Source organism: Bufo bufo, chromosome 3 (assembly GCF_905171765.1).
Source record: "Bufo bufo chromosome 3, aBufBuf1.1, whole genome shotgun sequence".
Lineage (NCBI taxonomy): Eukaryota > Metazoa > Chordata > Amphibia > Anura > Bufonidae > Bufo > Bufo bufo.
In genome coordinates, this window is record NC_053391.1 from 211,458,862 (window position 1) to 211,603,040 (window position 144,179).

Below are 144,179 nucleotides of genomic sequence, written 5' to 3' on the forward strand. Positions count from 1 at the left end.
CCCCTAGGGCTCCAGCACTCCCACTGCGCGTGAAAGCAGCTATCTATGGCCGCTGCCACCACTGGTAGTGCCTGCTTCCCCTCGGCTTCCGACCAAGTCGCCAGTTTAGACAGACTAACCTGGCCCTTCTTGCAGTAAGCCGGATTGGAATAATGCACACTGACGATATAATATGCAATGACTGGGTCAGGTGTAAATGATAGTTAATAGTTTTTGTTTGTGACGCCAATTGCAGAGTGTGCAAGGTACAGTCACAGGGCCCTTTAAGGCGTTGCAACTCACGTACCAGGTTAGGAATGCCAGAGTGGTGTAATGTCTCTGTTTGATAATGGCAATAGTGTCAATGGTGTCTCCTACCTTGGTACGGCTGGACTCCTGGATCCTGGCTCACTTGCAATAAATGAGTGTGTTGCTAGTAGGAGTAATTGAGGAACTTGGTAGCAATAATTGAGATCCAGACTTGGAATATAATTCAAACTTGTCTTTACTCTGGTGCAGCAGTAATCCATGTGAGATACAGCAATAGTCTGAAGTCCCAGCAGGTATTGGCAATGTATGGCAGGAATCTGTCTTCTGCTTCTATCATGTGCCTGGAGTTCTCCAGCAGGATAAGTCGTCTGCTTGAGGCTCTGTAATGTGGCAGGAATTACTATCTTCTGCTCTGTCTATCTTCTGCTGTGTATGGGACTGACTAGCTGAGGAGGAATTTGGCTTCTCCTGGTCTGTGGACGTTACTCACAGTTATGCTCACAGGGTATGGTTCTTCCTGGAGTTCTGGAGGTGGCTGCTTGCTTGTCACCAGCTGAGGCTGAAAGGCTCAGACTGGGAATGAAGATCTTTGGTCTCAGCCGAGACACGATCCTGGCTTGGGATCCCTAGAACTGGGAGCTCCTACCAGCACAGCCTTCCCCTTGCCGGGGTGGCTGGCACACTAACTATAACTTCCTTCTCCACCCATGAGGCAGGATGTGGGAACATTGCACACCTCCTCAAAGAGGGGGGGTCTAAACTGGAATGTACTATTCCAGTCTAGAAATACTAAACTGTTACTAAGGCCCTGCTAAACACATTGCTGCCACCTGCTGGTGAACATGAAAATTACAGCAAATACATTTAACAAGGGTTTCAATGCACATTTGTGAGGATATGATGTTAAATTATACAGGATGAAAATGCAGATACACTTAACAGGTTGTAGCGGGGTAGAAGAGTTTCGTAACATAACTCTGGGATGTTACACTCTAACATCCCGGTTGTGGAGGAACCCTGCACTGAGGCTTTACCTGGGAGCCCTACTTCTCCTGGGACAGCCCTGACCTCATTTGCATCCTACTCCTCCGCAGCTGTCTGCCCCCTGTTTGTCCCCTCAGTAGCCATACCTGAGAACAACAGGTTCCAGCATTCTTGCTGGCCACACCCGGGGGCCTCAGCACAGAAGGCGTGAACGACCCCATCTTCCCTGAGGGGAGAGGCACACATTACATCCCCCACCCCCACATCCCTATCAACAGGCATGTTATGAACATTAACAGTATCAACAAAGGTGGACATGGCATTACATTCTAGGGAATCGGACCTTGGGGTGTCAGCGGCCACATACTTAGACACAAGCCGCCCCAGTTCCGTCCCCAGCAAAACACTGGCAGGGATATTTGAAGATCCCCCACCTCCCTTACTCCTCGCCCAAGTCCAAATAGACCTTGGTGATGGGCAGCGCAGGTTCTACGCCTCCAATCCCGGAGTAAGGGATCTCCCGGGCAGGAAATCATGGGATGCCACCAGTTCAGGCCATACCAGTGTCATCTCAGCGCCGGTGTCTCTAAGTCCCATGGCCACGGCCTGGCTCACGGTGACCAGTTGAAAATTGTCAAGGGACCTCCGAACACCCCCACCAACACACAAAACAGTGGACGGTTTCCGGGTCGATGACTGGGACGGGTCCCTCGGGCACTGGGGACACATGGCCTTGAAGTTTCCTGGCTGTTTACAGAGGTGGCAAAGTCGGTGTTCCCCCACCGACGTGGAAAGTGGGGGCAGCAGGGGCAGAGTGTGTCTTACCCCCTCTCCAGCTGACAGGTTTCCAGGCCTCTGAAGTCCTGTTGTTAGTGTACTTGTCTGCCAGGGCTGCTGTTGCAGAGGCCCCCTTTGGCTTCCGGTCACAGAGGTACTGCTGGAGGTCCTCCGGGCAATTCCACAAGAACTGCTCTGTGGCGATTAGCTCCTTTCTATTGTTCACAAAAAAGAAATATTTTCAATAAGTTCCTGTTATGGCACTTTAATTTCTGTTATGGCACTTTAATGGTAATTAAAATTGTTAAAAGTGCATACGACATATGAAAACGCACATGAAACCGCCAACACAGCCAAAAAGAGGTTAGTGTATGGATACTTTGCATACCTTTATAGATGTTGTTCTTGCCTTTATGTCACTAAAGGAAAAAAAAAATAAAAAAATAAAAAAATTTATGGGGGCCCAATATCTAACAGGTGTGGCTGGGGGTACGCTGTCCTCCTGGGCTGCAACACTTCTGCCCGGTGAGTTCATGCCTGCACCTTCTTTGACACACACACATCCCGTATGCGATGTAAATGGGGATTGCGGTGCATGCACAGTCTTAGGTTCCTACAGACTCTACATTTGTGTACCACAATCCCCATTCACCCATTCATGGCACATGCGCAGGATCTTAACACGTCGCTGTCAAGTGAGCCGTTGGTGTCAACCAAAGGAGCGGGCATGACTTCACATGGGAAAGGTGTTACGGTCTGGAGGGCACAGAGGACCCCCTACCACACCTCTTTTTACACTCTGGGCCCCCACAAGTGTTTTACTTTTTTTTTTTTAAGCTAAATAAAGACTAAAGAAGAGACTCTATAAAGGTAAAAAAAGTATCGATACATCAACATCTATTCACCTTTGCTGGCGATTTCATATGCATAAAACATATGACAGATGCACTTTATTTGTGTTATGAAAAATTGCTCTGTCTTGCGTTTTCATTTTCTATAAAAAGGCCCATTAAAATCTTCAGCACCAGGCCCATGATGCTCTTAATCCCTGCCTCTCCTGACATGTCTGTTTTAGTGACTATTTGTATTTCCATAATATAATTCCACAGAATATTTCTAAGAATTTCCAGAAAGCTGATGAGGGCGGCCGCCAGAGATTTAGAGGAAGGAGCGGAGTGGGATGGAGGAAGGCAGGGACCATTTCATCCTCCAGATCTCCGGCTCTGGTGTTTATTTCCCAAGACAATTAGGAATAGGCTGACAGCAAATGTGGGGGTGTTCCAGTGGTGGGACCTCCGTGAATTAGACACCTATGCTGTATCTTGTGAATAGGCCATAAATGTCTGCCATATAAAGACCCCTTTAATCCTGGGGACTGACAAATGAAGTTGAATGCATTTGGAGGTGTGGTCTATATAAATGGGAGTGGTCTGTGTGATTTTTGTCTCAGCTGTCCAGAAAATATTTAAGGGCGGTGGGCGACCCTGCTACAGGAGCATGTGATTGGTCCATTATAGGAGAACATGTGTGCGGATTTCTGATCTCTGAAGACGTTATGAAAAATTTATTGTGATATATTATTTATTATATACATTTTTTTACTATATTATTTATCTATTTATTTGTAATTATTTTTGTCATATTTATTAGGGAATATATTCACAATGATTGGCCATAAATCAATTTATTTTATCATCACCTATTTTGTTCTGTAACCTACATAGAAACAGTAATTATATAAATGAATATTTCAAATCATGATATTATACTTATCATAAAGGGTCATTTATAGAGATGAGTGAATCGAAGCTGACGAAGTCGAATTAATTTCGAATTTCAGGAAAAATTTTATTCTGAACAAATGCGAATTTCCTCGCGCTTCGTGGTAACGAAACGCAATTTTTCCTAACATGGAGGCTACAATGGCGGCTAAAATGGCAGCTACACGTGTAAGGACATGGGGCAAGGAACTCTGGGAAGGCGGAATGACTCATAATGGCATGCATGCAGCCAATAAACAGCCAGTCAGCGCGGTGATATCACAGCCCTATAAATACGGCGGCTATCTTAGATTCTGCCATTCACCATCGTACTTTGTTCAGGGACAGACGTTTATGCAGGCACTAGGGAGAGTGAAAGAAAACCTCATTGTGAAAAAAAAGTGTTTTATAAGTGCACAATAAGGATAGGGAGGAATCATTTCACATCATCTAAGTGCAGGGACAGACGTTTCAGGCGCTAGGGAGAGTGATAAAGAAAACATCATTGTGAAAAACAAAGCGGTTTATAAGTGCACGATAAGGATAGGGAGGAATCATTTCACAGCATCTTAGTGCAGGGACAGACGTTGCAGGGGCTAGGGAGAGTCATACAGAAAACATCATTGGGGAAAAAAAATCTGATTTACAAGTGCAGAAAAAGATTATTTGGGGATCCAAATAGCCATTATACAGCTCCCTCTTTTCAGCAATTTGTTGTAGGGGTGCAAGTGTTATAAAGCTACTAAAGGCTTTTCAACATATCTGTGGAAAAAGAGAAATATATACTCTGTTTACTTCTGCAGCTATACTGTATATGGTGAAAGCGTTTAGTGCCCTATTATAGTACAATACGAGAAAAAAAAGACACTGTTCACATTTACTGTTATTTGCACTAAAAACATGAATTGCCATATTTCAGTACAATTTCAGTTCAGTCCATTACGAGAAAAATATACGCTGTTCACATTTGGTGTTATTTGCGCTGAAAACATTTATTGTCAGTTCATCAAATCTGGTATTATTTGCGCTATAAGCGCTTCTTGTCCTATTTCTAGAGAGAAATACACAAAGTTCCCATTTTGTGTTATTTGCACTAAAAACATTTATTGTCAGTTCAGTACAATACGAGAAAAATAGACGCTGTTCACATTAGGTGTTATTTGCGCTAAAAACATTTATTGTCAATTCAGTTCAATACGAGAAAGATACACGCTGTTCACATTTGGTGTTATTTGTGCTATAAGCATTTCTTGTCATATTTCTAGAGAAAAATACACATCGTTCACATTTGGTGTTATTTGCAGTAAAAGCATTCAGTACAGTTCAGTACATTATATATTTATTGTCAGTTCAGTACAGAAAAATAGACGCTGTTCACATTTGGTGTTATTTGCGCTAAAAACATTTATTGTCAGTTCAGTACAATACGAGAAAAATACACGCTATTCACATTTGGTGTTATTTGCGCTATAAGCGTTTCTTGTCATATTTCTAGAGAAAAAGAGAAAAATACACGCTGTTCACATTTGGTGTTATTTGCGCTAAAAACATTTATTGTCAGTTCAGTACAATACGAGAAAGATACACGCTGTTCACATTTGGTGCTATTTGCGCTAAAAACATTTATTGTCAGTTAAGTACAATAAGAGAAAAATAGACGCTGTTCACATTTGGTGTTATTTGCGCTAAAAACATTTATTGTCAGTTCAGTACAATACGAGAAAAATAGACGCTGTTCACATTTGGTGTTATTTGTGCTATAAGCATTTCTTGTCATATTTCTAGAGAAAAAGAGAAAAATACACATCGTTCACATTTGGTGTATATTGCAGTAAAAACATTCAGTACAGTTCAGTACAATATACATTTATTGTCAGTTCAGTACAGAAAAATAGACGCTGTTCACATTTGGTGTTATTTGCGCTAAAAACATTTATTGTCAGTTCAGTACAATACGAGAAAAATACACGCTATTCACATTTGGTGTTATTTGTGCTATAAGCGTTTCTTGTCATATTTCTAGAGAAAAAGAGAAAAATACACGCTGTTCACATTTGGTGTTATTTGCGCTAAAAACATTTATTGTCAGTTCAGTACATAACGAAAAAGATACACGCTGTTCACATTTGGTGCTATTTGCGCTAAAAAAATTTATTGTCAGTTCAGTACAATACGAGAAAAATACACGCTATTCACATTTGGTGTTATTTGCTCTAAGCGTTTCTTGTCATATTTCTAGAGAAAAAGAGAAAAATACACGCTATTCACATTTGGTGTTATTTGCGATATAAGCGTTTCTTGTTATATTTCTAGAGAAAAAGAAAAAAATACACCCTGTTCACATTTGGTGTTATTTGCGCTAAAAACATTTATTGTCAGTTCAGTACATAACGAAAAAGATACACGCTGTTCACATTTGGTGCTATTTGCGCTAAAAACATTTATTGTCAGTTCAGTACAATACGAGAAAAATACACGCTATTCACATTTGGTGTTATTTGCGCTATAAGCGTTTCTTGTCATATTTCTAGAGAAAAATACACGCTGTTCACATTTGGTGTTATTTGCGCTAAAAAAAATTATTGTCAGTTCAGTGCAATACGAGAAAAATTTACACTGTTTACATTTTGTGTTATTTGAGCTAAAATCTTTCTTGTCATACATCTATAGAAAAAGAGAAAAATACACGCCATTCACATTTGGTGTTATTTGCGCTAAAAACATTAATTGTCAGTTCAGTACAATACGAGAAAATTAGACGCTATTAACATTTGGTGTTATTTGCGGCCTCAAGGGATATAGTAGTCTCATACACTACAAGCGCGTCTTTTACTTTCTCTGATAACCCCTGGCAAAACTGTCATCCCACTGAGTATCTGTGGCTCACCTTCGAAACTCGGAACAATAAACCTCCGCTGACCGATCTCCCTGCTGAAGCCGCCGTAATCTAGACTCAGCTAGGGAGACTCGGTCAGTTTCCTCATATATGAGATCCAGGGCCTCAAAAAACTCACAAGAGATAACAATCCCCACCCGCTGTTCCTTATTACCAGAAGAACTTGGACGCAGGCTGAAATATAATTTACAGGCTTCACGGAACACCACTACCGTATATACTCGAGTATAAGACGAGTTTTTTGGCACATATTTTTGTGCTCAAAAAGCCTCCTCGTCTTATACTCGAGTCTAGTCTAGCTCCAGTAATACAGGCAGTGCGGGGGCGGCGCTCACTCACTGACGTCACGCGCCTGCGCCGCCTAGTAGGAGAAGGCGCGTGACGTCAGTGAGTGAGCGCCGCTCCCCGCACTGCCTGTATTACCGGAGCAAAGACAAAGTAAGAATACTGCTGTGAGCGTCGGGGAGGGGGATCTGTGGATGGCACTGTAGGGGGATCTGTGGATGGCACTGTAGGGGGATCTGTGGATGGCACTGTAGGGGGATCTGTGGATGGCACTGTAGGGAGATCTGTAGATGGCACTGTAGGGGGATCTGTGGATGGCACTGTAGGGAGATCTGTGGATGGCACTGTAGGGGGATCTGTGGATGGCACTGTAGGGGGATCTGTGGATGGCACTGTAGGGGGATCTGTGGATAGCACTGTAGGGAGATCTGTGGATGGCACTGTAGGGGGATCTGTGGATGGCACTGTAGGGGGATCTGTGGATGGCACTGTAGGGGGATCTGTGGATGGCACTGTAGGGGGATCTGTGGATGGCACTGTAGGGGGATCTGTGGATGGCACTGTAGGGGGATCTGTGGATGGCACTGTAGGGGGATCTGTGGATAGCACTGTAGGGAGATCTGTGGATGGCACTGTAGGGGGATCTGTGGATGGCACTGTAGGGGGATCTGTGGATGGCACTGTAGGGGGATCTGTGGATGGCACTGTAGGGGGATCTGTGGATGGCACTGTAGGGGGATCTGTGGATGGCACTGTAGGGGGATCTGTGGATGGCACTGTAGGGGGATCTGTGGATGGCAGTGCCATCCACAGATCCCCCTACAGTGCCATCCACAGATACCCCCTCCCCTAAACAGTGCTATCATGGCACTGTTTAGGGGAGGGGGGATCTGTGGATGGCACTGTTTAGGGGGGATCTGTGGATGGCACTGTTTAGGGGGGAGATCTGTGGATGGCTCCCTGTATTTAATGCAGAGTGTGTGTGTATATAATGCACACACTCTGCATTAAATACAGGGAGTCACCCTCTTGCAGATGTGTGTATATAATGTAGAGTGTGTGCATTATATACACATACACTCTGCATTATAGCTGCATTTCCCACTCTAGTCTTATACTCGAGTCAATAATTTTTCCCATTTTTTTGGGGTAAAATTAGGGGCTCGGCTTATACTCGGGTCGGCTTATACTTGAGTATATACGGTAATTTGTCCCTCCTCCAGAAAATCTGTCAGGAAGAGCAACCTTAGGTTCCGGATAGACCTGGTTACCCATAGCAACCACTGAGTTCGAGGTCTGCTGCAGCTGCTGCCGCTGAAGGACCAACGCCCTCAATTCTGTCACTTCAAGAGACAGACCTTGCAACTGTTTTGCCAAAGCAGCAATAGGATCCATAGTGGATCTAAAAAAATTATATATTTTTTTTTTAAAAGAGCCAGATATAATACCACGTCTGATATGGCAGGTAACAGACATGCAGCGCAGAGAGGAGGGAAGGAGGGTACCCTTTCTCTAGAGAGAGGGAGGAGTGGTGACCCCTAACTCACCTAGCACTGGCACCTGGCTGCCCTGACGTCCCTAGACGGGCTGCTCACCCTTACGCCGATCACGTGCCTCATCCCTGGCTTACCCTGAAAGAAGCCCTAGGTAGTGGGTAGGGTGATGGGAGCACTAATCCTCACCACTGACACCTAGGGTAAAAACAGGGAAAGGACAAACAACACAAACACCACATGCAATCCCCAAAGGGAGACAACAAACAGGAGAGAACCGGAGATCCGACATCACCAGTTCTAACAGCTCCGCAAGCTGCACAGCAACTACAACTCCACCAGAGGTCAGAATAGAAAATCTGGAAGGTAGGTCTATATCTGGCAACAAGGGAAGTAGAAAGGGAGAATATATAGTAGCTACGAGTGGCTGACAAAGAACAGCTGAAAGGAAAAGCTAATGATTCCTAAATGGGACCAAAAGGATCGCAAACCTAAGCAGGAAAACCTAGACCGGAATCTATTCCCACAACTCGGTCATCGAGCGTTCTCTTGAAACCGAGCGAGTAGCCACCCGCTTCGACCTTCTGACCCCAGGCACAACAGGGTCAGCGATAGGTTGTGACACCATTGTGACAATAACTGATCATGATGCCAAAAGAGAAAGTGTCACCAGTGTATGTGAAGCACTACAAATCCTAAAGCCATCTTTTTAATATACACAGTATACATATAAATGATTAAAGTTACATTTTATTAGTAACCATCAGAAAATAGGCATACCTTTTGCCTTTGGGTGATTTGTATAAAAAATTAGACCCTTTTGAAATCTGACCCAGTTTATCTATAAGATTGACTGGTGGGTAGGGGACAGGGTGCTTACGCGCAAACAGGAAAAGTGGTTTTGCTGCTCGTGGCTATTCTTAGTTTTTTAAGTACCAATATGCATAGCATAGTAACATAGTTTGTAAGGGTGAAAAAAAGCATCCGTCCCTCCAGCTCAGCCTGTTATCCTGCAAGTTGATCATCACTGAAACACCTATAGAAGAAGAAGAAATGATGAGTTTCTTGTGGTTCCTTATCATGCTGTTTGTTTGGTCAGGTAAGAATATATATCTGTATATGGGACCAAATTTTACAGCTAATATGAGAGGTTTTACAATCAAATGTAGACTCCAGTATTGAAAAGTACTACTGAACATGCTACTGACAAATGCCTTATTAACAGAGAGTGAGGAAAAATTCCTAGGTCTTTTTTATGATCCATGCCATTTTTGGCATACTTCAGATTTAACAAACTCTGGCAAACTTGCTTTCAGTAGCCACTGGAAAAGGGTCACGACCGCCTGAGAAGAGTTATAGGTATTCATGGTATCTGCTTCATATCTTCAACCTGTTGATGATTAACAGCCCTTTCCTTAGTTTTTTCCCTAGGCAGCGTGCTGGGGAGAGCAGGAGCTCATGAATAACCATGACTCTTCTCAGGCAGCCATGACTCTTTTCCAGGTCCGGGCTGCAATGATTGTGATGCTGGTTCTTGGCAACCACTTACTTTTAGCTCATGAATGACACATTGCTGAAATCAGTGTGTCTGTAACTACTTCATGCTACCCTAATTGAGGGCACCATAAAGTTGATGACAGGTTCTCTTTAAGTGTGGTGGAAGATGAAGAAAGAGGTAAATCTTGATGTTACACCAAGCAGACAATTTAGTTATGTTGAGTCTACACAAGGCCATTTTGGAGCTTATATAGAACTACAAAATTAATCATACAATTATACAATTTCTTGTGGTTCACTGTTAAACAAACTATAGAACGCTACCAAACAATAATTGAATAATTGTCTGACCTGATATAAATAACAACGTAATATTCAAATGCTGCATAATAATTGATTTATTAACAATCCAAATGTATATAAGTAAAAACAACAGTAGCCATAGAATATGTGGGGACCTCATACTTAACCTGCTCTGGGTCTCCTATTCTGACAAATGCACTCTGATATGGTCAGGTTTCCTGATACAGTTTTGGAAGCCAAAATCAGGAGTGGACATAAAAGGAGAGAAAACAGATAGAAGATCCCTCTTTTTTTAATTAACTCCTGGTTTTGGCTTCCAAAACTGCATCAGGAATCCTGATCATACGGCCATAGTCCCACCTACAAATCAATATAAGGCGTGTAGGAAAATAAACCTACATGTATATTTCAAAATGAAAGTATCCAGGACAGTTACCTACACCAATCTGTACATGATTGCTAAGTACTAGTACTAAATGTGTACTGCATATATGGCACGGCACTTTATGCGTAAAAAACAGTTAATGTCTGCATAGGATCACTTTTTAACTGTATATAGATGGATATTGATTAATTAAGTCTCCAAATAGCCACTTCTCAATATCACAGTAAATAATCAGCGATTTTGTAACTGATATAGCTGGATATTCCACTGGCGCTTGTGCCCCGCTCCTCTATGTTTGGCTGCAGTATTGCAGTAGAACAGCACAAACTGCTGAACACCACACGTAAATTATAGACCAATCTCTATGATACCGCGCACTACCTTCCCCGAATAATATATGATCCCCCTGCTGAAAGATACCCGCAGTAGTACAATCAGTTTCTATTCCATATTACCTTACTGATGGTTTCTTTCTCTGTGGCATCTGTCTTTCTCTAAATGCAGTGTGGGACTCACGCTGTAACGGGTCTGGTAGCTAGGCTATGGATCGCGCCCCGGCCGGTGGCGTAATTCCGTTTGTTCAGAATTGTAACTCGTGCACTAAAGGAGCAACTAGTGATGGTTGCAAGTGCCAAACTTCTTTCCAACATGTTTCGGACAGTGCACTGTCCTTTATCAGGGAAACTAGCTGGCGCTCCTAGATACCTTACTTATATACACTTTCTCTTAATTACTCGGTTTTAATCCCTTGCCTACCGCCTCATAGTGTATTACGTTGTCCTTGGTGACAAGAACTACTACCACTTTCACTACATTTTTATCACTCCACATTCCTATTCAAACGCAAACAGTTCTATTTTATAGGTCAGGGCTGGCCAACCTGCAGCTCTCCAGCTGTTGTAAAACTACAACTCCCACCATTCCCTGCTGTAGGCTGATAGCTGTAGGCAGACTGGGCATGCTGGGAGTTGTAGTTTTGCAACAGCTGGAGAGCCGCAGGTTGGCCAGTCCTGTTATAGGTTATAAACAGTGGCTCACCAATGAGCACTAACCATAGGGATGGTGCTCACTCCCAGGGCCACACCCTCTGCCCAGGTAAATCAGTGCAATAAAAAGAGAAAAAAAATTGTAGGGCACACAAAATATTTGGATGACCGGAAATATTCAAATGGCAATATAAAATCCTTTAATTCTAAAACAACTAGTATATAAAAAAAACATATAAAAAAAATGGTGTTACTGAATGTTACATACACATCCCATGTTAAATCCTGATTGCATATTGGTACTAAGTAATGATGACATATAAAGCATTGGTCAACACAAATGGTAACGACGGTTATCCTGGTGCTAAGCACTCAGTTCAAATATGTGTGGATCAATGTTCCATAACCTTTGCCTATTATGTACATAAGGCAAATATAACCTAAATCACCTAAAAATATGGAGAATACATTGGATAAATAATAAAGATAAAAATATTAGAAGTGATAAAATTGATGTTGTAAAGAATATCTTCAATTTTGCATGATATGCAACACACTCCTTATGTGTTCACCAATATGTAAATGCTGGACGTGTTGCTTGCCCTTAAATGGCCATAAATACTTACTCAATGTTCGTCTGCTGATAAGTTTCTATTTGCATTACTTCTCCACTAATGTTAGTAGATATATGTACCGTATTTTTCGCTCCATAAGACACATTTCCCCCCCCCCCCAAGTGGGGGGGAAATGACCCTGCGTCTTATGGGGCGAATATTAATGAGCTTCCATTATGGAAGCGCTCATTAGTACCGGAGGAGCGGGAAGCGGTGAAGGATCTGTACTCACCGGTTCCTGGTCCTCCGCTGTCGGCTGTGCAGGGCTGCGCACAGCGTGAGTCGCTCTGTGACGTCATTCTGTGCGCGCCAGTTCACAGAGCACAGCCGACAGCTGATGAAGAGGATCGCGATGGTGAGGAGTGGTGGCGTCTAGGAGCAAGAGAGGTAACTGATTGTTTTTATTTTTTCATTTGAAGCAATATGGGGCTTATAAAGAGGCAATGGGGGCTGAAAAAGAGGCAATGGGGGCTGATAAAGAGGCAATGGGGCTGATAAAGAAGCAATAGTGGGCTTATAAAAAGGCAATGGGGGCTGATAAAGAGGCAATGGAGCTGATAAAAAGGCAATGGGGGCTGATAAAGAGGCAATGGGGGCTTATAAAAAGGCAATGGGGCTTATAAAAAGGCAATGGGGGCTGATAAAGAGGAAGTGGGGGCTGATAAAAAGAGGCAATGGGGGCTGATATGAGACTAAGGCTAGTCAAAAGAGGCATGAGGGGCTGATTTAAGACTGGGGGTCTGATCTGAGGTCTGAATGGGGTCTTATTTACAAACCGGATTCCAAAAAAGTTGAGACACTATACAAATCGTGAATAAAAACTGAATGCAATGATGTGGAGGTGCCAACTTCTAATATTTTATTCAGAATAGAACATAAATCACGGAACAAAAGTTTAAACTGAGAAAATGTACAATTTTAAGGGAAAAATATGTTAAATCAGAATTTCATGGTGTCAACAAATCCCCAAAAAGTTGGGACAAGGCCATTTTCACCACTGTGTGGCATCTACCCTTCTTCTTACAACACTCAACAGACGTCTGGGGACCGAGGAGACCAGTTTCTCAAGTTTAGAAATAGGAATGCTCTCCCATTCTTGTCTAATACAGGCCTCTAACTGTTCAATCGTCTTGGGCCTTCTTTGTTGCACCTTCCTCTTTATGATGCGCCAAATGTTCTCTATAGGTGAAAGATCTGGACTGCAGACTGGCCATTTCAGTACCCGGATCCTACTCCTACGCAGCCATGATGTTGTGATTGATGCAGAATGTGGTCTGGCATTATCTTGTTGAAAAATGCAGGGTCTTCCCTGAAAGAGATGACGTCTGGATGGGAGCATATGTTGTTCTAGAACCTGAATATATTTTTCTGCATTGATGGTGCCTTTCCAGACATGCAAGCTGCCCATGCCACACGCACTCATGCAACCCCATACCATCAGAGATGCAGGCTTCTGAACTGAGCGTTGATAACAACTTGGGTTGTCCTCTTTGGTCCGGATGACATGGCGTCCCAGATTTCCAAAAAGAACTTTGAATCGTGACTCGTCTGACCACAGAACAGTCTTCCATTTTGCCACACTCCATTTTAAATGATCCCTGGCCCAGTGAAAACACCTGAGCTTGTGGATCTTGCTTAGAAATGGCTTCTTCTTTGCACTGTAGAGTTTCAGCTGGCAACGGCGGATGGCACGGTGGATTGTGTTCACTGACAATGGTTTCTGGAAGTATTCCTGAGCCCATTCTGTGATTTCCTTTACAGTAGCATTCCTGTTTGTGGTGCAGTGTCGTTTAAGGGCCCGGAGATCACGGGCATCCAGTATGGTTTTACGGCCTTGACCCTTACGCACAGAGATTGTTCCAGATTCTCTGAATCTTCGGATGATGTTATGCACAGTTGATGATGATAGATGCAAAGTCTTTGCAATTTTTCGCTGGGTAACACCTTTCTGATATTGCTCCATTATCTTTCTGCGCAACATTGTGGGAATTGGTGATCCTCTACCCATCTTGGCTTCTGAGAGACACTGCCACTCTGCGAAGTTCTTTTTATACCCAATCATGTTGCCAATTGACCTAATTAGTGTTAATTGGTCTTCCAGCTCTTCGTTATGCTCAAATTTACTTTTTCCAGCCTCTTATTGCTACTTGTCCCAACTTTTTGGGGATTTGTTGACACCGTGAAAATTGGAATCAACGTACTTTTCCTTTAAAATGATACATTTACTCAGATTAAACGTTTGATCTGTCATCTACGTTCTATTACAAATAAAATATTGTCATTTGCCATCTCCACATCATTGCATTCAGTTTTTATTCACAATTTTTTCAGTGTCCCAACTTTTTTGGAATCCGGTTTGTATATTGGGGCTCATATCTGAGGTCTGATTGGGGGACATTCACTTTTGCGTGTGAGCGGGGGTCTGATTGTGGGTCTGATCTGAGGTCTTATTGGGGCCTTATTAACATTGGGGGACTGATTGGGGCTGTTATCTGAGGTCTGATTAACATTGGGGGATTGATTGCTGATCTGACCTGAGGTGTAATGAAACATATTTTTTTCTTATTGTCCCCCTCTAAAACCTAGGTGCGTCTTATGGGCTGGTGCATCTTATAGGGCGAAAAATACGGTATTGGTGGCTACATTACCTGTCCGTTGACCCGGAGTTATGCGGGGGATATATAAATGTATCGCGGCAGTCCTTGTATAGTTGTACTATGTCAGTATATTACATGGCCGCAGCATACGTGTAGATGTTGCGCTAAGCCGGCGTCCCACGTGGCGTCCCAGTGGTTAGAAGCTCGCTGATATATCCTGCACTTCAAAATGCTCTGCTGCTAATGATAATGGAGCGCTCCTGTTGCTCAATAAAGCAATTTCATCGGGTCCAGACGTTGATGCTTATGGGTATATTAGCCCCAATATACAGTCTCTAGGTCTTGTCATCAAATGTGTTTCGAGGCTTACTGCTCCTTCATCAGTGGTTGACTTCATATTGCACCTTGGCTCCCTATATAGGGGAGTATCACTTAGGAGAGGTGTAGGTTCGGTGGAGAATAACATATGGACCGGATCAGATGTTTTATGCCAATATCCCAATTTATCTCAATTGGAGTCAAATGTCCACGTTACTGCCCCATAATGTCCCCTACGTCCCCGCCCCGTCCCCCCCTCCCTTCCTCCCTCCCCCTTATCAATGTTACTAAATGCTCATATTTATAAACCTAATGCCTTTAGGCCTGCAACCATAGGAGCATTCATGCCTCTCTAACTGTTAACCTGCACGAAATGCTATATTAATATTTATAGGAGCGCAAGCTATTATGCCGGCTCTCTAGCAGCTGAACCTGGACGTCCGAGCACTCCCGGCGTCATTCAGTTGCCAAGGCGCTGCATTCAGCCCTCCTCCTGGCCGCCCCACGTGACCGGACGTTGCGCTGCGCTCCACGGCTTGGTGCGGTCCATTGGCGTTCACGTGATCGGATGATCCCACTCCCAGAGGCGGTCGCGACACACAGGGCGCGCGCTCTGCTGTTTAAATACAGCGTCCTCATGGCAATTCGGTGTGCAGCTGATAACATCAGATCAGCTGCCCCAGAGGCTCCCCTCTTCAAAGAATCTGTGGGGTCCTCCTTCCTTTAGGACCATCAATGTCCCTTTCTCTTCAATCCTAGTGATCCACTGATCTAAGGTATGCCCTGTTCCATTCTTCTTTTAGTTCCCAATATATGTGAACCCCCTTTTTTCTAGACCTTCATGTTAAATATATTTTTCCTTGCAGGATTACTTATTGTACATTTTGGATCTCTTCCCCTGATGATTTATCACTTGAAACGTGACACGCTGGGAACCATCCTATAGGGCATAAATAGGGATACCTCCCTATTCTAGGGTAAGGTATCCGGACAGGGCCGCCCCTTGCGGGGTAGGAACTCTGTGTAGATAGGCAGGTGAACACTGGCATTGCCCCCTTCCCCAATCAGGGCCTACTAGGGTCAGGGGTTCCCTGCACCAGTCTACATCTTGCAATTACCTACGACTACATCTAACCCTCGGCCCAGACGCGGTATTATTTCCACCACGCTAGGCTGATCCCTACCAGGGGGCATCTAAATGGTAAGACTGCTCCATAAATTTTAGCCATATTTCAAGCATCTGTTTGTGGCGCTATATATTTTATATAATCTAACAGTAAAAGTTATATTTTAAGCTCTCCCAAATTCTATATTGCCCCATAATGTCCACAAATCTTGGGTGTCTCATGAAAATGCTTCAATCATATTACGAATATATAACAAATATATAACTCCCCTATATAATTTAGATAATTAAAGACGCTGAATGCATTTTATTTGTGTCTTTCTTGCCGTAAAGATGCTAAATGCATTTTCTTTGCTTCTTTCTTGCGGTAATGATACCCAGAAATCCAATGTCATCAATCCACATTTCTAGCACTAAAAGTGTCTACTTATTAAAAATAAAAAATAAATAGATAAATAATAAAATTTTATAATTTAAATCTATATGTATTGTGTGGGGAGTCTTCTGTACGGTTCAGACCTACTGTACACACTTTATTTTCTATATATGAGCATATATACTGCTGATTATCTATCTTGCTTTAATCGTATTCTATATAGGGGTGATGTGAGGAGCAGAAAAATGGGGGAAGTGGATGGGGCCGGCCAGGAAGGGGAGATCGAGGTGCTGGTAAAACAGCCGGACCCCGATTTCCCATCCCTCAACCGACACCCACCCTAAAAACTATAAAAATCCAAACAATTCCATCTCCGCATTCAGGCCAGTCGGTACTAATGTATCAAATTCAAATATTTTCCTAGATTCTGCTCTAGACATATTTGCGAGATGGTTACCTCCTCACCATGGTTTCCAGATTTTTTCTAGGGCCACAAATACAAGTGAAGTGACGTCTTCATTATGGTATTGTTTGTAGTGTTGTGAAACTGTATGATTTTCAAATCCATTTTTAATGTTGTTGATATGTTCAGCTGTTAGTTTTTTCAGTGTTCTCTTTGTGCATCCAATATATTGTTTATGACATGGGCATTCTAAAAGGTAGATCATATCTGTCGTATTAGAGGACAAACTGTCCCTAATAGTGTGACGGAATGGACTATGGGTAGAGTGTACCTCTATATTCTTTCTTGGAAAATTGTCGTTCTGCAGTTATTACACATACCACGTCTGTGAAATCTCTTTGAGAACAACCAATTGGAATTTGTACCTAATGATCTTTTCTTTTTTATGGATGGTGCTACTAGCAAACCTAAACTGGGTGCCTTTGTACAGTGGATATACAAAGTCAACACACCCCTGTTAAGAACTTTTTCCACCTTTAATGAGACCTATAAACTGTACAACTCAATTGAAAAACAAACTGAAATCTTTTAGGTAGAGGGAAGAAAAAAATAAAAAATAAATAATAATATGGTTACATAAGAGTGCACACCGTTAAACTAATACTTTGTTAAAGGACCTTTTGATTTTATTACAGCACTCAGTCTTTTTGGAGTCTATCAGCATGGCACATTTTGACTTGGCAAGATTTGCCCACTCTTCTTTGCAAAAACACTCCAAATCTGTCAGATTACGAGGGCATCTCCGGTGCACATCCCTCTTTAGATCACCCCACAGATTTTCAATCGGATTCAGGTCTGGGCTCTGGCTGGGTCATTCCTTTAACTTTAATCTTCTTCTGGTGAAGCCGTTCCTTTGTTGATTTGGATGTATGCTTTGGGTCTTTGTCATGATGAAAGATGAAGTTCCTCTTCATGTTCAGCTTTCTAGCAGAAGCCTGAAGGTTTTGTGCCAATATTGACTGGTATTTGGAACTGTTCATAATTCCCTCTAGCTTAACTGAGGCCCCAGTTCCAGCTGAAGAAAACCAGCCCCAAAGCATAATTCTGCCACCACCATGCTTCACTGTGGGGATGGTGTTCTTTTGGTGATGTGCATTGTTGTTTTTTTGTGCCAAACATATATTTTAGAATTATGGCAAAAAAGTTCAACCTTGGTTTCATCAGACCATGACACCTTTTCCCACATGCTTTTGGGAGACTTCAGGTGTCTTTTTGCAAAATGTAGACTGGCTTGGATGTTTTTCTTCATTAGAAAAGGCTTTCGTCTTGCCACTCTACCCCATAGCCCAGACATATGAAGAATACGGGAAATTGTTGTCACATGTACCACACAGCCAGTACTTGCCAGATATTTCTGCAGCTCCTTTAATGTTGCTTCAGGCCTCTTGGTAGCTTCCCAGACCAGTTTTCTTCTCGTCGTTTCAAACAAATGCTGCACTACCCAAATGCACTATATAGAAAGTATATAATTGGTATATAACACCCCTGCTTCAATCAGTTTTTTGGGGGGGCAACTGGTATATCACACTAGTAGAAATTATTTGTTCCAATAGCATTTATCCCTCTGTGCAGCTGCAGTATCGCAGCAAAACCGCAAACAAATGCTGCACTGCCCAAATGCACTATATAGAAAGCATATAATTGGCATATAACACCCCTGCTTCAATCAGTTTTTTTGGGAGGACACTGGTATATCACACCAGTAGAAATTATTTGTTCCAATAGCGTTTGTCACTCTATGTAACTGAAGTAACATAGCAAAACCGCAAACAAATGCTGCACTGCCCAAATGCACTATATAGAAAGCATATAATTGGTATATAACACCCCTGCTTCAATCCGTTTTTTGGGGGGGCAACTGGTAAATCACAGCAGTAGAAATTATTTGTTCCAATTACGTTTGTCACTATCTGTAGTTGAGGTAACGCAGCTAAACCGCAAAACAAATGCTGCACTACCCAAATGCACTATATAGAAAGTATATAATTGGTATATAACACCCCTGCTTCAATCGTTTTTTTGGGGGGCAACTGGCATATCACACCAGTAGAAATTATTTGTTACAATGGCGTTTGTCACTATCTGTAGCTGAGGTAACTCAGCAAAACTGCAAACAAATGCTTCACTACCTAAATGCACTATATAGAAAGTATATTAATGATATATCACACCCCTGCTTCAATCAGTTTTTTTGGGGGGCAACTGGTATATCACACCAGTAGAAATTATTTGTTCCAATAGCGTTTGACACTCTGTGTAGCTGCGGAATCGCAGCAGAACGGCACACAACTGCTGCACAATACAAATGCACTATAATATACTTTCTATGTTAGAAAGTATATTACACCCCTCAGTATAGCACACCTATCGATAGCACACTACAGTTGCAAGAAAAAGTATGTGAACCCTTTGGAATGATATGGATTTCTGCACAAATTGGTCATAAAATGTGATCTGATCTTCATCTAAGTCACAACAATAGACAATCACAGTCTGCTTAAAGAGGACCTTTCACTACTCTAGAAACTAAAAACTAACTATATCAGTGGGCAGAGCGGCGCCCAGGGGTCCCCCTGCACTTACTAGTATGTCTGGGCGCCGCTCCGTTCGCCCGGTATAGGCTCCAGTGTCTGCGCTCCCTCTGCTGTACTGGAGTGATTTTTTGTATGAGGCGTGTCCCTTGCTGCAGCGCTTGCCAATCGCAGCGCACAGCTCATAGCCTGGCTATGAGCTGTGCGCTGCGATTGGCAAGCGCTGCAGCAAGGGACACGCCTCATACAAGAAATCACTCCAGTACAGCAGAGGGAGCGCAGACACTGGAGCCTATACCGGGCGAACGGAGCGGCGCCCAGACATACTAGTAAGTGCAGGGGGACCCCTGTACGCCGCTCTGCCCACTGATATAGTTAGTTTTTAGTTTGTAGAGTAGTGAAAGGTCCTCTTTAACCACCTCAGCTTCCCTAGCTTAAACCCCCTTAATGACCAGACCACTTTTTACAATTCTGCACTACACTACTTTCACGGTCATACAACTTACCAACCAAATGAATTTTACCTCCTTTTCTTCTCACAAATACAGCTTTCATTTAGTGGTATTTGATTGCTGCTAAGATTTTTCGTTTTTCCGATATTAATCAAAATAGGCCCCAATTTTCTCAAAAAAAGTGTATTTTTAACTTTCTCTGGTTAAATTGTTCAAATATAATTACATTTCTATACAAGTTTGTGTCAGAATTTATTGTGCTACATGTCTTTGATAAAAAAAATCCAATAAGTGTATATTTATTGGTTTGCGCAAAAGTTATAGCATTTACAAACTATGGTACAAAAATATGAATTTCCGCATTTTGAAGCAGCTCTGACTTTCTGAGCACCTGTCATGTTTCTTGAGGTGCTAGAATGCCAGGATAGTATAAATACCCCCCAAATGACCCCATTTTAGAAAGAAGACACCCCAAAGTATTTGCGGAGGGGCATGATGAGTTCATGTATGATTTAATATTTTTTCACAAGTTAGCGGAAAATGACATTTTCTGAGAAAAAATAAAAAAGTTTCCATTTCTGCTAACTTCTGGCAAAAAAAAAAAAAAAACTCCCACGGACTCACTATGCCCCTCAGTGAATACCTTGGGGTGTCTACTTTCCGAAATGGGGTCATTTGTGGGGTGTGTTTACTGTTCTGGCATTTTGGGCGGGGCTAAATTGTGAGCAACCCTGTAAAGCCTAAAGCTACTCGTTGGACTTTCGGCCCCTTTACGCACCTAGGCTGCAAAAAAGTGTCACACATGTGGTATCGCCGTACTCAGGAGAAGTAGAGCAATGTGTTTTGGGGTGTATTTTTACATATACCCATGCTGGGTGAGAGAAATATCTCTGTAAATTGACAACTTTGTATAAAAAAATAAAAAAGTTAAAAAGTTGTCATTTACAGAGATATTTCTCACACACAGTATAGGTATATGTAAAAATACACCCCAAAACACATTGCCCTACTTCTCCTGAGTACGGCGATACCACATGTGTGACACTTTTTTGCATCCTAGGTGCACAAAGGGGCCCAAATTCCAATGAGTACCTTTAGGATTTCACAGGGCATTTTTTACGCATTTGGATTCCAAACTACTTCTCACGCTTTAGGGCCCCTAAAATACCAGGGCAGTATAAATACCCCACAAGTGACCCCATTTTGGAAAGAAGACACCCCAAGGTATTCCGTGAGGGGCATGGCGAGTTCCTAGAATATTTTTTCTTTTGGCACAAGTTAGCAGAAAATGATTTTTTATATATTTTTTTCTCTTACAAAGTCTCATATTCCACTAACTTGTGACAAAAAATATAATTTTTACATGAACTCGCCATACCCCTTACGAAAGTATCACACATGTGATATCGCCGTACTCAGGAGAAGTAGGGCAATGTGTTTTGGGGTGTATTTTTACATATACCCATGCTGGGTGAGAGAAATATCTCTGTAAATGACAACTTTTCCCATTTTTTTTATACAAAGTTGTCAATTCACAGAGATATTTCTCTCACCCAGCATGGGTATATGTAAAAAGACACCCAAAACACATTGCCCTACTTCTTCTGAGTACAGAGATACCACATGTGTGACACTTTTTTGCAGCCAAGATGCGCAAAGGGGCCGAAAGTCCAACGAGTACCTTTTAGGAGGGCATTTTTAGGCATTTGGATTCCAGACTTCTTCTCACGCTTTAGGGCCCCTAAAATGCCAGGGCAGTATAAATACCCCACATGTGACCCCATTTTGGAAAGAAGACACCCTAAGGTATTCCGTGAGGGGCATGGCAAGTTCATGGAAGATTTTTTATTTTTTTTGGCACAAGTTAGCGAAAATTTATTTTATTTATTTTTTTCTCACAAAGTCTCCCTTTCCGCTAACTTGTGACAAAAGTTCAATCTTTCATGTACTCAATATGCCCCTCAGCGAATACCTTGGGGTGTCTTCTTTCCAAAATTGGGTCATTTGTGGGGTGTTTGTACTGCCCTGGCATTTGAGGGTCTCCGCAATCATTACATGTATGGCCAGCATTAGGAGTTTGGGTCCGCATCCGAGCCGCCGTTTTGGCGGCTCGGATGTGGACCCATTAATTTCAATGGGGCCGACAAAAGATGCGGACAGCACTACGTGTGCTGTCCGCATCCGTGGCTCCGTTCCGCGGCCCCGCTAAAAAAATATAACATGTCCTATTCTTGTCCGCGCTTTGCGGACAAGAATAGGCATTTATATTGCCGGCGCCCGTTCCATTCCGCAAATTGCGGAAGTCAACACGGGCGCCTTCCATTTTCTGCGCATCCGCGGTTTGCGGACCGCAAAAAATGGCACGGTCGTGTGCATGAGGCCTTATATTGAGAATACAGGTAATGAGATTTTTTTTTTTTTCGTTCAGCCTCTGGGCTGAAAGAAAAAATTAACGGCACAGATTTCTTCATTCGCATGGATCAATGTAGATGAAAAAATCTCTGCCAAAAAATGTGCAAAAAAAAAAAAGCTGCGATCGCTAATAAAGATCCAAAAAGCTCAAAAGTGATCTTTATAGCGCCGCAGCGATTTTACGGTGTTTTTGAAGTGATCAGGAAAAAAACATTTCTGTCACTGCGGTGGGGCGGACTGAATGCAAGTGTGCGCTCAAGATTAGGCCTGATCGGGCGAACACTGCGTTTTTTGTAGAGCCTAAGGTGACCCTAATGTACTGATATAGATCTGATTGCGATCAGTTTTGATCACTTACAGATACTATATAGTACTAGTGCTGATTAGCGACAGCGATGAACCTAATCAGTGACTAATCAGTGACTGCGGTGCGGTGGGCGCTAACTACCTAACAAGTGGCTAACTAACTGGCGGTGATAAGGGACCCTTAGGCCCCATTCACACGTCCGCAATTCTGTTCTGCATTTTGCAGAACGGAATTGCGGACCCATTCATTTCTATGGGTACAGACTTTGTCCTGCTCGGATCCGGAATTGCGGATCTGCACTTCCGGGTCCGCACTTCCGTTCCGCAAAAATATAGAACATGTCCTATTCTTGTCCGCAATTGCGGACAAGAAAAGGCATTTTCTATATAGTTCTGGCAATGTGCGGATCCGCAAAATGCGGAAAGCACATATCCAGTGTCCGTGTTTTGCGGATCCGCGGATCTGTGGATCCGCAAAACACATACGGACGTCTGAATGGAGCCTTACAGGGGGGTGATCAATGACAGGGGGGTGATCAGGGAGTCTATATGGGGTGATCAGGGGTTAATAAGTGACAGTTGGGGTGTAGTGTAGTGTGGTGATTGGTGCTACTTACAGAGCTGCCTGTGTCCTCTGGTGGTCGATCCAAGCAAAAGGGACCACCAGAGGACCAGGTAGCAGGTATATCAGACGCTGTTAACAAAACAGCGTCTAATATACCTTTCTGGGGTTAAAAAAATCGCATCTACAGCCTGCCAGCGAATGATCGCTGCTGGCAGGCTGTAGATCAACTCGTTTACCTTGCGATCCTGTGAACGCGCGCTCCTGTGAGCACGCGTTCACAGGAAATCTCGGCTCACGTGAGATGACGCGCCGCGTTAGGCGGTCGGGAAGTGGTTAAACTAATAACACGCAAGGAATTAAATGTTACCATGTTTTTATTGAACACACCATGTAAACATTCACAGTGCAGGTGGAAAAAGTATGTGAACCCCTAGACTAATGACATCTCTAAGAGCTAATTGGAGTTAGGTGTCGGCCAACTGGAGTCCAATCAATGAGATGAGATTGGAGGTGTTGGTTACAGCTGACCTGCCCTATAAAATACACACACCAGTTCTGGGTTTGCTTTTCACAAGAAGCATTGCCTGATGTGAATGATGCCTCGCACAAAAGAGCTCTCAGAAGACCTACGATTAAGAATTGTTGACTTGCATAAAGCTGGAAAGGGTTATAAAAGTATCTCCAAATGCCTTGCTGTTCATCAGTCCACAGTAAGACAAATTGTCTATAAATGGAGAAAGTTCAGCACTGCTGCTACTCTCCCTAGAAGTGGCCGTCCTGTAAAGATGCCTGCAAGTGCACAGAGCAGACTGCTCAATGAGGTGAAGAAGAATCCTAGAGTGTCAGCTAAAGACTTACAAAAGTCTCTGGCATATGCTAACATCCCTGTTAGCGAATCTACGATACGTAAAACACTAAACAAGAATGAATTTTATGGGAGGATACCACAAAGGAAGCCACTGCTGTCCAAAAAAAACATTGCTGCGCGTTTACAGTTTGCACAAGAGCACCTGGATGTTCCACAGCAGTACTGGCAAAATATTCTGTGGACAGATGAAACCAAAGTTGAGTTGTTTGAAAGAAACACACAACACTATGTGTGGAGAAAAAGAGGCACAGCACACCAACATCAAAACCTCATCCCAACTGTAAAGTATGGTGGTGGGGGCATCATGGTTTGGGACTGCTTTGCTGCGTCAGGGCCTGGACGGATTGCTATCATCGAAGGAAAAATGAATTCCCAAGTTTATCAAGCCATTTTGCAGGAGAACTTAAGGCCAACTGTCCACCAGCTGAAGCTCAACAGAAGATGGGTGTTGCAACAGGACAGCGAAAGCATAGAAGTAAATCAACAACAGAATGGCTTAAACAGAAGAAAATACGCCTTTTGGAGTGGCCCTGTCAGAGTCCTGACCTCAACCCGATTGAGATGATTGCTGTGGCATGACCTCCAGAAAGCGATTCACACCAGACATCCCAAGAATATTGCTGAACTGAAACAGTTCTGTAAAGAGGAATGGTCAATAATTACTCCTGACCGTTGTGCACATCTGATCTGCAACTACAGGAAACGTTTGGTTGAAGTTATTGCTGCCAAAGAAGGTTCAACCAGTTATTAAATCCAAGGGTTCACATACTTTTTCCACCTGCACTGTGAATGTTTACATGGTGTGTTCAATAAAAACATGGTAACATTTAATTCCTTGTGTGTTATTAGTTTAAGCAGACTGTGATTGTCTATTGTGACTTAGATGAAGATCAGATCACATTTTATGACTAATTTGTGCAGAAATAAATATAATTCCAAACGGTTCACATACTTTTTCTTGCAACTGTATACCAGTCCTTAAAAAGACTTTTGTGGCCCTATTAGCTAGCGTTTGGTGTCCCTAACAGTCTGTCCCTGCTCCACACAGCATCCTCTTTCTCCACTGGTAAAAGACTGAATGTAAAATGGCGGCCAGATGGGGTTTATTTATAAGGTAGGGGGTATGTCTATGTGCTGAAACTTATCAATTGGCTGTCCTGTACCACTGTCATGGTCTTACCTGCTTGCTGCTCTCCTTCGTTTGACATGTGCTGGCGGCCATCTTGGGTCCTGGGTTTCTTGTAGCCTTCCACCCTGCGGCTCCTCCTTCCCCTGGGAGGAGCTGGATGCCTAGCTCATATATATAGGAGGTCTGTGGCTTCAGTTCCTTGCTTGGTCCTCTTGTGTTCACATGCTTCTAAGACTGCTGCTGCTTCTGGTTCCTGATCCTGGCTTCGTCTGACTACCCTGCTGGTTCCTGATCCTGGCTTCGTCTGACTACCCTGCTGGTTCCTGATCCTGGCTTCGTCTGACTACCCTGCTGGTTCCTGATCCTGGCTTCGTCTGACTACCCTTCTGGTTCCTGACCTCTGGCTTCGCAAAGACTCTGCTCGGTTTCACCATCCGTTTGGACTTTTGCTTTACAGCTTTATTTTCAATAAAGCCTTCTTATTTTCACTTACCTCTTGTTGTACGTCTGGTTCATGGTTCCGTGACATTAGGACCAAGCCATGAATTCTGACGGTACAGGGCCATCCTCGCTACCCACGCTGGTTGCCAGACTTGATCAGCAGGATCACCTGTTGGGTCGGTTCGCTGTGGCGTTGCAAACCCTGCTTGAACGCACGGCTCATTTCGCTCCCGTTGCCGATGGGTCGGTTGTCGCTCCTGGGCTCGCTCCTACTGCCGCTCCCGTTGTTGCGCCAGAGTCTACCCCGACACCTGTTGTTGCGCCTGCGGTGTTTCGGGGTATGACCGGTTCTGCCCCTCTTCCACAGCGCTTTGGGGGAGAGCCAACTCAGTGCCGAGGTTTCCTTAACCAGGTGGGCATTTATTTCGAGTTGCTGCCACATGCCTTTCCTACTGAGAGATCAAGGGTGGGCTTCTTGATCTCGCTGCTCTCGGACAAGGCCTTGGCCTGGGCCAGCCCTTTATGGGAGAACAACAATCCGGTGGTTGCCGAGTTTTCCGGTTTTGTTGCTTCTCTTCGGAAGGTATTCGATGTGCCGGCTCGTGCTGCCTCTGCTGCGAAGCTCCTTATGTCCATCAGACAGGGTTCACGATCCGTAGCTGAATACGCCATTGAGTTTCGTACCCTGGCAGCAGAGGTGGGCTGGAATAATGAGGCTCTGGTCGCTGCTTTCTCTCATGGTCTCTCGGATGCCTTGAAGGATGAGGTTGCAGCTAAGGACCTACCAGTTGAGCTCGAGTCTCTTATTTCTTTCCTGATTTTGATTGACTCCAGACTCAGGGAGAGACCTTCCTTTAAGGAGAACCTGCGGAGGTCTTCTAACAGATTGGTGCCTACGTTTGCTGTCCCACCCGTGCCTCCCTCTCCTCCCACGCCTCCTGGGGATGACTTGTCTGGGGGTGAACCCATGCAGCTGGGGTTTGCTCGCCTGTCCGAGGGGGAGAGGGCACTCCGGAGACGCGAGGGCCGATGCATGTACTGTGGTCTCGGTGGGCATTTTCGGTTGGCATGTCCGAACCGTCCGGGAAACGCTCGTACCCTGAGATCCTGTCGGGGGCAGATCTTGGGTGGAGTCTCCTCGTCCCCGGTTTCCCGTGTTGACAAACCACTGATCACTGTTGTCCTCTCCTGGGTCGGGGGCTCGGTGACGACCCAGGCGTTGGTGGACTCTGGTGCTGGTGGTTTGTTCATTGATAGTGTGTTCGCTGCCGCCAATTCCATTCCTCTGCAGGCTCGAGGTTCCCCACTGGCTCTTGAGGCGATAGACGGCAGACCCCTTCTGCCGCCACACGTGACTCATGAGACCCTTCCAGTGGGGATAGCCATTGGTGCCGTTCACAGAGAGTCGGTCTGCCTCCAGGTTATTTCGTCTCCACACTACTCGGTGGTCTTGGGGTACCCCTGGCTCCAGAAGCATAATCCGACTTTCGATTGGAGATCGGTCGAGATCCTCTCGTGGTCACCGCAGTGTGGGGCTAGTTGCATCCATGGGTCTGTCAAGTTGCTGTGTACTTCCTCGGACTCTCTGTTGCCTCCTGAATACGAGGAGTACCGGGATGTATTCGATAAGGTGCGCGCGGTTGCCCTACCTCCGCACCGCCCATACGATTGTGCCATAGAGTTACAATCTGGTGCCGTTCCTCCTCGTGGCAAAGTCTATCCACTGTCGGTAGCGGAGAATGAGGCCATGGAGGAGTACGTGAGGGAGGCGCTTTCACGCGGACACATTCGCAAATCTTCGTCCCCGGCAGGGGCTGGATTTTTCTTTGTGAAAAAGAAGGGTGGTGAGTTGAGGCCTTGCATCGATTACAGGGGTCTCAATCGCATCACGATCAAGAACGCTTACCCGATACCCTTGATTTCCGAGCTGTTCGATCGCCTTAAAGGGGCCACGGTCTTTACCAAACTCGACCTGAGGGCGGCATATAACCTGGTAAGGATCAAGGCGGGCGATGAGTGGAAGACCGCGTTTAACACCAGGACCGGTCATTACGAATCCTTGGTTATGCCCTTTGGGTTGTGCAATGCGCCCGCAGTCTTTCAGGAATTCATCAACGATGTTTTCCGTGACCTGTTGCAGCAGTGTGTGGTAGTCTATTTGGATGACATCTTGGTATATTCTGAATCCATGGAGGCCCACATTCTGGATGTCAGACGAGTGTTGCAACGGTTACGAGAGAACAAGCTGTTCGGTAAGCTTGAGAAATGCGAATTTCACCGATCCCAGGTAACCTTCTTAGGTTACATCATTTCCGCTGAGGGGTTCTCCATGGATCCTGAGAAGGTTTCGGCTGTCTTACAGTGGCCCCAGCCCAGTGGTCTTCGTTCCCTGCAGCGCTTTTTGGGCTTCGCCAATTATTATCGGAAGTTCATCAGGGACTTTTCCATGCTGGCCAAGCCTCTCACGGATCTGACCAGGAAGGGCAGTAATTCCCAGGTCTGGCCGCTCGAGGCCATCCGAGCTTTTGAGGCCCTAAAGTCCGCCTTTGTGTCGGCTCCGATTCTGTCGCATCCCAACCCTGGGTTGCCCTTTGTCCTCGAGGTGGACGCGTCTGAGACGGGAGTAGGCGCCCTTCTGTCTCAGCGTAGAACACCAGAGGGTCCTCTGCTTCCTTGTGGGTTTTACTCCCGGAAACTGTCTTCCGCGGAGTGCAACTATCAGATTGGTGACAGGGAGTTATTGGCCATCGTGCAGGCCCTTAAAGAATGGAGGCACTTGCTCGAGGGTTCGGTGGTTCCGGTTCTCATCCTGACGGACCACAAGAATCTGACCTACCTTTCTGAGGCCAAGAGATTGACACCACGTCAGGCCAGATGGGCTCTGTTCTTGTCACGTTTTAATTACGTGGTCTCCTACCTACCCGGTTCCAAGAACATCAGGGCGGATGCCTTATCACGGCAGTACTCCGAGCTGTCCAGGGAGGAGTCGATTCCGACTTCGGTCATACCTCCGAATCAGATCCTGGCCGCCATTCGCACCAGCCTGACCTCTCCCCTGGGTGAGCAGATTTTGGCGGCTCAATCTGGTGCTCCCTCTGGGAGACCCAACGGCAGATGTTTTGTGCCTGAGGAGTTGCGCACTCGGTTGTTGCGAACCTACCATAACTCCAAGACCGCGGGGCATCCTGGAAAGAATCAGCTGTCCTGGGCTGTTTCACGTCTGTTCTGGTGGCCTTCCCTACGTTCCGACATCGCCGCATATGTAGCGGCATGCTCCGTTTGTGCCCAGAGTAAGTCCCCTCGGCACCTTCCGTTGGGCCTTCTGCAACCCATAGCCACAGGGGAGCGCCCATGGTCACACCTGGGGATGGATTTCATTGTGGACCTCCCTGCATCCCGAGGCCATACGGTCATTCTCATGATTGTGGATCGGTTTTCCAAAATGTGCCACTGTGTTCCTCTCAAGAAGTTACCCTCTGCACAAGAGTTGGCCACGATTTTTGCCAGGGAGGTCTTCCGGTTGCACGGTTTGCCTAAGGAGATTGTGTCGGATCGGGGGAGTCAGTTTGTGTCCAGGTTCTGGCGCGCCTTTTGCTCCCAGTTGGGGATTCATCTCTCCTTCTCCTCGGCCTACCACCCTCAGTCCAATGGGGCCGCAGAACGATCCAATCAGGCCTTGGAGCAATTCCTTCGTTGCTATGTCTCCGATCACCAAGACAATTGGGTTGACCTCCTGCCTTGGGCTGAGTTTGCCAGGAACACGGCGGTGAACTCTTCCTCTGGGACGTCTCCCTTCATGGCCAATTATGGGTTCCAACCTGCCGTGTTACCGGAGGTATTCTCTCCCCAGGATATTCCGGCTGTGGAGGATCACCTTTCCGTCCTACGTGCTTCTTGGGTACAGATCCAGAAGTCCCTTGAGGTCTCTGCGCAGCGCCAGAGATTCCAGGCTGATCGCAGACGAGCGCCTGCTCCTTCCTACCAGGTCGGAGACCGTGTATGGTTGTCCACCCGCAACCTCAACCTTCGAGTGCCCACTCCCAAGCTGGCGCCTCGCTTTGTTGGTCCCTTCCGAGTGCTTCGCAGGGTAAACCCGGTAGCCTATGCCCTTGCGCTTCCTCCTGGCATGCGGATCTCCAACGTGTTTCATGTCTCCCTGTTGAAGCCACTGGTGTGTAATCGTTTCACTTCCTCGGTTCCTCGGCCTCGTCCGGTCCAAGTGGGCAATCGTGAGGAATATGAGGTGAGCAATATCCTGGACTCACGCCTGGTCCGCGGTCGGTTGCAGTTTTTGGTCCATTGGCGTGGTTATGGTCCAGAGGAGCGTTCCTGGGTTCCCTCCGCAGATGTCCATGCTCCTGCCTTGCTCCGAGCCTTCCACGCACGCTTCCCTCAGAAACCGTTTTGTGCTCCGCGGAGGAGGGGCCCTTGAGGGGGAGGTACTGTCATGGTCTTACCTGCTTGCTGCTCTCCTTCGTTTGACATGTGCTGGCGGCCATCTTGGGTCCTGGGTTTCTTGTAGCCTTCCACCCTGCGGCTCCTCCTTCCCCTGGGAGGAGCTGGATGCCTAGCTCATATATATAGGAGGTCTGTGGCTTCAGTTCCTTGCTTGGTCCTCTTGTGTTCACATGCTTCTAAGACTGCTGCTGCTTCTGGTTCCTGATCCTGGCTTCGTCTGACTACCCTGCTGGTTCCTGATCCTGGCTTCGTCTGACTACCCTGCTGGTTCCTGATCCTGGCTTCGTCTGACTACCCTGCTGGTTCCTGATCCTGGCTTCGTCTGACTACCCTTCTGGTTCCTGACCTCTGGCTTCGCAAAGACTCTGCTCGGTTTCACCATCCGTTTGGACTTTTGCTTTACAGCTTTATTTTCAATAAAGCCTTCTTATTTTCACTTACCTCTTGTTGTACGTCTGGTTCATGGTTCCGTGACAACCACCTAATGGATGTGTCAAAGTTCTTGACAATGTAAAAGAATATGGCGCCAGTGGACATTGCCATATGTTCGCCCGTTCGGCAAATCGCGAACTAACAAAGTTCGCAGCGAAAACAACCGCCAGGCGAACCGCAAGGCCATCTCTAACCACAGCCACACGATTACAATCTCAGACACAGACATCACAAACACATGGACAATTTAGAGAGGAGACGACTCATGGATTACAATTACGACCACCACTTCTAAGGGAGAAGTCACGAAACATACCCCCGAACACGTGCACAGAACGAAAAAAGATACGGAGAGGGAAGAGAAGAAACAAGAATCTCACACAGACAACACAGAGCACGCCCATAGAAGACAACACAATAGTGAATTTGAGCAAAATTTGTTTATCTGAAGCACAAACCAGCCTTCTAAACAAAGGATTAAAATTTGCTCCTAAGACCACATTAGACAAATTTAGCACTTACATTAGTATAGAGAAGTTTATTAGAAAAATCTGTTTAAAGAAATATAATATGAAGAATCCCATTACACCTAATCACGCCGAATTTGCCACCAAATACAAGCACACTGAATTGAAAGTAAAATCTAAGAATTACCCAAAACAAGAGATTAGCAATGAGACGTTCAAGAAAAATATTGAATCTCAGATTAGGAAATTAAAAAAGGGGCCAGTATTGAATAATTTAACTAAACGTGAAACTGATGCTATTAAACAGTTAAAAGAACAGCACAATGTCACAATCAGATTAGCCGATAAGGGTGGAGCGATTGTCATTCAAGATACAGAACAATATAACAAAGACAATTATCCGATACAGCTACATACGAAAAAAAAAAAAGTGATCCCACACTTGAATATTATAAGGAACTTATATCATATTGTGATAAGGGACTCAATGAGGGGATCTTACTAGACAGTGAACATAAATAAATAGTGGGGACATCAAAACGTTTACCCATTTTCTATTGTATCCCCAAAATCCACAAAAATTATAATGAACCCTCAGGACGCCCCATGATATCAGGCATAGGTTCCATTTCCTCCAATTTGTCACAATACATAGACCAATTATTACAACCAATGGTTAAACAAATTCCATCCTATATTAAATATACTACTGATATTATATAAACATTAGAGCAAGTGGATTTTGGTGACAACTGGATATTGAGAACTATGGATGTGAACTCCCTCTATACTATTATAGATCACAACCAAGGCATGGGAGCGTTAAAGTTACAACTACAGACCAATAGCCAGCTACAGTTAAACCAGATTGACTTTATAATAGAAGGAGTCAAATATATTTATTTAGTAAATATGAGTCAGATTTCTACGTTCAGGAAAGGGGTACAGCCATGGGTACCAGATTCGCCCCAGCTATGCTAATTTATTTATGGCCCAACGGGAGACAGAAGTTATTCATCCACTTCTGGGGACGGATCTGGTACTCTGGCGTAGATTTATTGACAATATTATTTTTATTTGGACAAATACGGAAGAGTGTCTAAAGATTTTTGTACAACAGATTAATGAGAATGAAAAGAACCTTAGGTTCACTACGAATACAAGTAGATCCCACATAGAATTTTTGGATTTAAATATCACCATGAATAATCAGAAATTGATATGTAATACTTACCACAAGCCTGTTATAAAAAATAGTTATATCTATCATCCAGCTGCCATCTCCCCAGATGGCTTTCTAACATACCGACGAGTCAGTTCAGGGGACTAAAAAGGAACTGTACACTTAACGAGCAATTTGAAAAGGAAGCCACAACATTAGGCCTCATGCACATGACTGTTGTTTTGGTCTGCATCTGAGCCGCAGTTTTTGCGGCTCGGATGCAGACCCATTCACTTCAATGGGGCCGCAAAATATGCGGACAGCACTCCGTGTGCTGTCCGCATCCGTTGCTCCGTTCCGTGGCCCCACAAATAAAATATAACATGTCCTATTCTGGTCTGTTTTGTGGACAAGAATAGGCATTTCTACAATGGGCCGCCCGTTCCGTTCCACAAATTGCAGAGAGCACATGGGCGGTTTCTGTTTTTTGCGGTTTGCCGACCGCAAAAAACGGAACGGTCGTGTGCATGTAGCCTTAAAGCAACAGTTTGCAACTAAGCAATATCCGGATAAGATAGTAGAAACATCATTAAAGAAGGTGAGATAAATGAACAGGGATACATTTTCTACAACTGGAAGAGGCAAATACACAGGATAACCAGTTACGAATTATACTACCTTTCTACACCGGAAGACAGAGAAAATTATAGGAAAACATTGGCACCATCTATTAAAGGATAAAACTGGGATCTATATTGACATCTAAGCCCCTTATTACATATACAAAGGCACCCAGTTTAGGTTTGCTAGTAGCACCATCCATAAAAAAGAAAAGAACATTAGGTACAAATTCCAATTGGTTGTTCTCAAAGGGATTTCACTTAATCGGAATGTGTAATAACTGCAGAACGACAATTTTTTTGAGAAAGACTATAGAGGTACACTCTACCCATAGTCCATTCCGTCACACTATTAGGGACAGTTTGTCCTCTAATACGACAGATATGATCTACCTTTTAGAATGCCCATGTCATAAACAATATATTGGGCGCACAAAGAGAACACTGAAAAAACGAATAGCTGAACATATCAACAACATTAAAAATGGATTTAAAAATCATACAGTTTCACAACACTACAAACAATACCATAATAAAGACCCCACTTCACTTGTATTTGTGGCCCTAGAAAAAATCAGGAAACCATGGTGAGGAGGTAACCATCTCGCAAATATGTCTAGAGCAGAATCTAGGAAAATATTTGAATTTGATACATTAGTACCAACTGGCCTGAATGCAGAGATGGAATTGTTTGGATTTTTATAGTTATTAGGGTGGGTACCGGTTGGGGGATGGGAAATCGGGGTCCAGCTGTTTTACTAGCACCTCAATCTCCCCTCCCTGGCCGGCCCCCATCCACTTCCACTATTTTTCTACTCCTCACATCACCCCCAATAGAATATGAATAAAGCAACATAAATAATCAGCAGTATATATGCTCATTAGTGCTGATCGAGCACCATAGTGCTTGGGGGCTCGGGCTGAACACCACGGGATGCTCGGGTGCTCTACCGTGCACCCAAGTATAATGGAAGTCAATGGGAGATCCAGAGCATTAAACCAGGCACCCCCTGTTCTGAAGAGGGGAGGGTACCTGGCTCATAGGAAAAGGTTAGAAATTGATGGAAACACCACCAAAATGGTTTGGGAAAAGCATGGGTAGGATGTCTGGATGCATCTTTGACTCCCAGGTCGCTGCTGGGAACGATGTTGTCCGAGTAGTACGCCACTTTTACAGACTGACAATAATACGCACAAAACGAAAGAAAAAATCAAGTTTAGAGGAAAAATTGTTAGGAAACATTCTTTCCTGCATATTTATATAAAGTGCAAGTGCTGCCAAAAATTACAAGGAAGAGGCACTCCGATACAACCTGTATATCACATAAAGGAGGGCCTCATTCACATTATGGTACAATTGTTCAGGTAAGTGGGACTCCTACACTCTATAAAGCATATGCACTAAGTGAAAGGGCTGCCAAAAATTACAAGGAACTGGCACTACAATACACCCTTTATTACATATAAAAGAGGGCATCATACACCCTTGAAAAATTATGATTGATGGCCTGCTGGTGACCCTCAAAAACATTTGGAGCAAGGCCATGCTGATCTGACCATCTAAAACATTATGGGCGAGGGCCTGCTGCCGCTTTGGTGACTCTAGATAACCTGGTCACGATCGCACATCCCCGTGACGGCGACGATCCATTCGTATGTCTGCCCTATCAACTTTCGATGTTATTTTCAGAGCCAACCACGGGTAACGGGGAATCAGGGTTTGATTCCATAGAGGGAGCCTGAGAAACAGCTACGGCTACCACTTCCAAGCAAGGTAGCATGCGCGCAAATTACCTATTAGGTATAATTAGGTGAGGGCCTGCAGGTAAGCTGACTCTCAAAAAGATTGTAGGTGAGGGCCTGGTGGTGAGCTGACCCTCTAAAAGATTGTAGGTGAGGGCCTGCTGGTGAGCTGACCCTGTAAAAAATTATATGCGAGGGCCTGCTGCTGAGCTGACCCTCTAAAACATTATGGTTGAGGGCCTGCTGCTGAGCTGACCATTTAAAGAATTATGGGAGAGTGCCTGCTGCTTAGCTGACCATTGAAAAAATTTACAGTGTTTAAAGCAGGTCGGGTCGCCTGAATACTTCAGCTAGAAATAATGTAATAGGATTTTGGTTCTATTTTGTAGGTTTTTGAAACTAACGCCATGATTAACCCCTTAAGGACTCGGCCCTATTTCACCTTCTGGACTTGGCCATTTTTTGCAAATCTGACCAGTATCACTTTAAGTGCTGATAACTTTAAAACGCTTTGACTTATCCAGGCCATTCTGAGATTTTTCGTCACATATCGTACTTCATGACACTGGTAAAATGAAGTCAAAAAAATAAATTTTTATTTATAAAAAAATAACAAATTTACCCAAAAATTTTTAAAAATTGCAAATTTTCAAGTTTCAATTTCTCTACTTCTATAATACATAGTAATACCTCCAAAAATAGTTATTTCTTTACATTCCCCATATGTCTACTTCATGTTTGGATCATTTTGGGAATAATATTTTATTTTTTGGGGATGTTACAAGGCTTAGAAGTTTAGAAGCAAATCTTGAAATTTTTCTGAAATTTTCAAAAACCCAATTTTTAGGGACCAGTTCAGGTCTGAAGTCACTTTGCGAGGCTTACATAATAGAAACCACCCAAAAATGACCCCATTCAATAAACTAAACCCCTCAAGATATTCAAAACTGATTTTACAAACTTTGTTAACCCTTTAGGTGTTCCACAAGAATTAATGGAAAATAGAGATACAATTTCAAAATTTCCCTTTTTTGGCAGATTTTCCATTTTAATATTTTTTTCCAGTTACAAAGCAAGGGTTAACAGCCAAACAAAACTCAATATTTATGGCCCTGATTCTGTAGTTTACAGAAACACCCCATATGTGGTCGTAAACTACTGTACGGGCACACGGCAGGGCACAGAAGGAAAGGAATGCCATACGGTTTTTGGCAGGCAGATTTTGCTGGACTGGTTTTTTTGACACCATGTCCCATTTGAAGCCCCCCTGATGCACCCCTAGAGTAGAAACTCCATAAAAGTGACCCCATCTAAGAAATTACACCCATCAAGGTATTCAAAACTGATTTTACAAACGTTGTTAACCCTTTAGGTGTTCCACAAGAATTAATGGAAAATAGAGATACAATTTCAAAATTTCACTTATTTGGCGGATTTTCCATTTTAATAAAAATTTTCCAGTTACAAAGCAAGGGTTAAAAGCCAAACCAAACTCAATATTTATGGCCCTGATTCTGTAGTTTACAGAAACACCCCATATGTGTTCGTAAACTACTGTACGGGCACACGGCAGGGCGCAGAAGAAAAGGAATGCCATACGGTTTTTAGAAGGCAGATTTTGCTGGACTGTTTTTTTTTTACACCATGTCCCATTTGAAGCCCCTCTGATGCACCCCTAGAGTAGAAACTCCATAAAAGTGACCCCATCTAATGAACTACACCCCTCAAGGTATTCAAAACAGATTTTACAAATGTTGTTAATCCTTTAGGTGTTCCACAAGAATTAATGGAAAATAGAGATACAATTTAAAAATTTCACTTTTTTGGCAGATTTTCCATTTTAATAATTTTTTTCCAGTTACAAAGCAAGGGTAAACAGCCAAACAAAACTCAATATTTATGGCCCTGATTCTTTAGTTTACAGAAACACCCCATATGTGGTCGTAAACTACTGTACGGGCACACGGCAGGGCGCAGAGGGAAAGGAATGCCATACGGTTTTTGGAAGGCAAATTTTGCTGGACTGTTTTTTTTTATACCATGTCCCATTTGAAGCCCCCCTGATGCACCCCTAGAGTAGAAACTCCATAAAAGTGACCCCATCTAAGAAACTACACCCCTCAAGGTATTCAAAACAGATTTTACAAACGTCGTTAACCCTTTAGGTGTTCCACAAGAGTTATTGGCAAATGGAGATAAAATTTCAGAATTTCAATTTTTGGGCAAATTTTCAATTTTAATAAATTTTTCCCAGTAACAAAGCAAGGATTAACAGCCAAACAAAACTCAATATTTTTGGCCCTGATTCTGTAGTTTACAGAAACACCCCATATGTGGTCGTAAACAGCTGTACGGGCACACGGCAGGGCGCAGAAGGAAAGGAATGCCATACGGTTTTTGGAAGGCAAATTTTGCTGGACTGTTTTTTTTGACACCATGTACCATTTGAAGCCCCCCTGATGCACCCCTAGAGTAGAAACGACATAAAAGTGACCCCATCTAAGAAACAACACCCCTCAAGGTATTCAAAACAGATTTTACAAACGTCGTTAACCCTTTAGGTGTTCCACAAGAGTTATTGGCAAATGGAGATGAAATTTCAGAATTTCAATTTTTGGGCAAATTTTCCATTTTAATAGATTTTTCCCAGTAACAAAGCAAGGGTTAACAGCCAAACAAAACTCAATATTTATGGCCCTGATTCTGTATGTTAAAGAACCACCCCATATGTGGTCGTAAACAGCTGTACGGGCACACGGCAGGGCGCAGAAGGAAAGGAATGCCATACGGTTTTTGGAAGGCAGATTTTGCTGGACTGTTTTTTTTTACACCATCTCCCATTTAAAGCCCCACTAGAGTAGAAACTCCAAAAAAGTGACCCCATTTTAGAAACTATGGGATAGGGTGGCAGTATTGTTGGTACTAGTTTAGGGTACATATGATTTTTGGTTGCTCTATATTACACTTTTTGTGAGGCAAGATAACAAGAAATAGCTGTTTTGGCACCGTTTTTATTTTTTGTTATTTACAAAATTCATCTGACAGGTTAGATCATGTGATATTTTTATAGACCAGGTTGTCACGGATGCGGCGATACCTAATATGTATACTTTTTTTTATTTATGTAAGTTTTACACAATGATTTCTTTTTTGAAGTAAAAAGTACCTTTATGTAGGGTATGATATTTGTGGGATGAGATGATGGTTTTATTGGCACTATTTTGGGGTGCGTGTGACTTTTTGATCGCTTGCTATTACACCTTTTGTGATGTAAGGTGACAATTTTTTTTTTATTTAGCTTAGTTTTTATTTACATTTTTTACGGTGTTCATCTGAGGGGTTAGGTCATGTGATATTTTTATAGAGCCGGTCGATACAGACGCGGCGATACCTAATATGTATATATTTTTATTTATTTATGTAAGTTTTACAAAATAACAGCTTTTTTAAAACAAAAAAAATGATGTTTTAGTGTCTTCATATTCTGAGCCATAGTTTTTTATATTTTTTGGGCGATTGTCTCAGGTAGGGGATCATTATTTGCGGAATGAGGTGACGGTTAGATTGGTACTATTTTGGTGGGCAAACGCCTTTTTGATTGCTTGCTGTTATATTTTTTGTGATGTAAGGTGACAAAAAAATTGTTTATTTAGCACAGTTTTTATTTTTTATTTTTTACGGTGTTCATCTGAGGGGTTAGGTCATTTGATAGGTTTATATAGCCGGTCTATACGGACGCGACGATACCTAATATGTATACTTTTTATTTTCCCTATTTTTACCAAAAAATTTTAACTTTATTTGGGGAAAATAACGTTTTTGTTTATTTTTACTTGAGACTTTTAATTTTTTTTTAAGGGAAAACTTTTTTCAACTTTTTTTTTCACTTTATTTTTTGTCCCACTTTGGGACTTGAACTTTTGGGGGTCTAATCCTTTACAATGCATTCCAATGCTTCTGTATTGGAATGCATTGGCTGTATGAGTAATACAGTGTGTATTACTCATACAGCTTCCGGCCTGTGAGATCCAGGGGGCTGGATCTCACAGGCTCTTCACCGGAAGGCAGCGCGATGCCTTCCTTAGGCATCGCGCTGCCTTCCATGCCATTGGGTCCCCCCTACAGCCGCATGGAGCCCCGATGGCACCGCCGACCACCGCCGCCGCACCAGGTAAAAGCCGCAAACCGCAGGTCTGAATTGACCTGCGGTTTGCGGTGATCGCCGACACGGGGGGGTCACGGGACCCCCCCATGCATTTAGCCGAGGTGCCTGCTCAATGATTTGAGCAGGCACCTTGTTCCGATCCCCTCCCGCCGGGCGGCGGTGATCGGAACAACACATGACGTACCGGTACGTCATGGGTCCTTAAGGACTCGGGAACCATGCCGTACCGATACGTCATCGGTCCCTAAGGGGTTAAAGGGAGTCTTTCACCTCCATATGGCCATATACAGTGCTTACATTGTCCTATAGCACACCTATACATGAATGTAATGATACCTTTGTTATTTTCTTTACACTTGCAGAAGCTGGAAAAGCTAAGTTTAATTCATATGCAAATGAGCACTCGCAAGTGCCCAGGGGAGGCGTTCACTGTGTTGGAGCCCAGGCTGCTCTGCCTTTTTTATTGTTCCCCTCCCCAGCCTCTGCATATGCCCGCCCTCCTATTCCCTTGTGTCATCCTTCGGTCCGGCCAAGATCCCGAGCCAGTGCACTGCCTCACGGACCAGAGCATGCGCACTGAGATGCCCATTGTGGGCATGACATCGCTTTAACTACTGTGCATGCGCTGGCAAACGCCACATTGCCGCTGGTTTTGCGCCATTCGCTGGCGCATGAGCAGTAGTTAAAGCGATGCCGTGCCAACAATGGGCATCACAGTGTGCATGCCCCGGCCCGGCAAGGCAGTGCGCAGGATCGCGGTCGGACCAAAGTATGACGCAAGGGAATAGGAGGGCAGGCATATGCAGAGGCTGGGGCGGGGAAACAATGAAAAAACGCAGAGCAGCCTGGGCTCCAAAACAGTGAACGCCACCCCTGTGCACTTGTGAGTGCTCATTTGCATATGAATCAAAGTTTGTTTTTACAGCTTCTGCAAGTGTAAAGAAAAAGACAAAGGTACCATTACATTCATGTATAGGTGTGCTATAGGACATTGTAAGCACTGTATATGGCCATATGAAGGTGACAGACTCCCTTTAAGAGGGCCGGAGGCATCCGTATTGCGCCGCTAGAGGTGAAATTCTTAGACCGGCGCAAGACGAACCAAAGCGAAAACATTTGCCAAGAATGTTTTCATTAATCAAAAACGAAAGTCGGAGGTTAAAAGACGATCAGATACCGTTGTAGCTCCGACCATAAACGATGACACCGTCTACGGAAAAAGTACACTGTATGTCACAGATACATTTTGATAGCGCACACGTTACACTGCCGATGTGGCTCTGGTAATGTCACTGTCCGCAGCAGACACCGTCTACAGAAAAAGTACACTGTATGTCACAGATAAATTTTAGAAGTGCACACGTTACACTGCAGATGTGGGGCTGGTAATGTCACTGTTTGCAGCATACACCGTCTCAGGAAAAAGTGCACTGGATTTCTCAGATAAATTTTAGAAGCGCACATGTTACACTGCAGATGTGGCGCTGGTAATGTCACTGTCCGCAGCTGACATCGTCTACGGAAAAAGTACACTGGATGTCAGATATTTTTTGAATGCGCACACTTTACACTGCAGATGTGGCGCAGCTAATGTCACTGAGCAGGATGCGCTAAAAATATATATTGCTGTTGTCACACACAATAGTCCTTAAAAGGACTTTTGGGTCTCTGAAAAGTTTTTCTAACAGAAATCTTCCAATAACACTCCCTACACTCTGTCCCTTCCTATGCACAGCTCTTCCTAAGACTGAGCAATTTAGCGCAGGTTGCGCTACAAACATATATTGCTGCTATCACACACAATAGTCCTTAAAAGGACTTTTGGGTCTCTGAAGTTTTTGTAATAAAAATCTTCCAATAACACTCCCTACACTGTCTGTCCTTTCCTTTGCTCAGCTCTCCCTGACTAAGACTGAGCCGAACACATGTCATCGGGTACTTTATAGCACCCGATGACGCGTTTCGGTCACCCAATCACTGTAATGCCAGTCGCCAACATGGAAAAGAAATGGTGGCTCTCTCACTGTACCACTTCTGGAATGGTGCACTACCCCTCAGCACTCCCAAATACTGATGTATGAGATTAAGTGTAAAGTTTAGATAGGTAGTCACTCAATATTAGGCAAACACACGATAGATAGGTATCCACATAAATTTTATAGGCTTAAAAATATGCTGCAATATTACATATAAAACATCTCATAAAAAACAGTTAAAAATATATAAGTACCGCACAAAAATCAATAGCACTGAAAACCTGAAGTTCAATAGCGCTAAAGTCCCTGAGAGGGGCTATTATTCAATAGCACTAACACCCTTGGAGGGGCTATTTGGCCGTAGCTGTTATCTAGTAGCTCCAAGTAGTTATAGTCCAGAGACAGTTGTAATTATAAATTCCACAATTGTTGGAGAGTCATTAATATATCCACATTGTGACAATATTTGGATTTGTAATCATACAGGGTACTTTACCGCTCCTGTGGTCGGTCCGCTTGTACACCGAGGTTTTCAAGTGTAGTGCTCTGTTGTGAGCTGCAAGGACCTGTGAGTAGAGTCTGTATGTGAAGTTCCCCACGCTCCTGGGTAGTCGTTGTAGCGGTGCCGCTTGGTATCACCGCTCTGACCTTCCAGGACCTGTGTGGCGTCCCACGTGGTTTGCTGGGCGGTCAGGTGAGCTGTAGTTCCAGGCGGGGTTTTCAAATTTCTTTAGCGTAGATGGTTGCTTTAAATCCAGGTGTAGATACACAATTGTAGATACTTCTTCTTAGTAATCCCTCACTGTCATCACCAAACGCGTTTCCGAGTAAAGAGACCCCTTCCTCAGGGGTTTAACAGTGGAGGTATAATGTCCTCTTTTATATAGTATCCATGATTACCAAATATGGGTTGGAACATGGGTTGAACCATGGGTTGGACCAGTGAGGAATATCTTGAAGACCAGGAAATCAGATCCAAATGTTGTAACATATTCTTTTTTGTAACTGATTTGTGTTTCATGTACTCTGGTTCTATTGACAGATTTATCATTCAATTTTACATTTCATGCGGTATATTTCACTTTAATACATATATTAGACTTAAAACACATAAAATTCGAAAAAAATGCATGTGCGGTTTCTATGCGTTTTTTATGTGTTTTTTCTGGAATTAGGTTAAAATGGATCACATGATAAAATTGGACACATTGGTGAAGTTAAAATATACCTACATACTTAGATCATTAAAAGCTACTGAAACCGAAAAGGACACTTCGTTCAACATTCCTTAAAATATTTATAACAACAATGTACAAAATATTTATGATAATTATATATATATGTTGTTATAATGAGTCCCATCTCGATTCCGAACCTTGAATGTGTACAACGTATCATATTTTAACTTCACCAATGTATCCAATTTTATCATGTGATCCATTTTAACCTAATTCCGGAAAAAACACATTGAAAACGCATAGAAACCGCACATGCGTTTTTTTTCGGATTTTATGTGTTTTAAGTCTAATATATGTATTAAAGTGAAATATACCGAATGAAATGTAAAATTGAATGATAAATCTGTCAATAGAACCAGAGTACATGAAACACAAATCAGTTACAAAAAAGAATATGTTCCAACATTTGGATCTGATTTCCTGGTCTTCAAGATATCCCTCACTGGTCCAACCCATGGTCCAACCCATGTTCCAACCCATATTTGGTAATCATGGATACTATATAAAAGAGGACATTATACCTCCACTGTTAAACCCCTGAGGAAGGGGTCTCTTTACCCCAAAACGCGTTTGGTGATGATAGTGAGGGATTACTAAGAAGAAGTATCTACAATTGTGTATCTACACCTGGATTTAAAGCAACCATCTACGCTAAAGAAATTTGAAAACTCCGCCTGAAACTACAGCTCACCTGACCGCCCAGCAAACCACGTGGGATGCCACACAGGTCCTGGAAGGTCAGAGCGGTGATACCAAGCGGCACCGCTACAACGAATACCCAGGAGCATGGGGAACTTCACATACAGACTCTACTCACAGGTCCTTGCAGCTCACAACAGAGCACTACACTTGAAAACCTCGGTGTACAAGCGGACCGACCACAGGAGCGGTAAAGTACCCTGTATGATTACAAATCCAAATATTGTCACAATGTGGATATATTAATGACTCTCCAATAATTGTGGAATTTATAATTACAACTGTCTCTGGACTATAACGCTTGGAGCTACTAGATAACAGCTACGGCCAGATAGCCCCTCCAAGGGTGTTAGTGCTATTGAATAATAGCCCCTCTCAGGGACTTTAGCGCTATTGAACTTCAGGTTTTCAGTGCTATTGATTTTTGTGCGGTACTTATATATTTTTAACAATTTTTTATGAGATGTTTTATATGTAATATTGCAGCATATTTTTAAGCCTATAAAATTTATGTGGATACCTATCTATCGTGTGTTTGCCTAATATTGAGTGACCCCCTATCTAAACTTTACCAGTAGCCAACATAGCTACGGCATTACAGTGCGTGCCAGCACCTCCTTGCATGTTTATTGGCTGCGTAGCAGCCAAGAAAGATGCAGGACGGAGACTCGAGCATTGCACTCGAGCACATGCGGCACTCGGCCGAATACCGCCATGTGCCTAGCATCGAGATGTTCGAGCCGAACAGGTGTTCGGCCGAGCATGCTCGATCATCACTAATGCTCATATATAGAAAAGTAAAGTGTGTAGGTCTGAACAGTACAGAAGACTCCCCACACAATACATATACAGTCAGGTCTATAAATATTGGGACATCGACACAATTCTAACATTTTTGGCTCTATACACCACCACAATGGATTTGAAATGAAACTAACAAGATGTGCTTTAACTGCAGACTGTCAGCTTTAGTTTGAGGGTATGTACATCCAAATCAGGTGAACGGTGTAGGAATTACAACAGTTTGCATTTGCGCCTCCCACTTGTTAAGGGACCAAAAGTAATAGGAAGAATAATAATCATAAATCAAACTTTCACTTTTTAATACTTGGTTGAAAATCCTTTGCAGTCAATTACAGCCTGAAGTCTGGAACACATAGACATCACCAGACGCTGGGTTTCATCCCTGGTGAAGCTCTGCCAGGCCTCTACTGCAACTGTATTTAGTTCCTGCTTGTTCTTGGGACATTTTCCCTTCAGTTTTGTCTTCAGCAAGTGAAATGCATGCTTAATCGGATTCAGGTCAGGTGATTGACTTGGCCATTGCATAACATTCCACTTCTTTCCCTTAAAAATCTCTTTGGTTGCTTTTGCAGTATGCTTTGGGTCATTGTCCATCTGCACTGTGAAGCGCGTCCAATGAGTTCTGAAGCATTTGGCTGAATATGAGCAGATAATATTGCCCGAAACACTTCAGAATTCATCCTGCTGCTTTTGTCAGCATTCACATCATCAATAAATACAAGAGAACCAGTTCCATTGGCAGCCATACATGCCCACGTCATGACACTACCACCACCATACTTCACTGATGAGGTGGTATGCTTAGGATCATGAGCAGTTCCTTTCCTTCTCCATACTCTTCTCTTCCCATCACTCTGGTACATATTGATCTTGGTCTCATCTGTCCATAAGATGTTGCTCCAGAACTCTGAAGGCTTTTTTAGATGTTGTTTGCCAAACTCTAATTTGGCCCTCCTGGTTTTGAGGCTCACCAGTGGTTTATATCTTGTGGTGAACCCTCTGTATTCACTCTGGTGAAGTCTTCTCTTGATTGTTGACTTTGACACACATACACCTACCTCCTGGAGAGTGTTCTTGATCTGGCCAACTGTTGTGAAGGGTGTTTTCTTCACCAGGGAAATAATTCTTCGGTCATCCACCACAGTTGCTTTCCGTGGTCTTCCAGGTCTTTTGGTGTTGCTGAGCTCACCGATGCGTTCCTTCTTTTTAAGAATGTTCCAAAAAGTTGTTTTGGCCACGCCTAATGTTTTTGCTATCTCTCTGATGGGTTTGTTTTGTTTTTTTCAGCCTAATGATGGCTTGCTTCACTGATAGTGACATCTCTTTGGATCTCATGTTGAGAGTTGACAGCAGCAGATTCCAAATGCAAATAGCACACTTGAAATAAACTCTGGACCTTTTATCTGCTAATTGTAATTGGAATAATGAGGGAATAACACACACCTGGCCATGGAACAGCTGAGAATCCAATTGTCCCATTACTTTTGGTCCCTTAACAAGTGGGAGGCACATATGCAAACTGTTGTAATTCCTACACCGTTCACCTGATTTGGATGTAAATACCCTAAAATTAAAGCTGACAGTCTGCCGTTAAAGCACATCTTGTTCGTTTTATTTCAAATCTATTGTGGTGGTGTATAGAGCCAAAAATGTTAGAATTGTGTCGATGTCCCAATATTTATGGACCTGACTGTACATTTTAATTATAAAATTTTATTATTTATCTATTTAATATTAATATTACTTTTTAAATTAATATTTACTTTTAGTGCTAGATATGTGGATTGATGACATTGGATTTATGGGTATCATTACCACAAGAAAGACACAAAGAAAACGCATTTAGCATCTTTGCCGCAAGAAATACGCAAATAAAATGCATTCAGCATCTTTAAGCCTTTAATTATCAAAATGATATAGGGGAGTTATATATTTGTTATATGAAAATATTTATAGGTCAGTGGCTACACCTGCCTGGGGGACTATGGCTCCGTGCTCTACCCCGCGACTCACCGCTATGTCGTGAAGAAAGAATGTCAATGATTAGTAATAGATATGGGGGGCACTCAAATATCTAGAGCTGTATAAAATGATTACAATGCATTTGGATGCAATTATAAATGTATTAAAGTAATTTGTAATATGTCATCAGGCTTCAAAAATAATTAAAAGCTACTAGTAGTTATCCAACGAATTTTTTAAAATATAAAGAAAAGGAAAAAAATGTATAAAAAATATAGAATTATTTTTAAAAAAAATTTTTTATTTTTTTTTATAATTCATGTGCAGAATTCACTTCATGAGAGATTATTAGTTCGTCATCCAATAACTATGGAGTGTTAGTCATATAAATCATGTCCAAAAAGGTGGCGCTGTTTTTCTCAGTTGTTAGATCATCGTTAGCTGATAATAAATGGCTCAGTCCTCCACTGTTAAGGAAAAATATTCCAGATGTTGATTCAGACAATGATTCAATCAGTTTCTGTTTGGGTAGTATGGAGGTACCGTTCCTTCTCAATGTCAGCAATATATTTAGTATGTTTATCTGATGATCATGTATCCAGTAATTAATATGTCACTTATTTGTGAAGAAGTTTGGATACTATAACTAACCAGATGAGTTTACGATTCAGCTTTACCTCAACGCAATGCATGACTCCTCCTTCACAACCAGTGTTAACAATCATTGGGTCACCACCAATTGCCTGCAAACTTTTATCAATGCTGTTTTTCTTTAAAAAATCCACAAGATGGTTAGCAATAACTTCAGCAGGTTTCTTTTTCGTTAAGTCTTTCTCTGGAGTAAAATGGCAAAGATACCTTCCACCTGGCTCACTGCAAAAAGTGTAATGCTCTTCTTCCACAAAACTTAGAAACTGATGACTTGAGTTATCTGCTTGTAACAGAACTTTAGTGGAATCTTGGCGTCCATCAAAGAAGATACATTCAATCTTGCCTATCCGGCATCGAGCATGAAATTCTTCAAGTGATTTCATGACTTTTTCTTGGGCCCTTTTTACTTTATTGTGATCAACCACAAGTCTGTCTCCTTCAGTAATTAATTCAGCATCCAAAAATGCAGCTGTTGTAATGGCAGCTGTAGCACGTAGACCGACACCATACCTAATACTTTGCAATGCAACATTGAGCAATTGTAATCTAGTATACTGACTTATACTTGAAGTAGAAGGTACATCAGAATCCTCACATGGTATCTGCAAAGGTTCTTCAGAATCTTCATCTTAAACATCAGTTGGCTCTTCATCTTCTTCGGAGAAAAGAACTTCATTTGGTTGTAATGACTGTAATGTTAACTCTTCCTTCCTTTTCTGCTTATATTCCGAAATTCTTCTTACTTCATCTTTTTGCCTCTTCTGCTTTTTAATTTGTCTTCTGTGCTCAGGTAGATCTGGTAATCCACTTTGATCCTGTCCAACAGATCCAACCTTTTCTCTTTGACCATTAATAAACACTAGTTCTTTGACAGGGATCTTCATGTCCTTAGAACAAGAGCAGGAGATGTGCACTTCATGTTAACAGTCAGCACCGCCTGGGCATGGACCCTCAAATTCTGAACAAAGCTGAATCTCAAACTTGCAATTGAGGATGTCAAAGAGCTTGTCTAATGTTGCTATGAAAGCCTCTTTCACTTCAAGTTTTCTTTTGCCAAGTGATATGTTTTTGGCCAGTCTTCAGGACTGTGACTCTTGAATTTAAAATTGGCACCACAAAACAACTGTTTGCTAGCTCCCACTTTTCAAGCACTTTTGGATAAATATCCTTTGCAAGAGTGACTGCTGGGTAATTTCTGACATTCTCTCCACTCTGCTCTCTTAGCAGAAGGCCATATCTTAGAACATCACGCAGAGTTGGGAGTTCAGAAGGCAGCCTTTCTCGACCAGTTCCAATGAAGTTACTCATGTGAGTGGAAGTTGCCAGTCTTGTCTTCCTTTTACTAGCCATGGTTCCGAATTTTCAGATTGTGCAAGTGGAAGAAACTATTCGTGCCTGGAAAAAGAGAGACAAGAAAATGTTACTATTTGTATGATACTATGATAGAAATTGATAAAGTATGACATTAGTAAAAATTATTAAAAAGACACTCTGCTGCAAATGAGTATTGCTAGTTTAAAAACTTTTATGAATGGCATAATTTTTTTTTTACATATTTTATAGTATAATATAAGTAAATTCTTAACCTTAGAGCAAAAGTACAGACAGAAATAATGACAAGGCACTTCTTGAAAGAAGACAGTTTGCTGCGATTTTTACATAAAACGTCAAAATATCACAAAATTGAAGTAGCTATTTACCAAGCAAAACAATGTAATTGCCATTTCTTGTGAATATTATTGTGAATTGCTAACCAAAACACAACTTATTGACCACCCTCATTTTTTGAAAAAAATAATCAAAATATTTGACATGCCCTAATATATATGTGGCTGTCCAAATCGTTTATATTGTTACGTTACCCGTCCAGAGTTGTCAACAGCGGTGTTCTCCTGCTGTGCTCACCAGCTCATAGCGTGGCGTCCTACGTGAGCGGGACCTTCAGCAATGACTTGTCCTCCAGATGGATGCTAAGATACCGGGCAGCTCGCTGTGTCAATGAGTCGGGTTAGGCTGAATATGATGCCGATTTGTTTGAATACTGCAGGGATACCAAACACGTTTTGAAGCACAGTGCTTCTTCCTCAGTGGCCTGCAGTATATGGATTAAGCGTGTCATTTAAAGGGGGATCGCGTCATCTTGGGGAAGTATCCACAAAGAAGGATACATTGTCATTGAAAGACGCATGAAGTTGTGGACATAAAAGTCTGCATGCTGCGTCTCTATCTCTTATATATATAAAAATGAGTGTCTGTCTGTCTGTCTAGACGTCTGTTTGTCTGGACGTTCTTTATGCCCGACCAAACAACTGGACTGAAAGTCACTGGTAAAGGGGTGGTTACTGTGTAAGTCACTGTTAAAGGGGCGGGCACTGAGGAGGCCACTGTTAAAGGGGTGGGCACTGTGGAGGTCACTGTTAAAGGGGCAGGTACTGTGGAGGTCACTGTTAAAGGGGCAGAGACTATGAAGGTAATTGTTAAAGGGGTGGTCAATGTAAAGAGGGACGGGCACTGTGGAGGTCACTGTTAAAGGGGAAGGTACTGTGGAGTTCACTGTTAAAGGGGTGGATACTGCAAAGGTCACTGTTAAAGGGGCGGGCAATGTGGAGGTCACTGTGGAGGGCAGGCACTGTGGAGGTTACTGTTAAAGGGGCGGCCACTATAAAGGTCACTGTTAAAGGGGTTGTCAGTGTTAAAGGGGCGGGCACTGTGGAAGTCACTGTTAAAGGGGCAGGCACTGTGAAGGTCACTTTTAAAGGCGCAACCACTATGAAGGTCACTGTTAAAGGGGCGGGCACTGTTGAGGTCACTGTTAAAGGGGCATGCACTGTGCAGGTCACTGTTAAAAATGCTGTCACTGTAAAAGGGGTGGGCACTGTATAGATCACTGTTAAAGGGGCAGGCACTCTGGAGGTAAATTTTAAAGGGGCGGCCACTCTGGAGGTCAATTAAAAGGAGCAGGCACTGTGGAGGTCATTGTTAAAGGAGCGGCACTGTGGAGGTCATTGTTATGGGGGATACTGTTGATATCCTTTTACGACACACGGAAACATGAAATTAAATAGATGAATTAATTATACCCGTGCAAAGCCGGGTCCTTCTGCTAGTCTTATATAAAGATAGATACGGATGCGAAAATACTTAAATCATTTATGTTATTTGTGCGCTTGTGATAGTATGTAGACAAGAAAGTAAATTTTTGTTGGATGACATAGGCTGGTGTCAAATAAAAGTGGAAGTGAGAAAATGTTTCATTTAGGGATTTCACATGCTTGTATATCCTATTACATATTGTGAATTGTGTGGATCATTTGGTAAATCTCTGACTGTGAGTGCGTTTTCAGTGCGGTTTTTCATGTGTCAAGAGATTAGACATTCATAGAGTACGTTTATTTATCATACTGAGTATATGATGTGTAAATGTGCTGTGGTGATGATTCCTCTATTTTGTTAGCATTTCTTATTTATGTGTTTACATAAATTATTATTCTTTTTGTTTTCTTTCAGACTGTGTTTATATATGTGATGTTATGTCTGGTGTTTAATTGATTTACTCTTTGTTTCATATAAAAGCTCGAATACTTGGATGTTATTTGATAAATCCCTGAGAGTGAAGTGCATTTTCCGTGCGGTTTTTCATCTGAATTGATAAGGAACGGTACCTCCATACTACCCAAACAGAAACTGATTGAATCATTGTCTGAATCAGCATCTGGAATCTTTTTCCTTAGCAGTGGAGGACTGAGCCATTTAATATCAGCTAACGATGACATGATTTAAATGACTATCACTCCATTGTTATTGGATGACTGAACTAATAATCTCTCATGAAGTGAATCCCTTTTTTTTTTTTTTTTTTTTTTAATAACTATATTTTTTATTATTTTTTTCCCCTTCATTTATATATATAAAAAAAAATTGTTGGATAACTACTAGTAGCTTTTAATCATTTTTGAAGCCTATGACATATTACGAATTACTTTAATACATTTATAATTGCATCCAAATATATTGTAAAGGTTTTATACAGCTCAAGATATTTGAGTGCCACCCATATCTATTACTAATCATATATTTGTTATATATTCACAATATATTTGTAATATGATTGAAGCATTTTCATGAGATACCCAAGATATGTGGACATTATGGGGAAGTAACATGGACATTAGACTCCAATTGAGATAAATTGGGATATGGGCATAAAACATCTGATCCGGTCCATATGTTATTCTCCACCGAACCTACACCTCTCCTAAGTGATACTCCCCTATATAGGGAGCCAAGGTCCAATATGCAGTCAACCACTGATGAAGGAGCAGTAAGCCCCAAAACGCATTTGGTGACAAGACATAGAGACTGTATATTGGGGCTAATATACCCATAGGCATCAATGTCTGGACCTGATGAAATTGCTTTATTAACCAACAGGAGCGCTCCGTTATCATTAGCAGCAGAGCATTTTCAAGCGCAGGATATATCGGCGAGCTTCTAAGCACTGGGACGCCGGCTCAGCACAAATACCGAAAGACTGCTGCGATATACCCGCCTGCTGCGGCCACCAACAACGCTGATACAGCGCAACTATCTAAGGACTGCTGAGATACATCTAACCGTATGCTGCGGCCACCTAATATACTGACATATACAAGGACTGCCTCGATACATCTATATATCCCCCGCATAACTCCGGGTCAACGGACAGGTAATGTAGCCACCAATACATATATCTACTAACATTAATGAAGAAGCAATGCAAATAGAAACTTATCAGCAGACGAACATTGAGTAAGTATTTACGGCCATTTAAGGGCAAGCAACACATCCAGCATTTACATATTGGTGAACACATAAGGAGTGTGTTGCATATCATGCAAAATTGAAGATATTCTTTATGACATCCATTTTATCACTTCTAATATTTTTATCTTTATTATTTATCCAATGTATTCTCCATATTTTTAGGTGATTTAGGTTATATTTGCCTTATGTACATAATAGGCAAAGGTTATGGAACATTGATCCACACATATTTGAACTGAATGCTTAGCACTAGGATAACTGACGTTACATTTGTTTTGACCAATGCTTTATATGTCATGATTACTTAGTACCAATATGCAATCAGGATTTAACATGGGATGTGTATGTAACATTCAGTAACACAATTTGTTTATATGTTTTTTCTATACTAGTTGTTTTAGAATTAAAGGTTTTTATATTGCCATTTGAATATTCCCTGTGTCCTCCAGATATTTTGTGTGCCCTACAATTATTATTTTTTTTTTAATATAGTCACCTCCCCTTTTATCTTTCTTCACCACTTCTATCCCACAAAAAGTTGAGTCTGCAAAATTTCCTTCAAGTTTATAATGTCATGGGGGCGGAGCCTGACCTCGCTTCATGGCGGTTGCATCTGAATAGAGCTCCCGTCACCAAGCTCTCCATAAGCCTGTCTTCAGCACATTCTGCCTACTATGGTGAAGATTCAGCCTAAAGAACTAGTAGCTAAGATGTCCAGCGTAAGTAAAAACGCTAAACAGGACAAATCTATGGAAAAATGCCTGAATAAACCCAGACCTCGCGCTGATACAGTGCAGCCTAAGATGGCGCAGGCTGGCGCGAAGCCGCGGGACGGAGAGGCCGGAGGCCTGGTGGATAGTTCAGACGCAGAAGAGGATTATAGTGTTGTCTCTTTGGGGGCGACTGCCGAATCTCCGCTGACTGCAGCTTACCTAGACAAAGCCCTGTGCAAGGCCTTAGCCCCGTTGGCTGCGGATCTCTCTCACATTAAAGCTGACATCCGCCATAATGGAGACAGGGTTGAAACCCTGAAACAACGTGGCGAGGATCAACAACTCTTCAATGTCGCGGTCAGACAATCCTTGACCTCATGTCAAACGGCCCTTAACGACTCCATCGCAATGATAGAAGACCAAGAAAATAGGAGTCGTAGGAAGAACTTGCGGATAAGAGGCTACCCTGAGGCCCCCGACAAAGAAAATCTGTTCAGCGCTATGAAGGAACTTTTTACCTTTTTAGTAGGTGCCGATCGTGCCGCTTCCATAATAGTGGAGCGCGTACATCAATCCCTCAGGTCCAAGCCCTTACCCTCGGAGAATCCGAGAGATATCATCTGTGGACTCCTTAGTTATAGAGATACAGAGGTCTTACTGAAGAAAGCGCGGGATCTCCCTGATATCTTTATTGGAAGTGCAGAAGTCCAAGTGTTTCAAGATATCTCGCCTGCCACGCTGCAAAAGAGAAGGGTGATGAAGCCCCTGACTGTGACACTGAGAGAAGCTGGGATTAACTACCGCTGGTTATTCCCATTCGGTCTCCCGATCACCGCAAGGAATAAGAGATTTACCATTCGTGCCCCAAGCGATCTGGAGCAAATATGGGAACCCTTGGGCCTAACTCCGATTAAGGTCCCTTTGTGGCTCCCAGTCTCTATAGTACCTGACTCGCCTGCTCTCAAGATTCCGTCTAGCTGGTCAACGGTCAGAAGACAAAAGTCCCACAAACAACAACGCTCTTTCCAGCCTGACTCCAACGACTGAGAGAGGGACGGAGGTGACTTACATTCATCTTCTTACAAGTTCCAAGAGTTCCTGGGGACTGTCTTTGCTTTACCTGGTTGGACTCTCATTTCTTTTGCATTTATGTGTTAGTTAATCTGCGGAGGTACTAGCGGCCTTAATACTTCTTGCCCATTGTATAGGTTTCTTCATAGATGGAGGTAATCGTGATTGGCCTTCTCTTGATAGCTTTTTATGCTGGCTATAATTTAGACCCGCCTAAGTAGCTATCAGGTTCAGACGTGACAAGCTTATATGGGATAAGACAAGGTAGTTACTTAGCCTCTAACGTTTAAAATAAGGTTGATCTGTTTTAAGCGCCTTTCTAAGTGAATTTTACATACACCATGGAGGTGAACTCTCCTTATGCCTAATATAAGCAGGCTTATGTGTGGAGAGTTTGGGCGGATCAGGCGTCTTTTTTCTCTTTTTTTGTTTTATCTGCCCCAGCTCTAGCTCCATTGGAGCCTTGTATTTCTACTATTTGTTCATTTTATTGTTCATTATGTTTATTCATGTGTTAACACAACTCTGGATCATTTTTGGGGTGAGCGGGTCGCTAATAGGCAGACTTCCTCCTGAGAAACTATTATGGCCCCAGTGAACTTAACAATAGACTCCCTTAATGTGAAGGGTTGTAACCACCCAGTCAAAAGGAGCCGTATTATGCAGTTGCTCAGGAGGGAGTCAGCAGACATCCTGCTACTGCAGGAGACCCATTTCAAGAAAGGGCGCATCCCTAGTATGAACAGGTCAGGTTATTCCACTTGGTATCACGCCTGTTTTGACAAAGCCTCTAGAGGAGTCAGCATAGGTATTGTAATGCAAGGCACCAACAAACAGACCAGTGATGAAAGCAAAAAGGTGTTTATTCACCAGAAACATAAACGTCCAGGACACTTGCTGGTAACAAGGAATAATAACAAAAACCAGGCAAGGAGATTCCAGGAATAGTCCCAACCAGTGCTGAATGATGCTGTGCACTTGGCAGTCGAGTCACTCCAGATCTTGGGTCCGCTGCAAAGGACAAAGTTCCTGGCAGTCTTCAGTCACTAGCAGTTGTGACCTATACCTGGTTGAGGGAAAATAACAGTGGGCACTGATCTCCCTGAGAGACCTCCTTTTAAATGCCTGCTGACCAATCACAGGGTGCCAAGTGTCCACTACCATAGGTGAACAAATTGCCCTGCACCTGAGTACATGGCCTAAGGCAATCACAAGTTGATTAACCCATGGCTGGCTCCCTAATCCACTTTGCTCTTGTGAGTCAGTCTATTATGCGCCACTGGTCGACGAAGCGCATAAGAAGCGCGTACTCGCGACCGTGTATCCCTTTGCGAACCTGCCCTCGTGCGTACGCACGGACGCATGATTGACTCAGCGCGAGTATGCGAGCGCGTGGACCCAGATGCGGAAACGGAAGTCGCAGGAGACACCGGAGACAACCCTGGCCGCGGCATCTTGTCACTCGCCTGGCCACTCTGTCCCCGGGACTCCGACGGTCCTCCCCTCCGATGTCCACGCGAACGCATCCCCGCACTGGCTCGCAAAGGGGTCAGCGCTGGTGCATCAGAGACACGCATAACCTGTCCCGCAACTCCACGAGGACCCCTCTTGGTTCCCCTGGAGTGCAAAGCAGGTGAGGATCTTACATTACCCCCCCCCTCGAGGAGGCGGCTCTGAAGACTCCAAGCAAGCTTTCCCCGGATTATCCCGGTGAAAGGCTGCCACCAACTCATCCGCATGCACCTGGCGAGCAGGTATCCAACATCTCTCCTCTGGACCAAAACCCTTCCAGTCCACCAAGTATTGAAGAGACCTTTGGACAAAACGAGAGTCCAAAATTCTGTTCACCTCGAACTCCGGTACCCCTTGGACCTCCAGCGGGGATGGGGTCTGAATGAAGGGAGCGGAGTTGGCTGCCGATTTGAGAAGTGAAACATGAAAGGTGTTCACTCCTCGGATCGACGGTGGAAGAGCAACCTTGTACGTAACTCGGTTGATCTTTTGGGTCACTGGGTATGGGCCAATGAATCGAGGACCCAACTTGGAAGATGGCTGGCGCAGCGGAATGTTCCGGGTGGAGACCCACACCTGATCTCCCACCTTAAACTTTTGCTCTACGGTGCGATGACGATCAGCAAACTTCTTCTGTTGCGCCACCGCACTGCGGAGATTCCGCTGGGCCGACGACCAAATGGGATGTCTATCCTCGAACCATTGATCCACCACCGGTGAGTCAGTGGAGGGTCCGGCCAAAGAAGAGAGTCTTGGATCCCTGCCCCCCACGCACCTGAACGGAGACATCTTAGTGGAAGCATGCTCAGAGTTGTTATAAGCCACCTCCGCAAAGGGTAGATACGCTGCCCATTCCTCCTGGCAGTCTGACACGAAGCACCGGAGATATTGCTCCAGGGTCTGGTTAGTCCTTTCCGTCTGACCGTTGGTCTCTGGGTGAAAACCAGAAGAAAAAGACAAATTAATACCCAATCGGGAGCAGAGAGAACGCCAGAAGCGAGAGATGAATTGCACTCCTCTGTCTGAAACAATGTCATCCGGCGCTCCGTGTAATCGAAAGACATGATTCAAGAACAGATCTGCCAATTCTCTGGCCGAGGGCAATCCAGGGAGTGGGATAAAATGGGCCATCTTACTAAAACGGTCCACCACTACCCAGATTACCGTACTTCCAGAGGACCTTGGCAAATCTGTGATGAAATCCATGGAAATGTGAGTCCATGGAGCCTGGGGAATTGGCAGTGGGAGTAAAGTCCCAGAAGGGGCAGACCGGGACGGTTTACATCTGGCACAAAAAGTACATGCCTGGATATAGGCCTTAACATCCACGGACATGTTGTGCCACCACACGTGACGTTTAACAAGGGCAAGTGTTTTCTTAACACCCAAATGCCCGGCAGACTTTGAGTCATGAAGCTGTTGGATGACCTTCAATCGAAGGTTAATGGGTACAAACCATCGACCCTCGGGTTTGTCAGGTGGACTCTCTGCCTGTGAAGGCTCAAGAAGAGAGGACAAGTCCTCCATTACTTCTGCGGCCCCCAGGGCAGCAAGAAAACATTTAGTTGGGAGAATGGTTTCTGGCTCAGAGTCCAGGGCGGAAGCAGCCTCGGGGAAGCAGCGGGACAGGGCATCTGCCTTCACATTTTTGGAACCCGGTTTATAAGTGAGGCGGAAATTGAAGCGGGTGAAAAACAATGCCCACCGGGCTTGTCGGGAGTTGAGTCTTTTGGCACTCTCTAGATCAGGGGTGCACAACCTTTTCTGGTTGGGGGCCACATTGTCAACCTGAACCAATTCCAAGGGCCGAAAATAAACTTTAAAGGGGTATTACCAAGTGAAATACTATATTTAAGGCATATTGAACATACAGTATATATTATAAATGTCTAGTTACACTTCCAGGACTCCCATCTAATGGGACAATACATTAAAGATTCATGTGAGCAGCCACAAGACATAGACATACATGTCTGCTACCAGGTGGTTGGGGGCCGCATAGAATGGTATTGAGGGCCGCATGTGGCCCCCGGGCCGCAGGTTGTGCACCCCTGCTCTAGATGTTCTGATGGGATGTTCTGCACCCTCTAGCCAATGTCTCCACTCTTGAAAAGCCAATCTTACTCCTAGAAGCTCTCTATTGCCGATATCATAATTACACTCGGCTGGAGAGAGCTTCCGAGAGAAGAAGGCACAGGGATGTAACCTCTCAGGGTCCCCAGAATACTGTGAGAGAACTGCCCCTACACCGACCTCTGAGGCATCGACCTCGAGAACAAAAGGTCTGGAGGTGTCTGGATGAGTAAGAATTGGTGCCGTGCAAAAGGCCTGTTTCAGCGTCTCAAAGGCTCTGACTGCCTCTCTCGTCCACTTAGAAGGATTAGCTCCCTTCTTAGTGAGGTTGGTGAGAGGTACTACTATCGCAGAAAAATTCTTAATAAACTTGCGGTAGAAGTTGGCAAAGCCTAAGAAACGCTGCAACCCCTTAAGATCCTTAGGCTGAGGCCAATCCAAGACAGCAGAAAGTTTGGATGGGTCCATAGCCAATCCCTTTTCTGAGATAATGTACCCCAGGAAAGGCAACTCCTTCACCTCAAACAGACACTTCTCAAGTTTGGCATAGAGGCGGTTCTCCCTCAGCTTCTGGAAAACCTGACACACGTGTCTCCGATGAGAGACCAAATCCGAAGAGTAGATTAGTATGTCATCTAGATAGACAACAACACATCTATCCAAGAAATCTCTGAGAACATCGTTGATGAACTCCTGGAAGACCGCGGGAGCATTACAGAGACCGAAAGGCATCACGAGATACTCGTAATGCCCGTCTCTGGTATTAAATGCGGTCTTCCATTCGTCACCCTCTCTAATGCGAACTAAATTATAAGCACCCCTTAAATCGAGTTTGGTGAAGACTCGGGCCCCTGCCACCTGAGAAAACAGATCATCAATCAGAGGCAGTGGATACCGATTCTTCACCGTAATCCGATTAAGTGCACGATAATCGATGCAAGGTCTCAAGCCTCCATCCTTCTTCTCCACAAAGAAGAATCCAGCTCCAGCAGGGGAAGTGGATGGACGAATGAAATTCTTCTCAAGGTTCTCTTTAATATACTCCCGCTGAGCCTGAACCTCAGGCCCAGTGAGATTATAAAGATGCCCTCGTGGTGGCATGGTACCTGGCAACAGGTCTATAGGACAATCATATGACCTGTGGGGAGGTAACACATCAGCCCCCTGAGGACTGAACACATCTCGGAAATTATGATACTGCTGTGGTAAAGTACTTAATACTTCCATGGAGGCTAGTGACAGGTCGGGACGAATGCACTTAGTAAGGCATTCCGTACTCCACTGACAAATAAGACCCGAACGCCAGTCCATTACTGGATTATGGAGCCTTAACCAAGGGAGACCCAAAATCACGGGAGTGGATGGCATGTCAAGGACAAAAAGGCTTAAGGTCTCCCGATGATCAGCCCCCACCGTTACCTGTATTCCCGGAGTCATCCACACTGCACGACCATCTTGAAGAGGGGAACCATCAATCGCGGTCACTGACATGGTGGTTTTCGGCTGGATCAACGGGATGCCAAGTCGACAAACCAAGGTTGAGTCCACAAAATTCCCAGCGGCCCCAGAATCGATTAGTGCTGAAAACTCATGGACCTTGTCTTGCCACCGTAAGGATATGGATACCATCACCCGGCTTGGAGGAGGGATAATAGCACCTAGGGGGTTCTCCTCTATGCCCCCTAGGTTCATTCGTTTCCCGCCGGAAGGAGGGGACAGGTTTTAACGAGGTGTCCAGACTTTCCGCAAAATAGGCACAGGCCTTTCTGTTGGCGACGAGCTCGTTCTGCCTGTGTGAGATGGGAGGATCCAACCTCCATTGGCTCTTCGGCCAATTTAAGAGGCCCTGGATGTGGTCGAGAGGATGAAAACCGAGACGACCGTTCCACTCGCCTCTCACGGATTCGCCTGTCGGCATCGATTGCCTGAGAGATAGCCATTTCCAACGAGAAGGGGGTAGGCAAGGCCAAAAGAAGATCCCGGACCGCATCCGAAAGTCCCAAACGGAAGCGATGGCGTAGGGCTGCGTCGCCCCAGGTGGTGAAAGCTGCCCATCGCCTGAATTCTGCAGCGTATTCTTCAGCTGGGCGGCGGCCTTGTTGAATATGCTCAAGATTGGTCTCTGCGGTGCGAGTACGATCCGGGTCATCGTAAATCACAGCCATAGCCTCGAAGAAGGCGTCCACTGAGGAAAAAGCTGTATGGTCTTGAGGCAAATTAAATGCCCAACGTTGGGGGTCTCCACGTAGCAGTGACATTACAATCCCAATTCTCTGCCTGAGAGTGCCAGAAGCCATCGGACGCAACTGGAAATAAAGGAAACAGGAGTCCCTGAAGTTTAAGAACTCCTGTCGCTCTCCTGTGAAGGGGTCAGGCAGAGGGATCTTAGGTTCTGTTTGATGCCTTGCGATAGTGACGGGTAGTGCTGAGGCTCCCTGGATCAGCTGCTGAACCTCCTCCATCACAGTTGTCAGTTGCTCTTGGATTTGCGCTGCAGAGGCTGCTGGTATATTTGGGCGTCGTTGGAACAGCAGGTTAACGGCTCCCGTTAATTCACTCAGCTGCTGCTGGATCTTGTCCATGGCAACTGTTAGTTGGGCCCACTGTTCTGTAATGCAAGGCACCAACAAACAGACCAGTGATGAAAGCAAAAAGGTGTTTATTCACCAGAAACATAAACGTCCAGGACACTTGCTGGTAACAAGGAATAATAACAAAAACCAGGCAAGGAGATTCCAGGAATAGTCCCAACCAGTGCTGAATGATGCTGTGCACTTGGCAGTCGAGTCACTCCAGATCTTGGGTCCGCTGCAAAGGACAAAGTTCCTGGCAGTCTTCAGTCACTAGCAGTTGTGACCTATACCTGGTTGAGGGAAAATAACAGTGGGCACTGATCACCCTGAGAGACCTCCTTTTAAATGCCTGCTGACCAATCCCAGGGTGCCAAGTGTCCACTACCATAGGTGAACAAATTGCCCTGCACCTGAGTACATGGCCTAAGGCAATCACAAGTTGATTAACCCATGGCTGGCTCCCTAATCCACTTTGCTCTTGTGAGTCAGTATATTATGCGCCACTGGTCGACGAAGCGCATAAGAAGCGCGTACTCGCGACCGTGTATCCCTTTGCGAACCTGCCCTCATGCGTACGCACGGACGCATGATTGACTCAGCGCGAGTATGCGAGCGCGTGGACCCAGATGCGGAAACGGAAGTCGCAGGAGACACCGGAGACAACCCTGGCCGCGGCGTCTTGTCACTCGCCTGGCCACTCTGTCCCCGGGACTCCGACGGTCCTCCCCTCCGATGTCCACGCGAACGCATCCCCGCACTGGCTCGCAAAGGGGTCAGCGCTGGTGCATCAGAGACACGCATAACCTGTCCCGCAACTCCACGAGGACCCCTCTTGGTTCCCCTGGAGTGCAAAGCAGGTGAGGATCTTACAGGTATACATAACAACCTACCTTTTGTTATGGCCTCTATTATATCTGATCCGGAGGGGAGATATATTTTATTGAGAGGTAAATTGGGCTCAAGAGAGATTACAGTCTGCAATTTGTACGCACCAAACAGTGGTACGGCAAAGTGGCTGTGCAAAATTCTCACCATTATTTCGCAGTTTTCATCAGGCCTTTTACTAATAGGAGGTGATATCAATCTCACCCTGAACCCGGCACTGGATTCCTCGACGGGGAGATCAGTTGTTCCAGCGTCATTGCTGAGGAAATTAAATAAGCAATTGCTTGACATGGGGATGTGTGATGTATGGAGATCTACCCATGGGGACACTAAAGATTATACTTTCTATTCGGTCCCTCACAAGTCCTACCATAGGTTGGACTACATATTTATTCCTGACAGGTCGCTTATTAATGTATGTAGGTCAGACATACTTGGGATCACGGTCTCAGATCATGCTCCTATAGTATGCGTAGTAGTTATCCCAGGATTAGAGGGGTTTCAGTGGAGCTGGCGGATGAATCCCACGATATTGGAATCCACCTCACAGGTCACAACTTTTCCCAATCTTTGATATATTGAGGTCTCGACTGTTCACCCTCGCCTCCTACCAATGGGTATAGCTTCGCCACTTTCTTTGCCACAGAGAGGGGGGACAGTACTAACTTCTCAAACTCAGTTAAGGATCTCTGTAGAGGATACTTCACTGTCAACTCCCCACACACAGCTTTGATATGTGATTTTGCTAAGAAGAAACCTGGGGATTCAGTAATCGAGCACGGGAGGGCTGTTAAAATGGAAGTTTCTATATTTGGAGTGGTGTCACCTAGTTTTACTGATGCTAGAAAATTCCACACCTGTGGTTTGTCTAAGTTGTTATGTTCTAGGAGGTCTGGCAATAAACTCACCGGGAGTAGTGGAGATGGGTCAGGGGCCAGTTTCCCTTTCATTTCTTTCCAGGTTTTACTGAGACTACACATCAAGGGATCCATTGTTTTGTCATTATGTGTGTTTTTATCTGGGAGCCATAAGTGTTTTTGAAAACACTTACCTACACTATGGCTACAAATTGCTTGGACATCTGGTTGTCTTTTGGGGTCCACCATTTCCAGCCATCTATTAAGCTGTATCGCTTTATAGTATCTGGATATGTCTGGTAAGCCCAGCCCTCCTTTCTCTTTGTGTCTAGTTAGGATTTCGTGTGGTATCCTAGACCTTCTACCGTTCCATAGGAACCTTGAGAACATACTTCTCATACTCTGTAGGAAGGATTTAGGAAGCCAGATCGGTACTAATTGCATGGTATATAGGACTTTCGGCATGACGTATGCTTTCAGGACGTTTTTTCTTCCCATCCAAGAGAGATAGGGTAAGTTATGAGTATGTAGCAAGCGCTGAACATCCTTCATAAGCGGGATATAATTGTGTTGGTACAGATCTTGTGTACTACTAGGGATCGAGATCCCTAAATATTTAATTGGTCCTCTGGTCCATTGAAATGGAAGACGGGCCTTCAAGGGGGCAATCCTGGACTTGGGTATAGAAACATTCATTATCTCCGATTTAGAGTGGTTAACTTTGAAGTCTGATAAAGAGCTGTATTCGCCTATTTTCTCAATCAGCGGGGACAGTCCCTTCTCCGGATCTCTGACTAAAAACAATAAGTCATCTGCAAATGCAGTACATTTTAGTTCCCTCTTGCCATACTTAATTCCCAGAATTTCTGGGGTCTGTCTAACTAGTTGTAAGATTGACTCTGCTACTAGGATGAACAGTGAGGGGGACAGAGGACATCCTTGCCTAGTGCCATTGGTTATGTCGAAAGAAGGGGAAAGCGTGCCATTTACCTTTAGTCTGGCGTATGGATTTTTGTATAGTGTAAATATCGCAGTTATGAAAACTTCCGGAAACAGGTGACAACTTTAAGCTGAAAATTGTCTGATTATTTTAGAATTAATGATACTCCAGAGGCCTCCCCAGCTTCTGTTTGGGAGGCTCATAAATTAGTTATTCGTGGAGAAATGATTTCGCTTAGCTCATATCTTAAAAAGAAGCGACAGGAGCAAGTCACCTCACAACAGCTCAGGCCTACTTACGACTCAGGCACAGACAATATGCCCACGGCGATAAAGGCAATAAGCTCATGTCTATACTAGTAAAAAAACAGATCCAACGCTCCTTCATCAGTCAAATGGTAGATGAAAAGGGCAAAAAACATACCTCTCCCTCAGGCATAGCAGGAATCTTTGCCAGGTTCTACCAATCCCTCTATAACATTAGACCAGGAGAACGAGAAGGGGAACCTACTCTTAGATCCCAATCAATGAAAACCTTTTTGGATGCTCTCGTTTTGCCGGTAATTCCTGAGGAAGCCAAAACCTCTCTAGTAGCTCCAATCACTTTGGAAGAAGTGAGCAAAATCTTATCCACTGTCCCCAAAGACAAAAGCCCGGGCCCTGACGGGCTACCTGTTAATTACTACAAGAAATTCTTCCCCACCATAGGCCCCCATTTAGTTAAGTATTTCAACTCACTGCTTTCAGGAGCCCTACCAGCGAAACAAAATTTAGAAGCTTATATAGTGGTCATACCGAAGCCTGATAAGAACCCCGAATCTCCAGCAAGCTATAGACCGATTTCTCTGCTAAATGCAGATTTTAAGTTATGGGCAAAGATCCTAGCCCATAGGGTGGCTCCGCTGTTGCCTGGATTGGTGTCTCCTGAGCAAACAGGCTTTGTGGGGGGTAGAGAGTGCAGAGACAGCACATTTCGAGTTTTGCAGGCAATTGATTATGCTCTGAAATATTGGACCCCTCTCGCTCTACTCAGCACAGATGCTGAGAAAGCATTTGACAGAGTGGATTGGGGTTTTATGCAGTCCGCCCTTAAAAGGTTCGGCTTTCCCCAGATCTTCATTTCTGCTGTGCTCTCTCTGTACTCCTCCCCCCATGCAAGAGTACGTGTTAATGGGATATTATCCCCCTCATTCCCTATAACTAATGGGACTCGGCAAGGCTGCCCACTCTCCCCTTCACTATTCATTCTATGCCTGGAGACACTGATCCAGGCAATACGGCAGGAGGAGACAGTGGTGGGACTACAAGTTGGACCGGTGCCACATAAAGTGGCGGCATTTGCAGACGACATGCTCCTACTATTGTCTAAACCTACTGAAGCTTTCCCAGCTTTACTTGGTTTGCTGGAGACATTCGGGGACATGTACAATTTTAAAATAAACTTTGCCAAATGCAACGCTCTCGCCATTAATCTCCCCCAAAGTACCGTCTCAAACTTAGCCGCTAATTTCCCCTTTAAATGGGCTACTACACACATTAATTATTTGGGAATAAATATCACCTCTAAGTCTTCGCAGCTTTGTGATCTTAATTATACCCCTATCCTGAAAGAGGTTAAAAAACAATTAGATGAACTGCGTATCCCCTTCATGTCCTGGCTAGGGAGGGTACACATGATAAAGACCTATGTTCTCCCTAAAATCCTTTATACTATACAGACACTCCCGGTGTATGTTCCCGAACAATTCTTCACAACTCTGCGCAAAGCTCTCTCTTCCTTTATCTGGAAACAAACCAAACCCCGAATATCTCATAATATACTGATACGCCAGAAACATAAAGGTGGAATCGGATTGCCAGATTTTAAATACTACTATCTATCCTCCTTCCTTCGGCTACATTCAGAAATATTAAACCCTAATAATCACAAATTAGGTTGTCAAATAGCGAGACAAGTTCTCACCCCTACTGAAATAGCTAACTTATGGAAGGTCAGGACGGCCACTGTCTCACTCACACAACGTCATCGCTGGGTCTTCTCGAATTCTTCACCCCTCTACCAAGGTTTACTTTCAGCATGGCAGAAACTGTCGCATCTATTGGGTCTCCAGTCACACCCATCGCCTTTAATGCCAATTAAACTCCTCCCATATTATATGCTAAATGGTTACTCAGATACATATAACATGTGGCCGCGGCTAGGTAATCATACTACTGGTGACATACTGAAAGACAAACGGGTACCACATGAAGATGATATTCTGGTGTCACTCAAGTTGGATAGCTGGTCCACATTACATTATGCCCACTTTAGTTTTTTCTGTAGGCGATATTTGGATATGACCCGCACTAGCTATCTCCCCTCCTGGTATGATGTCCTTTTGACTTCAGTTTCACCAGTGAAGAAAGTTCTTTCATTGATATATAACAAAACTCTGGAGACTAACTCTGAGATCACTCCCTCTTTTATTTCTCAATGGGAAAAGGATATGGGTGCCCCTCTTATGGCATCGGACACAGTGGAAATTCTTCGTCATTCCCACAGCTATTCTAGATGTGTCCGTATACAGGAGAACTCTTATAAACTAGTAACCCATTGGTACCGAGCCCCCGCTATATTGCACAAAATGGACCCCACCGTCTCCCCATATTGCTGGAGATGCCACAGAGATTTGGGCACTAATTACCACGTGTGGTGGACATGCTCGGGAATCACAGAGTTTTGGGGAATGGTGTCAAAGGACATACAGTCTATCTGTTCTATAAGTACTCCTTTAACTCCCAAAATAGTCCTCCTGAACCTACCAACTAAAGATTACCCTCTTTCCAAAATTTTGCTGGTTCCGCACCTAATAGCGGCAGCTAAAATCCTTGTCCCACGCCACTGGCTCTCGACAGAACCTCCGTCTAGAGGGGAGTGGATAGACAGAGTTAGAGAAATATGTAGATTTGAGGAGCTATCCAGCTGGGAAACTTTCACTCACGATAGATATCTTAAACAATGGGCGCCTTGGTTTACCTGGTGTGTCTCAAATGGGTAAAATCACTTGATGCCTTTAACTTCTCACCTAGACTCAGACCTCCCCAACTGCTATGGTCTTCCGACATCTCTAACAAATAGGCCCCTATATATTGACAACCGGCCTACCCCTTCTATGTCTTAGGGACATTGCTCATCTAACTTCACCATACCAATTGCAGTGACTCTGCTTTGCCCATATATAGTGTGATCCAGGTTATGTGTTTTTTGATTATTGTTTATTTTATGTTGTTTGCTTGAATGCCTTTATGCATTATAGTCTTTCCAGATGTATCAGGCATATGATGTAAAGGGAAATAACATTATCTTGTGTGATGATGCATTGACGTGCAGTATGTACACAAACTTGAATGTATACCCTGTACTTATTTGTCTTGCCTTAATAAACAAAGATTTGAAAGAAAGAAAGTTTATAATGTCATGACAATGGATGCCCTCAAACTTCCTTTGAATATTGTATACATGTTCCCCCATCCTTTTCTTTAATTGTCTTTTTGTGATGCCGATGTAAATCTTAACACAGGGACATGTTATTGCATATATCACTCCCCAGCTGTTACATGCGATATATTCCCTAATGTTCTGCTTTTATGATCCCTCCCTGTTTCCTATTTGAATCTGTATTTTATTATTTTGCGACTTTTTACAACCTGCACATTTTTTACATTTTTTACATGGATAGAATCCTTTCAATCGACCTTCCTCCTTGTGATGTTTCACGTTCTTATTTGTGGCCATGCATCTACTCGTGGATGCCACCATATTTCCTATGTTTTTTGCCTTTCAGTAGACAAATCTCGGTATAGTAGGAATAAAATCTCCAACTATTTTATCCTCCTTTAAAATATCCCAATATTTACTGATGATCTTAAAATACATCGCTGGGCCATTATATGGTATAATGATGGGTGGAATAGTTTCTTGCTCTGTTTTTATTTTTACCATCCCTTTATCTTCAAGTAAGGCCTGTCTATTTAGTTGTCCTATTTTAAATTTTTCCCTATCAGTTTTTTTTTTTTGCTGTAACCCTTAGATTCAAACCTTTTTTGCATATGTTCTGCCTCTCTTTCATATTCTTCTACTTTCGTGCAGTTCCTTTTTATGCGTAGGTTTCTCTGTATATTTTCTAACCATCGCGGTAAGTGGCAACTTTCTATGGAAATAAAACTATTCGCATCCGTTGGTTTATTGAATGTTTTTGTACATATTTTATCCCCTTCAATATACACTCACCTAAAGAATTATTAGGAACACCTGTTCTATTTCTCATTAATGCAATTATCTAGTCAACCAATCACATGGCAGTTGCTTCAACGCATTTAGGGGGGTGGTCCTGGTCAAGACAATCTCCTGAACTCCAAACTGAATGTCAGAATGGGAAAGAAAGGTGATTTAAGCAATTTTGAGCGTGGCACGGTTGTTGGTGCCAGACGGGCCAGTCTGAGTATTTCACAATCTGCTCAGTTACTGGGATTTTCACGCACAACCATTTCTAGGGTTTACAAAGAATGGTGTGAAAAGGGAAAAACATCCAGTATGCGGCAGTCCTGTGGGCAAAAATGCCTTGTGGATGCTAAAGGTCAGAGGAGAATGGGCCGACTGATTCAAGCTGATAGAAGAGCAACGTTGACTGAAATAACCACTAGTTACAACCGAGGTATGCAGCAAAGCATTTGTGAAGCCACAACACGCACAACCTTGAGGCGGATGGGCTACAACAGCAGAAGACCCCACCGGGTACCACTCATCTCCACTACAAATAGGGAAAAGAGGCTACAATTTAAACAAGCTCACCAAAATTGGACTGTTGAAGACTGGAAAAATGTTGCCTGGTCTGATGAGTCTCGATTTCTGTTGAGACATTCAAATGGTAGAGTCCGAATTTGGCGTAAACAGAATGAGAACATGTATCCATCCTCTGATGGCTACTTCCAGCAGGATAATGCACCATGTAACAAAGCTCGAATCATTTCAAATTGGTTTCTTGAACATGACAATGGGTTCACTGTACTAAAATGACCCCCACAGTCACCAGATCTCAACCCAATAGAGCATCTTTGGGATGTGGTGGAACGGGAGCTTCGTGCCCTGGATGTGCATCCCTCAAATCTCCATCAACTGCAAGATGCTATCCTATCAATATGGGCCAACATTTCTAAAGAATTCTATCAGCACCTTGTTGAATCAATGCCACGTAGAATTAAGGCAGTTCTGAAGGCAAAAGGGGGTCCAACACCGTATTAGTATGGTGTTCCTAATAATTCTTTAGGTGAGTGTATATCGTCAAGTCTAAAAAGTTTATCTCTTTACTACTGTAACTAGGTGCAAATTCTAAGTAAAAATAATTTTTTTAATACTTTTAAAAAACTCCTGTAACTTTTCTTCACCCCTTTCCCATATAAAAACCACATCATCAATAAAACGCCGCCACAGGACGAGGCCCGCCCAGAGCTCGCCATTTGTGTGGATATGTAGGTGCTCCCACCACCTCACGTATAAATTCGCGAAACCCGGTGCGAACCTTGTCCCCATCGCAGTCCCCCACGTCTGGAGGTAAAAATTTTCATTATAAATAAAATAATTTCTCTGTAAAATAAACATAATACATTTCCCTATATATTCAATCTGAGCTTCTGGCATTTCACCCTTAGCTTTTAAAAAGAATTTGGCTGCATCACACACATTCTTAATCTCAATGACAGTGTATAGTGACTTGACATCAAGTGTGCCAATTATATAACTATCGTTCCATCTAATGTCACCTAAAATTTGTAACGTATGTTTGGTGTCAGTACGTGGGGAGAGATTGTGCATATGGTTGCAGATGCTAATCTACATACAGTATCTAGAAAGAGAGCTTGTGAGGCAATCTATCCCAGACACAATGGGTCTACCTGGCGGGTTTTGCCTGTTTTTATGTATTTTAGGGTTATGATAAAATGCCGCAATTTTTGGATATTGTATATTAATAAATGCTGCTTCTTTTTTATGTAGAATCTCTTGGCTCCCCCCTATTTGGACAAGCTTTTTCAGCTCTTTTGTAAAACGCGCTGGAAAAAAGTTTGGCACTCGCAACCATTCGTAGTTGTATAGTGACGTCACTAGTTGCTCCTTGAGAGAGCGAGATGCAATTCTAAACAAACGGAATCGCACGACCGGCCGGGGCGCGATCCATAGCCTAGGTATCAGACCCGTTACAGCTTAAGTCCCACACTGCATTTAGAGAAAGACAGATGCCGCAGAGAAAGAAACCATCAGTAAGGTAATCTGGAATAGAAACTGATTGTACTAGTGCGGGTATCTTTTAGCAGGGGGATCATATATTATTCGGGGAAGGTAGTGCGCGGTATCATAGAGATTTTGTAACTGGTGTTGACAGATAAGGCCTCTGTAGAAGTATGGGCCTGTGAACATTTGTTCCAATAGACTTAAAGAGGCTCTATCACCAGGATCAACCCTATTAAACCAGTCATACTGCCTGGTAGGGCTCATCGTGCTGATTAAAACTATACCTTTCTTTTGTCTGTATGATAAACAGCTACAGAGATATCAGCGTTTTTAGTTATATGCAAATGAGCAATTCAAGCATTCAGAGGCGGGGCTGGATATTCTGAGCACTGCCTTGTAACACCCCCTGTACTCTGCACATGCCCCCCTCCCCTTGATTGACAGGGCTAGGGATTGACAACAGGCTGAGGGCCGAGCTGTGTGCTAGTATGAAAATATAACATACACTATAGCTTCACCACACTGAGATCTGCTCAGAAAGCTAATCTACATATAACTGCTTTATTCACAGGCACAATATATGATTATACAGACACCAGTAGAGATGGCCTTGTGGTTCGCCCACCGGTTAGTTTGCGGCGAACTTTGCGCATTCGTGGTTCGCCGAACATGCGAACATATGGCGATGTCCGCCGGAGCCATATTCTTTTGCATTGCGCCGAACTTTGACCCATGACACATCCATCAGGTGGAACAGGACAGCCAATTGAGACATTTCAGCACATGGACATACCCCCACCCTATCATAAAACCTGATCTGGCAGCCATTTTACATTTAGTGTTTTGCTAGTGCAGGTAGAGGTTGCTTTGTGGATCAGGGACAGGCTGTTAGGGACACCAAACGCTAGCTAATAGGGCCACAAAAGTCCTTTTAAGGACTGGTATAGGTGTGCTATTGATAGTTGTGATATACTGAGGGGTGTGATATACTTATAATATACTTTCTAACATAGAAATTATATTATAGTGCATTTGTATTGTGCAGCAGTTGTGTGCGGTTCTGCTGTGATACCGCAGCTATATAGAGGGACAAACGCTATTGGAACAACTAATGGCAACGGGTGTGATATACCTGTTGCCACAAAAAAAACTGATTGAGGGGTGTGATATATCTATAATATACACTGCTCAAAAAAATAAAGGGAACACTTAAACAACACAATGTAACTACAAGTCAATCACACTTCTGTGAAATCAAACTGTCCACTTAGGAAGCAACACTGAGTGACAATCAATCTCACATGCTGTTGTGCAAATGGGATAGACAACAGGTAGAAATTATAGGCAATTAGCAAGACACCCCCAATAAAGGAGTGGTTCTGCAGGTGGTAACCACAGACCACTTCTCAGTTCCTATGCTTCCTGGCTGATGTTTTGGTCACTTTTGAATGCTGGCGGTGCTTTCACTCTAGTGGTAGCATGAGACGGAGTCTACAACCCACACAAGTGGCTCAGGTAGTGCAGCTTATCCAGGATGGCACATCAATGCGAGCTGTAGCAAGAAGGTTTGCTGTGTCTGTCAGCATAGTGTCCAGAGCATGGAGGCGCTACCAGGAGACAGGCCAGTACATCAAGAGACGTGGAGGAGGCCGTAGGAGGGCAACAACCCAGCAGCAGGACCACTACCTCCGCCTTTGTGCAAGGAGGAACAGGAGAAGCACTGCCAGAGCCCTGCAAAATGTCTTCCAGCAGGCCACAAATGTGCATGTGCCTGCTCAAACGGTCAGAAACAGACTCCATGAGGGTGATATGAGGGCCCGACGTCCACAGGTGGGGGTTGTGCTTACAGCCCAACACCGTGCAGGACGTTTGGCATTTGCCAGAGAACACCAAGATTGGCAAATTCGCCACTGGCGCCCTGTGCTCTTCACAGATGAAAGCAGGTTCACACTGAGCACATGTGACAGACGTGACAGAGTCTTGAGACGCCGTGGAGAACGTTCTGCTGCCTGCAACATCCTCCAGCATGACCGGTTTGGCATTGGGTCAGTAATGGTGTGGGGTGGCATTTCTTTGGAGGGCCGCACAGCCCTCCATGTGCTCGCCAGAGTTAGCCTGACTGCCATTAGGTACCGAGATGAGATCCTCAGACCCCTTGTGAGACCATATGCTGGTGCGGTTGGCCCTGGGTTCTTCCTAATGCAAGACAATGCTAGACCTCATGTGGCTGGAGTGTGTCAGCAGTTCCTGCAAGACGAAGGCATTGATGCTATGGACTGGCCCGCCCGTTCCCCAGACCTGAATCCAATTGAGCACATCTGGGACATCATGTCTCGCTCTATCCACCAACGTCACGTTGCACCACAGACTGTCCAGGAATTGGCAGATGCTTTAGTCCAGGTCTGGGAGGAGATCACCCGCCACCTCATCAGGAGCATGCACAGGGGTTGTATGGAGGTCATACAGGCACGTGGAGGCCACACACACTATTGAGCCTCATTTTGACTTGTTTTAAGGACATTACATCAAAGTTGGATCAGCCTGTAGTGTGTTTTTCCACTTTAATTTTGAGTGTGACTCCAAATCCAGACCTCCATAGGTTGAAAAACTTGATTTCCATTTTTTTAATTTTGTGTGATTTTTGTTGTCAGCACATTCAACTATGTAAAGAACAAAGTATTTCAGAAGAATATTTAATTAATTCAGATCTAGGATGTGTTATTTTTGTGTTCCCTTTATTTTTTTGAGCAGTGTACTTTCTAACATGGAAAGTACAGTTGCAAGAAAAAGTATGTGAAAGCTTTGGAATGATATGGATTTCTGCACAAATAGGTCATAAAATGTGATCTGATCTTCATCTAAGTCACAACAATAGACAATCACAGTCTGCCTAAACTAATAACACACAAATAATTAAATGTTACCATGTTTTTATTTAACACACCATGTAAACATTCACAGTGCAGGTGGAAAAAAAATGTGAACCCTTGGATTTAATACCTGGTTAAACCTCCTTTGGCAGCAATAACTTCAACAAAACGTTTCCTGTAGTTGCAGATCAAACATGCACAACGGTCAGGAGTAATTCTTGACCATTCCTCTTTACAGAACTGTTTCAGTTCAGCAATATTCTTGGGATGTCTGGTGTGAATCGCTTTCTTGAGGTCATGCCACAGCATCTCAATCGGTTTGAGGTCAGGACTGACTCCAGAAGGTGTATTTTCTGTTGTTGATTTACTTCCATGCTTTGGGTCGTTGTCCTGTTGCAACATCCATCTTCTGTTGAGCCTGAGCTGGTGGAAAGATGGCCTTAAGTACTCCTGCAAAATGTCTTGATAAACTTGTGAATTCATTTTTCCTTCAATGATAGCAATCTGTCCAGTCCCTGGCACAGCAAAGCAGCTCCAAACCATGATGCCCCCACCACCATACTTCACAATTGGGATGAGGTTTTGATGTTGGTGTGCTGTGCCTCTTTTTCTCCACACATAGTGTTGTGTGTTTCTTCCAAACAACTCAACTTTGATTTCATCTGTCCACAGAATATTTTGCCAGTACTGCTGTGGAACATCCAGGTGCTCTTGTGCAAACTGTAAACGTGCAGCAATGTTTTTTTGGGACAGCAGTGGCTTCCTCTGTGGTATCCTCCCATGAAATCCATTCTTGTTTAGTGTTTTACGTATCGTAGATTCGCTAACAGGGATGTTAGCATATGCCAGAGACTTTTGTAAGTCTTTAGCTGACACTCTAGGATTCTTCTTCACCTCATTGAGCAGTCTGCTCTGTGCTCTTGCAGTCATCTTTACAGGACGGCCACTCCTAGGGGGAGTAGCAGCAGTGCTGAACTTTCTCCATTTATAGGCAATTTGTCTTACCGTGGATTGATGAACAGTAAGGCTTTTGGAGATACTTTTATAACCCTTTCCAGCTTTATGCAAGTCAACAATTCTTAATCGTAGGTCTTCTGAGATCTCTTTTGTGCGAGGCATCATTCACATCAGGCAATGCTTCTTGTGAAAAGCAAACCCAGAACTGGTGTGTGTTTTTTATAGGGCAGGGCAGCTGTAACCAACACCTCCAATCTCATCTCATTGATTGGACTCCAGTTGGCTGACACCTCACTCCAATTAGCTCTTGGAGATGTCATTAGTCTAGGGGTTCACATACTTTTTCCACCTGCACTGTGAATGTTTACATGGTGTGTTAAATAAAAACATGGTGACATTTAATTCTTTGTGTGTTATTAGTTTAAGCAGACTGTGATAGTCTATTGTTTTGACTTAGATGAAGATCAGATCACATTTTATGACCAATTTGGGCAGAAATCCATATCATTCCAAAGGTTTCACATACTTTTTCTTGCAACTGTATTTAAGCCTGGCAGCTGACGGGTGTGTCCTTTCTCGGTTGTATGAAGATTTAAACTGAGCACATGCAACTATCTCTATGAGGTGGACAGAAAATAAAGAAAAGAACAAACAGCAGGTGGCGCTATACAAATACATTTTATGAAATAGCTCATTGGCTATACAAATGTATTAATTACATGCAATTACAAAAGTATTCAGATCTGGGTCTGGTTTGAAAAATGTAGAATATTTTCCGTGGCACAACCCGATTTAAGGTATTTGCATTATTATTAGCAAGGACAATGATAAGTTGACACCACAAAATAAGTTAGATACCTTCAGTAAGTACTTCTGATAATTGGGAATTATACTAAGAGTCCATTCACATGTCCTTACCACCACAAAAGTTCCGTTCCATGTCCCTGTAAAAAAGATAGAGCATGTCCTATTCTTGACCATAATCACAGACAAGAATAAGAATTTCTATCATAGGGCCGGCCATGTATGTGCGGTCCGCAATTTGTGGAATGCACATGAGCCAGTATGCATGTTTTGCGGATACGCAATTTGCAGTCCGCAAAACACTTACAGATGTCTGAATGGACCCTTACTGAGTTTGAAATATTATAATTAGGCTTGAGCGAATCGAGCTTCGGTTCATAAATCCAAAGTCAATTCGTTCAAACACTTCAGTTTTAATGCTGTCTGAGACCTGTCTCCATAAGGCATTAAAATGTATTGCCTCCGTGTAGCCAAAGTTTGTTTCACCTGAAGTCGCATAAGACTCCTGTGAATTAATTCAGTATTCACATCTGCGTCTTTAAAAACATTTTAAAATAGCAATCCGAAGTCGGGTTTGGTACCGGCTGATAGAGATGGCCTTGCGGTTCGCCCGGCGGTTGTTTCGCGGCAAACTTTGCGTGTACGCGATTCGCCGAACATGCGAACATATGGAGATATTTGCACCCGCCATATTCTTTTACATTGTGAAGAACTTTGACCCATGACACATCTATCAGGTGGTACAGGACAGCCAATTGAGACATTTCAGCACATGGACATACCCCCTACCTTATAAATAAACCTGATCTGTCTGCCATTTTACATTAATTGTTTTGCCAGTGTAGGGAGAGGTTGTTGTGTGGAGCAGGGACAGGCGGTTAGGGACACCAAACGGTATAGGTGTGCTATTGATAGGTGTGATACACAGAGGGGTGCTGTCACAGTCGTTACCTCTGACTGTGACCTTCCGTCCTTGCTCGTTCGGCGCTCCTCGCTGAAGTTTAGTTCCTGTGTTATTTGTGGTTCTTTATGGGTTAACTCCCCTGTGTGCCTATTTGGAGTTAATCCTCTGTCTGCTCCATGGGTGTGGCCTCTCTGCTGCACCCATGTAACCTGTATATAAGGCTGAGGTTTCCTCAGTTCTGTGTCAGCTCTCCTGGTGTGTGTTGTCTTGTCCTGCTCCTTGTTTGTACCCACTCTCCCATGCTGCTGACCCATGGGATCTGTGTCTGTCTGTGCTCTGTGGGTTTCCTACTTGTTCATTCCCGTCCTCTTTCCTGTCTTTCTGTTATCTGTTCTGCCAGTTATGTTTTAGTTACCTTGTGTGTATTCATTTGTCTCTGTTCAGCAAGCCCTTGCTGCACCTTTCTTTGCAGTAGAGTGGTATGCGCAAGGCCATGCAGTTTACTACTGGTGGAGCAAGTCCTTCTCTGCTCATTGCCACTCCTGCTCCCTTGCGTGAACTCCTGCTTGTATTTTTAGTTACCTTGTGTGTATTTATATGTCTCGGTTCAGCAAGCCCTTGCAGTATACCACTGGTGGAGCAAGTCCTTCTCTGCTCATTGTCACTCCTGTTTCCTTGCTATGTATTCCTGTTTGTGTTATTAGTTGCCCTGTTTTGTATTTGCCTGTTTATGTTATGTATGCCTATGTGCCGTCGGTACCTTCTGCTACCTGTTGTCCATTCGTTCCTGCTGTCACTGTCTAGTTCACGCTCCAGAGTGGACCCTGGCAACTTCCTGCTGCAAAGTCTAACCCTACCATCTGGGGCCCTAGTGAATACCAGGAGTTGCTTAGTCACGCCCCTCTGGAGTATTACTAGACAGTCGCGCAGTGGGGGTTTTCTCCCACTGTGCTGACGGTACATAGAGCTCATGTTTTGTCTGTGCTACCTTCCCTGATTTTTGTTTGTGCAATAAACTCTTATGTGTCTGTACCTGATTTCCGTTTGTTTATTGCTTGACGACGCGGTGGTCTCTCCTGGGACCTCCTACTCGTGACAGGTGCGATATACTTATAATATACTTTTATAATGAGTCAAAAACACATAGATCTATATAGTGATCACCTGGAAGTCAGGGGCCTAGGGGCTAGGGGTTTACAAGGGCCATTTTTATATAGGGTAAGGTTCCAGGCGGGGTCACTCTTATCAGGGCGGGTGGTCTGTGGTTAGGCTATCAGGGCCAGAATAGCACCCCCCTGTAGGGCAATATCAGGGACAGTTCTTTGCCCACCCTGTCCTTCAATGCCACATCATCATCTAACCCATGTTTTTTGCATTCCCTCCCGGATTCATGGATGTGCACTGGAACCCCCCGGATTGTGGTAGGACATATGTTTTCTGATTTGGTGCCGCCGAGCACCTGATTTAGTGCCGCGGAGCACTTGTTATTGCCTATCACATCTATGCTTTTTGCTTAACTTTAATAATTTAATTTATTTTCATTTTAAGGGATATCTTTTCCATTCACACGTCCGCAAAATGGGTCCGCGTCCGTTCCGGAATTTTGCGGAACGGTTGCAGACCCATTCATTTTCAATGGGGCTGGTATGTGCTGTCCGCATCCGCATTTGCGGATCCGCACTTCCGTATTCGTGCTTCCGTTTCCGCAAAAAAATAGAACATAAAGGACCTTAACATGTATAAAGGACCTTAACATGTATAGCTTGGAAGAAAGACGAGACAGAGGGGATATGATAGAAACTTTTAAATACATAAAGGGAATCAACAAGGTAAAAGAGGAGAGAATATTTAAAAGAAGAAAAACTGCTACAAGAGGACATAGTTTTAAATTAGAGGGGCAAAGGTTTAAAAGTAATATCAGGAAGTATTACTTTACTGAGAGAGTAGTGGATGCATGGAATAGCCTTCCTGCAGAAGTGGTAGCTGCAAATACAGTGGAGGAGTTTAAGCATGCATGGGATAGGCATAAGGCCATCCTTCATATAAGATAGGGCCAGGGGCTATCTATAGTATTTAGTATATTGGGCAGACTGGATGGGCCAAATGGTTCTTATCTGCCGACACATTCTATGTTTCTATGTTTCTATGTCCTATTCTTGTCTGCAATTGCAGACAAGATTAGGCATTTTCTATTATAGTGCCGGCAATGTGCGGTCCACAAATTGCGGAATGCACATTGCCGGTGTCCGTGTTTTGCGGATCCGCAAAACACTTACGGAAGTGTGAATTGACCCTCATAGTAACATTATTAAAGGTTAAGTTTTATCTTTATGTATATTCTAATGGATTGCCTTCCTTGTACAATGTTATAATATACTTTCTATGTTAGAAAGTATATTATAGTGCATTTGTATTGTGCGGCAGTTGTGTGCGTTTCTGCTGCGATACTGCAGGTATATAGAGGGACAAGCGTTATTGGAACAAATAATTTCTACTGGTGTGATATACCAGTCGCCCCACAAAAAACTGATTGAAGCGGGGTGTCATATACCAATATACTTTCTTTATAGCGCATTTGGGTACTGTATAGTGCATTTGTGCATGCGCGTACGCGAATATTATATTGCCAATATTTTGCATTGAAAAAAATAATGAATGGGGATTGCAAATTCGAATAATACATCTGGTATGTCACTGTCCATGTTGTGGGACTATTGGTGCACTTATAGTAATTATTTCTTGGCTGCAAATATGAACTGAAGGTTTTTCAGGTTCGCCTGCCATTAAAATGAATAGGACCCACCGCGAACTTGCGGTTCGCGAACATTTGATCGCGTTCGCACGATCGCGTTCGCGAACCGCCCCGGCAGATGTTCATCCATCACTACCGGCTGGTACCTCGGTACCAAATCCAACCTCAAACTACTATTTTTGTAAAGATGCCGATGTGATTACTGATTTTTTTCACCAGTATCGTGTGACTTTAGGTGAAACGAATTTTGCCTACACGGAGGAAATACATTTTAATGCTGTATATGAAGACAGCATTAAAACTCAAGTGTTTGAATGAATTGACTTTGGATCTCTGATCTGAAGCTCAATTCGCTCAACACTAATTATAATCCTCAACACCAAGCAGTAATCAAAGAAACAACGAATATTATTAATAAAAAGCATCTGATTATTGAGACTACATATTCTAAAAATTGTCATCAAAAAGTGTATGTACAACCATAGCCTGATAAAAGAACTGCTTCTCAAAACTTTCTGTGAGTGTGATTTCCCCCTCCTTATCTGTTCTGTGAGCTTCGGAGCTGAAAACAAACATAGTGGGAAGTAAGGGAAAGTATGTTACAGCAGTAAGATTCCACTGAAAGATGTCCCATGATTGTGAGAGAAATGCATCTAGCTGTGCAGCTGAAACAGGGAATAATATGCCTAAAAACATATTAAAGAAGCCCAAAACTAACTTTACAGTTATAATTATACAAAGAAGCACATCCATTAATCAACTTTTTTTTTTAAACTAAGTTGCGATTTAAAGTTCTTTCCTAAAATAATATTTATTCAGTATAAATTCTAGCCACTGGATAATAGAAGATAAGTTGTAAAGTGTAATATAATTATTAATTCCTCCTTATAAACTCTAGTCATTGTTTAATTTGATATAAGCCCCCACTGGACAGCAGTAATTACGATGGTTCATAATTGTAGAAGAGAAATCCATAAATTCCTAATTTTTATTTCAGTTACGTAGCTTAATACATCATTTGGGTTAAGGTTAGAGTTAAAAGTGGTTTTGTCACTTCAGAAAGTGGCATTTATCATGTAGAGGAATTTAATACAAGCCACTTACTAATGTATTGTGATTGTCCATATTCCTGCGTTGCTGGCTGGATTCATTTTTCCATCACATTATACACTGTTCGTTTCCATGGTTACGACCACCCTGCAATCCATCAGTGGTGGCTGTGCTTGTAAATTCCAGCCTCTCTGGTGATTGTGGGAGCTCACATAGGCTGGTGCTTTTCCCTATAGTGTGCAAGGGCACACTATAAGTGTGCCACTTTAAGTGGCTTGTATTAACTTTATCTACATAATAAATGCTATTTGCTAAAGTGACAAAACTCGTTTAACATCAGTATGGCTGCATTCCTCTGACATGCAGCTGACACATTTCCTGGTATAGGAAAAAATGTATCATGGATATAACAAGCAATAGCTACAACACTGTATAAACTATCATATAAAGGGGCTTTCCCACGATAGTCAGTGGCAACCTATCACTAAGATAAGCCACTTACTGATTGGTGGTAGTATGACTGCTGCGTCCTCCACCAATCCTCAGAATCAAGAATTCAGGATCCATTATAGGAGCATTGCTTTTTCATTTGGCAATTTTAACCATAATATTTGAAGGGAAAACCCCTTATTAGGGTCCATTCACACGTCCGTAGTGTATTGCGGATCTGCAAATTGCCGGCACCCCCATAGAAATGCCTATTCTTGTCCGGACAAGAATAGAACATGTTCTATTTTTTTCAGGAGCCGCGGAACGGAAGATCGGGGCCGCGCTTCGGAAATGCGAATGCGGACAGCACACTGTGTGCTGTCCGCATCTCTTCCAGACCCATAGAGAATGAATAGGTCAGGATTCGTTCCGCAAAGTTGCGGAACGGATCCTGACCCGTTCTACGGACGTGTGAATGGACCCTAAAGGGAATCTGTCACCAGTTTTATTCTTCTAGGTTCTAACAGCTCCAATGCATGCCAATAAATCCTAATATTCATGAGCTTCTGGATGCTCCCGCCCCCTGATACTGATTGACAGTTTTTTCCAATTGAATTAGCAGCCAAAAGGGAGGAGAAGAAAAAATCAGGAGCTCATGAATATTCAGTACTCATTAGCATGCGCAGGAGCTGTTCTATATAAGAGTCGGATAAAGAAAGCGATACAGCGTTTTACTAAGGGGATCTGTCACTAGTTTATGTTGCCCTTAGGACTGATGACAGGTTCCCTTTAATTATTGCACAGAGTCAATGTCATCCTGTAATGCGTTTAAGTGATTTATATTATTACAATCATACTTAGGTCTAAAGGCAACGGATCTCAGTACAGAAAAAACAAGAATTGGGAGAGCTGGAGAAGATATCACTATTCTGTGCAACTATGCCAGAACCAGATTTGCATTCTACGATAAATTTTGGTGCCGCGGTAAATGGAAAAGTAATTGTGAAGTTCTATGTGAGAGGAAATCATCAGTAAATAAATGCCATGACAAGCGAATGAGTATTGCAGATAACAAAAATGGAAAACTTGTCATAACTATGAGAAACCTTGTACTAGAAGATGGAGGAACTTACTGGTGTGGAATTAAAAAAGCATATGGGAATCCTATGATATTGGTAAATCTTCAAATCATGGATGGTAAGTTCTTCTTTGAGTTGGATGTCATACACATAAAATAATTACAAAGTAGATGAATTAATTAAAGGGGTTGTCCAATATTAGAAAAAAAGGGTCTGCTCTGCTTTTTATAAAAAAACAGAATCATGTTTGTTCATGAATAGTCTCTGCTATCGCAGTTCACACGCATTGAAATGAAGTACAAGCTACAATGTACACAGCCCATGGACAAGAATGGTGCTGTTTTTGGAAAATTGTTAGTTTTCTGCGATCATGAAATGATTTGATTCTTGCTGATCGTGATCTTTCGCCATGCTTAAGAATTCTCGTTCATCGAGCGATTATCTGAACATGCAATAAGTCGTAACATTCTTTCTTTGTGTGTAATATATGCATTGACGAGCGATTAGCGAGTTTATAATGATTGAATTATCTATTTACTACAGCAGCCATTGCTCTGTGTAATGTGAGCACTTTTGAACGCTAACAAGTCACTATTTGGTTGCCAATCGTCATCGGTATGAACTCAACTTGTCTAATACAGCCCTTAGCATAAAAGGACATTTGTCCACTAAATTAAAATTGACCTCTGAAAATGACTTTATCGTGTCTCCAGAATTTCCACCACTGCGTTGTGACTCAATTCTCCAGAATCCAAATGAAGAAATCTACCTAAACTTAAATTGGTTTTCTGACCGCTTACAATAGTGGCTAAAGACATTAAAAAACACAATAAAAAATGGGTGTCACATTAGGATTTCAGTGGATAATCAGTGACCACAGAGGTCATGGAGCATGATGGTGCTGCAATGACAAGATTAGATTTACTGAGATTTACTAATTTTGGTGCACCTCGTGGGCAGTGAACCAGTATTTGATTTCTCCCCAGTTTGATTTCTACACACCCTATTGATGCCTAGTATAAGGTAGAAACAACACCAGTTCAGACAATGTCAATAACATTTTAATACATTGTAACTGGGGGGTGGGTACCCCAATCCCCCAACCATTTCTAAAGTTAACAGAATCTCAATGGAAAAAAATATATTTTTGCAATATTTATGTCCATAAATTTCAAAAACTTTGAATGAAAAGATTAAATCAATTTAATTCATACATTTTACAGTTCCAAAAGTGTACAGAATGCAGCAAGATATGAAACACATGGTAAAGGAAGGAGAAGACTTAACTATGAAATGTTCATATGATAAGAGCTCCATAGCGTCCTATAGGAAGTTTTTTTGCCAACAAGTTTCCAGTACACAATGCAATATATTGTCAGACACCAAAGGATTTATATCAGAGAAATACAGTAAGAGGATAGAAACTGTTGATGACAATCTAGGGACGGTATCATTTACAATGAAGACTATTCTTTTTGAATATTCTGGAAAATACTCATGTGGGGTTGAGGTAGAAAAGTTGAACACATTGGCTTCTTTTGAGATTACAGTTAAACTTGGTGAGTAACTTATTTCCATTATTTTTATATTATTTAATATTAATGTTCAGTATATGAAATTTAAAGGGTATCGGTCAACAGATTTCTAATTCTGAAACTGGCTGACTTGTTGCATGTGCACTTTGCAGCTGAAGGCATCTGTGTTGGTCCAATGTTCATATGTGCCCATATTACTGCGAATTTTTTTTTAGAAGTTTTAATATATGCAAAGGAGTCTCTTGGAGCAACTGGGGAGTTGAATTTTCTCATAGAGCCTCTGCTCTCTCTGACATCTAAGTCTTGATATTCATAAGATGAGAGTCCATATGTTCATACAGGCAAACTTCACTAATCGGGACTGAAAAGATAAAAAATAAAAAACAAAATAAACACAAAATTAAAATAGAGCATGATGACATTTCAGAAAGGAGTTAAAGGTTTTTTTAAAGAGTTTTTTATTGATGACCATCAGGATAGGTTATCAGCATCTGATTGGTTGGGGTCCAACATCCGGGACTTCTGCCGATCAGCTGTTTTAAGAAGACAGGGCCGCTCTCCCTGTTTACCAAGCACAGCGCCATACATTGTATAGTGGCTGTGTTTGGTATTGTGCTCAGCCCCATTCATTTGAATGGGGCTGAGCTGCTCCTAGGCCACATGAACAATGAAGATGTCGTCACTCGGCCTAGGAAAAGCAGAGAGAAGGTGTCACGAGTTGGAGGTCCCAGGAGAGACCACCGCGTCGTCAAGCAATAAACAAACGGAAATCAGGTACAGACACATAAGAGTTTATTGCACAAACAAAAACCAGGGAAGGCAGCACAAACAAAACATGAGCTCTATGTACCGTCAGCACAGTGGGAGAAAACCCCCACTGCGCCACTGTCTAGTAATACTCCAGAGGGATGTGACTAAGCAACTCCTGGTATTCACTAGGGCCCCAGATGGTAGGGTTAGACTTTGCAGCAGGAAGTTGCCAGGGTCCACTCTGGAGCGTGAACTAGACAGTGACAGCAGGAACGAATGGACAACAGGTAGCAGAAGGTACAGACGGCACATAGGTATACATAACAGACAGGCAAATACAAACAGGGCAACTAATAACACAAGCAGGAGTACATAGCAAGGAAACAGGAGTGACAATGAGCAGAGAAGGACTTGCTCCACCAGTAGTAAACTGCATGGCCTTGCGCATTGCACTCTGCTTCAAAGAAAGGTGCAGCAAGGGCTTGCTGAACAGAGACATATAACATAACAAACATAACTGGCAGAACAGATAACAGAAACATAGGAAAGAGGACATCAAAGAGGATGGGAATGAACAAGTAGGAAACCCACAGACAGACAGACAGACACGGATCCCATGGGTCAGCAGCATGGGAGAGTGAGTACAAACAGGAGCAGGACAAGACAACACACACCAGGAGAGCTGACCCAGAACTGAGGAAACCTCAGCCTTATATACACGTTCCATGGGTGCAGCAGAGAGACCACACCCATGGAGCAGACAGAGGATTAACTCCTAATAGGCACACAGGGGAGTTAACCCATAAAGAACCACAAATAACACAGGAACGAAACTTCAGCGAGGAGCGCCGAACGAGCAAGGACGGAAGGTCACAGTCAGAGGTAACGACTGTGACAGAAATCAATGGCACTCACAGGAGCGCCAGTGCCTTCTCAAAGAGCTGATCGGCAGGGGTCCCGAGTGTCAGACCTCCACTGATCAGATACTGATAACTTATCCTGAGGATAGGTCATCAGTATTAATATCTAATTGGTATTACCATTTTTAACCCCTAGGATACCGGAGGTTTTTCATTTTTGAGTTTTCATTTTCTTCCCTTGAGCCATAACTTTTTTTTATTTTTCCATCCACATAGCTGTATGAGGGCTTATTTTTTGCAGGACAAGTTGTACTTTCTAATGCCACAATTTAATATGGCATACAGTGTAGTGGGAAGCGGGTAAAAAAATCCAAATGGGGTGGAATTGGAAAACAAATGCCATTCCTCCACCGTTTTACAGGTTTTGTTCCCATGGTGTTCAGTGGCCCTGTGCCCTTCATTCTCTGGGTCAGTACCATTACAACGATACCACATATGTAAAGGTTTTTATTTCTAACTAGTGTAAAAATCTTTGTAAACTTTGAGAAAATATATTTTATTTTACATCACCACATTCTGACCCCCATAACTTTTTTATAGTTATATATATCTACTGAGCTTTGTGGAGCTCATTTTTTGTGGTACAATCTTTAGTTTTTATTGATACAATTTTGGAGTGTGTGTGACTTTTTGATCACATTTTATTAAATCTTTTGGGTTAATAGAAGCGATAAAAAAAACTGCAAATTGGCCATTTTGACCCTATTTTCCGTTACGCCATTCGCCATATTAGAAAAATATTTTAATATTTTAATAGTACGGGCATTTTCGGTCACGGTGATACCCTTTATGTTTAAATTTTTTGTTATTTATGTATTTATTTATTTTATTCTGTGGAAAGAAGGGTGATTTAAACATACATTTTTTATATATTTTTAACAGCTTTTTTAATTTTTTTTAATGATTTTACAGCTTGTATTTGAGCCTACAAAATCCAGTATTTAAAAAAAAATATGAACTATTAAATATGATTTTTTACATCCATTAATTGTTTAGAATTGCTCATTTCTTATGTTGGCCTGCAACCTGCTGGCCAAAATAAGAATGACATCTTTAATGCCCTGGGTCTCTTCAGCTAAACCCAGCATATTAAAATTAACTACTGGCATTACTCATTAGCCTCAGAGGTTGCCGGTAAGAAGCCCAGAAGCATGATCTTCCAGGTTTTTTACCCTTTAAATGCTGTGATCTCCCTTGATCACTGCATCTGAAGGTTTTAAAGTAGTTGTCCAAGTTATTTTTTAGTCCTTTGTATGTTTCTAACTAATCAAATGTAACAGCTTTACAATGCACTTACTGCATCTGTAGTTGCTCCTTTCTCAGATTTCACTGAGGATCACATGACCTGTGATGTTAGCTTCTCTCCCTGCTCTGATAATGTTTCATGCACAAAGCCTGAGAGAGCAGATATAAATCTGTACAAGAGACGTCACAGTGCTGGCCATGCCCCCCCCCCCCCCCTGCACTGCCGGCTGCTGCTTATTTCTATCTCCCTGGATTATTAACCCCTTCAGCAGCACAGACTCAGGGCTGAAGGATTTACTGAGTAGCTGCAGGCAGTTAGGAGACAAATGCTGGGCACGGGAGCTGACAGAGGAGTTCTGCAGAGCATTGCACAACAGGTAGGGGGAAGATCCTGTGTGTATCAGCGGTGTCATTGTATAGCTGGGACCTGTAGTCCTACACATACAGCATGCTGCCGAGTATCCCAGCAGTCAGACATGTGACTCAGGGCAGACATGCTCACTCCCTTTGCAGAGCAGAGGGAGGGGTAGAGATTGTTGTTATTGCAGGTAAACAAAGGTCCAGAAGAGAACCAAGGAAATGAGGAAATAGATTTTTTTTTTTTTACCTACAACTTGCTTAGCTCAGTTATATATTGCTGCCCATCAGATTTACAGGGCTTTTTTTTCATAACTCAGACAACCCCTTTAATGATCACAATCGGCATTATTGCCTTTCGCAGTAATCAGCCATGGGTCTCTGCTGTTTGAAACAGTGGAGACCCGCCAGCCATGACGCCAGCTGCATGTGTGAGAGGGCGCCATGTTTGCCCATTGCTCCATCGCAGAACATGTATGGAACTGGTAGCGAAGGGGTTAAAATAGTAATCCATTTGGTCTCCTTCTGCAGCCCAAAATCACCCTCTCTATCCCCTGAACTCTGATGCCTTTGGGGTTACACATCTGTATTTCTTTAAAATGTTTGGCCATTGGTTATAGCTTGCCAATCTCCTCTTCTACAATTGTCAATATACGGACCCCGATCTCCCTCTTTGTCATCCCTATGTATATCAAATTACATGGGCATGTCGCAAGATACGTAGATCTGCCGAGGTCCTAAATGTAATGTGATGTACAATCTTATATTCATGTACCTCAGATGTATCACGGAACTCAAAAAATATCCCCATATATCTTCAGGCCAAACAATTGCCACAGGCAAAAGAGCCCCATCTTGGGCTACGACTGCCAAACACATTAAGCTTCAAAAGTGGAAAATAGTGACTTTTAGTAAGAATGTCCCCGAAATTCTGTGATCTCCTCCAGGTAATTAGCGGACATTCCGACAAATATGCCCTTAAATCTTGATCGGACAGATGTATAGGCCAATACTTCTGTACTGTCTCATACATTTTCCCCCACTGGGAGTTAAATGATGTAATCAATCTTGATTTCAAATCCTAAGTCTCCTACAACTTACTCATTAGTAGGGAGTCACAGGAAGCATCCTTGGCTCTCAAATACCCCTTTCTTGTATTTCTTTGTAACCTTTTTTACAAAATCTATGTTGTAAATCACACGCTTGTGCTTCGAACTTTCGAACTGGATCAGATGCGACGTGATCTTAAAAAATGGTCCGATAGGAATACCTTTAATTATCTGTGGATAAAGAGAAGACCCAGCATATATTAGGGAATTAGTTGAAGTTGGTTTCCTGTACAAGACTCTACTGTCCCTCTCCTTTATGATTAGGACGTAAAGGAATTCCACCCGGGACTGTACTTCCAAGAAAGCTTGATGTTTAGCTCATTAAAGTTCAGCAACTGCAAAAAAAAATCCAAATCCAACATGGAGCCCCGTCCAATAAACAAAATGTTCTGGATATACCTTGACTGAATTATAGCCACAGTTTTCTGTTCCCCTCCTCCCTCTGCCAGAGCTCCAGAAAGTGATTAGGTTATGAGGAGGCACAAGTCGCCCATAGCTTTTCCCCAGACCTGCAGGAAAAGGCGGTCCATTTTTGTGTTTTCGTTTTTCACTCCCTGCCTTCCCATAGTCCTAACTTTTTTTTTTCTATTCACATAGCCTTATGAGTGCTTATTTTTTCGCGGGACAAGTTGTAGTTTCTAATGGCGCCATTTATGGTTGCATACCATGTAGTGGGGTAGAATTGGGGAAAAATACAATTCTGACAAGGTTTTTTTTTTTTTTTTACACCATACACCATGCGGTAAAATTGTCCCTCTCCTTTATGATTAGGACCTGCTATCTTTATTCTCCAGGTCAGCGCGGTTACAACGATTCCACACTTGTATAATTTTTCTTGTGTTTTAGAACTGAAAAAAAATTAAAATCTTAAAAATATATTTTTTTTACAACCATATTCTGACCCCTATAACTTTTTTGTAGTTATATGTACGGGGCTGTGTGAGGGCTAATTTTTTGCGGGACTATCTGTTCTATTCAGTAACATCAATTTGAAGTGTGTGCGACTTTATGATCAATTTTTATAAAAAAATTATTGGATAGTTGAAGTGACAAAAAATGGCAAATTGGCGGTTTTTATTTTTTTTCTCGTTACGCCATTTGCCGTATGCCATTAATATTGTTATATTTTTATAGTATGGCGATGCCTATGATGTTTATTTTTTTTATTGTTTAAGTATTTTTATTTTAAGTTAAGGGGGTGATTTGAACTTCAATTATTTTTTTTTTATATTTGCGAAAACTTTTTTTTGCTTTTTTTTTACTTTCTTTAAGTCACCTTCGGTGACAATAACTGGCAATCATTAGAGTGCCTATTGTGTTCATTGATGTCTATATAGACACCATTGAACACTTCATTTGCACTATACCAATACAATGCTGCCACCTAGTGGCCTGTATTGGTATAGTCATCTAATAGGTACCAAAGCCTGCTTGAGGCTTCAGCCTATTAGATCAATGTAACAGGTTCCCTGATTTCAGCCGGGGAACGCTGTTACCGGAGCGGAAGTCCGCGACTTCCACTTCAGGACTGCGCAGATGCCATGATCACATTTGACCACGGTATCTGAAAGGGAAAATAGCAGAAACCCGGCGGCTATGGCACCCGCTGCAGGTCCTTAATGGGTTAAAAACAAAAAAATTGTGTTTCATAAAATCCAAAAGTAACAAAATATATTCAAGCGAATCAGGTTCAAATCGAATTAGTCATCTGCAGAAAAAACCTGGATGCCCTGATCCCGTGATCGTAGCATATCAACGTATACAGGGATTCCATATTGCAAGTAACCAAATACATATCATCCTCCAGGTGAATCCCATTGAACCATCGGAGGTATCCTTAGTAAAGGACGGCAGAGTCTCCACACACCTCGGCAAGTAAAAGTTGACAGGGGCGTGATGCTGCCCCCTCTTCCCCCAGTTCCGATGTGCGATCAGCTACATCATCATCTACATTTATTTGGTTGTCACTTATGTCACCTTCACCTGTCTCTTGCGCACCTCTCTGACCTCTCTCAACATGTGCTCCCACCAACTGTCATCATCGGTAGTTGCATCCTTGCTCATACTCACTCATCCTCGCTGAAAAGTGGAGCAGAGCAAGGGGCATACATTACTTTGCTAGCAGAAGAAGCAGCAAAAGCAAGAGGTAGGTTCAGGACAGGTGAGGGCACAGAGGCAGTTCCTGGGCCATGCTAACAAAGTGTGGTGTCAGAGGAACCCACCGATTCCTGGCAATGTGTATTTTTTGTCACTTGAAATGATGTTGAAGAGCAAGTCAACCATTCCAGTACAGCTGGATTGTTGGTCAAAATACAACCGCTGGTTGAGAGTGGCAGATCTGGCCTGTTGCTGCGGCTGCTGCTACCACCACCCCTTCTTCTGCTACTACTCGTGTTGGCTACAGCAAAATTTTTGCCATTGCCCATTCATTTAGAGGGCCCAGGCAACTGTCTGATGGCCATAGTGTACACTAACTGTATCAGTAATATAACAGATTAACTATAAATGTTGCGATATATTAGACTACGCTTTAATACTCAGTGTCACGCACAGTTAAGTCTATGTGTAAAAGATTAACTATGAATGCTGCAGCAGTTGAACAAGATAAATGTGGCGATTACACTCAACCCGCCATCTCCTTATGCTCTCCCTACATCCTCCAAAAACTCTCCCTACAATCTCCCTGCCCTGTCCCAGCAATCTCCATTTCCAATAATCTTTTTTTAACTTTTTACAGCAACACTGTCCCTAGCACATGAGCGTTTGTCATGTCTCTCCCTCCCTATGCTCAGCTCACAGTAACATGGCAGATACCTCGCAGGATGAGGCTTTCATAGGGCTGTGACATCACAGGGGATGGCTTTCTGCGAATTGGCTGGCTGCACAACATTATGGGAGATCTCAGTAGAAATGTTCTCAAATTCCTTCTTTCACCAAATTAATAAAGAAATCAACCAGATGGTATAATGACCAAGGGGTGAAATGTTGGGAGCGGCGGCACATATGCATAGGAAACCTCAAAGGTTGGTCATCCATTTGTTCATCCTGAAGGGATTGTAAATTCCTTAAAGCCTGTCTTTTCATTGGCAAGGAAAGGGACATCATACATATTTCTCCCAAAATGTTTTTAAAAAGGTAACTTCCTCCCTAAAATTTCCAGATCCTTCACAGCTGTGAAGAGATCAAAGTTACTCATTGGGCAAAGGTAAGCCCTTTTTGGAGAACTTCAACTTGCTCAATATATGAGAAGAAAGATTAATTACCTTCAGAGTCTCCTGTATCTCTTTTCCAATCGATTCATACTTTTTTTTCTTTCTCTTTGTGGAGGGAATCCTGGGGTGTATGGGTGGTTTCGTGAATTGTCTCCATCTACCCCCATTTGTCGAAAAAAACGAACTCCACATCCCTCATCTGAGGCAATTGTGGTACTAGAGAAAGAGGGTGTGATGGATCCCGATCTTTCACGCTCAGCCTGCCAGCGATATACTTTTTTTGTCTGAAAGTCCCTGAGGTCACAGTGAAATTTTTTTACTTTCAATTCTTGAATCTCCTTCTTCCATTTACATAAGTCTTCATCTAATGATTTATCAAATGCCCACAATCTTCCTTAGGGCTCATGCACACGAACGTATTTTCTTTCCGTGTCCACTCAGTTTTTTTTGCAGACCGTATGCGGAGCCATTCATTTCAATGGGTCTGCAAAAAAAACAGAAGTTACTCCGTTTGCATTCAGTTTTCGTATGTTCGTATTTCCGTTCCGCAAAAAAATAAAACATGTCCTATTATTGTCCGCATTACGGACATGGATTGCACTGTTCTATTAGGGGCCAGCTGTTCTGTTCCGCAAAATACGATATGCACACGGACGTCATCCATATTTTTTGCGGATCTGTTTTTTGTGGACCGCAAAATACAAACGGTCGTGTGCATGAGCCCTTAGTAAGGACTTCCTGTAGTTTATCCCTCGCCGGGTCAATTTCCTTCTCGATCTGCTCTAGTGATTTACGGTCTGACCCAATAAGTACTTCAATAAGAGCAGGGTTGTTCAGACTGGAAGCCATCCATACTCACTTGTCCTATAGCTTGACTCTATGTTTACCAAAATATCCACCATGATCTGCACAGTTAGTATCATAAATGAATCTTTGATATGAACCTCACAATGCTGGAATCACACATGTACTTTTGATTCAGTAGTAAGGTGAAAGCAGGAACCTTATAAAGGAAGGACTGATAAGTCTCCTCTCTTATTGTCTACTCCTGTGTTTGGATCCAAAACTGCCACAAAAAGTGCATGTGTGATTCCACCCTAAAGCCTAAAGCACACGTCCATGGAACACAGATCATGAGATACCGGCCTGGATTCCTGCTGAGTCAAGGAGAGCACGGCGTCATTGGTTGCTATGATGCCGTGCGCTTCGTGCCACTGCTACTGTACAGTAATACACTCATATAGATCTTACAAGTGTATTACTGTACAGGAGCGGCAGCACGAAGCGCTCGGTGTCATAGCAAATAATGATGCCGTGCGCCCCTGCACTCAGCAGGAATCCAGGCCAGTATCCGACGGTCCGTGTTCCACGGACGTGTGCATGAGGCTTAAGGCTGAGTACACACATGCAGTTTTTACTTCAGTACATGCATGCAGTTTTTTGTCAAATATTTGGTGCAAAGGTAGAGTAGACATAAGGGGTAATTTATTAAGACTGGCATTTTAGACACCGGCCTTAATAACCCCTATATCTGGTGTGGATCCGCCAACGTTATAAAGAGCCTCTACATAACTTTGGGATATCCTGCGCCAGTTTAAATGTAAGTCAGCTTTCTTGCTGGCTTACATTTAGACCATTTTATACACCTAAAACAGTTGTAGAAAATGATGACTGAGATGGGCCCGCAGGCCCTTCCCCGCCCACACCACGCCCACTTTTTTAGACCTGGCATGAGCGGGGAAAAGTCGCTGATTAGTTGCACCGCAATCTGCACCTGAAATACGCCTAATATAGGTGTATTTCAGGATAATAAATGATCCCTATAGTCTTTCCAGCATTCTTTTACTTCCTAAAACCCTTTCCGCCCTGCACTTGATATTTAGGCAACATGCCACTTGAGGACACATCACCACTGTGGCTAGTCAATGGCTGCAGCAGCATGAATGACCCTGTCCGTCTGGAAGGTTACAGGATATAGATTGGAAGACTGTAGTAGGGAACCAAGGACCCAAGGAGCTGGAATAGAGTGGTAGGGTGCAGGTGAATATGGTCTTTTAAAGAGGCACAGTAGGCTGGGCTTGAAATAAAAAAAAAAGAGCACAAAGCTGGATAACCCCTTTTAGGTACAAAATAGGGTGGATCCCTAGGAGCATAAGGTTTTGCAACAAAAAAGTGACAGTCCATCCTAGAAAAGATGGTGGAGCCAGAGTCATCTCCTTTTTATATTCTTTAATATGTGCAGCTGTTTTTGGCTGTTCGATTCTCGGCATATGCGAAAGTAGCCTAAACCATTTAGTGATGTACTACCTATGAAGAGGAATGTCCCAGAGATAAGCCTAGGTCTAGGACTAGAGGTGAGCGAATTTTCAAAAAAAATTTGGTTTGAATGTGACGTCGAAGATCGAGTCAACCATTCAAGAACCGCTGGGTTGCTGGTCAAGGCATGACTGCTAGCTGAAACTGGGATCTCAGGCCTCTCAAAGTGACCCCTGCTGCCATGGCCCCTTACTCTGCTGTGACCTCTGCCTGCACCATAAACAGGGCCTGGCACTTCTTTGTCTGACATACTGTTAGATCAAATAAATAAAAAGGAAATTAAAACACCCCAAAAAAGTCTGTAATTTTCTCACTTCACCACACAACGGCTAATAAGCCCTTTTTTCACATTAACACACGCCACAAAAGGCTTTAGTACATATAACTTCACCGCTGAACGGCAAATATATTTTACTTTTGCCACTAATACATGCCACAAAAGCCTTTAGAACATATAACTGCACAGCTGAACGACAAATATATTTTACTTTTGCCACTAATACACATCACAAAAGTCTTTAGAACATATAACTGCACAGCTGAACGGCAAATATATATTTCTTTTTCCACCTATATACGCCACAAAAGGCTTTGGAACATATAACTATAACGCTAAACGGCAAATATATTTTTCCTTTGCCACTAATACACACCACAAAAGTCTTTAGAACATATAACTGCACCGCTGAACGGCAAACATATTTTACTTTTGCCACTAATACAAGCCACAAAAGTCTTTAGAACATATAACTGCACTGCTGAATGGCAAACATATTTTACTTTTGCCACTAATACAAGCCACAAAAGGCTTTAGAACATATAACTGCACCGCTGAATGGCAAATATATTTTTCTTTTGCCACTAATACACACCACAAAAGTCTTTAGAACATCTAACTGCACTGCTGAACGGCAAATATATTTTATTTTGCCACTAATACATGCCACAAAAGGCTTTAGAACGTATAACTGCACCATTGAATGGAAAATATTTTTTTCTTTTGCCACTAATACACGCCACAAAAGGCTTTAGAACATATAACTGCATCGCTGAGCTGCAAATATATTTTTATTTTGCCACTAATACACAACAAAAAGTGCTGTCATTTTCAGACTTTACCACACAACGGCTAATAAGCCCTTTTTTCCCGCTAATACAAGCACAAAAATGCTTTGAAACATCTAACTGCACCGCACAAGGGCAAATAAGACATAGAAATATTTCCTTGTAATAACCCCTGTTAATGCCTGTATCAAACAGCACTTGCACCCTAATAAGAACAGTTTGCTGGAATAACAGAGCTGTATAATGGCAATTTGGATCCCCAGTCAGTGCAGCAAGGTGTAATAGTGTAATAGTGATTGTTACTATTACCCAGGCTGAAACCTCCCCTACTGAACCCTGTTCAAGATAAATGCTCTGTAATGAATAATCTTTCCCTGCACTTGTAAATTGTTTTTTTTAGCACAATTAAGTTTTTTCTAGCATTGTCCCTAGCGCCTGCTGACATCTCTCCCTGCACTAAGTACACTGGAAAATGGCAAAATCCAAGATGGCTGAGGTTATTTATAGGGCTGTGACATCACAGGGCTGGCTAGCTGCTGATTGGCTGCATGCATGGCATTATGGGGGATCCCACCTTCCCAGAGTTCCTTGCTCCATGTCCTCACATGTGCAGCAGCCATTTTAGGAAAAAATGTGATTCGTTATCACAAAGTGAGAAGAAATTCTGAGTCAGTGTGGATCAAATTTTTCCTGAAATTTGGATCGAATTCCACTTTGTCAACTTCGATTCCCTCATCTCTATCTAGGACTATAGCTAAGGTATATAAGGTATGTACAGTATTACCACACTATAGGATTTGAGCAGTTTAGGGCTGATTGGTTCTGTATGATCACGCCCAGATTCTGTTGACCATTATGTTTCTCGGTGTTCTTCTAATTTTTACACAGAGATACACAAGGATTTTTATGCTTACAGATGCTCAGGGAAGATATCATGACACGCACCATTGTACCCTATATTAAATATGGACACCACATCGAGCCGGAGTGAGTGTCTATTCTGGACATTCTTGATTAGTTACAAACTGTCTCCGGAATTTATTCTACTAGTATAGACATGTATAACATGCACTATATTAGTGACTCAATTTGCAAGCTGCAGTTGGTGGCTTTCATACAACATCTATGCCGCGCAATATATATCAAAATGTATCGTAGTGTTGACCGGAAAATGTTTTACAGATCTGTGGTAAGATAACAATCTAGAAAAGGAAGCATATATAATACACTGCTCTTGAAACAGGTCAGTAAAATATTGCTAAAATTCTGAAAAATATAACCATGTTCTATGAAATCTTATTTAAAAACTCGTTAAATACATTTTTGCACATTTTCTTGCAATGTATACTTATAAAAGAACATAAAACTGAATTTGACCTAACCAGCTTTGTATATGATTCCAGGCTATTGACTTTTCAGATTATTTCATTCACCGTTGCTTTCAAAGTTCAAATTAAAAGAGAAATGGTTGTTGTTCTGCATTCTACATGTGAAACTCACAGTCAAGGCTCGTGCACATTTTATATATTGTACTCGTTTATATAGCGCCAACATATTTCACATTTCTGTGTCATCACGCACTGTCCCCCTTGGACAGTATCTAAGTACCCAATGAACCTATTAGTATGTTTTTTTCAGTGTGTCAGATTTTAGGTACAGGCCTGCAGGTAAGCGGACCCTGTAAAATCTTATATGCAAGGGCCTTCAGGTGAGCTGACCCTCAAAAAAATTATATGCGATGGCCTGCAGGTGGGCTGACCTTGTAAAAGATTGTAGGTGAGGGCATGCTGCTGAGCTGACCCTGTAAAAGATTGTAGATGAGGGTCTGCAGGTGAGCTGACCCTCTAAAAAATTATATACGGGGGCCTGCAGGTGAGGTGACCCTGTCAAAGATTTTAGCTGAGGGCCTGCTGGTGAGCTGACCCACAAAAAATTATATGCGAGGTCCTGCAGGTGAGCTGACCCTGTAAAAGATTGTAGGTGAAGGTAGGTAGAATTCAATGGGAGTACCCGAGCATTAAACCAGGCAACCCTGCTCTGAAGAGGGGAGGGTGTCTGGTTCATAGAAAAAGGTCAGAAATTGATGGAAACACCACCAAAATGGTTCGGTAACACAGGGGAAGAGAAGGCAGTGGTGTGATTTATTTTAGTTTACTTAAATACCTTTCCTTACGAGGTACCCTGAGACTTCCTCAATAACCTCAAATGATAAATGACCCCATACTGTGTAAAAGTAGACTTACACACATCTCTATATGTTGGATATGTCTGCCATATTGCTTTAAAAAGAGTAACTGCCTACACATTTCAGAACTGTATCTGCCCAAATCTGCTAGACATAAGCCAAAAGAACATACACAGTTAGCATCTGGCACATAGAAGCTTTTGGGTCTACAACACAGTTTATATGTGGATACCATTTTTAATTCCAGGCGTATACATACTGTAGGGCAAATGTGATATTTAATTTAATCATATCTGTCACACAATAAAATGGGCTGAAATACTTATACTTTATTGTATATATAAATACCATACTTTATTGCAAACTTGAAACTAACTCTGCAACCTACAATACAGATAACGCAGCTAAAACAGCAACGTAGCGGTCATTATTACACAAAAGGAAGTCACACTCAACCGTATATTCAGTAAAAGTGTCTAGTCTCCAAACCTCAATTGAGTTATAAAAAGCAAATAGGTCTTTGTATGCTCTGAAAATTAACATGATTTTCTTGCAATTTAGAACCAATTTCTTTGCCAGTGATCACCTTTATTAACAGTCCTGAAGGTTCCTGCTTAGGACTTCCAGTGGTTATAACCTGTGAATCTAGCACAGGATTTCAGCTGCAGTATTCCTGGTACAAGAACAATCAGACCGTGTCAAATACCAAAATTCTGGAGATACAATGTGGATCACTTGTACAGAATGAAGAGTATAAATGTGAAGCTGCTAACCAATGGCAGAAAAGAAGTGTCCCTGTCAGAGTGGTGCTTTTAAAATTCACTGAAGACACTTGTTCCTATCAAGTGTTAACTGAAGGTGAGTCATAGGAAAAATATTATCAGTTTAACAGAGTGATGATGGGTAGTCCTCATGGTATATTTGATATTTGAAATGTCAACCATGTAATCCAAAGAAGCGCTGATTCTGCCAGAGCTGAAGCCACCCAACAAAGCAACCATTAAACAGTCAAAGCAGTAGCTTTTAAAGCACTTTTATTTTATTTTTAAGCTTCAATACAAAAACTAACATTGCTCTGTTATGGTAGTCAGTGTGGAACCACTGTGTCAACCAACAGATTAGACTTTGGGATAGTCCTACGGGCGTTATTCAGGCTGTCCCCTGGCTTTTACCCTTTAACGCCTATACAGTGATCTAGACTTTGCTGCAGGGGAACCACCAGGCCACCTGGTCCTGAGGTAGTCTCTGTATAATTGACAACTGACCCACATGGGTCAGAGATACCGGTGCAGAGCACGGAGGGGTCAGGTAGAATCATATTCATGAAGAGGCTGAGGTCACAGCAGGTGAAGTAAGTGCTATATGGTAAACTAGCAGAAGGACTCGGCTTCGCACGGGTATATATCATCTATTTAATTTAATGTTTGTGTGTGTCGTTAAAAGATATTGACAGTATTCCCCATAAAAGTGACATCTACAGTACCCTGCCCCCTTAATAATGACCTCCACAGCCCCCCACCCATTAACACTGACCCCCCACAGTGCCCCGTCTCTTTTAAATAGGACCTCCACAGCAGCCTGCCCCTTTAACAGTGAGTTCCACAGCACCCCACCCCCTTGACAGTGATCTCCACGGCGCCCCTCCGTGATTGTAAATGCGATGGTGCAGATTCTTTTAGCGAACATGCATACATACCCTCAGATTTATATATTAGATGGTCCGAGGTTAGGGCGGGCAGTGAAGGGAAAATATGGAGGACAGGTAAGATCAGGCAGTTGAGGGTCAGAATCTAGTAAACAGGGAGAGGTCGGTACACGGGCAGGATAACAAGATAAATCACAGCTCTCTTATGTTTTCTTAGGAGTGGGAAGGAACAAGGGTTTTCACAGATCAGATCAGACTCATATCTATAACCCAGATTGTGCTAAATCAATTTTCGAAGTCATATTTTATACCCTTATGCTTAGCCCTTGGTCAAGTTTTCAGAGCTTCCCGCAAATTCATTAACATGTTAACTAATGGAAAGTATGCTAGTCCTTAAAGGGGTTGTGCAAGAATGGGAAGGGGGTGGTGGCAAAGCTCCCCTACTTGGCTGGTTTTGAAAAGGGAAGCTTACTTACGTGCTTCCCCGCACTGGATCCCTGCTCCTTCTCCTCCCGGCCTGTGATGCTCTACTGGCTCCCTAGCTGAAAATATCTGGTTTGAAGCCACTTGCAGTCGATCACAGCTCCCCTTATGTCATGACTAATGGTAGCATGATGGGGATCCGGTCACTGCCGTGGATAGTGATTGGCTGGAGGCGTCGTCAAACCGGATGTTTTCACCGATGAAGCCCAGCGGAGCATCGCAGACCAGAAAGAGTAGGAACAGGGAGCCAGCGCCGGGAAGCTTTCTTTTACAGGGTTTGCCAATCCCCCCCTATTCTTGTACAATCCCTTTAAGGCCAAAATCACCTCGATCTCCCAGACTTACTGTATGATGTGCTCCCTGAGCTCAGTAAATGAAACATGTGAATAGCACATACATAAAATTTCTGTTTAATCATTAGAGTTTTAAAGGGTTTCTATCACTTCATATGACATAATTAGCTGGCAGACACTAGCGATCTGCTAGTGTCTGCTCTGGCCAACCATCCTACTATAATCACTTGTGGGGCAGCGGTTTTGCTAAAAAACTAACTTTTATAAATATGCTAATGAGCCTCTAGGTGCTATGTGGGCGTCATTAGCACCTAGAGGCTCCGTCTACCTTCATACACAGCGGCCGCCCAGCACGTCCCTCCAGCCCGCCCATGTCCTCCTCCGTGTGACGCAGCGGCCGAATTCTCGCGCATGCGCCGTGCGCGGCTGTATTCGGCGCATTAGAGATGTCTGAGCTCGGAGCGGTCAGACATTCAATGCGCATGCGCGGAACAGCCGCGCATGCGCATTGAATGTCTGACCGCTCCGAGCTCAGACATCTCTAATGCGCCGAATACAGCCGCGCACGGCGCATGCGCGAGAATTCGGCCGCTGCGTCACACGGAGGAGGACATGGGCGGGCTGGAGGGACGTGCTGGGCGGCCGCTGTGTATGAAGGTAGACGGAGCCTCTAGGTGCTAATGACGCCCACATAGCACCTAGAGGCTCATTAGCATATTTATAAAAGTTAGTTTTTTAGCAAAACCGCTGCCCCACAAGTGATTATAGTAGGATGGTTGGCCAGAGCAGACACTAGCAGATCGCTAGTGTCTGCCAGCTAATTATGTCATATGAAGTGATAGAAACCCTTTAACTTTTCTGTTATGATTTTTTCTTTTTATGTATGTGGCTGTTTAATGTAACTTAAGATGAGAAGCAATACAATTGTTCCTTCACCACCTCTGCTGCAACCACTGCTACAACTACTCACGTTGCAGTTACCTCGGAGACTACTACCCAGTGTTCATCTGACTTTATTTCAAGGTACAGTGCATTTTCTATATTTTCATGGGTATGACATAAAGCAAATTTCACCTTAAAGGGGTTATCCAACCCCTATATTGACCCCCCATGCCCGGGCCCCTTGTATACATTATACTTACCTGCTCCCCGACACCCGCATCGCTCCAGATCCCTGCACAGCCGCCGCTGCACCTCACTGTCGCTTGGATCAAAACATCCAGCGATAGGTGGCGGCAGCTAATAGCAGACCGCAACAGGGACGAGCCTCCCTAGCATTAGCATTGGCGTGCATGAGAAATACACTTTTGGGGTAATTTATTAATTCCAGCATTTTAGACGCCGGTCTTAATAACACTGCGCTGTCGCTTGATGCGCCAAAGTTATGTAGAGGCGCCGACCTTTAGATAACTTAGGTGCTGGCTATGCGACTTGCTTAAATCTACGCCAGCTCCCTCACTGGCGTAGATTTAAATCATTTTCTACACCAAAAAAACTGGCGTACAAAATTATAAATGAAACGGGTCAGCAAGCATTCCCCTTCCCCGCCCACGCGACGCCCTCTTTTTCCACCACCTCGGAAAAGTGGCATGAGCTGGGAAAAATTACAGATTTGGCTGCAAATCCCCTTTGTGACTGATTCTGCAAGAAAAGTATGCCAAAAAGTGGCGTACGTCGCTTCATAAATGACCCCCTATGTTCCTATGAAGACCTGTCACAGGCAGGGGCTCCATAGGAACTAATGTGTGGCAGCTTCTGTTTATTCAGGAGGACAGAAGCTTCCACACAATGCATCTGGCTCCCCCAATCTCCACCGGGGGGAGCTGGAGCACACCCCAAGTGCGTGCTTTCAGGTTTTAGCGTATCCAGATGCCATGGTCACGGTTTACCACGGCATCTGAAGGGTTAATGACACAAAGATAGGTAACAGGGTTGATGTTCCTGGAGGGAAACGCCAAATGGAAAAGGATTTAGGAAAACTAGAAGAATGGTCAGAACTCTGGAAACTGAAATTTAATGTGGATAAGTGCAAGATAATGCACCTGGGGCGTAAAAACCCAAGGGCAGAATATAGAATATTTGACACAGTCCTGACCTCAGTATCTGAGGAAAGGGATTTAGGAGTAATTATTTCAGAAGACTTAAAGGTGGGAAGACAATGTAATAGAGCAGCACGAAATGCCAGCAGAATGCTTGGATGTATAGGGAGAGGTATAAGCAGTAGAAAGAGTGAAGTGCTTATGCCGCTGTACAGAACACTGGTGAGACCTCACTTGGAGTATTGTGCGCAGTACTGGAGGCCATATCTCCAGAAGGATATAGATACTCTAGAGAGAGTTCAGAGAAGAGCTACTAAACTAGTACATGGATTGCAGGATAAAACTTACCAGGAAAGGTTAAAGGACCTTAATATGTATAGCTTGGAAGAAAGAAGAGACAGAGGGGATATGATAGAAACTTTTAAATACATAAAGGGAATCAACTCGGTAAAGGAAGAGAGCATATTTAAAAGAAGAAAAACTACCACAAGAGGACACAGTTTTAAATTAGAGGGGCAAAGGTTTAAAAGTAATATAAGGAAGTATTACTTTACTGAGAGAGTAGTGGATGCATGGAATAGCCTTCCTGCAGAAGTGGTAGCTGCAAATACAGTGAAGGGGTTTAAGCATGCATGGGATAGGCACAAGGCCATCCTTCATATAAGATAGGGCCAGGGGCTATCCATAGTATTCAGTATATTGGGCAGACTAGATGGGCCAAATGGTTCTTATCTGCCGACACATTCTATGTTTCTATGTTTCTATGTCCACAACTGACATTACCACTGTGTGTGGACATTAATGCCAGGTGCCTCCTGTTTAAAACAGCAGGCCCCACCGCGGCTATGACGCCTGCTTCGCTCACAAGCGGACGCCATTTTTAAATGCCCCTCTGCCGACGTAAATTTAAGTTGGCCAGTCGGGAAAGGGTTAAAGTTCATAAAGTTCAACCATAAAGTATAATGAATTCACTCACAACTAGGAGATTTAGAATATTTGTGCCTGCTGGAACCATACACATAAATGATCTGAGCCAAGAAATATGTAATATGATATATGATATTGCTATGATTATACTATTACGTATCCTTAGATTGGAATTTGACAATTTTTTTATTTACTTATTCTTCTTTTTCAGCAGTTACAGTGTTGCAGGACATGGGTAAGATTTCATAAATTCCATAAACTACAATTGAAAGAGTCACACAGATTTGTGGTCAGCTCTATGCCTTGTGTCCTCCCCTCTGAAGTGTCAACCTACCAGATAGTTATGCCTTTATGGTATACAGTCAGGTCCATAAATATTGGGACATCGACACAATTGTAACATTTTTGGCTCTATACACCACCACAATGGATTTGAAATGAAACGAACAAGATATGCTTTAACTGCAGACTGTCAGCTTTAATTTGAGGGCATTTACATCCAACTCAGGTGAACGGTGTAGGAATTACAACAGTTTGCATATGTGCCTCCCACTTGTTAAGGGACCAAAAGTAATGGGACAGAATAATAATCATAAATCAAACTTTCACTTTTTAATACTTGGTTGCAAATCCTTTGCAGTCAATTACAGCCTGAAATCTGGAACACATAGACATCACCAGATGCTGGGTTTCATCTCTGGTAATGCTCTGCTGGGCCTCTACTGCAACTGTCTTCAGTTCCTGCTTGTTCTTGGGCCATTTCCCCTTCAGTTTTGTCTTCAGCAAGTGAAATGCATGCTCAATCGGATTCAGGTCAGGTGATTGACTTAGCCATTGCATAACATTCCACTTCTTTCCCTTAAAAAACTCTTTGGTTGCTTTTGCAGTATGCTTTGGGTCATTGTCCATCTGTGCTGTGAAGTGCCGTCTAATGAGTTCTGAAGCATTTGGCTGAATATTAGCAGATAATATTGCCCGAAACACTTCAGAATTCATCCTGCTGCTTTTGTCAGCAGTCACATCATCAATAAATACAAAATAACCAGTTCCATTGGCAGCCATACATGCCCATGCCATGACACTACCACCACCATGCTTCACTGATGAGGTGGTATGCTTAGGATCATGAGCAGTTAATTTCCTTCTCCATACTCTTCTCTTCCCATCACTCTGGTACAAGTTGATCTTGGTCTCATCTGTCCATAGGATGTTGTTCCAGAACTGTGAAGGCTTTTTTAGATGTCGTTTGGCAAACTCTAATCTGGCCTTCCTGTTTTTGAGGCTCACCAATGGTTTACATCTTGTGGTGAACCCTCTGTATTTACTCTGGTGAAGTCTTCTCTTGATTGTTGACTTTTACACACATACACCTACCTCCTGGAGAGTGTTCTTGATCTGGCCAACTGTTGTGAAGGGTGTTTTGTTCACCAGGGAAAGAATTCTTTGGTCATCCACCACAGTTGTTTTCCGTGGTCCCCCGGGTCTTTTGGTGTTGCTGAGCTCACTGTTGCATTCCTTCTTTTTAAGAATATTCCAAACAGTTGTTTTGGCCACGCCTAATGTTTTTGCTATATCTCTGATGGGTTTGTTTTGTTTTTTCAGCCTAATGATGGCTTGCTTCACCGATAATGACAACTCTTTGGATTTCATCTTGAGAGTTGACAGCAACAGATTCCAAATGCAAATAGCACACTTGAAATGAACTCTGGACCTTTTATCTGCTCATTGTAATTGGGATAATGAGGGAATAACACACACCTGTCCATGGAAGAGCTGAGAAGCCAATTGTCCCATTACTTTTGGTCCCTTAACAAGTGGGAGGCACATATGCAAACTGTTGTAATTCCTACCCCGTTCACCTGATGTGGATGTAAATACCCTCAAATTAAAGCTGACAGTCTGCAGTTAAAGCACATCTTGTTTGTTTCATTTCAAATCCATTGTGGTGGTGTATAGAGCCAAAATTTTTAGAATTGTGTTGATGTCCCAATATTTATGGACCTGACTGTATCTTGTGGATATACCATGAATGTCTCAGATTCAGAAATTTAAGTAAACCAGTGTCTAGTATAGTGTAGAGCGTGATAGGGCATTGGATCCAAAGAGAACCCAAGATAGAATCCCACTGCACTAGGCATTATACAGTAATAGTTTTGACTAGATTGTTGTATTAAAGAGAACCTGTCACCTCCCCTGACATTCCCTATGCAATAACAATTCTGAAGCATTTTTTCGTATTAATCTTGTGCCATTCCTCTATTATCCCTACTAGATATTAATGAATTGCCTGCAATAAAGGTTGACTGTGCAGGCACACACCCCCAACTGGTAACATCCAGCTGGAACTTTATTGCAAACTGCTGGTAATTAATTTTTATAAACTTTTAGTAGGAATAATAAGGGAATGGCATAACAAAGAGTGACCAGAATCGTTATTACAAGGGGGATACAAGTAGTTACCAAAACAGACATGTCACTAGAGTTGACAGATCCTCTTTAAGTTGCTTAAAATAGAACCCATACAATGCCACACATAGTACCCACTATAGTGTCGCTAACCACCCATTGCTCCCTAACAGTGCCAGTCAAACAATGCTAGACATACACAGACGAGTCTCATTATTATGATCATTTCCTACTTTCCACATTAGGAACGTGTAGCTCATGAAGGAAGTCATGCGTCGTGAGCTGGATTGGTGGGAATATTAGATGTGCGATATGTGTTTGATAGGCTGTCTGCACACATATGTTGCTGTCTTGGTTAAAAAGGGCAATTTATCAGAGCTGCAAAAAGGGATGATTATTGGCTCTCGGGCCAAGGGCGGCAGTGGACAAATGGACATTGTGAATAAGTGATTCGGAAACTGCATAGCAGCACATGCCATTAATGTAAGGTGAGCATCGTCTATGAAGGTGAGCAAGAGCAGACCATCAGTCTACAGTGGAGCAGATCACCACCAAAATGAACCAGGTGGCTACCAGGAATGTGTCTAAAACAACAGTTCAGAAAAACCCTACTGCATATGGGGCTCCAAAGCAGACGGATGGTCACTACACCCCTGCTTTGGCAGAAAAGACTTTTCACTGCTGTTTCAGGATTTCACCTCCACTGAGAGTTGCCTTCTCTAAAGAGTCATGTTTCCTGCTTCACCAAATGGATGGACATTGGCGTGTAAGGCAAGAAACACCAGAGAACAAACACCATGCAACCATTGCTGGAAGAACACAAGCTGGTGATGGCAGCATTATGGTCTGGGGAGTGTTTTTGTGGTATTCTCTGGGCTCACTCATCCATGTGGAAGGCGCTTTCAATGGATTTAGGTATGAATCCATCTTTGCAGATCATGTGCACCCATACATGCTGATTGTCTTCCCTGGGGCAGATGGGATCTTCCAGCAAGACAATGCAACATGTCACACGGCTAGAAATGTCCAACATTGGTTGGAAGAGCTTGACCAAGAATTCCAAGTACTAGCCTGTCCCCCTAATTCCCCATGGTTAGACTTGAACCCAATTGAGCATCTGCGGTACCACCTTGATTATTGTGTTCACTCTATGGATCCCCCCACGCACCCTCCAGCAGCTGTGAGATGTACTGCAGTCATTATGGCTCAAGATACCTGTGACAACCTACACCAGGACCTTCTAATTCACTCCTAGCCCGTCTAGCTGTTGTCCGTCCTGCACACGATGGTTACTCTGGATATTAGCTGGTGGTGATAATATTGTGACTCGACTGTGTATAATGTTCTTTAGAACAGTGTCTGCCAACAGCCAGCCTAATTAGAGTGTTAGCCACACGGTGCATTTTTAGTACTGTCCCTGTCCGAGCACAGTATTCTGTTCCTAACCACATCTGTCTGACATGGAATATACATGTGAGCATCCTTTAGAGGACGTTCACATTTATCTTCCAAGTATCTTTTGTCAAGCAGGTATGTGATTTGAGGGCTGAACAAAATTGCATCTCGGCTACAGATTGTGCACTTCAGGTCCATAGGAACAGAAAACCCACAGAAAATGGACAACGGCAACTAATTTAAATAAAATTCCATCCTTCACTTTTAGTTACTCCAACTGTTGAGCATTGAATATATACAGTCGTGGCCAAAAGTTTTGAGAATGACACAAATATTAGTTTTCACAAAGTTTGCTGCTAAACTGCTTTTAGATCTTTGTTTCAGTTGTTTCTGTGATGTAGTGAAATATAATTACACGCACTTCATACGTTTCAAAGGCTTTAATCGACAATTACATGACATTTATGCAAAGAGTCAGTATTTGCAGTATTGGCCCTTCTTTTTCAGGACCTCTGCAATTCGACTGGGCATGCTCTCAATCAACTTCTGGGCCAATTCCTAACTGATAGCAACCCATTCTTTCATAATCACTTCTTGAAGTTTGTCAGAATTAGTGGGTTTTTGTTTGTCCACCCGCCTCTTGAGGATTGACCACAAGTTCTCAATGGGATTAAGATCTGGGGAGTTTCCAGGCCATGGACCCAAAATGTCAACGTTTGGGTCCCCGAGCCACTTAGTTATCACTTTTGCCTTATGGCACGATGCTCCATCGTGCTGGAAAATGCATTGTTCTTCACCAAACTGTTGTTGGATTGTTGGAAGAAGTTGCTGTTGGAGGGTGTTTTGGTACCATTCTTTATTCATGGCTGTGTTTTTGGGCAAAATTGTGATTGAGCCCACTCCCTTGGATGAGAAGCAACCCCACACATGAATGGTCTCAGGATGCTTTACTGTTGGCATGACACAGGACTGATGGTAGCGCTCACCTTTTCTTCTCCGGACAAGCCTTTTTCCAGATGCCCCAAACAATCGGAAAGAGGCTTCATCGGAGAATATGACTTTGCCCCAGTCCTCAGCAGTCCATTCACCATACTTTCTGCAGAAGATCAATCTGCCCCTGATATTTTTTTTGGAGAGAAGTGGCTTCTTTGCTGCCCTTCTTGACACCAGGCAATCTTCCAAAAGTCTTCGCCTCACTGTGCGTGCAGATGCGCTCACACCTGCCTGCTGCCATTCCTGAGCAAGCTCTGCACTGGTGGCACTCCGATCCCGCAGCTGAATCCTCTTTAGGAGACGATCCTGGCGCTTGCTGGACTTTCTTGGATGCCCTGAAGCCTTCTTAACAAGTATTGAACCTCTTTCCTTGAAGTTCTTGATGATCCTATAAATTGTTGATTGAGGTGCAATCTTAGTAGCCACAATATCCTTGCCTGTGAAGCCATGTTTCTTTGCAGGTCACCATGGTTAACAATGGAAGAACAATGATTTCAAGCATCACCCTCCTTTTAACATGTCAAGTCTGCCATTTTAACCCAATCAGCCTGACATAATGATCTCCAGCCTTGTGCTCGTCAACATTCTCACCTGAGTTAACAAGACGATTACTGAAATGATCTCAGCAGGTCCTTTAATGACAGCAATGAAATGCAGTGGAAAGTTTTTTTTGTTGATTAAGTTAATTTTCATGGCAAAGAAGGACTATGCAATTCATCTGATCACTCTTCATAACATTCTGGAGTATATGCAAATTGCTATTATAAAAACTTAAGCAGCAACTTTTCCAATTTCCAATATTTATGTAATTCTCAAAACTTTTGGCCACGACTGTACATCTTTCTATGATATTATTTCTATGAGGCCAATGAAGGAGGTCTGCCTCCTGCTACAATTTTAGTCCATGAAAAAGGTCAGTCATAACTGTTGTTTCATCTTTTTGTCACCTCTAGACTTTTCAGCAATGAATGGAATCATTGGCGATGGATTTTGTTTTTGGTGATGACTTTTACTCTATTACTGATGTGTGTAGTCTTAAAAAGTAAATTTGGTAAGTTTTTGACCATAATTATCTTGATAAAAGAGTTCTATCGGCTAGTACTGAATATGGAGGTAGAACAGTTTTTTTTTAAATTCCACCTCCATCCAACAGAACCTGTACAAAGAAAAATACTTGCTCTGCTGCAGCCAATGACTGGCCTCAGCAGTAATGTGTCACCAAGCAGCACATCACTGCTGGGTCACGTACTGCTTGGGAAGAAAAGTCATTTTTTGCAGCAGCACACATGACCCCACCCATACAGATTAGAGATGAGCGATGTTTTAGAAAAATTCAATTCAGTCGCTTCGCCAAATTTTTTCCAAAAATTTGCTTTGGTCCGAATTAATTAGTCACGAACAGTGTTAAATTAAGTCTATCCCAGCCTGCAGTTAAACTTTAGGAAGAATCTATCCGGATATAAATCACAGTGCAGTGCAGCAACATGTATAGCTAGTACTTTCTGGTAGCGAAACAGTTACTGTGCATCTGAATGACAGGCAGGTCACATATATGGTCATGCACATCATGCAGGCCACCAACATTCCTAGCTAACTCCTAGCTAAACAAAAAGAAAGCATACAGCATCCTTCAGTAAAGCAAAAAAATAAATAAATAAACGCTGCGTGCCCATGCAGGTCTCCCAATGACTCTTTAGTGTAACAAGATAAGGCCATGGAGGCAGCGCCAATAAAGTAGCAGAGAAAAAAAAGTTCTTTTAATGCATGTTATGAATCACTTCTGTTAGATGTAGAATGACTGTGCATCACTATTAGGCTTAGTTTACATTTATTTGGTCAGTCATTGTCAGCCCAGAGCAGGTGCGAGTCAAACCCACAGAACAGGTGCAGATTTATTCTTGATACCTAATCAGAGAGTAGGCTTGGCTCCTGAATTTGCCTCAAAATAAGTGATGGAAATAACTGACCAAATAACAGAAGTGGGAACTCCACCTTACAGGTAAATGTGACTGTCAGGTGTAATTTATTGGCATGGACTTAGGCTACTTTCACACTAGCGTTCGGAGCGGATCCGTCTGATGTTTCATCAGACGGATCCGCTCCGATAATGCAGACGTTTGCATCCGTTCAGAACGGATCCGTCTGCATTATAACTTAGAAAATTTTCTAAGTGTGAAAGTAGCCTGAGCGGATCCGTTCAGACTTTACATTGAAAGTCAATGGGGAACGGATCCGCTTGAAGATTGAGCCATATAGTGTCATCTTCAAACGGATCCGTCCCCATTGACTTCCATTATAAGTCTGGACGGATCCGCTTGCCTCCGCACGGCCAGGCGGACACCCGAACGCTGCAAGCAGCGTTCAGGTGTCCGCTCACTGAGCGGAGCGGAGGCTGAGCGCTGGCAGGCGGATGCATTTTCAGTGGATCCGCCTCCACTGAGAATGCATTAGGGCCAGACGGATGCGTTCGGGGCCGCTCGTGAGCCCCTTCAAACGTAGCTCACGAGCGGACACCCGAACGCTAGTGTGAAAGTAGCCTTAACCGTGCAGTGACCCAATATTCAAGGAGTGGCCGCATAACAGGGCGTTCGCCTAGGACGCCGGCCTGCTGGGGGTGCCCTGGTGGGCTCCCCCTGTCTGGGGCTGCAGCCCTGGGCGAGCGACTCTTGAGCCGCCCCCAGCGCCGTTACAGGGGGGCCAGGAGGTGCTTAAATATGACAGAGCAGGCATCTGCTCACCCTGATGGCAGGTGCCTGCTCTGCCAGTAAATTACCGGAGGAGAGGAGGCGGGCGGCAAGGGAGGCTGTTCTAGCAGCTCCCCACTCCTCCCTCGCGCGCCTTCTGTGATGCCAGAATATGACGTCATTCTGGCACCGGCATACTAAACGGCGCGCTGGAGGCCTGAGGAGCTGCACCACACTGGACCCCAGGGAGGTGAGTGTTTAAGTGTTTGACTGAGTGAGTGTCTGCCTGTGAGTGTCTGTCAGTGAGTGAGTGAGTGTATGTCTGTCTGTCAGTAAATGTATGTGTGTCTGTCATTGAGTGTCTGTGTGTGTATGTCAGTGAGTGTATGTCAATGAGTGTGGATGTCTGTCGGTCAGTAAGTGTCTGTGTGTATGTCAGTGAGTGTGTGTATGTTTGTCAGTGAGTGTATATGTGTGTGTTTGTCTGCCAGTGAGTTTCTGTGTGTGTGTGTTTCAGTGGGTAGGTGTATGTCTGTCAGTGAGTGTCTGTCAGTGAGTGAGTGAGTGTGTGTGTCTGTCAGTAAGTGTCTAAATGAGTGTATGTGTGTCTGTCAGTGAGTGTATGTGTGTCTGTCAGTGAGTTTCTGTGTACGTCATTCAGTGAGTGTCCGAGTGCGTGTCTGTCTGTCAGTGTGTGTGTGTGTGTCTGTCAGTGAGTGACATGAGGGGGCGACAAAATGGATCTTTGCCTAGGGCGGCAAAAATCCTTTCACCGGCCCTGGCAGTAAGACTGTGTTCACATCCATCAGAAGAACAGCCCAAAAAAAGCCTTCACACAGTCAATATTTGGTCAGCATTTGATCAGCATTGGTGAGGTAAAAAGAGAAGTGGGTGCAAAACAGAGATGACACGTGATTGGAATATATGCATGTCTTCTGTGTTTTGGACCCACTCCTACTTTTGGCTTCCAAATCATAATCAAATCCTGATGCAAAATACTGATCATGTGATAGAGGCCTTCTGGACTCTCAAACGACAGGACTTTTTTTTTTTTGACGGTTTAGAAGAACAGAAGAATAAACAGTGATGTCAACACGGCCAAACAGGGACCCTAGTGGCCTTGTAACAGACTGGTGAGGGTGGCAACAGCATGAAGAGTCACAATAGTGGGCCCGGAACAGAGTGGGGAGGGGAGGGGCAAAAGCAGTAGCAGTGACAACATAAGTTGTGGCAAAAGGCAGTAGAGGCAGCAGGCGTGTGGCATCAGGCGGGTGACACCATCAGAATAGTGGCAGCAGGATGTGGGCAGAAATAATGCGGATTTTGTAACAATGTTCCGGTGTGGCAGCACACTACAGTCAGATCATTACTGCCAGAATTATATACTCTGTTGTATCAGACACTGGTGTCTGGAAATCCTGGTTGATCCAGGCCTGATTTATCTTAATAAAGGTTAGTCTCTCAAACATTTTGGGTTGAAAGGTAAGTTCTCTATGGGTAACTATACCCCCCGCCGCACTAAACACCTGTTTTGATGCCACACTACTGGCCGGGCAGGAAAGCTTGATCAGGGCAAACTTGGCCAGCTGCAGCCACAATTCAAGTTTGGCTACCCATTAGTCCAGGGGATCTTGGATCCGTGTAGACAGATTGCAGTCCAAGTATGTCACCACCTGCTGGTTCAGATTCTGCTCCATGTCCTGCTTCTGGGTGGTTTCTCCAGTAGTTGGGTGAAGAAAAGTGCTCATCAGAGACTCAAGACTTAAGTTGCTGCTGATGGAGTTGGTGCTGTTCCTGCCCCCCACCACTCTCCAGCAGTCATGGCAATGGCGTGTGAGCTCAGAAAGTCCTTCCGGTTAGACCTTTGTGAGGATGGGAGATGGAATGCGTAGGCAGCGACCAACCGACTACAAAGGATGTCTCGATAGTAGTTGAGTTTTTTATCTCTCTCAGAAGGTGTAAAAAAGGCCCCTGTTTTGGACTGGTAGCGAGGGTCTAACATTGTGGAGAGCCAGTAGTCATCACTCTGCTGAATGGTGATAATGTGGCTGTCACTACACAAGCAAGGAAGAAAGTGGGGTTGCGTGGAAACGCTAAAAAGGACCACAGAGAGGCGCCAAAATCCCTAATATCTAGGGTTATGATGGTATAAAACCAAAAAGATTGAGTTGTTAGATGTACATAAGTGGGGTGGCAATACTTTCACACTCACCAATTATTATAATTCTCACGGTCAATTCGTATATGGTATGCAATTAGCAAATGTGGTATTAGGTAAATAAAATGTATTTGTGCTCGGATCGACTATCAGAATGACAGTAACCTAAACATAGCAGTAGAGTAGTGGCGGAACTGTTGTAAAGGGTAGCCTAAAGGGGGCCACCCTGTAAGTAAGGATGATATGAGGGTTGGGTGGGAGGGGCATGACGCGGCTGTGAACGTGATGCGAACGTAGCTGACAGGGGGAGGGGTACGCAGTGCTTTATATACGATGTGCGGGAGCCTCTCCTCCCACAAATACGGCAACTGCGTTGCCTACACTTGTGCTCGGATCGACTATCAGAATGACAGTAACCTAAACATAGCAGTAGAGTAGTGGCGGAACTGCTGTAAAGGGTAGCCTAAAGGGGCCAAAAATACAAGACTCAGTAGTGGAGAACCACTACTGAGTGTACCATGGTGATTTCCAACGACCCGGTACTTAATAATGTGAACAGGTACATTGTACTTGACGCTGCTGAGGCGGCTCCTGTTCTGGATGAGTGGCTGGTTATTCTTAACGGATCGATATTAAACTAAGGCTATACGACACGTACGTACTCAGGGATATATGACTGCTTGGGGGCCGGAGTTGTACGCTAATACAAGGGGAGTTAGGCGGAGCGCATTTGATGAATTCCGACCGTACGTTAAAGACTGCCACTGGACACCACTTGTTACTCGTAGGGAAGAACTAAAATTTACAGTTTTGCCTGGTCGTGAGGTTTTGTGTGATCAAGTGTGGGACACGGAGGAACCTAGGCATTTGGTTGTTTGTTTTAGCACGAAGATACTGCTAGTGATGGGGCACGTGAATTTCCCAGGCCGCAGGAACCCCCTGAAACGTAAATACAGTGCTGTTTTGACCAAAGCGCAAGTCCTTAACCAAAGGGGTCTGCACTTAACATAAACAACATGGATTTAACATTTCACCTGAGAATGGTATCCTGGACATCTTACTCACGGTTGACGCGTTAAGTATTCCACACAGGAATGCACTAATAGGGTGTGCTAAGAATGAAGATGACACGTCTGGATAGGAAAATGCCAATGGTGTTGTATCCCGGCTAAACAACTTGATCGTTCCGTGAGAATGTTTAAGATCTAAGTGGCAAAAAAGCGATAAACGTTAGTAGGTATGTGATTTGATACAACCCTGTTGCGGGCAAGACTGTTGAAACCTGGAAACGGTACCAAGCCGTCTCGTAATTACTTGCCGTATTCTTGGATAATGACTTCTGCCTTATTACTGTACCTCCTACGGGAAGATGGACCGATACCCAGGACTTTGGCTGGACATCAACCCCTCAGCCCAAGTTAGAAGATGAAATAAGCATGCCTGGGAGAAGATGATGTCCGCCAAGGCAGGCTTGGGCGGAGCCATGCGTGAGAGACTCTAAGGGCGGAGCCATGCGTGAGAGACTCTAATGGCGGAGCCATGCGTGAGAGACTCTAAGGGCGGAGCCATGCGTGAGAGACTCTAAGGGCGGAGTCATATGTGTAAAATTAACACGGAGAAGCCATGCGTGAGAGGCTCTAATGGTGGAACCATGCGTGAGAAACTCTAAGGGCAGAGCCATGCGTGAGAGACTCTAATGTGTAAAATTAACACAGAGAAGCCATGCGTGAGAGGGTCTAATGGCGGAGTCGTATGTGTAAACTAGAATGGAGAAGCCATGCGTGAGAGGCTCTAATGGCAGAGTCGTATGTGTAAACTAGAATGGAGAAGCCATGCGTGAGAGGCTCTAATGGCGGAGTCGTATGTGTAAACTAGAATGGAGAAGCCATGCGTGAGAGGCTCTAATGGCGGAGTCGTATGTGTAAACTAGAATGGAGAAGCCATGCGTGAGAGGCTCTAATGGCGGGGACGTGCGTGAGACTCTACTGGCGAAGTCATATGTGTGACACTAAACGGAGAAGCCACGCGTGAGACTAATGGCGGAGTCATATGTGTAAAACTAAAACGGCAAAGTAATGCGTGAGAAACTCTAATGCAGAGTTATATGTGTAACACTAAAACAATGAAGTAATGCGTGCGAGACTAACGGCGGAGTTATACGTGTAATACTAAAACGGAGAAACCATGCGTGAGAGACTCTGATGGCGGAGTCATGTGTGTATAACTAAACGGTAAAGTAATGCGTGAGACTCTAATGGCGGAGTTATGTGTGTAAAAGTAAACGGCGAAGTAATGCGTGAGGGACTCTAATGGCGGAGTTATGTGTGAAACACTAAAACGGAAAAGCCATGTGTGAGAGACTCTAATGGCGGACTTATATGTGAAACACTAAATAGCTAAAGCCATGCGTGGCGGAGCCATGCGTGAGAGACTCCAATAGCGGAGTCATGTGTATACAACTAAACGGAGAAGCCATGCGTGGGAGACTAAAGGCGGAGTTCTGTGTGTAAAACTATAACGGAGAAGTCATGCGTGGGTGACTAAAAGCAGATGTGTGTTTTTTTTGTTTTTTTTTTCCTTTTCCCACCGCTTATGTGTCACCAATAGGATTCGCATGACCATGATCATCTCCGACAATGAAATTGAGACACTAATCAGCCTACAACCGTATAGCACCCCTAATGGACAATACTAAAACCGGACACCGGGCGCCCGAAGCCAAGGGACTGAACTGGATGACCTCGTGGTGATGATAAGTAGTAAAACATAAGCCAGACCTGATGGAAAAATGCATGGACAGTAGTGATGCGAACCACATGCGCAACCGAAACATTAATCAACCGCGAACCGTGAAATGATGGGGGAAAACAAGAGCCAGAGGCATTGCAGCTCGCTAAGAGAAGACCCTTGTCACGACCAACGAATGACCAACTTGTGAACGTGGTAGGAACACACTCTTATAGGCCTAGAAATGAAAAGAAATACAGCTTTAGTGGAAGCAGAGTATAACGCATGATATAAGAACAAGTGGGTGAATGCAGCACTGGATGTGAGTGGTGCCTAAAACATGGTCTGGGCACGGCTCTGAGTATAAGCATGAAGAGCATGGTATAAAGCAGTTGTATGAATGCAATCTGAAGTGAGCAGAGTGTTGATGGAAAGCAACCGCGGACGCATGAACGCCGCTCAGCAGCGAAAAGCGCATGGGCCGAAAGAAAATGCGGACAACTGAACGTAGCTTTTGAAGTTTTTTGTTTTTTTTTTCTCTCCCCCTCGTATTGGCCTAGAAACACGTGAACGTGGTTGAACACAACCCTGATGCAATGCCAATTGATAGACATAGAGCACCTACGGACATGCACGTAACCGCTGACGCGTGCCTGCCCGTAAGTAATGTTTACCGAATAAACACATTCACATGAAAGAACATCGGAACTCAATCACAGATGTCATGACCCTATCTGCTAGGGCCACCATACGTGGACTGCTGATGCACATTACCTGACACCTTGCATGTTTGGCGCTAACTGCAGACGTGCGCCACCCACGTAAAACAGGGGACCGTTAAACATTTATATATCTATTTATTTCTCTTTACCATCACTTTAGCACAGCGTGCGAAGCTGGAGCCACTGCAGACACACGCCCCGCGTATAACCAAGTATCAGCAACATACAAACACACGTACTCTAAGCACGTGCAACCCCAATACTGACCAGGACGAACGAACCAACAACCATCGTACGACCATTAGCGCCCAAACTCAGCTCCATCCTAGAGCGCCACATGTCGCTGACCACAGCATGGGTCCCGTGTGAACCACTCTGATCCTACCATAAACGCCAGCACCCTACTGGAACCTTCTGCCGTCGCTCAGCCATAAGGAGCCTCCATGCCAGCTGCTGTATGCTAGAGCAGACCCAGGTAGTGAAATCAGCTGACACAACCCTACTGTGGTATATTTAGACTGACGTATAATTGATAAGCTTGTATGGGCACTGATACAGTATATTGGTCCTGTATGTATGGACTGTTATGCCGTAGTGACATGATATGGGCACTGACTGGTGACCACTACATTTGTGTCCACTGATGTGTTGGCTCCGTATGTACGGTCAATAACATGATTTCCCAATTGGCCCCCATGGATACTGTGGGCGACAGGCGGGGTAGCCCCTGTCAATGTGGGTGATAACTTGGAACGGCCACTAACAATGATAGAACCAGCTGAGGGTTTACATAAAGCATACAAGAACATGCTAAAAATAAATATAAATGCCGCACTGATTAGACCGAAACAAACGTTGCGGCGATACACTATCAGGAGAGCGATATCAGGACTGTTTACAGCGTTGCCATGGCGCTGACCGAGGACGCACAGCGCAGGAACAGGGAGCCCGACTTCGGAACCGGTGGTTTCGTGTGTCAGGCGCGCAGGTGCGGAGTACTCATGGAGACGCGGGGTTGCATGGCGTCCGGTTCCCATGACACCTGCGGGGTGTGCCCCCCGCAGGCGCCATGAGATAGCATCACACTCTATGGAAAATGGTACGCATGCGCACTAGGTATACAGGAACGCCGAACGGAGCATGTACCTCCGTTGGACATACACTGAGTGGATGGTCTCCTTAGCGATGAGTACCCCAGGTCCTCGTCAAGCATTGCAGTAAGTACGTTCTTAAGATTTTTTTTTTTTTTCGTACTGGAGCGGGTTGTTACGCTCTTAGCTGCTTTAGGTGCCGCTCCTGCGTTTGGGCCTCCACGTGACTCTCTGCCTGCTGATGCTCCGCGTCTTACTGGATGGTATGGAGGGTTCACGCAGCTAGCGGCGTGTCGGCATTACCCCCTGTGTTTTTCCAGATTCAAAACCACTGTTCTACGAGAGCCGGTGTCCGCCGTGCAGGTAGTTCAAGGCGGCTGCACAGAGAACCGAATGTGCCGAGCCGCATGTGACAAAGCCACCTGTCCGGACGTGGGGCTCGGCTGTCAGAAGGAAAAGCGCGAGGCCGGACTTACCCTACCCGAACCGGACACACCCGCCGAAGAACGATGTGGGAACTCTGCTAGCCGTACATTGGGGCGCAGAGGACGCTGACCCCGCTCGCGACCCGGAAGTAAAGATGCGCATGACGCGGCTGTGAACGTGATGCGAACGTAGCTGAGGGGTACGCAGTGCTTTATATACGATGTGCGGGAGCCTCTCCTCCCACAAATACGGCAACTGCGTTGCCTACACTAGGCAAATATAAAATCAAGATGTAAAATCAAATCAAAATTTTAGTGACTCACTTCACCCAGGAGGGTAATGTGGGATAAAGCACAAGACACCCACATCACACCTCCTGCGCCTGGATCGCCAGTAGAGTCTCACGGAGCATATAGGTATATGCTCCTGATGAAGGGGACCCATTAAGAGGCCCCGAAACGCGTCGAGCTGCTCACTCCCCCACCCTGGCTTTGGAATAAAAGAACATAAAGAATGAACAAGAACTCCTGAGTGATCATTGTTCATCCGTGAGACTCTACTGGCGATCCAGGCGCAGGAGGTGTGATGTGGGTGTCTTGTGCTTTATCCCACATTACCCTCCTGGGTGAAGTGAGTCACTAAAATTTTGATTTGATTTTACATCTTGATTTTATATTTGCCTAATACTTTTTATTTACCTAATACCACATTTGCTAATTGCATACCATATACGAATTGACCGTGAGAATTATAATAATTGGTGAGTGTGAAAGTATTGCCACCCCACTTATGTACATCTAACAACTCAATCTTTTTGGTTTTATACCATCATAACCCTAGATATTAGGGATTTTGGCGCCTCTCTGTGGTCCTTTTTAGCGTTTCCCGCAACCCCACTTTCTTCCTCCTAATCACCCACCTTGAGGGCATCAGGGTGGGTCGAGACCATTGGCAGCCTGCCCTTCTTTGTTCCACTATCGTTTCTCTTATATATATATACATATATTTGTTTTCCAAAAATTCAGGTACAAACGAACCATACGTATTTTTGCCCTACCTTTGGCGCCCTGCGAAGTTATCCCTGGACCATCGTTCTGAAGGCCCAGTGACTAACCCTCTTTTTTCTTCCCCTGTCTCTGACTACACAAGCAACTCAGGAAGGATGCTTCTGTCTATTTGCACAAGGGACTCAGAGGGACTCTCTGCCTCCATCTCCACTGCATACTGCAACAGTGTGTCAAGGTCATCGGCATTGTCTTCCTCATCTCCCTCAAGCTCCTCATGTTATCTTCTGTTGCTTGGGCAGATAAACCACCTAGTTCTGCATAAAATCCCTGGGTGTTATGCCCTCCTCCTCACCCTCCTCCTCCTCCTGTGCCAGTTCAGCCAGTTTGGCTAACGTCAAAGTTACACCGGGGAGTAGTCCTGTCCATTTGCAGCATCAAGAAATCGTCACAGGTTTCTTCTGCTCATACAGTCAGTCCAACATATGGAGGGTGAAGTTCCAATGTGTGGAAACATTGCATATGAGGTGATGTAGAGGAAGGGAATTATTCTGCCTTTGCAGCTCAGTTATCAGTGACCATAGTTCCTATCTTCATTTGGTATGGAGACAGCCAGGATTCAACTTCTTGGTTGATGACACAGAGCAGTTCCTCCCCGGTGTGACTCCATTCGCCCATGCTGACTAGGTGCAGAGCCACATGACAATGCCGTGCTTTGTATAGGTGGCAAGCTGGAGGACCACTCTGAACTGTTCCTTCAGTGGAAGCAGTTGACAATGAGTCTGATGCACCTTACGTCTATGTATAACTGAACAGATTCATTATTAATGGTCCAGCAGATTAACTAGGTACACACGCCTGTATATTAGACCGACTGTTGAGACTAAGTCTGATGCACAGTCAGTCTAATTATAATAGAACAGATTAAGAATAAATGACACAGCAGTGGAAAAAGATGGACAGGGTGATTGCACAGACCCTGCACTGTCCCTACACTGTCCCTATCCAAGATTCTACAATTAAAGAGGACCTGTCACCACTCCTGACATGCCTGTTTTAATAGCTTTGTGCATTCCCTGTGTAATAACAATTCTGGAGCAGCTAGTCTTATGGCTCTATATTGTGCCATTCCTTTATTATTTCTACTAGATGTTATGAATGAATTGCTAGCAGTCTGCAGTAAGGGTACAGAGGGGTGGTAACAAGTTGGGGGGGGGGGGTGTACCTGCACAGTCTGAAAATGGCAGCACTGATTGGATAGAGTGAGTCTGTGCAGGTACACACCCTCAACTGGTAACCACCCCTCTGTACTCTTACTGCAGACTGCTAGCAATTCATTCATAATTTCTAGTAGAAATAATAAAGGAATGGCACAACATAGAGCCATAAGAATAGATGCTCCAGAATTGTTATTACACGAGGAATGCATGAAGGCATGTGAAAGGTCCTCTTTAAAGCTTTGTTAAACTCTGTCCCTAGCACTTGGCACACCTGTCCCAATGCTCAGTTCACTGTAAAATGGCGGAGATCGAGCGGGATTAGGCTTTTTGTAGGGCTGCGACATCACAGGGGATCTGCTGATTGCATGGCAGTCCGGAAGCCAAAACTGAGTGGCGGGAGCAAATTAGTGTGCTTATTTTCACAGATCCCACCTGCTGTGGGTGGAATAAAAAATAAAAAAAACATACTGGGCAACCTTTTTAAGGCTACGCTGACATGGTCGTCAGATGCTCCTTCTGCAGTTGCAGCAGATCTGTAGGTAAACTGCGTCTGTATACCACAGGTGGTATCAGTTGTGCAATATAAACCGCAATGCAAGTGTGAATAGGGCTATAATTACAGTGATTTGTGCCCTACTTCCAAATAAAAAAATTATCAAGACTGGCGTTTCATACACCACCCTTGATCTAGTTTGCACTGGAGTAAGATGTGACTAATTTATCATGAGGTGCATGTCTAGTCCTCTGTGTATCAGAAAGACATGTGTACTCTATAATGTATGCCAGTTCCTGGCATAAATTACCAGCATATTAACCACTTCCCGACCACCCATTGACTATAAACGTCTTGGGTGGTTGGGTTTATCTCTGATCAGTTGTTTGGAAAGTCCTTTCAGAGATGGCAGCTGCACGCTAATCGTGCAGCTGCTGAGTGGGGTTCCCACTGTCAGTGACAGCAGGGCACCCCAGAGAGAAGGTAGTACAAGCACTGTGTATACAGATCAGGAAGCAATGTGCTGCTTCCTGTCCCGGCCCGGCCATGTGTCCGCCGGGGCTGGGGGAGTGCAGGAGCTGCCGTGTCTTCCATAGACCACGATCAGCCCTGCACTGAGGCTGTACAGTGCAATATTATGCTGTACAGCAGGAATGGCCAAACTGAGGCTCGCCAGCTGTTGCGAAACTACAATTCCCAGCATGCCCAGACTTCCTACAGCTATCAGCGGGAATTGTAGTTTTACAACAGCTGGAGAGCCCTGCAGGTTGGCCATCCCTGTTGTACAGCCTGTCTGGGTGGTGTATTTCCCCTGTAACTGGGGCTGCTATGTCAGCCCCAGTTACAGGAGACATCAATAGTGAAAAAAAAAAAGTTAAGTTAATTGCCCCCCAGAGGTCTTGTATGACTTTATTGGGGAAACAAAGTGTAAAATAAAAAAATAAAAAATATAAATAATAAAGTGTTTTATAAAAAAAAAGTAATAAAAAAAATGTTAATAATAGAAAAAAAAAAAATAGACATTTTTGGTATAGCCGTGTCCGTGACGGCTGGCTCTATAAAAATATCACATGATCTAGCCCATCAGGTGAACCCCATAAAAAAATTAATAAATAAACATTAGCCAAACATTAGCTTTTTTAGGTACCTCACCTCCCAAAAAACATAATGTTAATTGATCCGAAAATGTATGTACAACAAAATGGTAGCAATAAAAACGTCAACTCATCTTGCAAAAAATAAGCCCCCACATAAGACCATAGCCAGAAAAATGTAAAAAATATGGCTCTAAGAAAATTGCAACACAAAGGCCTCTTTCTTGCGTTGCGTTCTTCAGTTTTTTCCACGCGAGTGCAATGCATTTTACACGCGTGTGAGAAAAAACTGAATGTGGTACCCAGACCCAAACCCTGACTTCTTCACCGAAATTCGGATTTGGGTTAGGTATTCTGTAGATTTTATTATTTTCCCTTATAACATGGTTATAAGGGAAAATAATAGCATTCTTAATACAGAATGCTAAGTAAATTAGGGATGGAGGGGTTAAAAAAAATAATAAAATAAATAAACTCACCTCATTCACTTGTTCGCGCAGCCTGGCTTGTCTTCTTTCTCCTTCTTTGAGGACCTGGGAGAAAAGGACCTTTGGTGACGTCACTGCGCCCATCACATGGTCCATCACCATGGTGATGGACCATGTGATGAGCGCAGTGACGTCACCAAAGGTCCTTTTCCTCCCAGGTCCTCAAAGAAGAAAAAAGAAGACGAGTCGGGCTGCGCGAACAAGTGAGTTAAATTTTTTATTTTCATTTTTTTAACCCCTCCATCCCTAATTTACTTAGCATTCTGTATTAAGAATGCTATTATTTTCCCTTATAACCATGTTAATAAGGGAAAATAATAAAGATCGGGTCCCCATCTCAATCGTCACCTAGCAACCATGCGTGAAAATTGCACTGCATCCGCACTTGCTTGCGGATGCTTGCAATTTTCACGCAGCCGCATTCACTTCTATGGGGCCTGCGTTGCGTGAAAATCACCAATCATGTGCACAGCCCCATTGAAGTGAATGGGTCCGGATTCAGTGCAACGCGCGGAATTCTCGCCTGTGTGAAAGGGGCCAAAAACTTGATTTTCTTTCTAAAAATGCTCTTATTGTGTAAAACGTAAAAAAAAAAATATTTATATATTTGGTATTTCTGCATCTGTAACAACTGGCTCTACAAAAATATCACATGATCTACTCCATCAAGTGAACGGCGTAAAAAGCACAAATAAAAATTACACCAAAACAGCTTTTTTTAGCCACCTCGTCTCCCAAAAAACATAATATTAATCAAACATAAAGTTGTATGTAGCCCAAAATGGTAGCAATAAAAATTTCACCTCATCCCGCAAAAAACAAGCCCTCACATAAGACCATAGCCAGAAAAAGTAAAAAAAATATGGCTCTAGGAAAATGGCAACACAAAAACATGATTTTTTTTTCTAAAAATGTTCTTATTGTGTAAAAAGTAGAAATAAAAAAAGTAGAAATAAAAAATACTAGATATATTTGGTATCTTTTCATCTGTACTGATCGGATCTACAAAAATATCACATAATTTACCCTATCAAGTGAATGGTGTAAAAAGAAAATATAGAAAAATGACACCCAAAAAATGAGATAAAAAGCTACCAGAAAGCCATAAAGTTTTTTGAAAAAGAAAGTTTGGGCCTAAAGCACCATTTTCTTGTAAAAAAAATTCTATGAAACGCCTGTTGGGTCAAAGTGCTCGCTACATCCTATAAAAATTCCTTGGGTGGTGTAGTTTACAAAATATGGTCACTTTTTGGGGGTTTTCATTGTGGGGGTACCTCACGGTCTCTTCAAATGCAACATAGCGCCCTAAGACCATTCCAGCAAAATCTGCCCTCCAAATATCATATGGCGCTCCTTGCCTTCTGAGCAGGGGAGTAGCTAAAGGCTCATGGGCCCAGGGCAAGAGTTCAGCTTCCCTTCTTCCCTCAGCAATTTATGGCAAGGGGCAGGGGTGCACGTAGCCTTTCTGCTGCCAGAAGCAAAAATGTAAACGTTCCCCCTATGCAAAATTGTCAACCTAATCCTTTCCCTCCAGTCCTACTGTTAAAGGGGTTGTCCTCTTTTTACTACTAATGACCTATCTTGTTTTCTCTGCTCTGTTCACCCGCTCACCGCAGCATTTGTAGTGATGAGCAGGTAAACAGAGCAGAGAAGGCAACGCTCGTACGGAAAAAAAAAGCAGACAACCCCTTTAAAAGCATACTTGGAAAACATTAGATACAGCCCTACAGAACATACAGGGTAATACAGGTAATTTCATCCACGTCTCGTCTCTACAGTTTAATAAACAGACATCTTAGTTTCCTACTTTTCCATCATCCTCCTCACCTTCTAAGCACCCCATCTTGCCCCCACCCACAATACTGTGTCTGCCTTGCTACCTAATACTATCCTGCAGAGACAGTCCCCCTGAAAATACTGGTACAACACAGTGCGCCAGTACAAAAAATACCCCCTTACCTTTCAGATCAGACCACCATATCAAACCCCAGTTGAGACCCCCGCATCTCAGACCAGACCCCCTTTAGACCTCTGTCAGACCCCATATCAGATCCCAGTTTTAGACCTCAGATCAGACCCCCATTAGACCTCCAAACACCCATATGTGACCCCCATTAGACCTCCAGACCCCCAATCAGACCCCCATTAGACCTCTCCAGACCCCATTAGACCTCTCTAGACCCCCAATCAGACCATTCAGACCCCCAATCAGGCCCTTCAGGCCCCTAATCAGACCATTCAGGCCCCCAATCAGACCTCCAATCAGGCCCTTCAGACCCCCAATCAGGCCCTTCAGACCCCTAATCAGACCCTTCAGACCCCTAATCAGACCCCTCAGGCCCCCAATCAGACCCTCAATCAGGCCCTTCAGGTCCCTAATCAGACCCTTCAGGCCCCCATATCAGACTTCAGATCAGACTATAAAATAAATAAACAAACTTACCTCTCCTGCTCCGCCGCTCCTCTTCAGGTCCGGCGGTCTCCCATTTTCTTCTCTTCCCAGGGCCCACGCTGGGATACAGCCGAAACGTTGCTGCTTGATTTTATGGCACACTTTCTGTAAAGTCTGTCCAATAAAGAATTCACTGGAGATGCTGCCGCTACCCCCCGCCCCCCCCCCCCCCCCCCTTCCTCCTGCATATTAGTAAGGATTTCAATTATGGAAGCGCTCTCTAGTATTCCCTTTATAAGACGCACTGCATCTTATAAAGGGAAATATACAGCACCACTGGCAAGGCGGGCCCCCTGGGCCCCCCTGTTTTAGGGGCCCGGTTGCAACTGCGACCGCTGCGACCCCTATAGTTACACCAGTGCTTCTGAGCCCTGCCGTGTGCCCATACAGCGGTATACGACCACATATAGGGTGAATACCACTGGATATCAATATACACTATATCCAATTATTAGGCATATTTGTGTGGTCATCAGGCTGAGGTTCTGGCTAAGGGCTCTTTCACACTTGCGTTATTGTCTTCCGGCATAGAGTTCCGTCGTCGGGACTCTATGCCGGAAGAATACTGATCAGGATTATCCTAATGCATTCTGAATGGAGAGTAATCCGTTCAGGATGCATCAGGATGTCTTCAGTTCCGGTACGGAACGTTTTTTGGCCGGAGAAAATACCGCAGCATGCTGCGCTTTTTGCTCCGGCCAAAGATCCTGAAGACTTGCCGCAAGGCCGGATCCGGGATCAATGCCCATTGAAAGGCATTGATCCGGATCCGGCCTTAAGCTAAACGTCGTTTCGGCGCATTGCCGGACCCGACGTTTAGCTTTTTATGAATAGTTACCATGGCTGCCGGGACGCTAAAGTCCTGACAGCCATGGTAAGTGTAGCGGGGAGCAGGGGAGCAGCATACTTACCGTCCGTGCGGCTCCCCGGGCGCTCCAGAGTGACGTCAGGGCGCCCCAAGCGCATGGATCATGTGATCACATGGATCACGTCATCCATGCGCATGGGGCGCTCTGACGTCATTCTGGAGCGCCCGGGGAGCCGCACGGACTGTAAGTATACCGCTCCCCCGCTCCCCGCTCCTACTATGGCAACCAGGACTTTAATAGCGTCCTGGCTACCATAGTAACACTGAAAGCATTTGGAAGACGGTTCCGTCTTCAAATGCTTTCAGTACACTTGCGTTGTTACGGATCCGGCAGGCACCTCCGGCAACGGAAGTGCATGCCGGATCCCAACAACGCAAGTGTGAAAGAGGCCTAAGAGCCACATTTTCCTGTAATAATTACATTTTTGGATTGATATACATATATTTTGTATTCACAGGGGCAGCACCCAGACAGGATACTTCCTTTCCTCTCATTATGACACATGAGTGAACTTCTGTTTCTTAATTTCAGCAATAATCTCACATTTTCTTTTTTACCTGTAACTATGAAGATGAAGACAACTGTTCATAGGATTGCGGTTTGCTCATAAAGCTGCATAGTTATTTACAGAGATTCCACCGGTTTGTTGTGTATTACGTGCTATACAATTAAGGGCAGGGTGGATAAAAATCAACGATTTAAAAAAAAAATGAAAATAAAATATGATTTTTTTTATTTAAATCTGATTTTTTTTTTTATATAAAATGCTTAATAAGGCTGTATATGTTGAATTTTTTTGGTAAATAAATTCCATTAATCCATTCACAATGTCATGCTCTTCCAGAGGTTTTTGTAAGATTATTGGGCAGTTTCTCTGCCTACTATTATCACAGATGCTTGGTTTACTTTTGCAGTTCTCAAAACTGAATTTGACTCAGCAGAGATCACATGCCTCTTCTTCACAGCAAAAATGTTATAACATGAACAGAGTTGAGAAAAATACCTTAATCCTAACTTCTATAAACCTATGAATGCAGAATCAACCTAATCAAACTAATATGAAAAGTTATTCTAAAAATCTTCATCTACTTGCATATTATAAGTTATACCAGCAAGAATTAGTCTTTATGTAGAAAACTATGATTTAAATCAAGCCTTACTGACTAGTGATTTAAATCGTGATTTAAAACAGTTTGATTTAAATCAAATCCACCCTGATTAAGGGTACTTTCACAGTTTTTCGGTATTGAGTTCCATCATAGGAGCTCAATACCGGGGAAAAAACGCTTCAGTTATGTCCCTATTCATTGTCAATAGGGACAAAACTGAACTGAACAGAACGGAATACTCCAAAATGCATTCCGTTCCATTTATTTGCGTTCCCAGACCAGAGAACAAACCGCAACATGTTGTATTTTGCTTTCCGAGCAAGACTGATCCGGCATGACCCCCAATGGAAGTCAATGGGGACGGATCCGTTTTCTCTGCCACAATCTGCCACAATAGAAAACTGATCCGTCCCTCATTGACTTTCAATGGCGTTAATGACGAATCCGTCTAGGGTATGTTAAAGATAATACAACCGGATCCGTTCATAACGGATGCAAATGGTTGTAATATCAGTAACGGAAGCGTTTTTGCTGGACTGTTCCGGATCCAGCAAAAGCGCTAGTGTGAAAGTAGCCTAATAGTAAAATAAAGCTTGCTTGCTCAAATGCTTCTTTATAAAGATGCATTTTACAGTGTTATACAGTTTGATTTAATTTTTTTTTTATAATTTTAATTTTATAATAGTTTTATAATTTTAGAAATTATACATTTATTTGCAAGACGTACATTATATGTTCACCTATTGTGAGTCAAAGGTGAACACAATGCTTTTGAATTTGTTGATTACATGTAATGCAATTCTTCAGTTTGCTAATATAATCTGTGCTCTATGGTGTTCTAAGTTTTTATTTTTTATTTGACTATCAAGGTAAAGGAAATAGGCACATGGCTATAGTTTCCCTAAGGCTGGGTGAACACACAGCGAAAAGATTACCATAAGGAAACAACCCACAAATCCACGCCAAAATTCCCTATGAAATTTGCATATCTGCTGTGAAAATTCACATAATTTCTGCAATAAATAGGATTCAGGGATACTATTTCTCCTTATGAGGAGCTCCTAATCGGCATGAGGAGTCTTATAGGCAATACATGCTCCTCTAGAATTCTGGGAAGAAGGGATGCAGCTGAGCTCTTAACAATCCCTACCTCTAATGCCACCAGATTTAAGGCAGCTATCCTATAAGTCAATGTTCAAACTTTTAAACAGGCCTTGGGACATAACTTTGATAATAATGAAGCCAGCATCTCATCTGCAGACAGCTGTTTCAGGGTGATTGTCCCTCATCAGTGCAGAGCAGAAAGGACTGGCTTAACCAGCTCAGGACCGCCGTACGCTCATACAACAGGTGGCAATGAAGGAGGAGGAAAAAGAACAGCTAACACATCTTGCTGTCTGCCCTGTAGCTGATGGGGACCCACAATGAAAAACTTCTATGTGGGAGAAGCAGGTGGAGGTGTTGTCACTTGAGCAGGAGGAAGAGGAGTCGGAGATGGAGATGCAGGAGAAAGAGGATGATAATGATGACGGTGACATTGGCCACAACACCCAATCTTCTCAATGCCGGACGGAAGTGGAAAGAACTGACAGCTCGGTCACACTAGCCAGAATGGTGACCTGTAGACGCGTTTTGAATCAGTGACATGCAGTTCGGTAACATCAAGCAGTCTGAAAATTACTGTATAGCCATGCTTTAAGACCTTCACTGTCGACTACTTTGAGCATTTTAGACCGCTCATATCACGTTATAGCACAGTTGCCCAACATTAACCACTACAGGACCGCCGTACGCAGGATTGCGTCCTGGCGGGGGCCCTGTTATTCCTCCTGGACGCGCCGGCGCGTCCTCTCGCGAGAGCTGAGATTTCCTGTGAACGCGCACACACAGGCGCGCGCGTTCACAGGAACCGAAGGTAAGCGAGTGGATCTGCAGCCTGCCAGCGGCGATCGTTCGCTGGCAGGCTGTAGATGCGATTTTTTTAACCCCTGAAGGGTATATTAGACGCTGTTTTGATAACAGCGTCTAATATACCTGCTACCTGGTCCTCTGGTGGTCCCTTTTGCTTGGATCGACCACCAGAGGACACAGGCAGCTCTGTAAAGTAGCACCAAACACCACTACACTACACCCCCTCCTCCTGTCACTTATTAACCCCTTATTAACCCCTGATCACCCCATATAGACTCCCTGATCACCCCCCTGTCACTGATCACCCCCCTGTCATTGATCACCCCCCTGTAAGGCTCCATTCAGACATCCGTATGTGTTTTGTTGATCTGCGGATCCGCAAAACACATACGGACGTCTGAATGGAGCCTTACAGGGGGGTGATCAATGACAGGGGGGTGATCACCCCATATAGACTCCCTGATCACCCCCCTGTCATTGATCACCCCCCTGTAAGGCTACATTCAGACGTTCGTATGTGTTTTGCGGATCCGCGGATCCATGGATACACGGATCCGCAAAACACATACGGATGTCTGAATGGAGCCTTACAGGGGGGTGATCACCCCATATAGACTCCCTGATCACCCCCCTGTCATTGATCACCCCCCTGTAAGGCTCCATTCAGACGTCCGTATGTGTTTTGTGGATCCGCGGATACACGGATCCGCAAAACACATACGGATGTCTGAATGGAGCCTTACAGGGGGGTGATCACCCCATATAGACTCCCTGATCACCCCCCTGTCATTGATGACCCCCCTGTAAGGCTCCATTCAGACGTCCGTATGTGTTTTGCGGATCTACGTATCCGCAAAACACGGACACCGCGGATCTGCAAAACACAGACACCGGCAATGCGCATTCCGCATTTTGCAGATCCGCACATTGCCAGAACTATATAGAAAAAGCCTTTTCTTGTCCGCAATTGCGGACAAGAATAGGACATGTTCTATAGGCTCTACAAAAAACGCAGTGTTCGCCCGATCAGGCCTGATCTTGTGCGCACACTTGCGTTCAGTCCGTCCCACCGCAGTGATATAATTATTTTTTTCTGATCACTGCAAAAACACTGTAAAATTGCTGCGGCGCTATAAAAAGATCACTTTTGAGGGGCATGGCGAGTTCATAGAAGCTTTTTTTTTTTTTTGGCACAAGTTAGTGGAAATTGATTTATTTATTTTTTGTTTTTTCTTACAGTCTCATATTCCACTAACTTGTGACAAAAAATAAAATCTCACATGAACTCACCATACCCCTCACGGAATCCAAATGCGTAAAATTTTTTAGACATTTATATTCCAGACTTCTTCTCACGCTTTAGGGCCCCTAAAATGCCAGGGCAGTATAAATACCCCACAAGTGACCCCATTTCGGAAAGTAGACACCCCAAGGTATTCGCTGAGGGGCATATTGAGTCCATGAAAGATTTAACTTTTTGTCACAAGTTAGCGGAAAGGGAGACTTTGTGAGAAAAAAAATATATATCAATTTCCGCTAACTTGTGCCAAAAAAAAAAAAATTCTATGAACTCGCCATGCCCCTCACGGAAAACCTTGGGGTGTCTTCTTTCCAAAATGGGGTCACATGTGGGGTATTTATACGGCCCTGGCATTTTAGGGGCCCTAAAGCGTGAAAAGAAGTCTGGAATATAAATGTTTAAAAATGCCCTCCCAAAAGGAATTTGGGCCCCTTTGCGCACCTAGGCTGCAAAAAAGTGTCACACATGTGGTATCGCCGTACTGAGGAGAAGTTGGGCAATGTGTTTTGGGGTGTCATTTTACATATACCCATGCTAGGTGAGAGAAATATCTCTCTAAAAGACAACTTTTCCCATTTTTTTATACAAAGTTGTCATTTGACAGAGATATTTATCTCACCCAGCATGGGCATGTGTAAAAAGACACCCCAAAACACATTTCCCAACTTCTCCTGAGTACGGCAATACCACATGTGTGACACTTTTTTGCAGCCTAGGTGGGCAAAGGGGCCCAAATTCCAAAGAGCACCTTTAGGATTTCACAGGGCATTTTTTACACATTTTGACTTCAAACTACTCCTCACGCATTAGGGCCCCTAAAATGCCAGGGCAGTATAACTACCCCACAAGTGACCCCATTTTGGAAATAAAACACCCCAAGGTATTTCGTGATGGGCATAGTGAGTTCATGGAAGTTTTTATTTTTTGTCACAAGTTAGTGGAATATGAGACTTTGTAAGAAAAAAAAATAAATCATCATTTCCCGCTAACTTGTGCCAAAAAAAATAAAATTCTAGGAACTCGCCATGCCCCTCACGGAATACCTTGGGATGTCTTCTTTCCAAAATGGGGTCACTTGTGGGGTAGTTATACTGCCCTGGCATTTTAGGGGCCCTAATGCGTGAGAAGTAGTTTGAAATCAAAATGTGTAGAAAATGCCCTGTGAAATCCTAAAGGTGCTCTTTGGAATTTGGGCCCCTTTGCCCACCTAGGCTGCAAAAAAAGTGTCACACATGTGGTATCACCGTACTCAGAAGAAGTTGGGCAATGTGTTTTGGGGTGTCTTTTTACATATACCTATGGTGGGTGAGAGAAATATCTCTCTAAAAGACAACTTTTCCCATTTTTTTATACAAAGTTGTCATTTGACAGAGATATTTATCTCACCCAGCATGGGCATGTGTAAAAAGACACCCCAAAACACATTGCCCAACTTCTCCTGAGTACGGCGATACCACATGTGTGACACTTTTTTGCAGCCTAGGTGGGCAAAGGGGCCCAAATTCTAAAGAGCACCTTTAGGATTTCACAGGGCATTTTTTAGGCATTTGGATTCCAGACTTCTTCTCACGCATTAGGGCCCCTAATATGCCAGGGCAGTATAACTACCCCACAAGTGACCCCATTTTGGGAAAAAAAACACCCCAAGGTATTCCGTGATGGGCATAGTGAGTTCATGGAAGTTTTTCAAAATGCGGAAATTCACATTTTTGTACCATAGTTTGTAAACGCTATAACTTTTACCCAAACCATTTTTTTTTACCCAAACATTTTTTTTTTATCAAAGACGTGTAGAACAATAAATTTAGAGAAAAATTTATATAGAAATGTATTTTTTTTAAAAACAAATTACAACTGAAAGTGAAAAATTTCATTTTTTTGCAAAAATTTCTGTAAATTTAGATTAATAACAAAAAAAGTAAAAATGTCAGCAGCAATGAAATACCACCAAATGAAATCTCTATTAGTGAGAAGAAAAGGAGGTAAAATTAATTTGGGTGGTAAGTTGTATGACCGAGCAATAAACCGTGAAAGTAGTGTAGTGCAGAATTGTAAAAAGTGGCCTGGTCATTAAGGGTGTTTAAGCTAGGGGAGCTGTAATGGTTAAAGGGGTGAGAGGCCTAAGTCAGGATTTGGGGGATCCTATATCTCCTTTTGGAGAGCACCTAGTCGGTGTGAGGAGCCTTGTAGGCTAGATAGTGAAGAATTTTTTGTGCGGGATTTTTCACCATTGAGGTAAGTAGGGTTTGTCAAAACCACATTTGCTAACCTTGTACTGTATTTTTGTGGAATTTAAGCACAGTTTTCTCCACTAAAATTCCCTGAAGAAAATAGATGTGTGAACTCACACTAAAGTTGTTGTTTTAATATTAGCAATTCTCTTTATAAGCTTAAATGAAATCCTATGCAACTTCTGTGCAGATTTATTGGAGTTGTGTAGCCTAGCAGTACCTCTGTATGCAGTGTGCGCATGAAATGCTCATATGCACTCTTATATTCATTTCAACGAGGAATGTAATCTGCACAGAAATCTGCAACAAAATCCACACTTTTGTAAAAATCTATACCTGCAGATTTTCTGGCGGATTTTTCTACTAATTGGGCCTCACACCTTAGTGTTCACTAAGAATATGCAAACGTGCAAGATCACTCCTATGGAGATAACATGAACTTCATGTAAAGGTTACACAAGACACAGCAGAGAATTACAGGAATAAACAATGAGCTAACAGCTGTGTGTTTTCAAATTTCCCATGACTGGCCGCAGTTCAGACACCACAGTAGGGGGAAGTCCAGTGCTGTAGTTGGAAAGCAGCATCTGTTGGGATTTTGACATCATGCAGATGTCATTTCAGTTTTATTCTCATAGCTTCTGTTCCTAAAATTCGATTTGCTAATCTATGAGTGTTAGAAATATGTAATAAAAGTTATATAGTTAGGTAGTTATATTTTATTTAGAACCAAATTAGTGAGTACCAGCAAAAAGCCAACAGTCCCAGTTTTAGAAGATTTGTATATGTAATACTTTAAAGGGAACCTGCCACCTAAAAAGCGCCTCCCAAACCACCAACATTACCTTAAAGTATCCAGCAGTATGTCTCTTTTCTTCCCGTGGTCAGATGCGCCAAAATTGTGAAAAATAACTTTTAATCCCGTGCACGCGCTGTATAACAGCAGAGTTTGAAGTCAAGGGGAAAGCTTTACAGCCGATAGTTTTTGGCTGTTCAGCAAAGTCGGCCGAAGTCTCACGTATACGGCCTATGGTCTCTATTAGGGCGCTTGCGCATGGCTCTTGACGCATGCTCGCATCAGGGAGCCTGCGCCTTCCCTTTAAGTGTTTTCTGCCCCCATTCCTCCCAGCCTTTAAAGTGAACCTCTGTCTCATGTAATTCTTAGTTCCAAAATTCTGTGCTGATTAAATTCCTAATGTAAGTTTGTAGCAGTTTTTCTCATACAGAGCTCCAAATCCCCTGCATAAACATAGCATCAGAAAAACTATGGTCACCGCCCAGCGACACAGTTAGCAGACTCAGAAACTGCTACCAGTCTTTCCTAACCACTACAGTTGGTAGGAAGATAAGGCTACCCCTGGGTTCTTCACTACAGCCACTGCCAGCTTTACATGGTGGTCTGTGCCTGCTGCGACCCTGTGCCCCTACTTCTGCAGCTTTGCTAGGGTTTACTTGGTTTCTGTGTGCACCTCCTTGACTAATAGGCTAATCAGCCCTGCTGTATATTCTGTGTTCCACCCCTTGCCTGTGCAACAGGGTCTGTCTGATTTTTTTTCTAGTCTGTTGGATCTTGTGAAGGAGCTATTTTCAGTTTGTCGATCTGTGGACCATATTCTGCCTGACTCCTGAGTCTGTCTGTCTGCCGTCTGACCTGTACCTGTTACCCTTTTCATCTGCCTGTGCTACATCTTCAGGAATCACAAGAAGCCAAATAAGCAGACAAGAGGTTGATCAGGAGTTCAAATGAAATAATATTGAGTAGTACAATGTGCTGGAACATGCATATAAAGTCACAAGCAAGGACAGCAGTAAGCACAAGGCTTAAATCCTCTGTCTAGCTCTGGGATTGGACACTGAGTCAGAAACCAGTTTGGCTCGATGTCCAGTCTCAAGGATAGATTAACCAGCAGATGCGTGACTGGTCAGCATAGCAACCCTCCTAAAACGGTCATGTACTAGATCATGGCATGTTAATTTCCTGGAACATAGATTTAGATTAAAATCTAACATGCTTGCTGCCTAAACCCTCCACTTGAGGAAACATGGAAGCTTATTGCACGCAGTCTTATTACTGACTTCAGTATGCAGTTTACTCCCAAGACCCCTAGTCAGGAGATTTAATGCTCTGTATCAAAAGGCCCCACCATAGAGGATTCCTTCAAGTTTGGGCTCATGCACACGGCCGTTGCCCGGCCGTGCCCGTATTGCGGCCCGCAAAGAGCAGGTCCACAATACACGGGCACCGGCCATTTACACCCCGCATCACCGATGCGGACCCATTCACTTGAATGGGTCCGCAATCTGGAAGGCCGATGCGGAACCGAGGCACGGAACCCCAAGGAAGCACTATGGAGTGCTTCCGTGGGGTTTCTTTCCGTGCCTCCGCACAGCAAAAAAATAGAACACGTTCTATTTTTTGCGGTGCGGACGGATCACGGACCCATTCAAGTTGAATGGGTCTGGATCCGTCGTGGCAGTCGCACAGATAGCGCCTGTGCATTAGGGACTACAAATTGCAGCCCCCAATGCACGGAACAGCCGTGTGCATGAGGCCTTAACCTCACCCATGCAATGCAGTTTGTGGGACTTAATATAATGTAATTTTTGCTAGTCTCTATATATATAGATATATAAAAAAAATATATATGATTTGTGCAATTCTCATTTCTTTGTAACCTGTTTCATGCCAATGACTCACTTGCTTTTTATCGCTCATTTATTAAGAAATATTGCATTTCCTGGATACACCAGCATACCCACTTTAACATTTAGTGTGATATAACATATATACATTTCCGTTTTTTCAAAGAGCAAATGATATATTTACAGTCTTGATTCTTTAGCGTTAGCATTGAGCTCAGCCAAAACTCTACTGTAGTAACTATGAGAAGAGGTGTTAACAAGTCCGTAATCACAGGACAGACGTAAAATGCCTATGTTTGTGTCTTTGCCTTATTCACACACGCATACAAGTCTTTGATACCATCTTCTGGATTTTTTGGCAGTAGTTTCACCTCTGCATAAGTGGTTTCTGGAACAGCGTTTTGGGGGAGATTCTTTTCTTTACGTTTTGCATCGTGCTTCACCTCCGTGTAGATAAGTCCATCATCTGGTTGTGATACTTTCTGTGTGAATCATGAAGCGGAATATAGTCAGGTTTACATATGTATCAAAAATATTGGTATGTGCAGATGTCATTTTACCATTTCCATTAATAACTTGTTGAAGGACAAATTTACTTTCCACAAACTACGGTACACTATTTACATTATTTAAAGGATAACTTAGGTGGAGCGGAAATTAAAGGGGACATCTGGGACATTGATGGCCTATAGCTAGGATACACCATACATAACAAAATAATAGCAAAGACAGGTGCACTCTGCGGTCTTACTAAACCCTCAAACTGATTTTAAAATTGAGAGATTAGCCAACATATCCTACGGTGTAGGACATGTCTGAGCCCGAGCACCGCGCCAAGGTTTCTCAAGTAGCTCGGGAACCTAACACTCACCTACCTGCGCCATATGGGCTATACCAGGAGCCAGTGGGCAAATTACAGGAGCATGAGGCCGACTCACAAACAACTCACCAGTTACCTCCAGCATTTGACCATGCTTGCAATGGGAGGAGGGAGGAGTCTGCGAGTCCCACTCAAGACTGGCTGATAAGGCCCAGGCCTCACAGGTGCACCTAAATGTGACCTGTAGATGGAAAACAGGCACATTTAAATTGGAGTTTATACACCTCCAGGAATCTCTATATATACAAACTGAAAATAATGGTGTGGTATTAAACAACCCGAGCTACTTGAGAAACCTTGGCGCGGTGCTCGGGCTCAGACATGTTCTACACCGTAGGACATGTTGGCTAATCTCTCAATTTTAAAATCAGTTTGAGGGTTTAGTAAGACTGCAGAGTGCACCTGTCTTTGCTATTATTTTGTTATATTGTTATATTGATTATCACATCCACATAATTGCTATCTTGTGTAGGATGTATATTGTGGTACTTGTGGTTCGCTGCGGGCATCCTCCACTGTATGCATTTTTGCTGGGGATCGTCATTAGCAACGGGCCACAAGTGCAGGATCTGCTCCCCTATATATATGCACAACTGCATGTGGGTTTGAGCACGTCCTGCTTGTTTAATACCACGCCATTCTTTTCAGTTTGTATATATAGATACACCATACATGTCAGATTCATGTAAGTCCCACTTCTGAGACCTGCTCCTATTTCGAGAAGAGCTTAAAGTGGAGGAGAGCACACTGCACATATGCAGATTACTCCACATGCACATAGAAGAAATCATTGAGCTGTCGTATTAAGAAAATCTGTGATATCTATTGGTGGCAGAGGTTGGCACATAATGAAGGCAAATGAATGTATGCGAGCATGCAATCTACACTGTTATTAATATGGGGAAATACAGCTCATCAGATACCTGCTTCCCAATCAGGTCAGTGATTTATTGAACAGGACATTTTTTTACATGGCCTGAAAGTAAACAGTGGAGGTGACTTTTTGTCAGTGCTATTGCATAATGGCCTGTAAAATTACCTTGATTTCAGCATAAGTGGTTTCTTCTGGTTTTGTTGCCCTTGGCTTCTTATTGTGATTATTAAATACAATTTTACCATAATTAAGGTCGCCATCTTGATTCTATGAATGAGATGTTCAAAGACATGAATGGATGTTAGATTTGACATGTAAACCACTATTTACTAAATGAAGATCCAAATACACAGTGGAATCACATTATTATGACAACTTCCTACTTTCAACGTTGGCAGCGTGTAGCTCATGAAAGTAGTCACGTGTTGCGACTTGGCTTGGTGGGTATATCAGGTATGCGATAGACTGTCGGCAAAAGGGGATGATGTTGAGGAAGGGTTTAGACACATGCATATATATACATATATGCATGCAAACACGTGCATGCATGTATGATATATATGCATGCATTAATGGTCACTTATAGGGTGATGTGTGCGGATGTGCCAAGCATCTGCGCACATCTGCCCTTAGTGGCCCAAGTCTGGCAAGGGTCTGGTCATCCTGATGGATACAAAGAGCTCAGATTCAGCAGAATCTGAGGCCTTTGTTCTAATTATCTCCAGCGCCGCTGGAGATAATTATGCATGATAGAAGGGAGGGAGAAACCTCCCCTCCTTCTATTATGCACATTCTGGCAGCGCGATTACTATCGCGCTGTCCGGAATGCCAGGTGCTGCAGGCGGGAGATCAAAGGCTTCTCCCGCCTGTCTGCTAGAGGCGCGGCCCCGCTGTGCGCGTGCAGGGACGCGCGGGCTGGCGCGATGATGTCATTTACAGATGATAATTGACTTTTGGGTGGCAGTATTTCTGAATCTGCGCACTTTGTGAACTGTTTGGGTGCTGCTGTGGTGAAGTTAAATTGTGAGTGGACAAATGGCACCATTGCGAAAAGCAATGTGGAGACTGTGGAGCACCACGTGCAGGATTCAAACCTAAAACCTTCATTAGTATTCCTGTACAATGTTATATATACCAGTACATTGTAGTTAGCAAAATTCCATCAGCTGGGACACAGGAACACAAGCGGATATCAGGAACCTTAGCAGGACCTTGACACTGAGGCATCTGGGAAAGGGGCTGAGCCACTTATATATGATCGGGAGGGATAGTATTGGTCCGCGAGGTCACATGACCTAACCCATAAAGCCCAGGAAGTGACGCGCGCTGGTCCTTAAAGGGCTTCTGTCATGAGAAAAATAGTTATGTAGCTGACTGACATTAGTAATGTGCTAATGTCAGCAGTACATAACAGTATGATTTATAACTCCCTGCCTGCCGTCGTTCCCTCAAAATAAAGACTTTTATAATATGCTAATGAGCCTGTAGGTGCTAGTGGGGCATTGCTGCAGCACCTACACCTAGAGGCTCCGTCTTCTCACCCTTTGGTGCGCCCATGTACAGTTGATTGACATCCGAGTTCTCCTCAGTTTCCCGTAAATCCCACGCCTGCGCCGTCCCGTTTAGTATTCAGCACAGTGAGGAAGGCGCAGTGAGGAAACCGGCAGCAGGAATGCGTCCTTCACTCACTGCGCCTGCGCCGAAGGAAGGAAGCCGGCAGCAGAAGCGCATCCTTCACTCACTGCGCCTGAGCCGAACACTAAACGGGACGGCGCAGGCGAGGGATATACGGGACACTGAGGAGAACTCGGATGTCAATCAACTGTACATGGGTGTGCCAAAGGGTGAGAAGACGGAGCCTCTAGGTGCTGCAGCAATGCCCCACGAACACCTAGAGGCTCATTAGCGTATTTTAAAAGTCTTTATTTTAAGAGAACGGCGGCAGGCAGGGAGTTATAAATCATACTGTTATGTACTGCTGACATTAGCACATCGCTAATGTCAGTCAGCTACATAACCATTTTTCTCATGACAGAAACCCTTTAAGGAAGTGCTTCAGGAAACAAGCAGCAAGCATGCTGTGGCCAGGGCTGAGAGGAAACTGTGGAGCGGATCCAAGAACAACAGTACCTACACAGACAAAGCCCAGGACTGCAGAGGTGAATGGGAAGCACTGGCCACAGATCACCGCTGAACACGGCGCCTGGGACCGCGGCGGTAAGCAGGGAAACAGCGGCGCACAGCAGCTGCTGTTACAGTAGCCTTCTCTAGTGAGTCACGTTTTCTGCTTCATCGAACGGATGGACGTTGGTGTGTCAGGTGAGAAACATTAGAGAACACAAGCTGGAGGTGGCAGAGTTATGGTCTGGGGGAATGTTTTCATACCATTCTACTCATCCAAGTGGTAGGCACTCTCAACCAATTTTGCTATGAAACCATCCTTGCATATCACATAAATCAATATTTGCTGATTGTGTTCACTTGGTAAGATGGGATCTTCTAGCAAGACAATGCTGGACATGTCACACAGCTAGAAATGTTCGACATTGGTATGAAGAGAATGACCAACACTCGAACATCTGTGGGACCACCATGATTGTCGTATTCACTCTATGAATTCTCCCCTATGGACCGTCCAGCAGCTGCTGGAGTCATCATGGCTCCAGATACCTGAGACAACCTTCCAGGACCTTAATGAGACACTCCCAGGTTGTCTCTGCAGCACACGGCAGTTAATCTGGATGTTAGTTGGTGGTCATAATAAGGTGACTTGACTGTGTATAGTGATGAGTGAATCGAAGCTGATAAAGTGGAATTCGATCTAAAGTTTTGGGAAAATTCGATTCGAACCGTTTCGATTTCCTGGCGCTTTGTTGTAACAAATCAATTTTTTCCTAAAATGGTGGCTACACATGTTACAAAGTGAAAGTAAGAAGCCCGGGAACACGAGATCACCCATAATGCCATGCAGATAGCCCCTGTGGTGTCACAGCCTTATAAGACCCTCATCCTGCCCAGTCTCTGCCATTATACTGTAAACTGAGTATAGGAAGAGACGTGACAGGCGCTAGGGACAGTGATCAAGAAAGACTTTAATTGTAAAATATTGTATAGGGAGAGTTCAGGGACAGCGCAGGTACAGTGTAGGGAGATCATACAGAGATTTTTTACACAATATAGGGAGAGCATAGGGAGAGCATAGAGAGAGTGCAGGGACATATTGAACAGTGTCCCCCTTGAGAAATAGATAAGCAATTCTATTACACCTTGATTAACTAAGTGGGGTTTAAAAGCTGTCTAATACTACTGCTTGTGGTGTTCACATTGTTTTATACATAAGTAATTCTATAACGCCTTCATTCTCACCGGGAAATATCTCTGTAAGATCTATGGCCAATCTGCCCCTGGATGCTGCCACCTGCCTGATGCCACACACCTGCTTCCTCTGTTGCCATCTTCTCCTACTGCCACTATCTTGTGCTGTTACTGCCACTGCTGTTGCTCCACACCTCCCCACTCTGTGACTGGACCACTATGTTGACTCCTCATGCTATTGCCACCCTCACCATTCTGTGCCTGGGCCACTATGTTGACTCCTCATGCTGTTTCCACCCTCATCACTCTGTGACTTGGGCAATATGTTGAATTCTCATGCTGTTGCCACCCTCCCCGCTCTGTGACCAGGCAACTATGTTGACTCCTCATGCTGTTGCCACTCTCACCACTCTGTGACTGGGCCACTAGTGTCCCTGTTTGGCCTTGTTGACATAACCATTTATTTTACCCTTCTTCTGATCTGTCAGAAGAAATTAAAAATAAAAAAAACAACGGATCCTGTTTTTGGAGCATCCATAAGGCCTCTATCACACGGTCAGTATTTTGCATCAGGATTTGATCATAATTTGGAAGCCAAAAGTAGGATTGAGTCCCCAAACACAGAAGACATGCAAATATTTCCATCACATGTTATCTCTGTTTTGGACCCACTGTTTTTGCCTTACCAATACTGATGAAATACTGATGCAAAAAACTGACCAAATATTGACCGTGTGATAGAGGCCATTAACGCCCTGCATGCAGGACTTCTTTTCCATCTGAATAAAACCGATTTCATAGGCCAATAGCCAAAACTCATGCAAATTGAGCATGAGGCCTCTATCACATGGTCAGTACTTTGATAGTATCAAGATGTGATCATGATTTGGAAGCCAAAAGCAGGAGTGGGTCCAAAACACAGAAGACATTCAAATATTCCCATCAAGTGTCATCTCTGTTTTGGACCCACTCCTGTTACTGACCAAATACTGACTGTGTAAAGGTGGATGCTCAGAAGAAAGGATCCGTTTTTTGGGGGTTGTTCTACTGACGAATCAGAAGAAGGAAAAAATAAACAGTGACATCAACACAAACTTACTGCTGACACCCTCTCCATTCTGTTACCTGACGCTAACATTGCTCAGTTTTTGACCCGTAACTGACCAATTAAGTGAAGTGTGAACTGAATCTAAGAGTGACGCCTGTCACCTGCCTGTCATATTGACGCACAGTAACTGTTTCACTACCACAGTGGACTAGCTATGCATGTTTCAGCAAATCACAGTGATGTACAGTGGGATACACTCTCCCTGCAGGTCAGGAAATAACTGATTTATAACATGCTTGTGACAAATCAATTCAGATCGAATCAAATAAAAAAAAAAATCGGCAAAGCATCAGAATCAAATTATTTAACCTTTTCAGGACGCATGACGTACCGGTACGGCATGTTGTCCTGGTACTTAAGGACACATGACGTACCGGTACGTCATGTGTATTTCCGATCACCGCCGCCCGGCGGTGATCGGAACAAGGTGCCTGCTCGAATCATTGAGCAGGCACATTGGCTAAATGCGCGGGGGGGTCCCGTGACCCCCCTGTGTCAGCGATTGCCGCAAACCGCAGGTCAATTTAGACCTGCGGTTTGCGGCTTTTACCTGCGGTTGTGGTGGCGGAGGGCAGTGCCATCGGGTCCCCATGCGGCTGTAGGGGGGACCCGATGGCATAGAAGCCAGCGCAATGCCTAAGGAAGACATTGCGCTGCCTTCCGGTGACGAGCCTGTGAGATCCAGCCCCCTGGATCTCACAGGCCGGAAGCTGTATGAGTAATACACACTGTATTACTCATACAGCCAATGCATTCCAATACAGAAGTATTGGAATGCATTGTAAAGTATTAGATCCCCAAAAGTTCAAGTCCCAAAGTGGGACAAAAAATAAAGTGAAAAAAATGTTTAAAAAAAAATTTAGTTTTCCCCCCAAAAAATTAAAAGTTTCAAGTAAAAATAAACAAAAACTTAATTTTCCCCAAATAAAATTACAAAAAATTGGTAAATAATAGGGGGGGGGGGGGGAATGTATACATATTAGGTATTGCCGCGTCCGTATCAACCGGCTCTATAAACATATCACATGACCTAACCCCTGAGATGAACACCGTAAAAAATAAAAAATAAAAACTGTGCTAAATAAACCATTTTTTGTCACCTTACATCACAAAAAGTGTAATAGCAAGCGATCAAAAAGTGCCAATTAAACCGCCATCTCATCCCGCAATAATCATACCCTACCCAAGGTAATCGCCCAAAAACTGAAAAAATTATGGCTCTCAGACTATGGAAACACTAAAACATGATTTTTTTTGTTTAAAAAAAGAAATCATTGTGTAAAACTTACATAAATAAAAAAAAGTATACATATTAGGTATCGCCACATCCGTGACAACCTGGTCTATAAAAATATCACATGATCTAACCTGTCAGATGAATGTTGTAAATAACAAAAAATAAAAACGGTGCCAAAACAGCTATTTCTTGTTACCTTGCCTCACAAAAAGTGTAATATAGAGCAACCAAAAATCATATGTACCCTAAACTAGTACCAACAATACTGCCACCCTATCCCGTAGTTTCCAAAATGGGGTCACTTTTTTGGAGTTTCTACTCTAGGGGTGCATCAGGGCATGGTAGGACATGGTGTCCAAAAAAAACAGTCTAGCAAAATCTGCCTTCCAAAAACCGTATGGCATTCCTTTCCTTCTGCGCCCTACCGTGTGCCCGTACAGCAGTTTACGACCACATATGAGGTGTTTCTGTAAACTACAGAATCCTGGCAATAAATATTGAGTTTTGTTTGGCTGTTAACCCTTGCTTTGTTACTGGGAAAAATAGATTAAAATGGAAAATTTGCCCAAAAATTTAAATTCTGAAATTTCATCTCTATTTTCCAATAATTCTTGTGGAACATCTAAAGGGTCAACGACGTTTGTAAAATCAGTTTTGAATACCTTGAGGGGTGTAGTTTCTAGAATGGGGTCATTTTTGGGTGGTTTCTATTATGTAAGCCTTGCAAATTGACTTCAGACCTGAACTGGTCCCTAAAAATAGGGTTTTTGAAAATTTCTGAAAAATTTCAAGATTTGCTTCTAAACTTCTAAGCCTTGTAACTTCACCAAAAAATAAAATATCATTCCCAAAATTATCCAAACATGAAGTAGACAGATGGGGAATGTAAAGTAATAACTATTTTTGGAGGTATTACTATGTATTATAAAAGTAGAGAAATTGAAACTTGGAAATTTGCAATTTTATAAATTTTTTGGGTAAATTTTGTATTTTTTTTATAAATAAAAATGTTTTGTTTTTTTTTTACTTCATTTTACCAGTGTCATGAAGTACAATATGTGATGAAATAACTATCTCAGAACGGCCTGGATAAGTCAAAGCGTTTTAAAGTTATCACCACTTAAAGTGACACTGGTCAGATTTGCAAAAAATGGCCTGGTCCTTAAGATGAAATAAGGCTATGTCCCAAAGGGGTTAAAGGGAACCTGTCACCTAGAAAATGAATATTAAACCACCAGCAGTACCTTATTGCAGCCTGTAGTATGATTATAAAGGTGTCTGTGACTTTTCTGTGCAATGCGGCAAAAGTCTGTAAAAAGACTTTTATTTAACGGGCCGCGCTATGTAAACGATAGTCTTGAAATCAAGGGGGCAGCAGCTTTCTCACCTGAAGTCAAGCGCGCCCCCTTTACCTCCCCATAGCTTTTAATTGATAGGATGCCCGATTCCTTCACTGCCAGTTGCTTGAATGTAGTCTCTCTCATGCGCGGACTCTCGTGTGCGAGTGCCTGAGTATTGAGCTTTTGAACAATACCTCATAGCAGAATGGAACAGTGCGCAGGTGCCAGTATTGCAGAGACACAGCGCACATGCAAGACTACATTCAAGCGTCCAGTACTGAAGGAAATCCTATCAATCAAACGCTATGGGGAGGTAAAGGGGGAGGGGCACGCTTGACTTCAAGACAATCAGCGTGGCCAGTTGAATAAAAGTCTTTTATAGACTTTTGCCGCATTGCACAGAAAAGACACAGAGACTTTTATAATCATGCTATAGGCTGCAATAAGGTACTGCTGGCGGTTTAATATGCATTTTCTAGGTGACAGGTTCCATTTAAAACTTCGCTCATCTATGTGTATATAAATTGCAAAACAGCTCATTTATCTATCTTCACATTCACACCTGCTCCGTTTTTTTGACATTCGTTCATGGAGGTTTAAAACTGTTAGGCCCCTTTCACACGAGCAAGTTTTCCACGCGGATGCGTTGCGGGAGGTGAACGCATTGCATCCGCACGGAATCCTGACCCATTCATTTCTATGGGGCTGTTCACATGAGCGGTGATTTTCACGCATCACTTGTGCGTTGCGTGAAAATCGCAGCATGCTCCTCTTTGTGTGTTTTTCACGTAACGCAAGCCCCATAGAAATGAATGGGATTGCGTGAAAATCACAAGCATCCGCAAGCAAGTGCGGATGCGGTGCGATTTTCACGCATGGTTGCTAGGAGACGATCGGGATGGAGACCCGATCATTATTATTTTCCCTTATAACATGGTTATAAGGGAAAATAATAGCATTCTGAATACAGAATGCAAAGTAAAACAGCGCTGGAGGGGTTAAAAAAAATAAAAAATCATTTAACTCACCTTAATCCACTTGATCGCGATGTCGGCATCTCCTTCTGTCCCCTTTACTGAATAGGACCTGTGGTGAGCATTAATTATAGGTCAAGGACCTTTGATGACGTCACCCCGGTCATCACATGGTACGTCACATGATCTTTTACCATGGTGAATCACCATGGTAAAAGATCATGTGACGTACCATGTGATGACCGGAATGACGTCACCACAGGTCCTGTTGCTGCACAGAGATCAGATGAAGCCAGAAGGAGATGCCGGGCCGCGAACAAGTGGACTAATAAGTAGACAAATAAGTCACAGGGGCCTGATGAGATACACCCAAAATTATTAAAAGAGCTTAGTGGTGAGCTGGCAAAACCGTTAACAGATTTATTTAACCAATCATTAGTAACAGGAGTCGTCCCGGAAGATTGGAAATTGGCTAATGTCATGCCCATTCACAAGAAAGGTAGTAGGGAGGAATCGAGCAACTATAGACCAATCAATAGTAGGCAAATTAATGGAAACCCTATTAAAGGATAGGATTGTGGAACATCTAAAATCCCATGGATTGCAAGATGAAAAACAACATGGGTTTACCTAAGGGAGATCATGTCAAACAAATCTTATAGATTTTTTTGACTGGGTGAATAAAATAATAGACGGTGGAGGTGCAGTAGACATCGCATATCTAGATTTTAGTAAGGCTTTTGACACTGTCCCTCATAGAAGACTTATCAATAAACTGCAGTCATTGAGCATGGACTCCCATATTGTTGAGTGGATTAGGCAGTGGCTGAGTGACAGACAACAGAGGGTTGTAGTCAATGGAGAACATTCAAAACAAGGTCATGTTACCAGTGGGGTTCCACAGGGATCTGTACTGGGACCGATTTTGTTTAATATCTTCATAAGTGATATTGCAAAAGGCCTCGCTGGTAAGGTTTGTCTTTTTGCTGATGACACAAAGATAGGTAACAGGGTTGATGTTCCTGGAGGGAAACGCCAAATGGAAAAGGATTTAGGAAAACTAGAAGAATGGTCAGAACTCTGGCAACTGAAATTTAATGTGGATAAGTGCAAGATAATGCACCTGGGGCGTAAAAACCCAAGGGCAGAATATAGAATATTTGACACAGTCCTGACCTCAGTATCTGAGGAAAGGGATTTAGGAGTAATTATTTCAGAAGACTTAAAGGTGGGAAGACAATGTAATAGAGCAGCACGAAATGCCAGCAGAGTGCTTGGATGTATAGGGAGAGGTATAAGCAGTAGAAAGAGTGAAGTGCTTATGCCACTGTACAGAACACTGGTGAGACCTCACTTGGAGTATTGTGCGCAGTACTGGAGGCCATATCTCCAGAAGGATATAGATACTCTAGAGAGAGTTCAGAGAAGAGCTACTAAACTAGTACATGGATTGCAGGATAAAACTTACCAGGAAAGGTTAAAGGACCTTAATATGTATAGCTTGGAAGAAAGAAGAGACAGAGGGGATATGATAGAAACTTTTAAATACATAAAAGGAATCAACTCGGTAAAGGAAGAGAGCATATTTAAAAGAAGAAAAACTACCACAAGAGGACACAGTTTTAAATTAGAGGGGCAAAGGTTTAAAAGTAATATAAGGAAGTATTACTTTACTGAGAGAGTAGTGGATGCATGGAATAGCCTTCCTGCAGAAGTGGTAGCTGCAAATACAGTGAAGGGGTTTAAGCATGCATGGGATAGGCATAAGGCCATCCTTCATATAAGATAGGGCCGGGGGCTATCCATAGTATTCAGTATATTGGGCAGACTAGATGGGCCAAATGGTTCTTATCTGCCGACACATTCTATATTTCTATATTTCTATACTAAGGTGAGTTAATTTTTTTTTTATTTTTTTTTAACCCCTCCAGCGATGTTTTACTATGCATTCTGTATTCAGAATGCTATTATTTTCCCTTATAACCATGTTATAAGGGAAAATAATACTATTTACAGAACACCGATCCCAAGCCCGAACTTCTGTGAAGAAGTTCGGGTTTGGGGACCAAACACGCGCGATTTTTCTCACGCGAGTGCAAAACGCATTACAATGTTTTGCAGTTGCGCGGAAAAATTGCGGGTGTTCTCGTAACGCACTCGCACATTTTCCCGCCACGCCCGTGTGAAAGAGGCCTAAGGCCTCTTTCACGCGAGCGTGTCCGGATAAGGTCCGGATGTGTCCCGGTGCATTGCAGCAAACCCGCGTGAGTAGGTACCGAATTGCAGTCAGTTTTGACTGCGATTGCGTTCCGATGTTCAGTTTTTATTGCGCGGGTGCAATGTGTTTTGCACGCGCGTGATAAAAAACTGACTGTGGTACCCAGACCCGAACTTCTTCACATAAGTTTAGGTTTGGGTTAGTTGTAGTGTAGATTGTATTATTCCCCCTTATAACATGGTTATAAGGGAAAATAATAGCCTTCTGAATACAGAATGCATAGTACAATAGGGCTGGAGGGGTTAAAAAATAAATAATTTTTTTTTAACTCACCTTAATCCACTTGTTCGCGCAGCCAGCATCTCTTCTGTCTTCTTCTTTGAGGAATAGGACCTTTGATGACGTCACTGCGCTCATCACATGATCTTTTACCATGGTGATGGATCATGTGACGGACCATGTGATGAACGTAGTGACGTCATCAAAGGTCCTATTCCTCACAAAAGAATACAGAAGAGATGCCGGCTGCACGAACAAGTGGATTAAGGTGAGTTAATTTATTTTTATTTATTTATTTTTTTTAACCCCTCCAGCCCTATTGTACTATGCATTCTGTATTCAGAATTCTATTATTTTCCCTTATAACCATGTTATAAGGAAAAATAATAATGATCGGGTCCCCATCCCGATCGTCACCTAGCAACCGTGCGTGAAAATCGCACCGCATCCGCGCTTGCTTGCTTTTCACGCAACCCCATTCATTTCTATGGTGCCTGCGTTACGTGAAAAACGCACAAAGTGGAGCATGCTGCGATTTTCACGCAACGCACAAGTGATGCGTGAAAATCACCGCTCATGTGCACAGCCCCATAGAAATGAATGGGTCCGGATTCAGTGCGGGTGCAATGCGTTCACCTCACGCATTGCACCCACACGGAAAACTCGCCCGTGTGAAAGGGGCTTTAGGCCCCTTTCACACGAGCGAGTTTTCCGCGCGGGTGCAATGCATGACATGAACGCATTGCACCCGCACTGAATCCTGACTCATTCATTTCAATGGGTCTGTGTACATGAGCGTTGTTTTTCCCGCATCAGTTCTGCGTTGCGTGAAAATCGCAGCATGTTCTATATTCTGCGTTTTTCACGCAGCCCTGGCCCCATAGAAGTGAATGGGGCTGCGTGAAAAACGCATTGCATCCACAAGCAAGTGCGGGTGCGATGCGTTTTTCACTAAAGGTTCGGTTGCTAAGAGATGTTTGTAAACCTTCAGTTTTTTATCACGCGCGTGAAAAACGCATCAAAACGCATTGCACCCGCCTGGAAAAAACTGAACAACTGAACGCAATCACAGACCAAACTGACTGAACTTGATTGCAAAATAGTGTGAGTTTGACTGAACGCATCCGGACCTAATCTGTCACGCTCGTGTGAAAGGGGCCTTAAAGGGGTTGTCTCACCTCCCTCTTTGCAGGCTGCCTCGCTGCTCTCAGGGCCTCTCTGACCCGCTTGCTGGGGGCAGAGCTGAACTCTCAGATGCAAAGCAAGGCAAGCTTGGCAGGGAGGAAGTAACCCTACCCCTTGCTTGTGCGTGCTCACTCCCGAGGCTGTCACAGAAGGAGATTCTGTATCAGTTTCAGGGGTAGCAGAGCAGATCGTGACATCCAATGGTAAGTCACGATTAGTGTTGATCGAGCATGCTTGGCCAAAAACCTGTTCAGCTCGAGCATCTCGATGCTCGGCACATGGCGGTACTCAGCCGAGTACCGCATGTGCTCGAGCGCCATACTTGAGTCTCCTCCCCGCACGTTTCTTGGCTGCTACACAGCCAATAAAAGTGCAGGTAAGTACTGCCCTCGCTGTAATGCCAGTAGCCATGTTGGCTACTGGCATTACAGTGATTGGCTGGCCGGAACGCGTCATCGAGTACTATATAGCACCCGATGACGCATGTTCGGCTCATTCGTAGTCAGGGAGAGCTGAGCATAGGAAGGGACAGAGAGTGTAGGG

The 144,179-nt window shown here is 43.5% G+C and overlaps 1 protein-coding gene and 1 long non-coding RNA gene across 2 annotated transcripts; both read left to right on the plus strand.

The window, feature by feature from the left end:
• Window positions 1-9,425: 9,425 nt before the first annotated feature.
• On the plus strand, window positions 9,426-80,296 carry LOC120993698 (CMRF35-like molecule 5). Its single transcript, XM_040422172.1, has 3 exons — window positions 9,426-9,543; window positions 78,512-78,847; window positions 79,953-80,296. Exons 1-3 carry the CDS (start codon window positions 9,498-9,500, stop codon window positions 80,294-80,296), a joined length of 726 nt encoding a protein of 241 aa, XP_040278106.1. The 5' UTR covers window positions 9,426-9,497.
• A 13,537-nt stretch (window positions 80,297-93,833) lies between these two features.
• Window positions 93,834-104,656, plus strand: LOC120993309. Its single transcript, XR_005777207.1, has 3 exons — window positions 93,834-94,281; window positions 96,753-96,867; window positions 104,558-104,656. It is a non-coding gene; the product is annotated as an uncharacterized LOC120993309 (long non-coding RNA).
• The last annotated feature ends 39,523 nt before the right edge of the window (window positions 104,657-144,179 follow it).

What these genes read in the sequence shown, in the direction of transcription:
- LOC120993698 (XM_040422172.1), top strand. Translation starts at nt 9,498, where the DNA reads ATGATGAGTTTCTTGTGGTTCCTTATCATGCTGTTTGTTTGGTCAG. An exon ending in CATGCTGTTTGTTTGGTCAG is followed by an intron (nt 9,544 to 78,511) that starts GTAAGAATATAT and finishes AATCATACTTAG; the next exon opens with GTCTAAAGGCAACGGATCTC. An exon ending in AAATCTTCAAATCATGGATG is followed by an intron (nt 78,848 to 79,952) that starts GTAAGTTCTTCT and finishes TACATTTTACAG; the next exon opens with TTCCAAAAGTGTACAGAATG.